The sequence below is a fragment of the Helicoverpa zea genome, chromosome 8 (assembly GCF_022581195.2).
Source record: "Helicoverpa zea isolate HzStark_Cry1AcR chromosome 8, ilHelZeax1.1, whole genome shotgun sequence".
Taxonomy (NCBI): domain Eukaryota; kingdom Metazoa; phylum Arthropoda; class Insecta; order Lepidoptera; family Noctuidae; genus Helicoverpa; species Helicoverpa zea.
The window spans coordinates 5,811,721-5,939,239 of NC_061459.1; the positions used below are offsets into that span (position 1 = coordinate 5,811,721).

The following is a 127,519-nucleotide window of genomic DNA, read 5'->3' on the forward strand; positions in this document are numbered from 1 at the left end:
AATTATTCAAATTCGTTCAGTAGATGTATGCAAAAAACAATAAAATCTTTGCTTTTTATATATGTATTAGTATTTATTTAATTATTTCTACTTATGCTATATCAATATACAAATAATGATCAGTTCATATATGCATGTAGCGGTCGTATGTAACCAGGGTCGCATAACTAGTTTGTATCTCGGGCATCGGCTAAGTGCGCTGTGCCTGTCCGAGTACTTAACCTAATATTCGGTAATTGCGTTAGGGGCCGCAACATAATTAACGGGCTCTCTCAGTTGGTCAGCTAAGACGGTCTATTGATACGTGCTTTGTGGTTGCAAGCAACGGCCTGCACTTCAACTATGTATATATGTAGGTACGTATACCTATTCAAAATTATTGCATAAATTAGTACTAAATTTTCATACAAAGTAAAAGAGAGCATATTTCTGAAATTGCATATACACTACACGACCAATTTCAGCAAGCATTTACATCGACATATTTTTTACACCACAGTACTTACCTACCTCAAACAACATTATCCTTCTGCACTTAGCCCAGTGTTATTTTTACTCCAAAGCGAGTTATATTTTGAAATTTCCTCAGATAACTGACGTGATATTAGTAATATCTAAGAATAGGTTCACCATACGAATGATGTCTGTTACATGGCAGACTAGACAAATTGTGTACGACCAACTCCAGTCAATTGAAAAACTGTAAAAAAAAAAATGTTATTTTTATTCACAGAGCTTAAATAATTATAATTAGCATTACATGATCCTATCCACAATTGATGGAAGAATGGGTGAACTCAGTGCGATCGATCGATCTTTAAATAAAAGCAGACTATTGTCCATTCGCGCGACAAAATCCTTTAGTCGTCTAAAGTCTATGACACCCACGTAGGAGTGGGCGATCATCCGACGGGACTACTTATTCACATTTTGCTTAGGAATTTTATGTAAGTAACGTATAAGTATGTAAGGAATTTTATGTAAGTAATGTAATGTATAAGTATGTAAGGAATTTTATGTAAGTCAGTGATGAGCTAAGGAGGAAAATAGAATCACAAACACAGACAATATTTTTATCTCATATGTTTTATAGCTGTAAACTTTCTGGTAAAATCACTTATTTAAAGTTATGTAATATGTATCTAACTAACTTACCATTAACGCTAGTTTATAATTCTTTTAAGAAATCTAGTTAAGTTAGTAAATAGCTATACATAATATAAAAAATAGTCTAGCTATAACTGAAATATAGTAAACTAATTCAGGTGTCCCGACATTACATTATCGAGGAACGCGAATATAAAAAAAGTATTTATAAATTCAGTCCAGCCGTTATTAATATACGTTATCAATTGTTTCACTTAATTATTATTTTACTAGCTAGCACTTATTGATGTTTCTTTATTATTTACAGTTCAAACACTAATGACTTATAACACTACTATAGCACATTTGTGTGATATTTATTCATTTCTGTATGATGAATACATCCAACGATGTATTATATTATTTTAAGTACCTACGCAACTATTGAATGAAAATTAAAATACATATAATCTTCTAAATTGAACTACATTAACATACTAATGTTCAGCACCAGGTTTGTATGCTGAATCCCAGATATCAGCGAAGCAAACACTGGAATGGAATCTGTAGAACATTATCAGGGGCAAACTGACGTGGCCCAGTATAGTCCAGATCACTTTTCCATAGAACTCATATCTCTCGTCGAGGCTGTCGGGGGATTTGTAGGAGAAAGTGTTGAAGATCCACATAGCCACGTTGGTGATTAAGAGGAACATTAAGATCTCACGGCCCGGCTTCTTCCTGCGAAGCTTCTTGGTGTTACTGCAGCGACGAAGGCCGTCCATGATTAATGGCGTTTGGATCAGCACTTGTATGACCTGTAAGAAAATGTTTGTCATAAAGTTATACATTGAAAATCAAATAATCATTTTCCAAGCTGCCTGCAAATTATAATCATACTCACCATAACTGCAAAATCGATACTCTTCACAACATTTGTGATGCTAATAGTTGCGACCAGCGAGAATATAGTCTCCATAAAGAAGGCTGGTAAACAAATGAAGAGCAACACATCATCCAGCAGTGAGATTGGGTGCTCATTGATGTCCAGTTGACGCATCTGGTTGAAGGCTATCACCACTCCGAATAGCAGGAGAACGTGAAGACCTAACTTCGTGCTGTTAGTAAGAAGGTAGCCTAGCTCCACGAAGTCACTGGAAAAGTAAATAATTCAAATTAAGATTACCATAGACAGGGATTAAAGATAGAATGGGTAATTTTATAGAAAACTAACTAGTGGCCAGATACGTGCTACTGTACGTTGAAGAACAGCTAAACACAAATGGCCTTACTACAAAAACTTAAACCCCTGTTTTATACTTGTCTAATAAAATTTTGGCTGCAAAATGAACCGTATGTCAACGTCATAATTTGACATTTTTTTAGACAAGGCATAAACTGACGTTTAAAAGTTTTTGTGGTAAGACGGTAAATAGTCCGAACAAAGCCTAAAGTTTTGAATTGGATAGGTAAGCCTGTTCTTGAATTATAAAATTAAAATGAAAGGAGACATTAATTATATAGTATTAGACATTAATTTATACAGTATAGACATGAATAGCTATAGATTCTGATAACTTACTCTCCAACACTGCTGAAGACGAAGCCTAAGATAAGCATGCCAGTTACGACTACCATGACTATGAGTCCTAAGAATAGTCCACGGTTGGAGGCGTGGCAGTCAGCATAGATCACGATGTTGCTAGTAAAGTCATTGTCTTCATTTGCCGTTGGGATCCTGGAACAGGCAAACATTTTAGATATCGGTTTAATGTAGGGTATTGGTTTAAGAATGAAGTTGATTTGCGACTTATATTCATGGTGATTTGTAATTCCATGCCACTCTGTATGCTTAGGGTCCGTTCAGATAGACCGGGTCGGAGAGCATCGGCGCGCATTTTTCTTTTCACACAGACCGGAGCCGATCGGCTGCGCGAACATTAAAGAGCATGCAAACGGAGCCAAACGTCAAGAAAAAATACACGATCGGAGCCGGTCGGCTCCTCTTATTATTTCACACCGAGCGCATTCGAGCATTCTCAATGACAAAAGCAGTGCGCATGCAAAAATAAACCTTACTTCAAATACTAAGTACTCAATTTTCAACGTGTTAAGAATTTCCTCTGCTCTCCGACCCGGTCTATCTGAAAGTACCCTTATGAGTATCATAATGCTTAACGTACTTGCAGAGGTGGTAGTTATCTTCACTGCTAGAGTTAATTTCAGAATTGTTGCTGTCTTCGTTGTCACAGTTACCGATGTTACTCCAGATGATGTAGTAAATGGCAACTGAAAAAGAATGCATATTTTAGAATAGGTGATCGGATTAAAAACAATGTTAAAGCCTGTAATTGTAAAATCCATCGGTTTTCTGTCCTGTCCCCATGCAATCTATGTCCTGTATCTTTCATTTCCAATTTGCCAATCAAAAGAAATTAGTGTAACGTACCAATAAGAATATTAAATTCCACGTTGAACGGATAGAGGTATGGCGAGAAATTCTCATATATCGAACTAATGGCTGCAGTACTGTTGCAGTTCGGGTTGTATAGGTTGCTAACGTCGATGAATCTCTGGTCTAGCGATTTATCTGGAAAATAAATATACATATTAGGAAATATTTATTACTAGATCTCAAGTGTTAAGCAAGACAATAAAACCACCAACGAAACTGCTCTAGTAAAAATATGTTTATCAAAATTAGAATAAAATGTCATACGAATGTAGGTACAACTTACCATGTTCAGGAATAGTGACATTAGCAGTTTCGCTCGCGTAGTCTGCGCTGCCATATCTAGAATTAGCATACAGCGTCAATCCCAACAAAGTCTCACGAACGATCGCAGATATCCAAAAGCACAGACTGCTGCCGATCAGATGCATGAACGCGAAGTGAGCCAAGCCCTGAAATTTCGTGTAATTCTTCATTATTTTTCTCTTTTCTTGTTAGATTTTTGTTCGTATTAAGTTTTGTATTTAACATTGATAGAATTTATTAAAACTAACAACACTAAAAAGCCAACAAAAAGTTAAAAGAAATAACGAAAAGAATATGAGAGAAGAGACATAAAACTCATCAAATTTTAAAAGGTAAATCGTTTGTGTTTATGTCTGAATTCAGTAAGTTTTGAATTCTCTAAGAATGTGTTACATATTTCGTTACTTCTTCTGCCAAATGAGAGTACTTTTTTGACTTTGGTTGTACATATTTTGTGATCCATTTATGCAGTTCTTTTGTAGATAAAAAAATATCTTTACCTGAGCTCGCAAGACGATAACGTTGGAGTATTTAAAGATGAAATACAGTTGGAGGAAGCAGTAAGCGGGCAGCATAACGTCGAGGACTACTTGCAGGATGTTCACACATTCATCATTGTCCAGGTTCTCGTCTACTAACTGGCCTATTTGAACGGCTAGTAGGAGGAGCGAGTGCACCAAGTGGCCTAGAGCGAAACCTGTAAGGAGTAATGTAAAATTGAATGCTGAGTTCAACCAGTTTTGATAATAATCGAGCTTGGACGGTGAAATTTTAAATTGAAGATCGCACATTAACATTTCTTATTGGAGGTCATATGAGCTCAGAAATCGATAATAATTATTATTCACTATTCAATTGTCTTACCGAGGTCTAAACCATTGCAGAATGGCCTAACTTGTGATATACCTACTTAAATTATATTTTTTTATACTTGTAATAATTGTGATGACTTTAGAAATAGGAAAATTTTAACTAACGTATCAACAAAGAAAACACCAACATTATTCATGTTTTATTGTGGCGCCTTGATTCGATGTATTGATTAGGTAAATCATTTTCGTTATCTCTTTTAAAACGTGGTGTAGTAAAAGATAATATAAAATGTCATATGAATTTTCTAGAGATTCTAACAAAAACATCAATATTTTGTTCTTGGTAGACAATCTGTTGATATAATTTCGCAATAATTAAACGAACAGCTTGTGAAAAATATACTTTACATGAATGGATATCGGAAAAATTATACAAAAAAATACGACACCTACTAAAAATAAATTTAATGATAATTGTTTACAGTCACACTCATTATTAAATTTCCATGATTTTATCATATTATCTGATTACTTTATAATCAGTCAATTATTTTACTAAAGAAAACGAAATTCTGCGGCAATATCACAATTTTGTGCAATAAAAAATTGTATCACGCCTGCAATAAATGGTTTGGAAATAAAACAAAAATCATTTGAATTTGGACTTTATAGCAACGTCTTAAGGGCTACATGTCACTGGACTGTTTATAAACGTCATTATCATTAGGTTTCATTGTTTTTGAATGCACCAATAGGTATAATAAAAAGCAAGTCAGCGAATATCGTTATGGGTGTGTCGCACTAATCGCCACATGACTTATTGGCTATTTTCCCGCGGTTTCATTTCACCTGCGTCTCGCGCGAACTACTTCTAATACCCAGACAAAATATACCCAGTGTTATTCTGGCACAGTCTAGCTTCCCAACAGCGACAGATTTTCAAATCAGTCTAGTAGTTTCGGAGCCTTTATGGAACAAACAAATAAATAAAAATTTTCTCTTTATTACACCAGTAGGTATAGAAGATCTTACCAGCGGCTCCCATCTTGAGGTAGAAGCTTCCAGAGTGCCGGCCCTGGCTGAAGCAGTATTCATGCTTGGTGGGGATGAGCACCGGGGGTGGCATCCCTGGTATCCTGTACGATGACTCAGGGGTGCGGTCTCCGGGGGTTATTGAACCCAATTGCTCCTGAAATTTTAGAAACCTCATATGTAGAAGATCAGGTTTATTTTTTATTTTTATTAAGAAAGTATCTTTCCATGGTCAGTATGCATGAAGTCTATGTAAACGGATGCGGACTCATTGAGGTATGCTTGTGGTAGGCGACAAACCTATGATTTGAAACAAACAACCAGAGGTTTGTTTTTAGATAACAGTTTTTTTCTGAACGAAGAATATCAAGTAACGAACTGAAGAGACAGAAACATCCTGGATAGTCAAGGCGCCAATCCAAGAATAGTTTGTGTCCACCAGAACCACGGGTGAGTGACCGGTGGTTCTGGTGGACACAAGTGTCCGTGACATAGGAACATACAAGATAATGTCGAAAAACAACCCTTCTTGACAGCAGGGTGAAAATATTATCCACAGAACTAACTCTATATCTACTATTAATAAATTGATAGGACATAAGATAGACAATTCCGACTAAAACTAATTTAATCATTTTCCTGAACAAGATAACATCTAAATGCCACTGCCAATGCTATGATAATAGACATTCGTCTTCATGACCGATAGATACTATTAATAAATAAATTATCTGGATTCCCTCACCTCTTGTTTTCTGAAGTAATCCATAACTTTTTCTTCATGCATGGCTTTAATTTTGTGATTTTTGACTGCTATCGACTTGTACCGCGTTATGTCGACAAGCAAGTATATGATATACACCATTCCGACGCTGCAGAGTATGATGGAGTAAATCTGGAAAAATAAAGGTTAGTTTTAAAGTAGAATGTAGATTTATCTATGAAAGAATGGATATCGGCCACAAGTTCCTAAGTTCAGTCTTCTTTTTATTTTATGTACTCGCATAAGTTCGAACAAGGAAGTAAAAAGCTGAGTGTAGAATAAAATTAAAATTAATTTAATGTGTTTCTGAATTTATGATAACTTGCGTTTGATTCGTAATATTAATTCGCACTTTTCTTTATTAGCCTAAAATCAAGGAATTTTGTAAGTATTTATTTTAATTTTGCACACGTAATATAAAATCTTATTGATAAATTTTTCTGTAGTCTGTAATATCCCTAAGACTTCCTTAGCTGCATCGGAACTAGGGCACAGCGGGGAATCAGGTAAGGATTGGCACTTAGAGATAAAGTAAATCTTACCTCGGAAATAGAATAGTCGATGAAGGAGTCGCTCAGGTAGATCACTAGGCCGAGAGTGACCAGCAGAACTGCATACATGCAGCTTATTATGAGTGTCAGGTACTTTCTAAAAGAGGAAAAACATATAAATTATTTCAAACGGAATTGTACTTCTAGACTTAAAGTAGTATTTATTTATTTTATTCTTTCTAGCGGTGGACGTTTAAAGGATCGTATGATGATGTTTGAGGATTGTGGATAGTGAAGCTAGCTTGTTTTCTGTACATATGGCGTAAGTATGTCTGTATCGGCTTGGCAGAATCGGATATAAAAAGGTGAAAGCCAAAACTTGTAGAGACGAAAAATTCTTTGTTCCAACTTAAAATACATCATCGCATATAGCATCATTTTAGTTTATCATGGCTTTAATAAACACAAAACCAACGAACGAATTAGTTTCAAAATATTTGTGATTGTGATAACAATTCAGTAGGTTAAAAGGTTACTCTGTGAATCGGACCGTTCGTAGTGATCAGTGAACTATGTCAGCGAGCCACGCCCGGAGTAAACACTATGTATGTAAATCAGCACCAAGTGTTCCAAAAACTAAATATTAACGGATGTGTTTGTTAAATTTACACACAGTAAACAAGAAAATAAACACAATACATATGTTATTTAATAAACAGGACTGCATTTCACGCAGTTCACAATAAACAAGCAGTCACACGGGACATCGATTATTTAAGCCGGACCGGATTTTTGCAGGATACGGTTTCGGTACCTATGTTCCGAAGAAACTAGTTTATAGTTATATAGTTTAGTCTAAGAAAAGCCTATCACCTATATCCGTAGCTACCACTGTGGGTTCAGCCGTTTTGCATGAAAATCTAATGGTAAGAGTTAACCAAAGTGAGGCACAGGTTTTTTCGACATTATAAAATCAGTAGAGTAGATGTGTAATAGTAGTAGAAAGAACTCTTTCGTTGTTCATTTGTACCTCAGTTATAAAACTTACGTGGTAAGCTTTTTATTATCCTCAGGACTGGTGGGCGGAGGCGCGTGTGTTTCTACTGAGCGTATAGACTGGGCGTCCATTGTGGCCACGGATCTCTTGCGAGGAGTCGCACTGCCTCGCATGTCGCTCTGTGGCATATACAAGCGGTAACTGTCTGTTGAAAAGTGTACAAATTAGTGTAAGTCTTGTGTATACATCCTGTGTAACATATGGTATGGTAATAAAAAATTTAGTATTAAGTACGATTTTCAGAATACGCGTCTTTGCTTTGACGGAATAAATAAATGGTGATCAATTTAGGTATAGGTATGCTATGCTCAAACAAAATGGCTTTGTAGAATTGTTCCAACTTTTTTTTATTTATGATAGGCACGTCCTTAATCATTTTCTCCACTGAAGATTAGCGATGATGTAGACGAGGGCTAGAAGTCAGTCTTCATTTCAAAAGTCCAGTTTATTAAACATTTATTTAAAAAGGTGTTCATTTAACCAGTGCTTAGTGTTTCCCAGCTAAAAATATACCTCCCCTATACACCCATCTGTATACACGGGTCTTGTAATGCACGCACTAGTAGCCCCTTTGCGAAACCCCTCTCAGCGTATGGGCAACATTATTAAACGATAAACAGCTTATTATTTACTAAACAATGCCTACGTAATGAGGAAATACCTAACTCTAAAATTACGATGGCTACAGATAACGAATCATACATGAATATTAATATTGATCAGTCAGGTACCAATGACTTTTTTTTAGGAATAAAGATTCTTTTAGGAATTTCTTATTTCTCATTAGCAGATTAACTTCAGATATTTGGTATTAGCTCACTATGTTTAAACTGTTGTAATTTTTACTCAATCAGTGCAATAACAAAAAATGGAATCACCATATTTCATTCCAAAATTGTGATTTCAAGAAATAATCCAAAGGAATAATAAAGGTATTAAAAATTAAGTCTGTATTTTTCCATCATGTAATATGCATTACGTTTTTAAAGAAAATAATACTAGGTGTTCGATTATCAAGGAAACAATCCGTCTTGAACTTAATCTTTGCTTTATCAGTTAATTCTTCAATCATGGACCAATAATCCAGCCTGGACAATTTGTTTTATTTATCAATTTGCGATTATGACGTATTAATCAATCAATTTAGGAGTTATCTGTGATAAAGTTTGTCTGTGATATGTGTTTTATGTAATACGTGGTCGGTCATAGATGTAAATGTTCGTGTTACTATAATGAGAACATACCCTTATGCAATAGTAGATTTCGTAAGATATCATTATAATGAATGACGATGAATGTTGTTAATAACTTTACAAGTACACTTTTCCTGCACTGTTGGTAAAATGGAAAGGTTTTTGTTTCTGCGTTGCGTTTGATTATTATTGAATCACAATAATTTATTTTAATAATCACTTTAAATATACAGGGAAGTACCTAATCGAAAACTCGTGTTAAAATTAATTACGGAAGTGGGTAGCATTGCAATGATACAAATTGATATTTGGACTGATAGTAGTATTATATAGTACGGAATTTAATTTTACACCATTATTGATTTTCATTAAAATCATTCGCATTTTATTAATCGTTTAAGCCTAACAATAAATATCTGCGTAAGTAGATAGATACTGGTTTAGCAAAAGATTAAATATTTTTAGGCTCGATAACCGTAAATCTACATACGTTGTGTTCAAAAAAATTACACTTACTCAATGATTTTGCGTCTCCATTTTTGAGGTTTCCATTATATGGTAACGGACTGCTGCGGTCACCTGGTAACATGCAATAATTGTATAAGTACCTATGCTTAAATCTACGAATCTCAAAAAGTGGCAGGTTTCTGTTAGTACCTACACGACCAAAACCATTTCGTAACCAAAAAAAAAAATATTGGCAGTAATTACGGCAAAAAACAAGTTTCAATGTCATACTCACCAATAGGTGTAGCAGATCCCGACTCATCTCCTCTACTAAGATTAAAAACCCTGGGCGATTGCCTCTCGTTTGCGGAATCCTGTAAACAACAGGAGGAATTTAGAAACGCAATAAAATCCGCGATTGCCTGCAAATACCCGCCTGCAAATTCATATCTGCATAGCTACGGTGCGGGCTAAAAAAGTGGCGAACATGGACATCGAAAGCCGTATAAAATCGGATTAATAACTTCATTAGCCGCTTGTTTCTCTCGATCGACACCACCCTGTATTTCACTATAATCCCATTTCGGTGTTTCAGTGTTCCTCTGCAACGAAATTCGGCCCGCGCTGTAAACGCGTCACAAAAAAAGCTCTGTTTCCGACGATACTTCCAATGAACTACATTGTACTGTTTAACACGAATCTTTTGGACTTTGCACTTCTTGGTAATGTTTAGCATTCCAAGTGCATAACTGGTAGGTGTACTAGTTTATATTATAGGTAATTAGTTTCAGTAAGGATATCAAAAAAATCTATTTAGTGTGTATTTAGTGTGTTGGGCAAGTATGTAGTTATTACTGTATTAAGTATGACAATTTCTGCAGTAATGCCCCTTGTAATGTAATAAATAGAACGTGTCGCCCTCAGCACTTGAGTGTTTCTTACTTTTTTTCATCCCCATCGAACTTACGAAGTGAAGGCAACAATCACGAGGCTTCAAGACAGTTTCAATGTTATTGAAAAAAGAAAATTAAAATGATTAAAGCTGATTAAATCTGTACCTTAATTTATCAGTGCATACTTTCCTGCTAGGAGTTCATTATCAGCACCTAGCCATACGTCAGCAAAGATAAAATAGTTAATAAATCAATGCTAGGTAAAAATTAATTACGAAAGCGATACACGACAATCAACTAATGCCATTTACGAATGAGCATGTTTTATAAACCTTAACAGTGGCTGTAAGGGAAATAAAAAGTAGAGATCGAATTTTCATTAGGCGAGGCGTTGGGGCGGCACGGTGTGTCCGCACTCGGTATTAACAGGCAGGTGGGGGCGGGCGGGGGCGCGGGTGGGGCGAGGGGGGCGAGGGAGGCTCGCGGCCGGCTGGACTCAAAAGGTTTACAGTTGGCTGCGCGAGAGTGACCCGCCTCACAAACACGGCCCGCGCTCGCCGCTCGATGCTATGGAACTGTACCGCCGCTTTACAAACCTTTTATAAATTTATTTTTGTTGCAGGAATGATCATTTTGATAGACAGCTTTCATTAATACGTTCAACTGAATACATTGTGGACCAATTTTAAAAGGGACATCTCAAATGCATTTTATTGCGAGTTCGAAATACTGGCGAACTGTTTTTATTTTTTTATTAGTGGAAATTGAATACGTCCAAGTTGTGTGCTGCAAACTTAAACTAATTTCTCACTCTACCTCTATGTCTTGTCGTACAATTCGCACGACAGCAATGGACGAAAGACAATCACTGAATCTTTGCAAACACCTAATTAATGTAGGTATAATAATAAAAAAGAACAAAAAATTCAGACACGTTATTGGCGCATTACGTAAAACATATACATAATTTTCTATATGTAGGTAATATCCGATGAAATTCGGCAATGTATTAAAAGCATTATCATTTCTTTTCTTTGTTATATTTCGATAATTGAGAAATAGTCTCATAAAGTCTCATAAAATACAACCCTTTAAAACAGTGTTAGAAAATAAAAGAAAATACCTAAACAAAAATTAGAATGAATATTCCCGATGGCATATCCATACATTGCTCTTGTAGAAATCATTACAACCCATTGGGTCCATATATATACGAATTCGTTGTTTAAACTACGAACGATGCTTAAAATAAATTTACTTTGAATATGCGCTAAAACAGCCTGTTGCAAATTACAAAATATGGAGTCAATAATAGTTTAGGCAAAGTAAGAAAAAAGTTATTACTGTAATTGTTTTTAACGTTTAATGTAATAACTTCTAAATGTATTTTTCTATCTTTAGTTAATTTTGAAAACTAAATGTTAACAACCTTTATACTTTTGTTTACGTAATACGTATCTATTTATATGAAAGTATATCATTTATAAAGAAAAAGGATTTACTAACACTAGATAAGAAGCAAGACTATCATAAAACTAAATAAGTTATTAAGGAAAATATACAGTTATTTATATATTTTTGTGATAGTTAAACTGTGTGAACTATGGACATTGTTCAGTTCATACCTACATCAAGTGCATTGACGTAATATTCGATTATTTTATATTTGTATCTACTTAGCTAAATATTATCTGCGTCCGTATAGGTACTATCTGTAATTAATCTGTAACTTATCTCATCTTAATATCTTTAATAGACAATTTTTTCAGGAGTTTCACAATATTTGTTCATCATTTTCAGTAATTTCTACATTGTTACGTTTTACATCATTGATTGAGCAAATTAAGCGATAGACGAATCAAAGAAAATTGAAACATTTAATTTTATCTAATGAACAAAAAAATATTTTTCATACCTACATGACAAATCGGATTTTGATAAGTAATCATAATTAATTACTGATGACGATGTTTTGATTATATCGTTTTGATTTTATTTGGAGTTTAACATTTGCACTTGTGATGCAAAATTAAATATTGATTGTCCAATATTAATAAACAGTCAAATGTGTATTACAGACAGGGGATCTATTATGTCTGCTTATGAGTTACGAAAATGTGTCCTCGGTTAATTTTATTACTACGATGCATCGGCCTTTACTGCGTTAATAAGCCACTGAAGAATTATCAAAAATATTAAATAGTAACCTTAAAATCGAAGACATTAAATGATAATGGTTATCAGTCAAATTCTTCCATGGCTTTTCAGTTTCATAGTGCGGAAAGTCTGCGTCAATATTCGGATATCTGCACAATAAACCGAGATAACCTTCAGGCCATTGAAGGTTCATAAAATGTTATTTTTAGCGATAGATATAGATACCTACCTGAAGGCCTATGAATAAATTCCTAACGTCGTCTATACTTCTATACTGACATGACTAAGAAAATAAAGAATATTTGTTTGTTAGTATTTGTTTGGCTCTGAATTTATTAAAAAATCTGTGCTATCTCCGATTGACACACATTATACACTATATTTTATCAAAGTACGGGAATAAGTTCCCCCGGGACAGGGATGAGACCGCGGGAAAACAGAAAGTTTACTAACGTAGGTACTCCCGGTATTGGTAAATAAGGTTTTAACAAAGAAGCTTCATTTTCTTATCGGTCTGAATAAAAGAATACTTAGTAGACGATTGTGAAGCATAGGTATTGTTATTGTTTGATACATAGTATAAACATTCCGATTTTGTAACAAGTACGATCTACTTTTAATGTATTTATAGAACAGGATTTAGAAATATTAAAATGCACACTAAACAGCATTACCTACAAATAGACAGGAATGTTTATATTGTTTTGTTACAAGTATTTGATTTTATCTATATTGTTTTACTGTTTTCACGGCATCGTATTAGTAAGAAAAATCATACGTTGTAATAAAGTTTATCGCTGTAGGAAAACCCTGAGTTCGATAAATCAAATTGTCCAAGAAAGTTTTATTCATCGTTTTGGGTTTTCCCATAACGTGCTTTTATTACTCACAGGTAAAGCGGACATAGATAAAACAACTGATAATTATAGTAAAAAAAATTATAAGTAAATTATACAAAATCACAAGCAAAACTACTGTACTGTAACAAAACCAATGTTTCAAAATAGTTCTTTATTTTTAATACGCTGGATTACCATGATTTTTTATACAAGATCCCTAAGTTTCCTAAACTTTGTAGTATTCTGGAAGCTTTAATCGAGTTCTTCAACATAATGTTTTATACTGAAGATGTATTGGAACACACCACTATCTATCGCTAATGTTAGCATTTAGCACTCTCAAGGTATTCGCTCAAATATCGACAGAAGCCGCTGTAAATTAACATTTATCAGTACAATTAAAAGATTTGATATGACACTGAGGGATAGCAGTCTATATTATAACCGGAATTTTTATCTCATCTTATCAAAGCGTTGAGAACACGCCGGATTACTAAGTACATTATCATTGATCGTTATTTACCCATAATTGAAAAAAAAGTAATTCTCTAAAAGTTTTATGTTGTTTCCGACAAAACAATTCATGTCATATCGTCAATACCCGGTATCAATTAACGCGCAAGTAATTTGTCAGACATTCAATACTTAAACCGATTTTTTGCTTTTATCTTTAGTTCAAGTGGATTGATTCAGACATATATAAACTGACTTATTTTTATTGACTTCCTTAATAAACTTAGTTTAACTGTCTCATATCCTATGATTCAGTATGGAAGTACCTCATGACTTGTTGAATCAGTTTTAATGGCAGATCAAAGATATTGATAGACTCTTACACGTGCCCGTGATTAATGAATTACATCAAATATCTGACTTATCGTTTGATAAATTATAGGTACAACAACGCTCTTGAATATTAATTGTAATTCAGCATTTTGTGTTCCTACATTTTTAGATCGTTAGTACTTCTTGAAAAATTCTTGCACTAAGTATAAAAACAGGTGCATGTGTAACCAATGTTAATCAATCTGGAATCAAAATAGGCCCAAATAATTGGTGGTACGCAAAAGTTTGAGGTTATAAACTGTTGGAATCTACATACAAATCGATGCTCGCCCTCCGATCCGGCGGTTGTTATAGTTAATCTAGTTTGGCTGTAAGTGAATTTATGACGTGTGATCCCTCCCAAGCAGCGGCAGACGTAGTAAATACTTGTTACCACTTGATTTAACGGAGTTGGATCGCGTGGTTTAATGCTAACCAACCTGAGTTCCACCGAGTTTTATTTACTGCGAATTATTTGTGGTTTGAGTTTGATATGTGTTGATTTTAATAGAAAAATATTCATAAAAGACAGCGTATAATTAGCCTCCAGATGTTGTTTAATAGTTATTTGTTATACAAGAGTGCAAAGTTGCTTTTTAACCGCGGGCTCAATTTTGATGACCGAGCAAGCGAAGGATTCTAAAATTGAAACACGAGCGTAGCGAGTGTTTCAATAATTAGAATCCTGAGCGATAGCGAGGGAATCAAAAGAGCACAAGGTGAAAAATCTTTGCACTCGAGTGCAACACGTAACTTTTCATCCCACCTCATCGAGGAAATTACTAAATGCAAAATAACAAAATGGCGCGCACACATGAGTATCAAATTAAAAAGAAGTACCTAGTAAAGTTCATTTATTTGAAAACTCAGTTTAAAAATGAAACAAGGTTAAAGATCTATGTAAAAACAACCACCCAAAACAAAAATGTGAAAGACTGCCAAGTTCGATAATATGGGAATGCTTCGCCTATAAAAGAAGTGAGATCTGAATAAGTACCAAGTTCCATACACATACCTCAGTTAAAAATAGTTACTTTTTAATGATGTTACTTGGAAAGTTTTCATACACCTTGTTATAAACCTACTAAACGCAATGAATCAAGTATTTAATTTTCTATTAAAACTTGCCAAGTAACATCATTAAAAAGTAACTATTTTTAACTGAGGTATGTGTATGGAACTTGGTACTTATTCAGATCTCACTTCTTTTATAGGCGAAGCATTCCCATATTACCGAACTTGGCAGTCTTTCACATTTTTGTTTTGGGTGGGATTTCATTTATTTTTGTAAGGTTGTTTATTTTATTTTTTTCTTATGATGAAGTTGGTTAAAGGAATGTCTCATTTATACTATCTTTTAGATTTTTTAATATGCACTATGTTTCTTACAAAGAAATGAACTAGATTAACTAAATGGACTAGATTTACCAACTGACTGACATGACATGTTATCATATATTATGTTCGTGGATCAAAGTTACACATTCGTTATTTTTGAAAGTGATTCACACTTGGCCGTTTTCAGATTTTTATTTTACTTCTAACTACACTATTTTACTTCTAACTAAACTAAATACAAACCATTCGAAGATATATTATATAAATATAGATAAATTTAGTTCGTTTTAGTTCCTTAGGGGTATAAATTTACACCGGGTATAAAACACCTTCATTATTTTGAAACCGACTCACACTTGGCCATTTTCAGATTTTTCCCTTTACCTTGACATAAAGACCTACCTCCATGCCAAATTTCAAGTCAATACGACCATTGGAAGTGGTCTAGGTTTTTGATGAGTGAGTCAGTGAATCAGTCAGTCAGTGAGTGTATAGTAAAAGTAGCGATTTTCCGACGTCAATATCTCAAGACCTACAATAGGTATATTAATGAAATTTTGTATTTTAGATAAGTGAGGGGGTCTCAATAGATACTAGAAATTTGATATGCGTAAATAAAATAGATTTTGAGTTACAGGGGGGTCGAATTTGGCCCGAAATGGTTCGTGTAATATAACCCACGGCCGGTGTGTCGCTTTTTTTGCTCGAACTTGGCGGACACACTGCCGTGTGTCTAGATCAAGATTGTCACAAATGGAGTATTGCACACGATGTTCTAAATTCAAATCACTTTGCCGCTCTAGAGCAGTGGTTCTTAACTGGTGGTCCGCGGACCACTGGTGGTCCCTGGAGGCATTCCAAGTGGTCCGCGAAGCTGAGCTTCGCGACGTTGCTATACGTTATCAAACTTATTTTTTATCGACTTATAATTGTGAGCGGGGGTTTTCGCATGGACGTATATCGGGTGTGTCGTACCTAGTCCCCCCCATTCATGAAAATGTATGTTTGGGCTACATTTTACGTAATTTTGGTTTTGAGTCTTAAAAAATAAATAAAATTTCGCGCTCGCTCCGCTCGCGTATTCAGAAACTGTATGCCCTTATTTTTGCATTTGTCAACAAACAAAAAGTTAAGTACGTTTGGGCTAAATTTTACGTAATATTTGGTTGAAGTCCGATAAAATTTTCGCGCTCGCTTCGCTCGCCTATTCAGAAACTGTATTATGCCCTTATTTTGGCATTTGTCAACAAACAAAAAGTTAAGTACGTTTGGGCTACATTTTACGTATTTTTTGGTTTAAGTCCGATAAAAACTTCGCGCTCGCTTCGCTCGCGTATTCAGAAACTATATGCCCTTATTTTTCAATTTGTCAACAAACAAAAAGTTAAGTACGTTTGGGCTACATTTTACGTAGTATTTGGTTTAAGTCCGATAAAAATTTCGCGCTCGCTTCGCTCGCGCATTTGGAAACTACATAGGCAAGTTTTTCTTTATTTGCATTTACTTACGTACACAACATGCGTTTAGCTTTGAGTAGAACTGACCCAAAAATTCAGTTTTTTTTTTTGGTAAATAATAAAGAAATGAGTACTAATTTAGGTAAACCGATGAGGTGGTCCCCGGCAAGACAACTTTGGTCAAAGTGGTCCCTCATGTCAAAAAGGTTAAGAACCACTGCTCTAGAGGATAAAAACGGTTTTTGCGATCAGATATCAAAGGGTAAAACTATTCTTTCCGAGATGGTGGGATGAAAAGTATTTTTTCTTTTAATTAATTGCATTGGATTAGGAAAGTAGGTACCTATGTGCAGTGCAAGAACACACAAAATTCTGGTAGAGCAATATTTAATGTGGATAGATTTTGTTAACAAAAAGAAAAACCTTCTACTAGTAGGCATACTAAGAAACCATATACTTCACCTACCCTTTTGGAGTAGATTCATTCGTATTTACAATTACGAACAAATTTGTAAAGAAATCACCTAGCACCATTATCACACAAAACAAAATATTCCAAATCCTTTTTATCAGCTGACCCGGCTACTTTCTGATTGGCTACTACCTACTATATTTATACCATTATAAAGACCACTAGCCATTTTTCCGTTGTTTCACCCGCGTCCCGTAGAAAGTACCTACTATCCATTCCGGAATAAATACAGCTTCTTTTAATCGGGAAGAGCGTAGCTATGCAACAGTGAAATAATTTTTCAAATCAGTTCAATAGTTTTGGAGCTTTCAGGGTACAAACAAACAGTAGGTAACTACAGATAAAGACAAAATGTTAGTATAGATAAACTTTATCAAAATGTACTTACACTTCGTGCAATATCAGGGTGGTACATGACACTTCTCTGTGGTCTCCGCCGCGCTGCCCTGGCAGCTGTGGCTGTCACCAGGTTCCCGGAGACCGGGCCTGGTTGTGACATGGTGCGTCTTCTGCCCTGCATGTCTTCGGAGCTGGAGCCATTACTGACAGATGTGTTTTGGACCTGAGGATAGAGGTTGTTGAATAAGGGTTTTGAAAGAAATTGGTCGATTTTATTTCGTTTTTGTTTTGGCGGCTGATAAACAAAAACACTCTTTGATTAAAAGATTTGATATAATGATTATTTTGTTTGTTGTTTTTATTGTGTAGGTAGAGTCTGTAGAGTAGTTAGTATTTCTTCATTAACGTTATTTTCGAAACAGTTAAATTACAGGAATGCTTTGCAGAATTTTGGGGTCAGGTATATGAAAAGTTATTAATACGATAATCGAAATAGTCGAATTATTTTTACGCTAATAAGCTATGAATAAAAACAACAGTAATTTTGACATTTAAATACTTTCTTGATAATATTAGAGAAAATAATTGATAAGTCATTTCAGTAATTCCTATTCCCACTATTGAGAAGAGAAGGAAATATTTCTTAATGTGATTACTGATTAGGAATTTCCTTTAAATGTAATTAAGTCTCAATCGGAAGGGTTCTTTGATGTGTGGCTAGCGGGAGATAAATCTTCTTTACAAATATAGATGTGATATTTTTCAAAGAGATGGAGGTTTTACTAATTAGTCTAGTGAATTAAAAAAATATATATATTAGCACTTTTTGAATAAATAACCTCATGTAGTGAATTCCAATGAATGTTATTGAAATAGGTATGTTGTATGTTATAAATATACCTATTATCTGGTTTAAGGACAACATTACTTCATGAGTAAATGGTTAATGAATATGGTCAAAGACCACCTATAAAGATACATCTAAGTAAGGGGTTTACTTGTATCAACAAACATAATGGGTAAGTAGTTATTTGAAATTACATTAAGGATTTAAATAGCATCCTGAAATAAGGAATCCATTAATAAATATGCCTATCAGTTGTTTTTCGTGATTTATACAATGACGCCGTGTTGTATGAATAAGTGGCGCCACCGTGTTGATAGCAAATTAATTAATCAATCAGTACTACTCACGTGACTCTCACCTTCACGGGATTTTAGGCAAGACAACATGACGCCGATTATTAACTATTGAACCTTTAATCGCCCGTAACGACTCACACCGAACTTCGAATATTAAACTAACATTTCACTGTTTCCATAAAACAATAGTCCAATAACAGAATTGGGGTTTATCTCATCTTAATTGGATGTTGGTCCAGTAGTGTGAACAATGGGCGTTCGGTGAGGCATTGTGTATTAATATGTAACGTCGTCCGGCGGGTATCACGGCCGTACATCTCAGCTTCAAGTAAGACGCTTACGAGCTCTCGTGATGGGCCACTGACAGACGGACAGACTGTCGTATTTTGGGATATAAATGCCGTCTCACTATTCCGACAATGTTATTTAGTGATGATTTGTACATTGTAATTGTAATGAGTGCTCTACTTGAGTTTGGTTTTTGAATGCTTTGTTCAACAATGGAGTTGACGGGTTGAAGTTGTAGTTCTGAACTCACAATTGAGAAGTGAGATCAATGCTTATTAAGTACGTGTGAGTATTGAAAAGACGAAATATTATACCTACATATTTATTTATGTACTTAATCGGTACAAGCTGTCTCTACTTATCGCTACTTCATATATATTATTAATTCATCTTAAAATAATTAAATAAATAATGATTAAAAAAGAGACACTCATCTTTTTTATCCCGACTATACTTATAAGGAATTTTACTACTGAAAAATAGTCTTGTTTTCCCCTTTAATTCAGTAAAAACTGAAAAGCATGAAACATAGTATACGTACTCCTGGATCGTCTCCGGCAGGTGTCTCCGGTGCATCCGCCGCTTCATCTTCACCAAATTGTTGCAGCGACGTCTCCGAGTGAAATTTCTTGTCTCCCAATTTCCCCCTATTTACTATTTCATCTAAAACTTCCTTCTTCGCCGCGTTAATGTCCGTCATTTTTATACTTTACAAGTTACACTTGGGAACAGAACCTATTTTACTACAATAACTTATCTAAATATATTTTTTACAAATCGATCTTTCTACAAGACATTTTTATTGACACTTAACGCATGCGATTTAGATTGCAAATGAATTAATAAAAACATGATCGGTGTCCTATCAGTTATCAAGTAAAGACGTATCTATAATAAAGGTATAATTATCGCGATTGCTCTACAATCATCGTACATCGCACACTTCCTCTTTGGGTTATTTTGGTTGACTAAACCACAGAAACATTGATAACCTCAATATTATTGTTTATGTCTCTTTACTGGGCTTTTCGAAACGGTTACCGCGGCCCTGGTTTACAAATAGCTTAAGAAGGAACATGGTGGATTTAAGACAGCAAGAGTCTGAAACTCCCTCACCCTGCATTCACAGCGGGTCATTTGATGATATCCCACAAAAAAAAGAAAAAAAAAGACCATTATAGTTAGTCTCCGTTTAAGATATGAATATGCTTGCTTCAATAATAACCAGGTAATTCAGGATTTCATTGTTCATAGTCATCATTACCGAAAAGCATAGATAGTACTAGCTCTCAACTATGTAGCAAACTTCGAACATGGTCGTGAGTTACACTGCAATATTGCCGTTAGCACCTTCTTCCTAAATCTGGACATTTCTCTCTCCAAGTAAGTTTATGTTACTGAAAACAGTTGAAGTTGTTATACTCAATTCCCCTGGGTGCATTTGCGCTGAATATAACTTCAGGTCACATAATTGAATTATCAATTATCAAAAAGCGCACTTAGTATGCCACACAACTTGTACCAATAGTGTCAAACTGTGTGTATTCATGATGATTACGCTCTTACTTTTCTAATTAGCTTTTAATCACTTTAACAAGACACACAGGACTTATATCAACAGATTGATTTTTGTTCGATAATTAAAGACCGATAAAGATATTTTCAAAAAAATTCGTCATGGGGCCATTGTTCGTAGTTACCGTTATAGTTAAATTAAATGGTGTAAGTTGGCGTAAGTGCGACGGGATTTTTTTTATCAATCTCATTGTTTTAAGCACCTTGAAGGTTTTGTTTTGATATTCTATGTACAATTTAACCTACATGAGTCATTTGAATTACCCATTTGGGTTAAATACCTATATAAGTGATATGAGATTAGATTGATAAAGGTCGTAGCACACATATTAAGTCAGAAACGGAGGCGCTCGTACAAACGTATTGATCTGACGCGAGGCGATTACGATACGATTCCGATTTATTTATTTATTTTTATTTTATTCAGAAAGGAACTCCAATAATGATGCATGTAATGTGTATCCTACACAGTACATGCATTATTCAAAAAGCTTACTTATGCCTGTAGCACACCTCCGCTGCGAAACCCAAAGGGCGAAACCGCCACAGTTTCGCTGTGAGTTGTGAGTTGTTGGGCGGCGAAACAATAGCGAAATTCCCTGCTCTAACGTACAAAACTGACTATGATGTTGTCTCTTTCTAACATGATTTCATCAGCTCATTTGCTTAGGCGCCGTCTACATCTCCGCCCGTTGTCCGCCATTTTGGAGCGGTTCCGCGTGTATCTCGGACGCGTGTGTAGCAATCTACAATTTTTATGAGCGAAATAGGAACAATGGATTTGGATTTTACTGAAAAACTTATACAAGCAGGGAGAAATAGACCTGTTTTGTACTTACTAAATCACCCTGACTACAAAAATTCTCAACTGTTCTAGTTTTAGGTTTCGCTCTGTTTCGCTATTATAGTTTCGCTTAAGTGAAGTACTGTTGCACAGCGAAACTCACGCAGCGGTTGCGCAGTTGTTGTTTCGCAGCGGAGGTGTGCTACAGGCATTAAAGATTCGTGCTCCTTCAGTTATAGGAGAACACATCATGCATACATAATCATCATTTTAAACATTGTTTAGAACTGTATTAGTTAAAGTAGTTAAACACAAAAAAAATATATCGAAGTAAAATTAAACAATATTAAATTAGAGCGGTGCAGTTGCTATTTTCATACGAATGATATTGAATGGCTCGAGTTGATACGATGTAGATTCCTTTTTGAATTGACACGTGTGCTACGACCTTTAAGGGGATTATATTTTCAAGCATGAAGTACTACCTAGTTTTGACCTCGATACATTTGGATATTTTATAATCAAATGATGTAAATAATAATTGATCCTGCCATGATGGTCTAGCAAAAAACATCAGGGTTACAATGACACACCATTGTCGATCTTCTTCTATGAGTATAACTGTGGTATAATTAATTATCCAATTTTCACACATGCCGCATTGTTTATATTTTTATTATTAGTTTGTATTGTGTATTAACTAAGACGTTTTAATCACCAGATTTGACCATTTGGCGTCAGAGCACTTGTAATAAATTATTGCATAGCAAATAATTGACATTATTACCAAAAGATTATTCAATTAAATTTGAATTCTTTATTTGAGAATAATTTGTACATATTTTGTTATATCTCACACGAGGAATTCAATGCAGTTGAGTGCAATCATAAAATTAATCCATTCATTTATTTATCATGAAGAATTGACAACTTTTGCAGATATTTAGGTACTTTAAACACGTGCAGATCAGAGCACGAGAAATGGAAGCACCATACTATTGTATTTAGTAAGAAGTTTTCACTTTCTTTCTCACTCACTTTTTGTCACTAAAGTGCAGGACCAGTGTACATTATGTTAAGGTGCAATCTTTGGATACTAATGATGTTTACATTTGCATGCGTAAACATGTTGTGATAAGAATCGATAATGACTCCCAGAAAAATACCATATTATACGAAGTATTGCACGATGTTTTTGTTTGTGTTAAACTTTTACGCATAATAACAAACAATAGCAGATATCTATAATATAAAAATGAATCGCAAAATGTGTTCAACAACGCCTGGACCAATTTGGCTAATTCTTTTTTTGTTGTGTTTGTTATTGTCTGGAGAAGGTTCTTATGAAAAAAAAAATAGGGTAAAGTAGAGAAGTCAGTTGACGGGAGCGAAGCCGCGGGCAAAAGCTAGTCTACAATAATTATGCAGGCAGAGAGGATTATATACTCTAAACTTATCCACATACAACAAAAAAAAACTCATAACACAGTAAGGCTATTTAATTCAGAATCAGTAAATAAATTAACAAATTACACAATTAGAAAATAATAAATCAGTTATAAGTGTTTCCAAACCTTCGTGCTCATTGGTTCATAAGTTTGCTGAGCACTTCTTTTAGCTCCAAGGAGAACTGTGAGACTGGAAGAGCGAGTTCCTGGGCTGATGGCGTTACACCCTTGTCTTTGAGCACATAGTCTGAGGGTACGATAAACGGTGTCTTCTTGTCTCCAGGAGCGTGGAGGTACTTCAAGAAAGGAGGCATTGGCAGGTTTGGGTGCTTCACTAACCATTGCTGGAAAGCCTTTGTCGACCTGATGATCAGAATCACGATTAGAATAAAGCAGTATGAAGTCTCGCATGAAAACAGAGTAGAAATTGTTTATTATGTAATAGAGTGAATATTGACTAAATAATTAGATTTTTGATTTACTCCCAATCTTAGAGTTGTAAAAGTTTTTCAACAGTAAAAAAAAATATGATATATCGATATATCGATCGATAGTGCACGATTTCGACTATACAAGTTAAAAATGAATGGCATATCTTTAAGGCACAATGTTGAAATATTGTCCTTCTAGAAGTAACACTAACGTGAGATGCTGTATATCCTCCCAGACGCACGCCATGCTGCGCAGATCCTCTGGGATTAAGACGCCGCGCCATTGCTTGCTAGTGTTGTTCTGAGGAGGAACATGCTTCAGTTTGTTCGGCAGACTCTTCCCGAAAGCCATCGTGTGCGCTGGGTTGGTCTCCGCTTCAATGTCGTACGCTATTTGTCGTCTTAACGCCCGGAGACATGACGCCTAAAAAAAAGATTATATTATAAATAAAAAAGCTTAAAAATAAATCAATTTAATCAGGATCTATTTCATAGGATAGCTACTCTTATTGAAAGTGAGACAAAATATAAGAGCAGATGCAGATTTTCAGTATTTTATAGTTCGGCCATTCAGAGAATGCGTTCCTGACACGTCGCGATTGAACTGACGACGTAACTTTGCAATGGCGTTGCAGTTACGATAAAAATATTTTTGCTGGTTGTTTACCGTTTTAACAATTGAGGAGCATTAAAACAACATTATTATATCAATAATCAATGAATGTTATTACGTCGTTCAATCGCGACGTGTCAGGAACGCATTCTCTGAATGGCCGAACTATAAATCAAATATACCTTTTGTACGCCGGTACTTGTAGCGATGCTTCTTAATACGCAAGGTATTATCTTCGGGTCCAGCACAATACCGCGGGAAGAATGCTCGTCGAACCACACCTGAAAGTTACGACGAGGAAATGGGGTTTCTTTCGATGAGCCAATAAGTTTTTATCATCACTAAGATAAACTTTTAGCTGACATACGTAAATTACATTGAAAGTTCTTAATAATACGACATAAAAATGAACTGTTTTAAAAACCTGGAAAAGAGCTTCGATATCCTCAGGTCGCTTGATTTCACTCTTGAATTCAACATTACCTAAGCCAACCCACCACTCATAGAAGTCATTGGATATCTGAAAATGATCAGAAATTCTTTATAATATTATACATATCTGGTGATACTATTATTCTCTCCGTGCTGTTTTGTGGACATAAAGAAATAATATACATAAGTAACGTATAGTTAAATTAATGTATATCAAAACTCAATGGCTATCCGCCACAAAATTCCGAGCACAATTACGCTCATAAATGATACCCCACGTTCTACTGTTTCTGCCGATACTTAAATTGTTGCGCGATGACGAAGTTTGGCGAGAACTATGTATGTATATCTATGCAGTAAATTATTTTCTTCTAAAAATCTAACCAATCAATCAACATAACTTACTTGTTTAGTCAAAATTTCTGCCCTCTTACTAAATTCATCGGAAGCAGACACTTCGAAAGTCTTTTGTTTGTATTTTGACTTCCATTTGATCATGTCTGTTTCAGATTCGTTGCAGTATAACATGTCAAAGAATGGATTTCCTCCTACTCGTGGTCGCCGATATCTGAAACGAAAAGTTGCCAGTGTACACAATAGAAATGTTGACCTTTTTTGAAACTATGTTCGTATTATGTATAGACACAATCAGTTTTTTGACAGTGCATCATTGTGGTAACTTAATAATATCTTCAAATTAAATCTATACTTTTATAACGCTTAAGATTTTTGGGCTATAGCGCTAATCGGATTCGAAAAACAAACTTTTTAACATGCTGGAAATCGAGGACGGCTAAGCAAATTTTTTTCATTGTACCTAATCTCCAAAGAACGCATACTAATATGGATGTTAAGAAAATTCACAATATTCCCGAAATCCCTGTTAGCAGCGTGCAGTATTTACTTACAAGAGGTCCATAGCGGTTCCAGGACGCACATTCATGTCATCACTGGTGTTGGCTAAAGAATCTGGGATCGTTATTGAAGATTTTTGAGCAGCCAATTTTTCCGGGGCAGATTTTGCTGACTGCATTATCTTTGATAAGAATCTCGAGAAAGATTTGGACAACATTTTGGATACTGATTTCGATACTGTTAGTGATCTGGTCGATGTAAGGGATTTCATTCTTTTTTCTTCACTGACGTGGCTGTGCTCTGTACTGACGGTCCACTCGGATTCCTCTTCAGGCTGTACTTCTTCCTCCATTGAAGGTTCTCCTTCGGAGCCCATAGCAGAAAATAAACCTTTTGATGCCTGAGAGCAAACCATGATATGATAAAAAAAATCTATGTTATCAATTATAAAAAGCGTGCAAGTATGAGCGCAGACTGGAAATGGAAGTTTAAGATATTCACGTTACTAACTTTTGAAACAAACAAGTCTTCGGACTTGACTTCCAGTGGAACATCTTCTGGTGGCACATACTCCTTCTCTTCCTGCGGCAGATCGAATATCTTGGCAATCCGCTGGAAGATCACGGGGCCCACCAAGTTGCGTACTGTGTCACAATTTGTGTCCCAGAACTGAAAATATTGTTACAAAATCGGAATTAAAGTTTTGTTTCTACGAAGCCAGCATACATTTTGTAAGTGTTCATACATACTAATATTTTGACTTTGACTTTGACCATAAATAGAAATAATAAGAAGAAAAATAAACATTTTGATTAACAAGTACCTAGTGTCTACTTAATATTTTTGAGCTGAAGAGTTTGTTTGTCTGCAATGACCCCCTAAGACGACTCACTGACTGCTGCATTTACAATATTTAACAAGTAGGTAGGTAAGTAATGATTGACAGAATTAACTAAAAGCTTCTGCAGTGATAGAGTGCTTATAACGCTTCTATATAATTATAATAAATGTTCTTAACATTTACCTGTTCATCTTTGTAGGACATTTCCAACTCCTTGATAACATTTTGCCAATGTACTTTAACGCAATCCAAAGTTTGTTCATATCGAGATGGTGTAATAACCCTTATGCGCCTAGGCTTGTCCCAGGTTTTGACAAGGGGTCGCTTCCCGCAGGGCATGGCGAATTATTACTTTAATATTTTTACGTTTTTATTATGTCCACTTGAGATGACAGGGTAAAAGAAATATGTTCTTTCAAAATCTTCTTTTATTTTAACTGTCAACTATTTCTAAAATATATGACGATGACAAATAGGAACTTTTTTTTGTATAATAATATTTCAACTTATTTACTAGTACATCATTTCATATCATTTTAACTTATGCTATGTTAATGTCCAAAGATTAATTTTACAACAAATTACTAAATAACGCCATCTATTAAGTTTTTCCAACACCACTCAAGCCCGTAGCAGCGTAGCAAGGTGTAATTTCTACTGAAAACTCCGTAGCGGCGACCACTCTACGCGAAGCGTAAACACTTCGAAATGAAATGTACAGAGGGCGCTGTTTCACAACTAGATGAGTATTATTAATATTACAAATTTTTAAACATAAAATGTAGATATTTGTGTGTATTGTTTTAGTTTTTACCAAGGCGTTCTGCATCTTCAATTGTGTCTGGCACCTTTTGGCCAAAAGTTTCAGGTTGAGTAAGGACTAAAATAGCTGATATTATCGCTGTACTTGCAAACATTATTGAAGGTATACCCGACCAGTAAATCATAAGAGCTGGGGTAAGTGGTGCCACAATAGATCCTATGCGCCCCAGCATTGAAGAAAAACCTAAAAATGAATGCCTGTACCGAGTAGGATACAGTTCAGCTGTATACAAGTACAAAGAAGTCATCACTAAACCTATACAGAATTTTCCTATCAAATACAGGATCAGAGATAAAGAGTACATACTTTTTGGAATAAAAGCAAAAGCTGCACAACAGATTGCACAGACCATGAACCCACAGAACAGGGTTATTCTCCTGCCCACCCTGTCCAACAACAAGACTGCTGTCCAGAAGCCGGGTATCTCGATAGCAGCAATTGCAATGTAATTCAAGTACATATTTCCTGATAAACTAACTGAATTGATTGATAAGCCGTAGTAAATGAACACAGTGGTCATCCACATTATTGGCGTGGAACAACATCTCCGCAACAACACGGGAGATTTAATTACTTTGAAGAAAAGACTCTCATCGTTAATCTGTTTATTTTCTTCCACCTGTTTGTGTATTGTTGTCAACAAGAAGTTCATGTTTTTCTCAGATATTTGCTTATTGTTCAATCGAGCAGCATATTCTAAGGTAGCTTTTCCTTCCTCTTGCTTATTTTCACTTAGTAACCAGCGGAAGCTTTCAGAGAGAATCCAGTAGTAAGAAACTAAAAGAAATACAGGTACATATAGCACAAGTGTGAGAGTTTTCCATGCAGGTATAGCATAGGCAAGTAGGCCAAGAACAACTTGTCCGAGCGCGAACATGCTGGATATGGTGGCGCTCGTTCTCACGCGGTACTGCGGCCCCACTATCTCTGCAGCCAATATGTAGGCAGCGCTAAATGCACCTCCGCCAATCGCAGTTTGCATAAATTGTAACGCTGTGTACATCGCAAAATTCACAGAAAATGCACGAATTACTCCTACTAAAGCAATGTTGAACGAAAAGAAAACTATGGACATTCGTCTGCCGAGACGATCAGAAATAAATCCTGCAAGTATAAGAGCTACCATTCCTCCTGCACTGTTCAGAGTACCAGGTAAAGTTCTCAACCATTCTTGGCATTCGATGTTGAAATCATACACGATAGTGTTAGTTCTCTCGTATACGTAACCGTCACATGGTACGATTATATCTCTGTCGAATAGGCTTGCAGAACAAAGTCCGTCGGGCGATATGACAGCGCTGCTGACGTTGGCGTATCGGTGACAGTTATCAAATCCGGATTCGGTGGTGGGAACTGCGTATGATAGCCAATCCGGTAAGTACTGCGGGGCTAGTCCGTCACACTCCGGCACCGCACACCGAGTGGGGAGGCTGCCTGCTGTAAATATGTAGTCTCCAGCCATGAACGCACATATCAGAGAAGGTATAGCCAGTAGACCGATGGTTAGTAACTGATATTTCCCAAACTGTCCCACTTCACGGTACAACACAAAATCGAAATCCTCTTGTTTGGGTTCACTTTCACCGTGTTCCTTCTCCATATTGACAGATTACTAATGCATATGCTAAAAGTATGTTAATAAGGTAATCTGAGACTTCTTACTGTTTTATATAGGCTATGATATGATCGTTATCAAGGAGGCAAATAAATGTTATCTGCTATCTAGTGTGACTTCACAGTTAGACGACAACTTATTACAATATTGCTATGAAAACTATGCATATATTTAATTTATCTGATACTTCATATAATGAAGTAGGATTAAAGGCTTAAAGAGACGTTTCAAGTTCCTTGTTATGCATATTTTAAATGTATTATGTAGGTAAATATTATGAATGTGGGCTTCTTTATATAACAGTCTTTTTACAATGAGCATTACACGGCTGACGGAAGTTAAGAATTAAATATTTATAATCGCACATACCAACCGCATTATTTTCTTAAACCCGTGTTGTTTATCAAAGTTTTATATCAGACATTCACTAGACATTTAAGTAACTAGGGCCTTTGAAGGGTAATACCTACGCATATTGCTGTATCTAATCTTCTAGTCATGAATCATTGTGTCGTTAGGTGAAAATAGCATAAAAATCTGCCTGCAGGGACATTTTATTTGTTGGTGTGTAAGACGTAACTATTATTAGGGATATGGAATATTTAAAGCAACAAAGACTGGAATAAGTCATTAATTTAATTACTTATTTGTTGATATCAGATTTAACACAGTCTTTTTTGAAGAACAAGGCACGGATGCAAAATCGTATTAGTAACCGCTTCGTTAATTTCTAGAATACAAGAAGATTATTTATTCTAATGTATCTATACGTATGAGGTATTTTATCAAAGGCTACATGTTTTATTGCTATGTTTTTTGTTGCTATATTTTCCAAAAGTTATACACCGATAGTTTTAGCTAGCTGAACTCAAGAGATTGGCAGCGATCAATAGATATAACATGTTGTACAACATTGTATGATTAGATTATAGATAATGTTGATTGTCATCTGTTTACGATAATTCTGCCAACTGCGATAATCGTTTACGAATATTCTCAATAGGCGCTTGAATGTCGTGTAGGGAGCCAGTAGGTGTAGTTGGCTGGTACTCTGCTTCGAAAGTAAGCCTTGCTTCCAAGACGGCGGGGTCGAAGAGGCCGAGGCTGCTCAAGTACGGAGGTCGTCGATGTTCGGGATGCTCGATCATCCACCGGCAGTATTCCTTCACACTCCTGAAAAAATAGTTTTTATCGATTTGGATTAGATTTTAGATAATCGTGATCTTGTCATGATATCGTATATTTATTTTATCTAAATCTGGTTAAATTAATGCCCATAATAAAGATTCGGACAAGATGTGACAAAGCAGGTGTGCTTTCGAACTATTGTGCAATCACCAGAATATCCACCTAATGCTCTAAAATCAAATTAAATAAAACAATAGGTGCTTAATTCAACCACTCAATATCATCACCTGAGGTTAGTAATTCCTTCCCAAACAGTTTTGAGAGTTACAAGTTCTTTAGGCACGTGTCTAGCAGTGCGCCATAGTTTCTTCGTATCATTCCGTGGTGCGTGATATTGGTCCTGCATGGGCAGACTCTGTCCAAACGCCATTACATTGAATGGTCGTCTCTCCGCTTGAATATCTTTAGAGATTTCGCGATCCAAAACTGCGTAGCGAGACAACTGTAAGAAATACGGCAATATTATTAACAGTGACAAGAGTAAGTAACATCTTTTCAATATGACACATAGATGGCGTTAATGACCACAAAATATAAGCATCCCTGTGAAATAAAATTGCATAAAAGTCGTTTTTGTATAAACTTCGATGTGAATTGTAATTTATTAATGAGTTAGAAAAACTTATGAAATACCTCGGGATTTCCAGTTGTGTTAGCTATTTTGTCTTCAATGCATGGTAGTTGTTTTGGAATAACTCTCAGACTTTGCGATACGTGAGTATCAAACTCGATCTGGAAAAAAGATGTTTGAGTTTTTTTTTTTATAGTAAAGAATATTAGAAAGAAATAATGCTTATACTGATACGCATTATTTATTTCTAATAGCTAATGCGAGCTTTCATAAGCTAATTATTTAATTGAAATATCGAGACTTGATTTAGTAATCATTGTGGTGAAAGAATCTTACTTGCGAGATGACGACCCCAAATAAAATTGGGATAAGGGTAGGAGAATTATGGTGGTTGGTGTTTAGACTTACTTGGAAGAGTTCCTTGATAGCTTTAGGAGTAAACAGTTTGGACTGCTGGTCGCCTCCCAGTTGTTTCATATATTCGCAGAACTCGTTTGCAATCTGTACAAGTTTTAATCTATTCATAACTTACTTCCTGATTGCATAATAATAACGGGGTATTTTAAGTTACAGTTCAACCTGCGCTTGTTAGAAAGTTTGCAATAATAACGCAAAATTTAATATTCTATACGGCTTTAAAATAAAAATATTTTCTTTTGTATACGTATTAATACAAATTAGTACATTGCTGACCTGATAATAAAGTAAGTTGTGTTCAAATTAATCAAGTTGAACTATTTTTATTTTACCTATATTTAGATTTATTTTTAATATATGACATTTGGTGCATAAATATGCATCTTAAACATTAAAAGTTACTTTTTGTTTATACTTACCCTATCGGTGAGATCATCAGCTTTCTTAACGAGACTCTTCTCGTCTTCCTTCTCAGGCTGCAGGTAGCGCGTGGCCCACGTGATCTGTTCCCGCACCGGCTTGCTCAACAACTCCAGGTGAATATTTGGCTTGTCTTCATCATCGCTAAAATACCATTTGTCAGAAACCCACAATACATAAATATTTAACTGAAACTTGTATACCTATAGTGCCCAATTTAAGGCCTTAACTAATATTGTAGCTAACATTTTTCAGTTAATAAGTAAACCGGTATTTATCATTTTCATTTTTAAGCTAGACGCATTCATAAAAGTTACAAAAAAGGGTTTGGAATACCCGACCTCTCGTACGACAAAACACTTTTATAAATAAAAACGTATTTTACCTACCTAATTTCATTTTAAAATAAGTACATATAAGGTATGTAGTTTTGTAAAAAATGTACCTGGGAGTATATTCTACGTCAGTGTCCGAGTCCAACTCTCTGTTTATGTACAAACATTTTCTGGAAGATATTTGCGGCTCTTTTATCAAACGTCTCGGTAGTTTTACTGAAACATAAAATATTTTGTACGATTTCGGAGAATATACTCGTATGTTTAGAATATTATTTAGCCTATCTCGTGAAGTAAGGGCTAAAAATTAATATAAGTAGGTACACATAAGTCAGTCACCTTTAATATTTTCAGTTTGTTGTTCATCAATTTCAATTTTTGGAATTTTCAATGTTTCACAAACTTTGTCGTACAAATCCTTCGGTAGCACATCTGCTAACGCCTTACTTTCGTCTTCCTAGAAAACAAATTTAAATTAAAACAATATTTTTACCACAAACTAGGGAGAAGCTAGACTCACCGGTGTCTTTTTGTAATTATCCATTTGATTAAAAACTTCTTTCCAGTATTTCCTATTACTTCGCATGTAATCAGACGTTGTTATTCCATCATTAACTTTAATAAGCTTCCGTGGTTTTCTTTTGCTTTCTGTTCGAGCGCTGTTCATATTTACTGTTATTTACGAAGTTCGTGTGTCAATGGAATCCGCATAGATTTAATAAAAAGCTGTCGCCGTGAGCGCGGCGGCCGCGTCAAGTGATTTCAGTGTTCGACGCTACCGGCGAACAAATGCAGACTATTTCTCCACAGATTATGTAATTGGCTAGAGATGGCAAGCAAATTTTATATTTGCTTTTTAATTTTTGCCTTAGGTATACATTGGCATTGGATATTATAAAATTTAATCATATCTTTGTAGGAATATAGAATTATGTTTCATTGCAATTTTAAACGCACACATTATTTTTATGTCCCTTCTTAAGATATGTCTAAGGGTTTTTATAAAACTGCAGTGCGGTAAAATGCCATATAGATAAATTTTAATCAAAGTTATAGGGATAATAATTATGAAAAAATGTGGTTAAACAAATAAATGTATTACACTTTTTAATACACTTACTCAAATATTTTAATATTTTTTTATTTGGCTATGGAAAGCCATTCGATATTATTGCATTTTGTTTATTATATGTTTGGACTGCTCTGTACTATTTGTATGTCTATGAATTGTTGACTCGTTTCCATGGGCAGGTGGCTATCATATAAGCAAGCGGAATTTGTTCATTCCAAAGTGATTCCAAACATACTTACTATCAGATAAATTACGAATTAATTGGCAGCTGTTTCAAAATCTGTACACTATACTTCAAATAATAATTCTTCAATACATTTTTTTATTATCAAATTACCAAACTTCTAATGAACTTTTTAAAGACCTTTCTTACCGTGTCACTGTAGGGATGCAAATTACAAAAGTTACATTGGCACTTGCCTGTTCTGGAATCGAACCCGCGCGCACTCGTACTTTTTAAGAAGCAATAGCTCTAACCACTGAGTCACCACGACATAAGTATTAACTAATAATTGGTAAACTTTTATTTATATTTTTACAAATAAGTTGAAGTTACTGTTTTGTAGGTACACTCAATTGAAACTAAATATATCTGTGTTCACGCGAATACTATGCATTTATACCCAACACGTGGACCGAGAACTTAAATATACGGTTGTTTTGAACAGAGAGAAAAATAAACAAACATATATAACGCATCTGGGTGTATATTTCAACGTGTAAGATTTAGTAGTGCAGTGTCGTGTAGTTTGATCAATAGTCGCTACTCGCTCGCCCCCAATCGCCCCTCGCAGCTACCGATGTTACACTGTATGGGTTTCCCTAAATGTGCTCTATGATCATAATTCAATATGCTTTTGCCCTTTTTTATGAAGACTATATTTTGTTTTTATTTGAGTTGCAAGTTTCCAGAGGTGAACGATTAACTTTAAAAATTATTATGTGGCTTTGTTGGCTGTTATTAATTTTGAAGTAACTTAGTACACTTTCGTATTAATCTGTGTTTTAAAATCATCTGAATGAATACATTCCAAGCATTTCAGAAAAGAAAAACGAATCCTCGAATAAACTTCATCTGAAGTGCACAATTAACCTCAAAGCGTTTTATCATTCGTTATCATAAACGTTGCTACATCGCGCAACCGACTAAAAGTAAATTAAGTTGAAAAGTAGTTTATATAAAATAGAAACAGAATCAAAAGATGAATGAACTCTTTACGTAGAAGTTAGCAAGTTTATTCAGACAGTGCAGTTGTGTCAGATTTCACGGGAACTGGCGCTTAACACAATATTATGGAATGGCAAAACGTCAACTTAGCATAACACTGTTTAACTTCGCCCGGCGATAGTAAAATTGGAATAAAAGTTACAGCCCGAGCAACGATGACTAAGACTTTACCACTTATTCTGTAACAAGCTATATTCATTTATCAACTATCCACATTGCGCAAATTATGTTAAAAATAAGAATAACAAAGCCTTTAATTAAAAAAACAATTAGGTATAAACCAGCAAAATGTTTCGTAGGACGCTTTAATAAATAATTTATCGTCTCCAAGTTCTTTAGAAACTGAATTGCTTTTCGCTTGTATCGATAAGTTTAAAGTGAGACGCTTCTGCTCCGTAATATTGAAAGAATGCATGTACTCGCTGTAGCTGTGTCGGCAGCTCAGAGGGGCTTGTTGACGCCGCGGCCGATCAACCATTGTCGAAGTGAAATCGAATAGCAATTGATACAGATACCAATTATCTATAATATAACGTAAATGCTTTATTTTTGTTCATTGATCTGCGGTTATATCTTGATTGGGAAGTTTAGGAAATTCTCTCCTGTCACTTTTGGTGCGTGGAGTCGCATTTCTGAAATACGATAAAACAACTCCAATTGATACACTGTGTTTACTACAAAGTAAACATAAAATACAAACGTAAAACCAAGTCAAATATTTAAATTGAATTTAATTACGAACCACTCTGTACAGCACATTTATTTTGCGCTTTCGTAATAAGGTTTTCATTTAATAATACAATAATGAAATGATATAGCGACACGAGTAATGTTATGCTAAATGCTCGCTACGTTAGGAATGCGACTCATCGCAGCGCCTCGCGTCGCGTCGTCACGCTGACGACTTAATAAGTTAACTTGTTACGGGACTTGTGTAAATTTACCTTTACACCCAATATACCCGTGCTCACCCGTCCCTACATTATTCTTAACTAACGATCTAATTTATATCATTGTAGAGTACATGTTTGTATAACGTTGCGTAATTATAATATATCCATGTATGTTTTTTATTGTGATGGGAAAAGTTTGAAGCTTTTCCTATGCTATACTTCAATTAAAATTTCACATAGATTGTATAGTTTTACCATGGCTTACCTAATGATTTATAATTTTATGGTACTTAGTAAGCAATACATCATTTTATGAAAAGCAGTTAAAACCTAATCGTAGAATTATTTTTACACGCTTTTTATTAGCTTCACCTGTATGTTTGTAACCGACTTCTTTGGGCGCGATTTTGACCCACTTTAAACGGCTAGATTTCGTTCAAACTTTGTCCGTCTTACCACAAAAACTTTTAAACGTCAGTTTATGCCTTGTCTAAAAAAATGTCAAATTATGACGTTGACATATGGTTCATTTTGCAGCCAAAATTTTATTAGACAAGTGTAAAACAGGGTTTAAAGTTTTTGTAGTAAGGCCCTGTAGATTTATTGAGGACCGATGACAATACTCTAATTTGATAAAATTATTCCATTTTTAACCGACTTCCCAAAAAGGAGGAGGTGTGTATGTACATCGATTACTCCGAGGTTTATAGACCGATTTACGTAATTCTTTTTTTGTTCGACGCGGAATTGCTGCCAGTTGGTCCCATAGTCATCAGGTCAGGATCTGATGATGGAAACCCTGAGAAATCGAGGGCAACCTTCGAAAGTTGTAGGCATACATAGAGTAAAAACTTGACACTCAGGTGTATGCCTAAAAACACTATTCAACAGTGAAGGTTTGGAGTTGACCTGATGCTGGAGACCAGAGACGGTCGAGGGAACTCGACAACAGAATGTGTAAAGTACCTCGTGTTTGGGCTCATATTATTTGTATTGACGAGACCTTTGCAACAGTGAAGGTTTGGATTTGACCTGATGATGGAGACCAGAGAGGGTCGAGGGAACTCGACAGCTGAATATGTGAAATACCTCGTATTTGGGCTTATATTCTTTGTATTGATGAGAACTTTCCACTAATATGGATAGTGACAACTATTCGTATCACTAAAAAGCTGTAAATAAATTTTCAATTTGCAAAATATGATTTTTGTTAATTTATATAATTTTCATCTATAGTCGATAAGGTAAGAAAATTAATTAAAATTTTCTAGAATTTTTCTCTACAGTCGATAAGGCAGGACTCGATGTTAATTTTGTAGGTGTCGTTTTTTATTAATTATAATTATATACTTACAAGGCTAAAATACTAAAAATAGTTGCCAAAATAAGGCGAAAAATTTTTTTCGGTCGTAAAGCACTCTCTGATGCTTCGCATCATGAGTCGTGCAATAGTTTAAGGTGATCTTCACACTGCCCCGCATCACGCTGCATCTTGCGTGTCGACGCACCTACGCGCGTTCCTGCGGGAGTGCAGATCTGCATCATCGTGCGGGTTTTTCACGCACTCACGCGCGTAGGTGCGTTTTGTAAATTCACGCACAGCGAGTTCCATTTTCAAATATACACGTCACGCCCATTCAAAATCACGCGCGGCATTGCGGGATTCAGTGTGCCATACCTTGCGTCTCGCCCCGCACCTACGCGCGGGGGTGCGTGTTTCTCCGCATGTATGTGCGTGATCCGCATGAACGCGCGTGGATGCATTTTCAGTGTGTTGGACTATGCGTGTTTTCCATACAACGGAAAAAAACGCATCCACGCACTACGCTGCATCATGCGGGGCAGTGTGATAATCGCCTAAAATTAAAAAGCTATTATAAATAATCCAAACTAAAAAGTAGAAAATAAATAATAGTTTAAAAAAACTAAAAAACACGCTTTTTATAGAAAACCGAACTAAAAAATATAAAATAAATTTTAATGAATTTAAATTAAGAAAATAGTGTTAAAAATTTCAATGAATATAAATTAATAATAGTGTGACTACAAAAAAATAATATTTTATTAAAAAAAAGCGTGGGGTGCTTTTTAAGATATCGAAATGAAAATCACTCATATCTGTCAATAAAATATTTATAACTATTGACACCATGCACCCCACGCTTTTATTTAATAAAATATGTTTTTTTTGTAGTCACACTATTATTAATTTATATTCATTGAAATTTTTAACACTATTTTCTTAATTTAAATTCATTAAAATTTATTTTATATTTTTTAGTTCGGTTTTCTATAAATAGCGTGTTTTTTAGTTTTTTTAAACTATTATTTATTATTGATTGAAATTGAATTTATTAATCGGGAAACTTTACGTATACTGAGTCCCAAACTTCATGAACAGATACGATATAGCAAACAAGAACAAATGAATAGAGTTTAGCGAGTTACCGCAAAGATACATCTAGTAATTTGTGATCTCCGTCAGCAATATAAACTCACACCCGGTTCAATTAGATCTACGTATTGTTTATATTGGCGCGGAGATATATGCTAAACCCTTATTGGACTCCGTACACTAAACTTAAGTCATTAGCAGAAACTTAATATGTAGTCATTTATTCGAAGTAAAATGGTTAACAATGGTTACAAGCTACATAAAATGACTATTTTATTGTATAAACAAAATCAAAATTTTCATCCGTGAACAATTTCAGTAAGTTAGGATGCTGATTTATTACTCTCCGGACCGAGTCTTGGCGCTTCATAATTATTTCTTTGATTTCCCTACTCTCAGAGGTCTTGGGTTCAGATTCAGTCGCCTTCGGATGTTCTGGCATTTCACCTAAACACGGGCATATGATGTCAGTAGTGAGATCCTCTTGGCTAGAATATTGTGTGCCCGTGTGATGGAAGCGCTCCTTGGTCGCAGCAAAAGGCAGTTCTTGAGTTGTCATGACTCGAGGATCAATAAGATCAGGCGGTGGATCTCTTTCTGGTAGCTTACCCAGTATGGTCTTTACCCTTTCATAATTCTCTTCAGTAAAATCCAAGTAATTAACCAACCATGGAAAACTGTATTTCTTAGCCCAATCTTTGCAACGTCTTACGGGACATTCTTGAAGTATCTCAATATTATCCATTAGTAAAGGCTCATAAACTTCTTCAGTTTCCACTTCTTTCTGTGGTTCTGTTGGTTCTGGCGGTATTATAACAGATTCACTCGATTTTGAAGAAGATTCAGGTTCAGTTTGTGAGTCTGCACATTTGCATTTTTGTGATTCAAGGAAGGCTCTAACTTCATCCATTTTCCCACATTTGGCATACACATATTTTCTGTCAAGTCTTATATATGGAAGATCGACATTAGAAGCTAAAGTCTCTCTACTTCCGTACTGAGGTGGAACAGCCTCTGTTGATCGCTGACCCTGGATCACAAATGGTTCTTTATCACATACAGACTCTTTTGATTCGGGTTCTTCAAATTTTAAAATATTATCATCATCTGTGTCAATTAAAATAGAAGCCTTCTGCATAGGAGATTTTTGCATTTCATTTAACTGCAATACCACCATTTTCTCTAAGTCAAGTAAGAACGTTGTCTGTTCAGGTAACAATTTTAGACTGAAGCTGACAAATTTCAAAAACAGTTGCAGTATTTTTTTTATTTTCTCTTCCCATTCCTTATTTATGTCTGATATATGTTTTTCCCTAGCTTTGAAGGCATCTATAATGTCTTGTCGTTCTTTGATTTTTTGAAGTTTTTCTGCGATTTCAGTACTTTGAATGTTCTCTAGAATGAATTTCCTAATTCTACATTTCTTCCTCTCTGTACACATAACGTACATGGTACTGGTAATATTTTGTGCTTCAATTTGTCTATAGAAAGCCTGCAACGCATCGTTTCTTTCATGAATAGCATGATTAATGAGTTTATTATTTCTGTAAATTTCATTGTCTAACAAAAGTTTATAATAGTGATTTATTTTCTTTATTTCACTGTCATATCTTTTCTGTAAAACATCTTCTAGAATAGCCTTTTCACGTTTTAAATTCTCTGTTATTTCGAAATTAAGATCGCTTATAATATTAGCGTGAGCAGTAACTAATACAGTTTGCACTTCGGATCGTAAATGGTCTTCTAATTCTTGCAGACTCTTTTCATAAAATATATTAATTTCTTTCATCAAAATCTTAGTTTTGTTTGTTAAGATATCATGGTAAATTGCCTTGACTTTTTTGGCGACTGCAGCTTTTTCATGTTCTAAGATGTAGTTCCAAGCAGCGTCGTTTTCATTTATTACATTTGTCATGTAGTTCAAAAACCTAGCGCGCTCTCTGTCCAGCACATCATCGCCTATATCAAGAATTCCTTGGTGAGTCTGACCTCTAGTTATTTTTGATGTGAATGGTGGTTTCAGATCTAAAATGCCTATTAACAAATCACTTGGTGATACCCACTCGTCTTCTTCCCAATCGGCTTTTTGAGGTTTATCATTTTGATGGTCGCTTTTCGTTTCAGTTACAGGTCTCTTGTAATCACAGTGGTCGTCATTGTTGTAGGTATCCGCATAAATACTAGATACACGCTGACCTTTCTTTGCTGTTCGAGCAATGTCGGTTTTCTTCATAATTATTTTAAAATACTTAAAAATTAAAAAAAGTCTATATTTTCAGTAGAAATGTCACATTTCATTTAAATTTAGTTTTTGACACATAGTCATAATACAAAATACTTCCAGCCTTATAATTATCAATGAAAAATCCATTATATAATGTTGTACAAAGAGGTTGTAGTAGGTTATCGAGTACCTACCTGTCATTATTTTTGTATTTTACTTTAGTAGGCAAAAACACACAAGAGCATTAACAAGGTACAGATACAGTATTCCAGCACTTCATTGTAAAACAAATAGATAATAAAAAATATTTAACAGAAGCCAACCTGATTCTGCTTTAGCTTAGAAGCAAAAAATACTTTAAAGAGAAACGAGTATTATTTTATAGCTTTAAAACATTTTAAACGGCTACAGGGAGCTTAACTAAGCAGGTGGTTAATGAGTTTTCTGGTACTTACAAAATAACGGTTTGGTATTCAAATAGGCGAACGTGTTGACGGCCTACCTGTGATTAGCGGTGGTGATGTAAAGCGGCCTGGAGCCCCGCCGCTAGATTTAATTAAATACTTCCTTGTACCACCCACCTACCTACTATTTCACTTTATCTACTGCTCGCTTTATTGCTCTCTGACGCTACATTGTAAACGTTTAGCGCTCGGCATGAATAAGAGGTTATTCCACCATCAATGCACGAACAATTTTATCGTAAATACCATTTATAGTAAAAACGGTCAATTTTACAGAGCGGATTGCACGTTCACGGAGCATGTGATAATAAATTACGGACATATCTCGACTTCATTCTCATTACGGATGCGGCAATGTCCGACGGAGTTTTGTCATAATTCAGTCTCGGTTGAAATTATTTCCGTTGGGTCTGATGAGAAAACTAGAGGTGGAGAGCTCGAAATGTAAGTATTCGCGCAACAAGCCGTGGAATAACGACGGGGCATATTTCATTCTTAACGAAGTTAAATTTCCGGGAAGGTCCTGTAAGAGCGTGCGTAACTCTGATAAAAGGCTACACCGCCACAATACCGATTCCGTGTTTGTGTGACATTTTAGAAATGATAAATACACAACCCTCTAATAGAATATTAGTGATTTACATTCACAACAGCATGCATATTTAAGGTCATTCAATACGAGAGCGAAGTTCTGGTACATGTATTCATTACGTATTTACGTTAGAAAAACCGTTAAGTAAGTTTAAGGTAGCTGTCCAAGTTTGTAAACGTTTGACGTGCTTACAATATAACAACGACCATAATTCAGAAAGTGGGAACAAGTTGGATTGTTTTCTACACATCATATCGGCAAATAAATCTTTGGGCCGCTTATCTGCCGTCAAACTTAATTCTCATGCATAATTCATCGCGTCGATTTCGTGTGAAGAGGGAAAGTTGCTCAACTTCGTGCAACAACCTGGTGGGCTGACAGCCGACTGATAGTCGCTTCTGGACTTTACCATTAAATGTTCACTATCTTTCTGCACATTGACTTGTTTATTTTACTGCAATTTGTCACTTGAACGAGTAAGCGAACGTTACTACATATTTATACGCATGTATATAAATGAAGATTGAATATGCCCAGTAGATAGATTGTATTAACACTGATATTTGAAAAAAAAAAAAACAGTTTATAGAATAACATTGTTGTGTATATCTTAGAATCTTCTACTATCTATTCTATATATTGTAAAGTATTTTTATAGATTTTTTCGAGGAACAATATCGTATATTTTTTGCCATATCGAACATTTAATTACCCAGCGACCAAACTTTTATATTTTTAAAACCATACTACATACTTCACAGTATAAAATAGAGGCTCCAGTACTAAATACAAACAGTAGCTGGTCGTCGGCCAGACACATCTCTGCGTCGGCCCGCAGACAACCAGCACAATAACTCATACTTACTGAAAACAAGTTAGTAGAATAGTTGTGAGAAAACACAGCGTGCCGCTAACAGATAAAGAAGCTCCACACGACATACACCTCGAGACGGACGCACTACTGTTTTGATTAAACTTTCCTACATATTTTTACTATCTGTATTCTATGCAAATTCAAAGGTAGATTGAAAAATAATATTTACTTAAGAAAACTAGTACACACTTCAGTAAATAAGTAGTATGTCCTTTATGAAGGTTTAGATTATCTACATACCGAATTTCATTTAAATCGATTCAGTAGTTTTGGCACACAAGCGTGACAGATAAACAGTCGAGATTTATACTGTTCTGTTCTTTATCTATACTGTTGGCGATGATTAAGCTATGTCACAGAATTATATAGATTTTTGCACATTTGTATCTACCATTTCACAAAAAAGTACAATAACAGTTGTCCCTACCACATATTTTCTGGTGAATCTGCAAGTTGAAAGAATAAAAAAGTGAAGGCTATGATGCGTCACTAATTGTGTTTCACTGAGGAACCGGATCGCTATGCATTGGAGTAGTTCCGACAAATTGGATATCGCGAATGAGTGATCAGGTGGAGAGCGCGCGAGGTGACGCGCGGGAATCAATTCCCCGTCACCATAAAACGCTGTGTCACACTAAAATTGTGCTAAAATTTCACCATGTGGAACTGCATTCTAGTAGTTTTACGTGTTAGGATTATTTGTGGGGTATTATCCTGAATGCATATAAATTATAATCAATATAAGCTCTTCGGAAAAACGGTTAGTCTATGTTAAATAAATTTGATCGATTCTAATACCTATGATGTATGTATGATGCCTAAATGTAGTCAATATGTAAGCCTTTTGTCAAATATTTTTACTAGAAAAGGATAAGCCCATTTAAATAAGGTATTGTGTCTGTCTGATTCGTCCCTACTATTTGAAAATCACACAGAAAGTAAAAATTAGACAGCTCGACTTCCTATTATTATTTGGTAACCGAAAAATATTAAAAGCGAATATTATCGAATAAATACATTTTGACGATATGCGAAAACGAAAATCCTATCATAAACATCGCTTTTCAGATAGCTTACAATAACATTTTAAAGTGTAGATTATCATAAGGTAGGTACACGAACCACGAGAACGGCGTCCCGGTAATGACTAGTTATGTGGTAACTGGCGGACACCACGCCACCATGCTTTTAATCCGAACCCGCCTGGAATTTTAACGTCGATTCTTTTACCTTACAATTGCAAAATGATCAACCCCGAAATGTGAATTGTGAATAATTTATTAAACTGTTGTTTAGGTCTGTAGCTTACTTTTAAAAAATGTATTGACGAACTAAGTAGCTGTTTTTCCGTGGTTTCACCCTCGTCCCATGTATGTATGTAGTGACATAGATTACAGATTTGGTGACAGATAAATAATTTTTAAAATCGGTTCTGCAGTTTTGGAGTCTTTATGATACAAAGAAACAAAAAATGTTTCCTCTTTATTATATTAGTAAATATAGCATTTTCTAACTTTCGAAATATGGATCGTTGACTTTGAATTTAAAAGCAAACATTGCAATTTTCAAGTCCCGGCGGTTTAGCTCAACACTGCAATACCAATAGATACATGTTTGAAAAAAACTTGCAAACAATGTCCAGTATCTAAATAGTGAGCCATGTACGTATTGATACGTGCGGCGTATTTGTTTGCTTACGTCATTTGAATTCAGTGCACCAACTCGCACGGAAGAGTTTTACTATTTGTCCGGTGCAGCCGAACTGACATACGGAATTGTAAATTTTATCGTCTGTTTCTTAACTTGGACTTTGCACTCCATTTTCTTTTGGTGAGTTGGTGATTTGCCTGTGAATATACATTCAGATAGACTGTTTTATATTTGCTTATGTTTTATTTTATACGAGAAAGACAGAAGTCGGTGAGTTTATACTTACTTGTATGACTTTGAAGAAACGCGACTGGACTTTGTAGTTCTATGTTATGGTTTTACTTTTACACATAGGTATACTTATAACTAAACTTTTATCCTCAGTGAGTAGGCACATTTGTGAAATAAATAATTTTCCGGACTGTTACAATTTTCGGAATAGAAAAACACCATAAATACATACTAACACTACTACTAACAGAAATTACAGCCGGGAAAGATTCGACCGGCATGCCTTAGTAGAGATTTCGCAGTGAAGTCGGGAGAAGAAAGACATTGTAGGAGCGTCAGCTTACTCCACAGACTTATAATAAGTCATCTTCACCATCCATAAACTGTTCTGAATTCATAATTAACACTGAATTTGTGTCTAGATCCGGTGATAAAATAACCTACACTGTATCACTTACTATCGCGCATACTCACCTATATTACATTGTTGGTGTTTTAGATACTAACCTAGCGGTTTCCGTATTTACAGTTATTTACCATGCCATGCAAACGGGCTGCGCTGGGTGCTAGCAGGCATTCGGCTACAACTCGTTACTACGTGTTTATGAATTGTTGCGGTTTCAGCTTAACATACGATTACATGACAAATGTACTCCTATTTAGCAAAAATATTCAGAAATTCATCCTTTAATAAACCATTTGATAACAAGGAAGTTAAATCTGAAGCGAAGTGATGATGACTAACAATAGACTTTGTAGATTTGTCCGAAAGTCAGAAGACAATGAGCTGTAAACAATTACGCTATGATATTTTGGTCACGACGTCCGTTCGGTGATTGGGTGCGCTGTGTTATTGCTTCTAGACACGACACAAGAAGGTGTTGCTTATAATTTTGCCGGTGTAAGATTGCGCAGTAATGTAGGGTAAGGGCTGCTTGAATTGCTGTATTTCCTTAATAGTCTGCATTTACCCTCGCCGACAATTTGTGACAAGAGCGTGAGCTAAATTGTCGCCCAGAGGAAATAAACTAATTTACTTATATACGACATTCATAAACCAGAGCGTTAGTTGAAATACAAAGTGAGCACTGAAAAGTGAATAATAGAATGAAACGGAACAATACACATAGAAGCTCTTGTTAATTTATTTTTAAGACTGTGCATGACAAGGGTAGAACTAGGGTGCCCATTAAACCTATTCGAAAAGTCTTCATAAACACGAAACAATTGCTAAGGTCGTATTTTTCTGTTAACGTAAAACCCCGCTGGTACATACATCCACAGCGTTCATAAGGAAAAAATATTTTTAATTTCATGGAACACGTACACCGTCTTAAATCTTAGCTCACATTAACTAAGACAGTTGTAGTCTCAGAGGTATTTTCATAATGAATTCTTCTAGCAGTCACGTAGTTAATACCGACGTTGCCATTTTAATGAAGGGCGTCATAAAACGTGTCATTGTTGGTGGGAAAGTGTAGGTGGTGCAGGCAGCGCGGCGCGGGCGCCTGAGTTTAATGCCTCGCATTAACACTATCGCTCGCGCGAGCCGGATTAGCGGTACACTTTATAAACTTGCATATGCATCGCATCGCCTCACCGACACCACACATATTAAAGATACATCCCTGATTCAGAACAAAGTGTCATAAGTGTTCACCACTGGGCGGAGCTTACCGTCTTTAAATGTCAGATTAATTTGGACGGTAACGGTAAATTAATCTGAATGGCAGTTCGGAATATTAATCAGACCTATAACGCACCTTGCTATCATGCTCAAAGTGGATCTGTTATGCTTGTAGAGGCATTTGGTCGTAGCTAGATGTGTATGTAGAGATGAAACGTCCGGGACCCAAATGCTTGCTCGGAATCCGATTCTATCCCAGTGCCCACTGTCCGCAGTTTGGTTGCATTACATTAGATTAGACACTGCTCGCATTCCTGTTGCTCTAAATTCATCTGATTGCTACAATGTGTCTTTGGATACGATCTGCTGATGCTACTGCTGACAATGTTTACCCTTACTGCTTACTGTCGGTAATCTTTTATTGCCATTCGCTAGGAAAATGCAAGGGTCTATAAGACATGTTTTTGCAATCTGATTACTTACCAAGACCATTGCCACGATAATGTACGATGGTCTACCAATCATGATACGCAAGAATTGAAGATAGAAAAAAGGCCCTAGTCCCAATATTGAAAACAGTTCTGCTATCCGTAAGTAATTTTACCAAAATCAGACTTTACTTTCAGTTTTCGTCATTTTACCACAAGATTTTAAACCCAAAATTGCGAAACACAAACTACATCAAACGTGGTTTTGGAAGTAAGCAGTTAAAGTCTAAACGTGTTAATTATATTGGTACGCGCTGACGTCTGGTGACGTGACGCAGGTCCGCTTGAAGACGGTCCGGTCACAGACAATTGAATCATAAAGGTGCACGTGACCCACAACAGTGGGACCACGCTTTATTCCGTGAGGAAGTCCCTTTTTGTTGTTCCACTTCCCGAAGACACAGACCTTTTTGATGCGTTTGTTCTAGGAAGAAGAGAAACATGGGTTCTTGTCAAGATAGTGTTACATTTACATGGTCAAATGTAGGTTGCTTTTTTGTTGATAGAACTAATTTAGTCACTTATGTTTTGGATAACAAAACAAACAAATTCAAAATTGTCTACATGTACTTAACTACATGGCTAAAGGTTCAAATTATATGTATAAGGTATTTCAGTTTGAGTAATAAACCTAGTCTGAATTTAATTTTCATCCCTTCCGCATATAATTTAATGGCAGAGATGCAATCAGCACACACGAAGTACATTCATCATAACATACGTGATATTCTAACTCGGCTTCCTGTAATAATCCCTACTAGCTTCCGAGTGTCGTAATCAAATCCTGTCGGGGCGAGAGTCCTAATCGAGGCAGACCACGCTCGACCTCCGTCAAATCGGGCTAAGGAACACGACCTGAGTGTCACAGCGACACAGATAACTGCAGCCGACTGTACCCGAATGTCCCCGACCTCGCCCGACCTATCGTCCCGCCAGGATTACTATAATCACGATACAACTTAAATAAAAAATATCGGTATCTTGTTGCAACTAGTCTAATTGGAGTTTTCATTAGCTCGTACATTGAAGCGCACTTAAATCAATTGATTGCGAATAAACCGCTACGACGCTTTGAGGTTGAAATACAGAAAATTACTTCCTTTAGCAACAGAATGTAACATATACGGTGCTTTAATAAGTTTCATCGAACAGATCAATTTGGAGCTCGTAAATAATAAAGCCACTTACGTTTGGGCATACGCTTCGTTTCTAAGCAATTGTCTTCTCGTTTTGCTACGAATTTATATTGTCAACGACAGGAGGTGTCGGGCCGCTTAGAGCGCTGGCCTCCCCGAAACATATTTCACTACATAAATCATAACTTTATTTCCTCTCGCTCAGATGCCGAGGAGCGAGGTGTCTTTGAAATGGCTTTAAGAGTTCCCGCACGGCTATACCGCAACAAAGGACTCCAAAATTCAATTAGGTGTAGATGGAACTGAGAAACTTTTATTAAATATTATTTCTAAATATTATATTCAAAGTGGAAAACTTAATCACTAGGTTTTAGTGCGGTGTTATGAGATTTCATGACTTAATTATCCGTCTTATCAAATTAATGGTAATAGAACTTTTGTAAAACGCGTAGACTATAATCAAATTTAATCTGGCCTAACTGTAACAAGGCTGAGACAAAAGGCAGTTTACACTAAACGAAGAAGATTTATGTGCCGCCTGTGTATGCTGGTAAACAACGAGCCACCTACTAATTTGCGATCATTTTAGCGGTGTTTCCTGCCAATTAGCCGCTTTAAAACATCGCGGCGCCAAACAAAGGGGGCTGGCTCATGAATTTATTGTTAGGTTACTGTCTTAAGTTATTTAAGTGTTCGTAGAACGTTATTCACGTGCGGCGCCGCGCAGAATGCAGCTTCCTGCGACAATTTATCATGAATCTTTAATTAAACTTTAGCCGCGACTGTTCACAGTCTCATTGAGCTTCACAATAAATCCGTCGTATCGATTGTACATTATTAATTATTTGTCTCAGCTCGTTATTTAGTAAGATGTGATGTTTAAATGTTTCTTGAGTACTTCACCAAACCTTCGATATTGAATATAAAGAAATAGGTTCTGTCTTTTGGATAAAACCGATTTAAACATAAGGGTGTGTAGTAAGCTTAACAATAATGTTTACTTCCAAATTCGCAAAAATAAACAAACCCCATTGTAGCAAAATCCATGGAAATAGTTTGATATCAATAGTGTTCGAATATGGCGAGTACACTGGCCCTACGTACGGGCAGATCCCCGGGGACTCACTAGTCAATAGACAATGTAAGCGCCACTGCAGCTGTTACAAAAGGACTATTATAAGAATATCTTGCTGAACTAAATACCACAAAGAGTGCAGCTGAATGGTAATTTCTTAGTACACAGTTACAAAGATAGTGCTATGCTATCTTAGCATAGCAATGTTTCGTGTATGTGTGATTATTACTTTTTTATAAGAGGTATTAATGATGAAAGAATTATGTATAATATAATTTAAATTTTATACCAAGTTATTCGAATAGTAATTATGTTTAAGTATTTAAATGTCAAGTCGGTAAATTATTATATTAATCAAGGAGGTAGGTAGTTTAGAAGGTAAACAGATGTTTTCTTACTAATATTATTGTAGCTTATTTTGGACACTAAAACATGAAAAGTCCTCTTAGAAACCTGGATATTTTCTGTTTACGATAGTGTAATCTGTCGAGCAATAAAAGTGCATAGAATCTCAGAAGCTCTGTTTGCGAAATCTGCCTTCAAAACCGAATTAAATGATGAAAGTTTCGCAGTTGTTCCAAGTTCGCTCTTTATTGTATAATGTATAATGTAATATAGTTCCTGTGTCAGTTTGCCGGTAGAATTCAATTAATAAGTTTTTGAATATTTCATACTTTTATGTAATAGAGATGTCTTTAATAGTAGTTAACGCCTTAGCTTTTGTAAGGCGGGTTTCTTTGAGTAACTTACAAAGGCAGGAATGGAAAGTACGTAATCAGACTTTCGTGGGTGTTTCCTTGTATCTTTTTTATATGCTCGAAACATTTGTTTTTATTATATTTTGTCTGTGTTTCTCCGATGTTGTTGATCACACACAAACTGAGTTTATAGGAACTTCTTCTTTGTGTATAACTGGCAAATGCGAGGATACTGCGAATTTCAATGGTTGCAGGTATGTGTCAAATTGCTCACAGGGGTCGTAGCGTACAAATGCAACAGATATTAATTTGTTTTCTATGAATTTGTATTGTGCTGTGCTAGTGCTGAGCCTATCAATTCAGATGCTACCTGTAATTTCTACGATTTGTTCGAAATTGAGTTTGTTGGTACGCAATAGATATTGTCAACAATTAAACCAGTCCATTCCGTATGTGTGTGATGGATTCAAAGGTCTCACTTATTGAAGTTAAACAAAAAATAAAGTCACATCGACATAATATGCATATTTACTTAAGTAATTACATATATTTACAACAATATCAACAAATGTTTACGTCTAATATACATTTTCCTATGCGTAACAGATTAGCTATACATCATATAAATCTCTACACGAAGTCTATACATAATTGATTACTACAAGTATTGCGTATAATTGTTTATAATAATGTTCCCTATGACACGTCGACCCGTCAACTTACCCTTTTAGCCGAAAAATAAGACTTTATTACAATTGTAAACATACATTTCATTCTCATGAAGAAGTTCCTGACTTTCTCTGAATATTGTATACATTTCTTTAGAAAAGAATAAAACCTTTTAGTGGTTTTACATCAAGGGAAGTTAACTATACGAATAGTGATAAATAAACGAGAACATTTTCACACGAAAATATAGTAATAGACTATTCAATAAAATATAGATAAGCGGAAAACGCTATACAAATAACCGATTGTTTCGTTAACAAACTTCTATAAACAAAATTAACATTAACATTTCAAATATTACATAAAACAAATTGATTTGTGAGTTCGCAAATACGTTCGGCAAACATCAGAAGTGGTAAACGTTAAAATCAGATGAAACTTGATTCAACACGCATAACAAAATATGAATTGAAGTTCGATCAGCCAATCGTTATTCTAAACGCGATCCAAAAGGCACTAGGTTTTATTATTATAATAGATTTGAATTGATACGTTTCCGAAAGTCGTTGTAGTTGTAGTTATAGTTCATGAGTTTAAAGTTAGAGTAATAAGCTGAAAACTAAATACACATTTATACATAAAAAGTGAAGGTTCCACGTTTATAAGCCTCGCTATTTGAACCAGGAACGTGATACACAAACTTCGAAGAAATATCTGTAGCGATTGGCTACACAAACACATAATTATTCTGGTGCACACAGTGGGTGAAGCACACCACCAATTTATGGCAATCTCTGTAAAGGGACTGCGTATACACCCACACATATAAATCAAGTATAACACACTAACATGGGGCTCAAACATTACACCTATTTATAATTCGTTCTACGTTACAGTTATTTGACATCGTTGTTACCTAATATTATATTAAAACTCTTTGAGGGTATTATGTCCATCAAACATGTAAGATTTACGTGTTTCGTTAGTAACAATAATATTATTTCGAAGCAATTAACACAAGTTGTCACAGTTTATAACGATAAGCACAACCGGCTGAGACTTTACAAACCCATCGAGCGCGTATTAAATGGACTTCAAATTGCAATCAGGTGACTTAAAAAATAACACCTTGTCTAGCAATTTATTTGACTTGAGATAACGTGTTATTGGTTTATTATTATCATAAGTTGTGTCATCATAACTATTTATCTAGCATTTCATTTTGATATCATATTTATCTAGCAATCGAAAACAAGCTATGTCATGATTACAATTCAAAGTCCTTCGGCTTGATTCCTACATCCGTATCTATAATCATGTAAATCCATTCATAGCTATAAAGTCTTGGAACACAACGTTGCCACATCAACTATAAACTAAGATCGTACAGACTTCTTAACATACATAGCGCATGTAAACCCGCGAAAGTAATACGTAACAAGCGTCAATGAACAACAATGTCACAGGATCACAATATAAATTCATCATCGGCATATAAGGCTCTCTTCCCGAGCTGCGCAGACGCCGTGCGGCGGCGCGAGGAACAGCTTGCCGTTCGCGCATGCGCACAGCTGGTAAATGTTCTGATGATGGGGGTCGTGCGTGTGCGCTGCTGACGGGGGCAGTGGCAACGCCGATTTTAACTTTGGCATAAATATACTGGGTGCGTCGAGACGAATCTGGAAAAAAGATTTATATGACAAGAGCCCTTAATATTGATGAGAGAAAAAACGATTATTAGGTCTAATAAGAAGGAGAGTGTATGTCCACGAAAAGGTAGGTCCTATCTATTTCCGTCAACCTTAGCTTAAAACGGCGCTTATTTCCAACACACGTATCTCGTTAACTGTGTTTCCTATTTAAACAAAAATAAAGGGTTGCTCACCGCGCCGGCGACCGATCTGATGCGGAAAGTGGTGAGGCAGCTGGCGCTGATGTCCCCGGCGCGCGACTCCAGCGCTATGTTCTGTGCCGCGTGCATCTCTAGCGAACGCGTCGGTGACTCTAGCCTGAGGACAATCAGTCTGTAGTCAAGTATTTGGTTGTTATGTATTAGAAAAAAAAACGCAATTTTTGGTGGCTTCTGAGGTGAGAAGCCAGAAAACTAGAGTCATTAATCTTGTCGATCTCATAGTTTTCATTATTACTCATACCTATTCAATTAAAGATCTCACATACGAAAATTAATTAAATATTCCTAAACAAGTTCTTCAATAAACGCCATGCTCCAATAAGTCTAGAGCATGTGGTAAAGGCATGCTTCTATCGGACAACAAACTTCAGTAGGTGCGTTTGACATAACTGTATGTTCAAACTAACGAGTTCAAACTTCGTCTGCGACGAGGACAAAGCTCGTAAATTTGGTAAAGTACAAACACACAAATATACATACACCAATGGTTTTGAAGGGGGGGCTTTGACTAGGGGTGTCTGCGCGGCGGCTTGTACGGTGACGCCGGCGGGGCTGACCACGGTCAGCGTGTCGGCGCCCACTGTCACCGAGTCCTGCCCGGCGCCCAGCAGCAGTGCCCCCCGAGCGTCGCGCACCTCTAGCCGGGCAACATTTAACTCCAAACGATCGTGACCTACAACATTTTGCAATATTAAAGCTGACAAACAAATGAAAACCATGTACTTAGATAGTTATTCCTTTGTAAAGTTTTCCAATGCAGCTAGCTTTGCCTGCAAAGAAGCAAAGGTAAAATTAGAACTCACCTAGATATAATCTACTCTGTAGCATTCCGTGCGAGTCTCTAGTAGAAACGGTAAAATTTCGAGAAGCTTCCATGTAAATTGGATATCCTCGACGTGACTTGATGGTGGATGCGAACAGAGAGTCCAACATTAGAGCTTGTCCCAATAGTTGTAAGCCTCCGGGTACGATGCGAAGTTGGCCCATTCCCTCCTAAAAATAACTTAATTGATTAGTCATTGAAGACTTTAATGAGGTGTCTGATAAATGGTATAGTAGAATATCTTCGTCATACTGTTTCACTAAAAGTACACTACATACAGCATCAAACTACATAAATATTGTTGTGTGATGTTAATTTGCATGGTTTCAGAAAGATATAAAAGGATTTAGATTTATCAAATGAATTCATTAATTGTACTTTTAGCAAATATTAAAAAATACGAAAATATTTTTCTGCAAAAAGTTAAATTTGTTATGAAGCGGCATTAAAAAACTTACCGAATTAAAATCCAGCACCTTAAGTACCCACAGCGTCAGCGCCAGATTGATGATCATCATGAGCATTAACGCAGTAACCAGAATGTAGAGGCATTTCTTCCTCCAGCCGTAGATGCCCACTTTGAACTGGCTGTTGTAGCTGTTCCTGATCGAGTCGGCTTTTGTGTCCCGACTCGTATTGTTGTGCAGGATCGGCTCGGGAGTGATTTTGTCAGCGTACGGTATTCTGCAAGAAAACTCCTTAGTTAAAACAATGCGCTATTGAAGGGAAAACGTAAATAACTGCCTGGAATTGATTGTCCGTTCTGCTGTCGATGTTGAAAAATTGTTTGAGGGTATTTACTGTCAACTATTTTTAAATTTATTTCCTTCCTGTGTCATATAAGAAACTGATATTTTGCGATGATACATTTTACCAGTAAAACGAAAATACATTTTCAACAACATCATGCGATTTACCGCGGAATAGTGCAGCACACGTATATATTGCACATATTATCATTATTAATTAATTCCTCCACACTATTAAATAAAAAACTAAAATTAATGTGCAACACAAACGTATAGCAAACAAAGGCATGATATAACGAACCTTTTTATGGTAAAACTCCGGCTTGTTTGTTTATTAAAGTAAACCTGTTACTTTGTTTAAAACGAACGCGGCAAATATTGCTCTAAATATTTGGACATGAAAGGTAGCTTCATTGGTTCAGTTTTACATTCTGAATATTTCTGAATCAGGGTTGGAAGTCGTGGGCAGTCGCAGAGGGAACAAATATGCCGACGGCATGCCTTCAGCGCGTATTGGCGCCATTAAAAACGTCTGTTTTACTTCGACAGCAAATAAAATGCAATTTTATTTTTGCATTCGCTTTATTGTTTTGTTTTAAAAACAAGGCTTTTATGGCCCGAAATAAACATTCCATATCGCATTCGTGTATGACATACTTAATCCGGGGATCGTAAATTCTTAATACCTACTATTTTACAATCGACGTTTGCCTAGTTGAAGGTGGTAATTATGTAAATATGATGTAGTATATTTCCTGACGTGTTTTTATTGTCAACATTTCAAACTAAAAATAGAGTCGTTTTAAGAAAACGCATTGTTTCAAATGGCGTGATAATCCACACTAGCTGTATGGATAGGTTATTCACACTCTTCTTTTCTTTTTTTATAAGGACGACCTACCGAGCGTTACCGCTGTACAATGTACATAAAAGAACCGCACATCAGATTTTTCGTTTTCTTCAACGAACTAATTGCCTAACATTTAAGAAAATAAAATATCCATGTGTTCCAAAAATAGATAAAAATACCATAATAGAATGTTAAAAAGCAAAGTGGCTGTTGTATCAGATGTCTCCTAATGGCTTGGCACTTTCTGTAACGCCGCACCGTCAGCGTAGATAATACATTTTCTTTCACAGCTTAAAGCGAAACACAAAAATGTATGCAGGTGTATATACATGAGTAACGTCTCCACAAGGTGTGATATTTAACCGACATTAGCAAACTAATTATAATGCAGTGTTAGCAGGTGCAAGAGATTTGGTGCACGGAGCAGTTACGCCATTAACAAAATAAACAGTTTAACCTCGCGCGAGTATATTGAACAGTATCATACCTCCTCACTCGCGGAGTTCGTCAACACCCGTTATGTAAACTAGATCGAGTGTGCACTTTTCAAACGCAATACCAATCAGATTTTTATACCAAAGCAAACTAGAATAATAACGAGAACAGCGTTCAACACAACAGTTAAATGAATTAATAGATATTGTTTGGCCAAAATATACTATTACAGCGAACCATATTTCTATGCGACGCATACAAAAGCACCCCATCCGATATTCGTGAACTGGCCACCGTCAGCGAGCGAGGGTCATAAATTTACAAGGATTCGAGCACGACAGGGCAATGCACACTGAAAAATTCTAGTAAGCTCCCTCGGAGGATGTAAGGGATATATTTACAAGTGCATCACGGGAAGGAACGGAGGGGATTACCCTCCTGTGTCTCGCGCGGCCGGCGACGATCACGACGGAGTACCTGTGTGATAGCTTCGTCTTCCGGACTCATCATACAGTCTACGTTAAAATACGAATAACATTGTTACCGTTGTAATGCGTTTATTTTTGATGACTATAATGGCCCAATTGTTAGTATATTATCAACTATAACTTATCGACTAAGGGTTAGTAATACCTAAAAGCTAAGTTTCTGCCTAACAAGCAACTCGATCCAATGCCTAAGCACCGGAGCAATGCCCGCATACCGCATGCGTAATAAAACTAAATAATTCCTTAAGTAAAAAAACAGGCTGAAAAGATCGCAATTAGCTAAAGAAAACTTAACATTGTTATCAAGCAGGTCAGCTACTTTAAGTGAAATCAAAATCTAGCAGTGTAATGTACACTGGCTGCTCACTGATATAAAGCGGATTCTGGCAGTCAGCCAAGAAAACTCTCAAAGAAGAAGACATTATAATATTACAATACAAAATAACAAACCTAAAATAACTGAGAGTTTTTAAAAAGTATATAATGCTTGGTTCATTCTATTAGGGTTTGTCTGTCGTTGCATTTTATAACAGTGTCTGAGAGACAATGTTATTTATAATGTGAAATGTACTTAACAGAAAATGCATTCTCACTGCAAACTTGAGTGAGTTGACACGCAGAGTGCTCTGACCACAGGGGATTCCGATCCGGGCGAGTTCCTTCTGTGTGTTTATATTTTGTTAATTCTGTTTGTTGTGTTACGAAATGTTATTATTGTTATTTTTTCTTTTGGTGCTCATAGTGGGAATGATCTTAAATATATGAAGAGGTTATTACAATCATGCCTTATTATTTGTGTTTAAAAATGTTATTATAAAAGTGTTATCATAAGTTTAACTTTGTGACGAAAGCAACGTTTAGAACCTTGGCTACCTTAAACAAAAAAAGTTAAAGTATTTTGATTCCAAGTTCCCTTGCGTAATAATGTAAGCATGAATAGATACGATAGCACCGTGTTACAAATAGGTATATTACGTAATTACTGGATCACTGAGCTTTTGGTTTTCTATGAATATTGCTAACTGAAAAACAATCTATGTGTGTTCTTTCTGTAAAGTGAAATGTTTCGTATTGTAACATATTATATTAATATCAAACGCTACGGTTAAGTTACATTAATGTTTCAACTATTTTAACCAGTTATAGCGTTTAACCCGTAACCACACTCGAACTCTCAACTGTTATATAAAAAGAAATCCCCCACCAGATTTCACGACAAAAAATAAAACAGAAACGATCATCACAAATTGATGCAATTTTTGTAAATCCGCACATTTTTTTGGTAAGACTCGGGAAAATAAAAAGGTGAAATCTGTGCGAGGAGGTTCGTGCACTTTATCTCCCGGTCCAGTCTCCCAACACGTTTGGAGGGTTTACGCGGCATTAGAAACCAATTACACGAATAATACCTACTGCCTGCCCCCACCGCCAGTACTTTTTACTTTAGATCAACGTTAAAACACCGCACGATCATATTATACAAGCCAGAATTATACCACCACTCTTACTTGTAATTTCTCACTTACTTCTTAGGTAGGCACTATAACAGGTAAATAATGCTAATACTGATTAATGCAGTGTTCCGCTTACGATTAGTTAACGTTACGATGTGTCGGGTATGTTATATTATTGCATTAAATACATAATAGAGATAAAAGGTAGAAATGGGGTGGAATCTAATAAATTCTCAGTGCGGAAGCGTAAACGATGTACGCAGAGACGGGCACGTAGCATCGCCTCGTAGCGGCGCTCCGTAGCCCGTAGCCTCGTAGCTCGTAGCCGTGCTCGTAGCCGGAGGGGTGGCCACCGCAAATGAGCCATATTAATCATCCCCCATCACGGCAGCTCGACTTTTGAGCTTCCTCTGTTGCCTGATTCTCCATAATAAGGCAAGTTTTCCTCCTCCCAACAATAAATGGAGATAATGAAATAGTACTTAAGGAAACTAAGGAATGTGATCATGTGCATTCTGAAATGCTTGGGTACATACTATCATAATGGCTAGAACAGGTCACGCCTGCCATTTGATTTCTATAATTGATGTAAATGTAAATACAGCCATTAAAATATTTTTGATCAAAATAGTTGTTAAATATAAAAATATTTTCGTTTTGAATGCAAAACTAAATATGCAAAAGGTTATAACAGTCGGTTATTTGAAAGCACCTATATCGTGCGATCTAGTTTTAGTTGAACATAGATGTCGAATATTTTATGGACTTGTTCGACTAAAATTAGTTTATATGACTGTAACATAAAATAGTTAAGCATGGTCTAGTCATAGAATTCAAATATATTAAGGTAATTTAAGCAAAGTAATAAGCATAGAAACTTTAATAAAATTGACAACGTCACGTACATCTTTTCCTCAGTAGGGTAATATTTTTTCTTCTGTCAGAGTTTTGAACATTTCGGTAACTCACAAAAGTTTTACACTCTTAGCATATAAGCGTATCAGTTTCACCTGTCATATAAATAGCAATATAGCCTTTTCCTTTTAATGACTCCAGGTTTAAACTTCATAAAACAAGCCGGCCGCAGGTTGCACAAAGGCATACTTCACATTGGCTTTTCACATTCGAATGCAGTAATAATGGCGAAAAGCCTCTCCTTATGAAACTGAGAATATATCCTATTATTTAAAGAGATTGACGCCAACAAATATATAAACAACATAAACGAGCCGTTTCTTTTCAAAATTTTGATGGACGAATGTCAAAAATGCACAAAATAGTACTATATGTTTAGCTATATTTGTACGAAATGATTTGTGAGATTCGAGGCCTGAACCTTTAAAGATAGGGGCGCGTTTAGACTTATATATTCTTGAGGCTAAAGAGGTTATTTTTTAAACGGCGCCCTTGAGCGGGTCAGACGAGGGTTTGAAGTTTCGCATGCGAGAGTCTACTGAACTTTACTACTGATACACATGTATTGTAACGAGGACTATGATTTGTTTAACAATAGCAGTAAACAGTTGTTTGCGCTTTGCGACAGATCCTGTGCATATGAAATGACTGGTATTTTATAGAAGCGCGAGGTGGGATAGTTTAGCGGCGTGTGCTAATTGAGCGTTTCAGCACGCGCCGCGCGCCGGTCCGCGGCCGCCGCACATTCGTTAGCAATATTCCGCTAACGAACCAAACTAATGGCTATTAAGTTGAATAACGTAGCACTTTGCGCCACGAATACCGTACACACTCACTGACAGATGTTTCGAGAATCATACACGCCCGGCCTTTTCACAAACTAAATTTTTCACAACCTTTTTGCATGTCATCCGTATTGGCAAAATATACCATTCAGTGAGGACGAATATTTCACTGCGTATACCTTTGTCATTTCAGGGGCAGCGGAGCAATGCGCCGGAATATGCAATTCATCTTGCAGTTCACACGAAGCTAAATTTACGGCAGCTCGCTACAGGAATGGTTTCAAACTGCTTCTGACTTCCACGAAAAATCAACGTAACACCCGCAATTGCACATTTACTATTCATTCACGGTTCTATTCATCGTTACAATTTGCTATTATAAAGATGAAATTGCCGTTATTGAATACATATCCGAAAACCCCCTTTACATTTTCTGTAAGGAAGTCAGGTTTAATTCATTGAAAGAAGTCAGTGAATGTTTTCCCTTAACATTGAAATGAGCGCGGTGGGTGTAGGCCGCGGCGGCTTGGAAATAAGAAAATCCGCAGCACTCAGGCTGTCACCCCACTGTAAGCTGTGTAAGCTCACACGATGGGAGAGCTATAAATTAACTTTTCAATTTGCCAATGACGCATCGCTAAGACTCGGAACCGAGCACCCTTTGATAATATAATTTGGAGATGGTCGCTTTTCTGCTACGCCAGATATTTTAACCGTATCGTGCAAAACGCTATTAAATATTTTAACTCCACTAAATACATCAATAATAACGCAAACTACTGGAACAATTTGCACAGAAATCAAACGCTAGTACATCAGCGCTATTACATATTTAAATGATCAAATTATGTTTAGTTGTGTACATTTCATAAATACAGAGGATGTTTAGCGTGGAGGGCCGACGCCGGCGGTTGGTTGCATGCAGCAAAATGCAGCGTAGCGCTCCATTATGTGGGTCATAAATCAAGTGCATTGAAATCTCCTTCCTCCTTCGTGTCGGTGAGCCATCGCCGAGCGACGGATATTTGAACCAATGCACCGCCGAACCGACAGCGCTACGCCGCTACACGCCGTAGCTGTTTGTAGCTACGTGGCTACGACGAAACTACGCGCCCTATCTACGCTGCATCTTAAACTTTGCGCGCCCAATATTGGCTGGACTGTAAAAGTTTCAAGTTCTGAAGTAGTGTTGATATCAAAATGTTTGTTTTTATTTATCTGTCTTTGTTTCTCACTTAAATGAAAACTTTAACATATGCTAATAATAAAAGGCCTAAATCAACTAAAAATTAACAACAAAGTTACTAAATACATACTAACCACACACATCACAAGCACTACTCTATAGTCGTCTTATATAAGTGCATATTGTTTTATTTAGACAAGAATGTCGGCAACTACAACAAAGTTATGTGACATTATACGGGGGCACAATGGGTCGGACGGCCGCCACCTCGCGTTCCGAGGACACCCATTCACTCACTGCTACTCAATGGCTTTTGCATGTTGCATTCTGTGGCGCATTCTCCCGAACTCGCGAACGCTCTCATATTTCTATCGGTGCCGCCAAATTGTGGCCTATTGACTGCGGGGGTCGGGTGTTAATCTGCATACATTATCGTGCATTACTTATATGTTTTACGATTGTCGCACGGCTTGGAATAGAAGTCTGTTCTAGAACAATGTTGTAGTTGTGTCTTCAGTTTTCGCTTTAATTAATACAAATGCTATATTTTCTCATTCACACTCGTAATTTCACAAAAACTCTCTGCTTTTCTTGACCTTAAGTTTGTAAGTCCAATAAACACATTTCACTATATTCCTTAAATTATTTTTACCACGACGACCAGTTTCCCTATTTCTTTCCTTCCAAATCCCATTGAACCGCGTAACCTTTTTGCAGCAACAAGCAACTGGCAGGCAGCATCGTTTCACAGCATCAGCACCGAGCACAACGCGATGGGTGCATCGAATAGGCACCGCGTGTCATGTATGGGGTAATACCTTCTCCGGGAGACATGTCGCCCGGCTCAGCGAAACGTCAAAGGGAAATTGAAAATTAATTTATGCCTTAAACCTCATAGCAGCTCGGAGATTGTAAATCAACGGCTTGCTACTCTTCGTGAAGTGTTTCGTGCTATATGCGTTAATGGGATATATGAAGTACCTACGTATTTCTAAAACATAACACTACATACACCTATAGTTCCAATAATGCACCACAATTATTTTCGTACATTCAACATCTGCCTAGCCTTTTCACAACTATGTCGGGGTCGGCTCAGTCTTCCCGCATACAGCTGAGTAGGTAACAGTGTTTTTTTTAATTATTTATTATAGAGTTATTAGTATTAAAAATACAATTTTGTTTGTTTTATTTTTGTATAAATTTAACAAGTGGTCACCTATAGGCCATATTTTTACCACTGCAAAAGTTTAAAATAAAATATCGCACGGCACATTGTAGCGATCATATATTTTAAGCAGCTGTGCATTTTACGTGAGAGCGCTTTGAAGCTCAATTTATTAAATATACTAGCCCACTACATAATACTTTACGTACACTGATACTTTACCTCGTAAAAGGAATATTTACTATCAAAAGTATGTTAATTCATTTAAATGATGCATGTAGATTTTGCAATAAATTCAAAAGATTTTGGTAAAATTCACTATTTTTTTACGTAGGTAGTCGACTAGAAAGTGTGAAAAAGAATCCCGTGTAATTTAGGACCTTAGGTCAGTTATTGCACTTACTCTACTCATTATATTGAAATTACGCACATAAAAGGCCAATCAACCATCAATTGAACGAGCACATCGGTATTATAGAACATTAAGCCCCCACTCCACTTACTACACGCCATTGAAACATTTGACGAACGCACAGCCTCGCTCCGTACTCACTCTCCGCTAACAGTCGTCTGCGTACATGTAATGCGAGCCGGAACGCACTCGTGGGACAACTCCAAAAAGAGTCGTAAATACTCCCGACGCCGCTCACTTATAAATTAGGATCATAAAGCAGTTGCCGAACTTTGTTGGCGGCACGACGATCATAAAACAACGCTTACTCGGCGGGATCGACGCTGCTCATGCATCGCTACTGATCTTTCAATTCTTTGGATTATAATACTGAGCAGACACATTAATTTTTAATGGTCCAGATTGAGTTAATCGTTAAATCACTGTGACAGAAAGGAAGAGAAGGTGCGATTTCAGTTAAAAGAGAACTATTTGAAAAATAGTGATCACCTTTTTAGGATGTTTTTTTAACTAGACATGGACAGTTACAAAAAGAAATTGATAAATTATTTTACTTTTCTTGTCAAACTCTAACCAATTTTCCTATGCAGTTACCGGATCGGCCGGAACACTTCAGTTATATGGAAGGTGCGACCCTTGCGTCAATGGGTTATTGTGGTATTAAGTAATTGAGCTCAAGGAATTTATGATTTTGTGGTGCCTATAAAAACGCCTTTCTGCCACTATTAATTCTTTAAAACCTTTATAATATAGGTGCAAACGTAAATCAGTTTATCTTTGATCAAATCTAGATAATGCAGCAAAAATACTCGTATATTATCATAAACGGAAGTTTTTCAAGAAAAGATTTAAGAACTGTAATTTACGAGAAACATTAATCAAAACAGCACCTCGAATATCCATAAAAGATCCTTGGTCTAAAGTGTGAAACCGAAACGTTGTATTAATTAACATAATTAGTAGATTCATTGTGAAATACTGCAGCGAGCCAATACGTAACATCATTACACACTGAATGAAATGAATCATTAAGTCTGTCAGCATTCCATCAATTAGCATTTCATGGATTGTAAAATTGAATTATATTCATATTAACAGGTGACCACAATTTTATAATTAGTTTACCCAAAACTTCGCTTTCAATGCGTTTTAGCTGGTAAATTGATAAATTGAGCACGCTAACATTGTGGAATATTCGAAACATTTTGTGGACACTATATTTAGTGATTACTTTGAAAAGCTTTGTATTGATTTATAAAACCAAATAGGCACACCATGTTACAAACAATGCCCACGAAAGTAGATTTTAAGGAATGATCCGTCCTTTTTTACTAAAACGGAGGAAGATAAGAAATTCCAGAAAATATATAACATTTGGAAAACAATCTTGAATATTAAGGATATCAAAGATGGTATAGAGGAAACCTGTAAATACGGTATGGCCTTTGATAAAAATACGACAAATTTTCGTACCTAGCAATTCCAACGTTTATAGAAAGCCTTCGATTTCTGTAAAAGTGTTTGTGGTCAATTTTGTGCTCGTACCAAAATATATTTTTTATTTTATCTAGTGCACCACGCACGTTTGCCAACAGGCGAACGAATTTGAGAACTCAGTTTTTTGGTTCATCACAAAGCAGAAGAATATTTCACATGCCGATGTTAGAGTACCTATGCTCTGTTATAGCTCTGGATAACTAACGGTTACATGGTCAGCGATGGTTTTTTTTTTTTTATATATAATTTAGAACAAGTAGTAGCTTGTTGTCCCAGTTCAGTTGGTGTTGCCCCAGGTCAGGCAAGTACCAATGCAACTTTTCTAAGTTTGTATGTACTTTCTAAGTATATCTTAGACACCAATGACTGTGTTTCGGATGGCACGTTAAACTGTAGGTCCCGGCTGTCATTGAACATCCTTGGCAGTCGTTACGGGTAGTCAGAAGCCAGTAAGTCTGACACCAGTCTAACCAAGGGGTATCGGGTTGCCTGGGTAACTGGGTTGAGGAGGTCAGATAGGCAGTCGCTTCTTGTAAAGCACTGGTACTCAGCTGAATCCGGTTAGACTGGAAGCCGACCCCAACACAGTTTGGGAAAAAGGCTCGGAGGATGGATGGAATTTAGAACAAGTAGTAGCCTAAAATAGAAGACCTTTAACTAAAAGTGCAAAAGAAGCTTTTCACACATTACAATATCCGAGAACCCAACATGCCGAGAAGAAGTCCCAATTCAACTATTGTAAATAAACTTATCAGTTTATTCAGCGGCGGCAGATGTGGAAGTTTAACTGATCATTTCGAGATCGCGAAATCGCTTGGAAGTAATTCGCGAAGGCGAGTTCCCCGCAGACGCTTTACTTACAAGCACTTGAAGTTAGTTGGGACCAAGTTGGCCGGCTTTCCACTCATACACTCCGTAACGACAACTTACTCACTTTTGCTCACTCGAGGCTCTAGTTCGCGGATATCAAGGGTTTTAAAATTTGTGTCTGCTTTACTTTGTCATTTTGTTAATTTACAATGAATGCAGCGATTGTTGTTAGGATTACCTGGTGGTTAGGTGGCTGGTTGGTCTTTGTGTTTTTCTTCTTTATAACACTGTACATTTTAAAAACTGTAGATGTACTTATATGGAAGGAACTTGTCTTATTTATACGATATTATAGCTCAACACCAATTTGGCAGAAAATTGTTGATAAGATAGTTATACTATCCTTAAAAGGATAAAGGATACTTTTATCCCCACCTGGGTAAGAAAAATAGTTTCTTCGGAACGCCGCCCAGCGAATCCGAGGTCTAGAGGTTTATAACAGGTTATCAATATGTCTTCTCCTTTTGGAATAGTTTAAAAATCTTTTTAATAATGAATTAAAATTTGTTCAAATTGGAACTAGTCTTCTCATTATCACTAATATAAAGAACCATGAAAATTATATTTCTATGCACGTATGCAGCTGTACCTTCACAACCCTCATTCCTCCAAGAGTAACGTGGGTGTAAATAATTCAGTCGATGCGAAGCCTGCTCTCCGGGGCTTTGCTCCGAATACCAACATCTGATCTGTGATTGCGCACGATAAATCTATTCCTCTCAGCACACCGATTGTTGTTTATCCCCCGTAAATATTCTATTGCAAATAAATATATTCACATCTCATTTAGAGAGCATAACATTTGTTTGGTTGGATGCAAAGTTTGGTTAAAATTTTCACGTATAAAAGTCAAAAGAGAATGGAAGGCGACAATAATGTCTAGGTATGGAATGTTCGGGCCGTGGCTGCGCGGGCAAACAAGCCAAAGCCGTGCGACTACGTGACACGCAATACAAATCGCAGCGACTGCGCTGCACGCTAAACTCGCGCTACGGTTCACACCTATTCAATTGTTATTTTGACAATTATACCATATGCGATTGGTATGTGACAAATATTTTATTAGCATTTGTAACTTACCAATAAGTGGCGTTTTATGCTGTCTAATTCCGAAAACAATGCCCGAATGATCATGATGTGGTGACATACCATTATCACACGGTTCACCATTTCAATAGGAATTTGTTTGGTGTCGATTAGCTATAACTTGGTGGTAATAACATATCTACATCATGTTTAAGTTATGTATTAAAACAATGTTAGTATAAAAACTTCGACGCCTGATCGATGTTCTTTTATATATGTTTTATGTTTATATATGTTTTGTATATAGTATTTCATTTTTAGTTTTGTATAAAGACTTATATTTAAATTTTTACAAACGAAAGTTACACAATTAAAGTCGTTCTAATACTTTTGTCAATCTCTTTGATGAAACTTAGTATTCTTACACTTTTTATGCTAAACGTACAATCATATACATAAGGCTTTATAAATATTTACAGTACATTAAACTAAGGAATATAATAATGCGTTGCAATTTGCAATCTTTTGTGGAGTTCGATTCGAGTAATCAAATAAACCGCTACTGAAATGATTTCGTGATTCCAAATATTTTAATTGACAAACAGAAATGCCGGGAAAATAGCGCTTAAATTGTGCTTGCATTTGCGGGATGTTAATTCAATGAATAAACATCACGTCAGAACAACATCAAAATCCACTTCCTACTAGCTATGGCGATGCCTCACTTGCCATGCAATTCAATTAAGCTCACTTTTTATGCAGACAGAATACACGTTGGCGCGTCAATCTGAAAGTCAATAACGCTATTATTGCCACCATAATCATTCCGTGGTATAATGTGACTATGTTACATCATTCCCATTACCACGTCTATTGTCCCACCAAGAAAATTCATTATGCCGGGATCCATAACATCTAAAGCACAGTTTGCGTGACTTTACATAATTATCGCGTTTACTTGGATACTATACAGTCAGATTTCATAAAACAAATTGTTGGTTTTACTAAAACTTTCCTTCAATAGTATATTAGTTGAAAATTGATCTGTAATGTAGTTCGAAATTTTTGATCGTTAACCTAATTTAGTCGATCGACCGCGGTATACACACGCATGAACAAGTACACGCTCGTAATTGACTCGGCGCTGTAAGAGGCTTCAGTGAGTCTGTACCTACAAGCGTTTGTTTCAACGGAACATAAAATTTACATGTACATAAGTTATTTGCGCCGGAGGTGCGTCGGCTCGTAAATCTCGCGACAAGGGGATTTCTGTTTGTGAAGTTTCTTTTTTATTTCCACTTTATCTGTGTAACGCAAAGGACTGTGAATACTCAGGCGCAACTCTAAACCCGCTCAACTTCAATAAATCAATTTGTGCACTTACCCGTACTTATAATGTTCTCAGAGAGTTCGGCACGTGTCGAGACCGACTCTGAATATGTTACACTTTCATCGCATAAAGATGTGTGCGTAATTCTATATTTTTATTTCACAGAGCACTTATGAAAGCTCTTGCTTTAAATACTTTTCTTTCTCGCGAATAGTTATTTTGAATGTGTGAAATCTCTGAAACATATTTCAACTCCAGTAAATTTTGTCATTTCAAAATAATTATCTATCCACTGAATTCGTGAAATGTTTAGCTGTCTTTGTCATTCCCCCATACCCAATTTAAGCCTTTTAAGAATCACTTAAATGCTGCGGAGCCTTTTCAACCAAAATAAAATAAGCAGTCGAAACGGTTTGTCCGGTTCGTCGTGTTCATTTTGCATCACAAAGTTAGATGTGTTTGTCGTTCTATTTTAAACGCGATAACGCCAACTTTCCAGTCCTCGAAATGTGAATACCTTGTTGCGAAAATGTGACTAACGGAAACTGTGTACAAGTAACTCGACTGTCCTTCGGTGGCTCACAGTGCTCACACCGCGCTCCCCTGTCCCCCGCCGCGCCAGCTCGCGCCACATACTAGCGCGCCGCCCGGCGCCGCCCGTGCACCGGCCACCGGCGGCACTCGGCACATTCAGATCTCTTTATTATTATAACAAACAACGTTATTCACTTCTTACTACACGTTTTTATGATACTTACACATTATACGCATTACACAAAGGAAAGTTGCCAACATACAAGTTAACGCCTGCGGTATTTGAATTTACATGCACAACAATAGCATAACGAATGCTTTCTGAGGTTGACAAGATTTATGGCGACCAAAATTATTTTCCGTGTGGGTGCATTTGTTAACTAAGAGTCTTGGCTTGTTTTTGCCATTGCACCTAAAACAATACATATTACAGTACAATTGTACATATTTACTTTAAATTGGATAACTGATTCAAAATACCTAATGGTTATTGCAATACTTGATCTAAAATTAACATTTCTTTTTGAGTTATTGATTTCTGACACTTATATTCTGAATATTAGACATTTCAATTTAGTTGTGTTGGTCATGTCATGACCTTAGTCTGCCAATAACTAATTGCCCCGGGATGCTGTAAAGAATCCGAAACGTCGAGATTAAATAATACTAGCTTCTGCCAGCGACTTCGTCCGCGTTTGATTCGGACTTTGTGCAAAGAGAGGAAGAAATAATAATCACCTGCCTATCCAATTATCCAAATCTATGCGTACCTAACCTATTACTACTTAGCTTCACACGCGACGGAAGCTTAAAAAATGGTGTAACTTCTCCCGTTTTTCCAACATTTCCCATCACTGCTCTGCTTCTATTGGTCGTAGCGTGATGAAATGTATCCTATAACCTGTCCAGGAGTATGAAGAATGTTTGTGCAAAGTTTCATTAAAATCCGTCGAGTAGTTTTTGTTTCCATAACGAACATACAGACAGACAAACAGACAGACTGAAAGACAGACAGACAGACAAAAATTTTACTGATTGCATTTTTGGCATCAGTATCGATCACTAAGCACCCCCTGATAGATATTTTGGAAATATATTTAATGTACAGAATTGAAATCTCTACAGCTTTATATAAGTATAGAAGATATATCTGAGGGCACGGCAGTGCCCCAGCCAAGACTCGAGCAAAGCGGGCACGGCCGTACCATCTTTTCTCGAAGCGTTTCGCGGCTATTTCAGCCCCCTGTATCTTCCATGTGAACAAAGCTAGGAGTTTAGGTTTTCGATAACCAAGAGTAAGTATTAGAACAAGCTCAGTCTCAAAATTACAAGACATTTGAATAAATAGTTTACGAGTTATGAGCGATCAAAGTTACACCATTTTGTCACTGACTCACTCACTGACCGATCATCAAAAGTCTAAGGTACTTCTAGCAAACTTAGAACCTTCAAATTTGGCACCAAGATAGGTTATTAGCTACATATAAAGGGAAAATTATAAAAACCTTAAAACTTAATAAAAAAATAGGAAACAAATTTATATTTGCGGTTTTTCAAGAACATTGTGTATGAATTTTGACTGCATTGATAACTTTGTTATTTATTTATGTACAAAATGTTACTATTTGTTTTATTGTTACGTAGTGGTATATTGTTATTATGTATTAAATATACAACATATGAATAAAAAATTAGGTTTAAATGAAATTAATAATGATAAAATCTTTCATATTAATGCAGTGCGATAAACACTGCATGCTCGCTCGATAGATGGCGTTGTCCTGGTCTAAATCGCGCTATGCTTTCGTTACATAGCTTACGCGGTGTCCTGCGTGAGCGACGAACGCGACGCGACGCGACGCTGCGAACGCGACGAACGCGATCAACTCAAAGGAATTCCCTACATGCGGCCTATGTGACAGTCTGCGGCGAGACGCGACGTAACGCGTACTTGTTTTGAGGGCGACCAGACGCGACACCGCGAACTATTCAGAAGCGTTGATTGTTGTGGGACAAAAAAAACATAAATATTAAAGAAATCGTTTATTAGTACAAACAAGTTGGAAGATTGTTGCTGTCTGTACTTTAAATATGAACTTTCAAGCAAAATTGTAACACAACTTCTCCATGATTTGAGAAGTAATGACCAAAATCACGTAGGACATCTGTCGCGTATAGCATCGCGTCGCATTACGTCGCGTCGTGTTGCGTCGCGTCGCGTCGCGTTCGTCGCTCACGCAGGACACCGCGTAAGTAGTACTTAAAAAAAAAATCAAATAATTTCATGAGATAGCGTCATCTACCTCTGAAATAAATCTCTTTTATTCTAAAAGATACTCGATAAAAGAATTTGACAATTTCGAAATTTTTTAGGTTAAAAAAAATATTGTTTACGTGCTACTTTAGGTGTACATATCTGGTTTGATATATATTAAGTTAGTTGCATGTAAGTTAATTTGATTTGTTATACCTATACTTAGAGAAGAAAGAGACCTACAAAAAATAAATTTGATCCCACCAAAAACATTAAATGTAAAAAAAAGCCAATCCTCTACGCAATTCCTCCACCGTAAAAAGTTTTGAGATCGCATAGAAGCCAAGTCCTGTTCTACTTTATTTGTAGTAATAAATCAATATTTTGTGACTATATCAATAGTTTTGTTCACATTACAATAATATTGTCTTGGCCATGAGCACAAGTTAAAAGTCGCTCCTTGTAATAATGTGTAAATACCATTGAATTGATAAATTCTATATGGACATGAGTTTACGATTGGACTGATTATGGACTGATTGGAATTTGAGATCACCATGGACTAAACATGCGCCATAGTACATGTGCAGTTCATTGATGTTGGATGATACTGACTGTCGGTCATTTAGTAACAATTGAATAAACTAAAAGTATTTAATTCTGTGATATTAAACTTCATGTTTGACTTTCACCTCTCCAAGATATGCTGTATTATATTTGTAGTTTATTGTGCTCATGGCCAAGTCAATATTATTGTAAAGTGAACGAAACTATTGATATAGTCACAAAATATTGATTTATTACTACAAATAAAGTAGAACAGGACTTGGCTTCTATGCGATCTCAAAACTTTTTACGGTGGAGGAATTGCGTAGAGGATTGGCTTTTTTTTACATTTAATGTTTTTGGTGGGATTAATATAACCGCGATAAAATCCGTAAAATTCTGTAAAATATTTAAAACTGCTAGGAAAGCCACATATCATATCTAGCCCAATTCTCTATAATATCACGGAAACAGACTACTAGTAGGTACCTATATTAAAGTCATGAATTGGGTTTCGATCTAGTTTTCCTAGAACATGGGAACATAACTCACTCCTGCATAATAGAATTAATATTCATCAAAATATGTTCTCATTGCTGAATTTCAGGATTAGGAATATAACTTATTTCCATTTAAAAACGGTATTTACGCCTTACTCCGAGTCAATTATTTCCTCAATTGATTCAGCTATTTTGGCGTAAATACTTGCGCATTTATGTTTTTATTATATTAAATACAAACATTTTGCACAAGAAATGAAATGGTAATAAATAATTTTCTTAAAACAGGCAGAATTGAAAACTGTGATGGATACCACACACATCCACTTGGAACACATACAGAATGTATTACGTATTACATAAAGATTTCAATGTAGTACTTTATTATCCGAATATTAATTTACGGTACACAGAAGTAAAATAAATCAAATTAACTTTTCGCTCCCGGAGGAACAGAACAAGGTGAAAGAAAAAATATTGCCCACGAGCTGCCCAGCGTCATGAGACCATTCGATGACGTCAAGTGGTTTATTTCACAAAAAACATAAGATGATAAGAAAATGCAAACCTATATATGTCTTTAAGAATGTGTTTTTGATTTTTCCCTCAATAATGTTTTTCAAAGATCATTGAAAACTAAGCACAGAAAAAGGCAACGGTGGGCATGACTATTGCATATCATAAAAGAGCTACATAAGTACTAGTGAATTTAAATATTTCTACAAAAGTTCAGTCGGTCCTATTTCCTTACCGACCGCGGCCACAATCTTTATACACTTAATTTATATGAAAATTTCTTTTGTTACGACTTTAACATATGATTCGTTAAAATGTAAAGGCGTGTAAGAACGAGGTATAAACCTTCTTTCAAAAGTTTATTAAAGTTCTATGATGTAACTTATCTGCTAATTCCGCCGCTTAAAGTGTAAACCTGACACTTTTAAGGAAAAAGACATTAAACATAATTTCGCATATTTTCCCAAAGTTATGCCTCCGTGAGCTGAATAAAAATTGTAAAACTGAACCATAAACATTACACAATATTATTTTGAAAGAGTCAAGCTAAATTAACAGGAACAAAAGTAGGAAGGGCGAAAGTTAACTTTCAGTTGAAATTAATGAAGATTACAAAATTCACGGCCATTGAGTTCCCCGCCTCGTCGAACCTTTGACTCTAAGTTGCTTGTTAGACTAAATTGAGAGAAATAATAGGTCTCATTTGTTTGGTTTAAAGGTTTCCAGTCGCACCCGGCGGGCGGCGGAAGTTATTATTTCACCGCAATCCCAACGGCCAATAAAATAATTGTCGTGTTATTAAATTGCGAATTAGTAAAACGTCAATATTTTTAAAAATATCAAATTATGATTCTGAAAACGATCTGATATAAGTTTCATATCAAAAATCATAAACTTTTACTGAGTTAATATTTAGGGGCCACTAGGCAATTATGTGAGGGTTGTGCTGTTTGTGAACATGAGATGAAGGCTGTATTGTGTACGAAACATGCATGTATTCAACACTTGGTTTAGGAGCAGAACTTAACGACTGGTATTACGTTTTGGCCTTTTTACGGACGTTGTTGAAAATAATACCGATATAACAATAGTTTTTGGCAAATATTGCCATCGGTATACATATGTAGGTACATACATAAGTAAATTAAAACTTTAGCTTAAAACTTTAGCAAAAATTATCAAAGCGTTGCTGGTTGAAAATCAGTGTAAAAAAATGCGATCAATTTTATCCAGAATATTGATTCCTAATTTTAAGTTAAAAAAATGCTAATATAGATTTTCAGCGAACACAGATTTGTATCAAAGTGATAACAAATTATGCTCGCTATTCCATGAAATAATAACGAAAAAAAAAAACATTTTTTACTAATAGTACAAACATAACATGAGTAGGTACATAGTTAAACAAAATTTAAAACTGCGATTCTTGGCTAAAGACTTTTTACTTACTCATATTCTCACAAATACCATTAACTAACTTTTCCATCCGATTCTATTAAAATATACCTTCACTCGAACAACCAAAATTAATGTAAGAAAGTTAATAGTCAGTTAAATTATGGAAAAATTACTTGTTCAACTACAGTTTGTACTGTAGAGTTGGGTTGGGAGCATTGGGTATATTTTTACCACTTTACGGATTATTATATTTTATATTTCTATATAAAAGAGTATTTTTTCATTAGTATTGTACAATAGCCAAAAAAAGATAACCATTCAGTTTTTAAATCCTTCTTTTTTAATTTTTACTTCATTACAGGACAGCCTTTAAGATTTCGACAAAACTCTAAGTACCTTGTAAAAAGCTCTGATTCATGTAGAAGAACCTTAAAGGATTTCACCCCAGTTTTAACAAGGTCGACAGAAAAAATCCAGTGCAAAGTGTGCAAAGGCTGAAGTTCAAAGCAGACACGTAAAAAGAGCATACTCACTTTCGTCCTTTATGGTCGGTGTAGACAATGTGGTTCCTCGCGGCGGGCGCCTGGCGAGCCCGGCCCAGCGACTGCGCCTCCATCATCCACGGGCCGGGCGGCGCGCGTCACCAGCACTGCGGGCTGCCATGCAGAAACAAATCTGTGCTCCCAGCCTTGCCACACACAGCCGCGAACGCCCCCAAACTGTCTGAGTGTTCAGTTAGAGACCGCTTCGGTGAATTACTCCCCGGCCACGTTTAACAAGTTCGGATGGCCGGCTTGTTAGAGCTCGCTGCTCTCCACCGACATTGTATACACAGTTTCGACTTCTTAGCTGTGAAACTTTCACCCGCTCTGTTGATTTTGTTTGTTAACATTGTCCTGTTCAAGAACTGTTCTAGATTTATCTCCTTTGTGTTTGCTCACTTTGTAAAATCAAGCGCAGCATGGACAGTTCGTTTTGTTTCGGTTTTCGTCTGTTATGTATTTACTGTCCAAACTTTGTTTTAAGTTTTATTACGTTAAATTGTTCATCTGTTACAAAAATCTAGTTAAGAAACTGGTCTTTCTTATTTTTTTGTATTTTTAACAATAAGTTATACTATGGCATATACTTCACTTGTCTTACAATTAACGGCAAAGGATAACTTCGACTTATAATCGACTTATACTGAAAAGTAATTTATACTTCAGAACGTATCTCAAAGGTACAATAGACTACATCTCAAGACAACAGTTGACAATCTTGTGGCAGATTATATAACCATTACCCAGATGTATATTGGAGGACAATGTACCCGTATACAAGGGAGTATATAAAACTGTTTACATAAGCACTTATTTATCTTCTACGGGTAGGCGGAGCTTGGGATCGAGGCGGGCTTATTTGGAATCGACAAGGAGGTGGAGTGGAGGCATCTACTTGTTTATCAATACCTTTTGCGCTTAGTTATATTGTGGGGAACAATAGCAAAAATTGCGAAAGAATTATTATGTATCAGGGGATCTAGAATATTAATTAAGTCATAAAAAAATACCTGTAAATTATTACGTAAATTAAGAACCTGCTCACTAATAGGAATAGATACTTTAAGATCCAAATATTTCCTAAAGGTTAAAGGTTTTCTCGTTTCATAAATTATATTTCGCAAGACAGTGTACAAATGGGCTTTAATTAACTGGGGAATGTCGGCGAAACAGCAAATATGCCAGGATCGGCCGGCCACCCCGCGCCCGCCGCCCGGCCACGCTAACTACGATTTACATTCCCTCTTATTTATTTACAAGATACAGCAACACAATTTAATTTAATTTACAGACTGGGGTTATTTTATTTCGTAACAGGAGGAATCGCAACATTAATCAATATGCAAATAGATACATGTCTATGGTTGGAGTTAGTGAGTTAAAGTTTTAAGGAAACGTAACTTAGATAAAACTATCGAATTTCGAAAGTTTTAGATAAGGTTTGAAGAACAAATTAAATTCTATATACTCACTACTATTAATCCCACCAATATTTAGATCAGACTTGGCCCTAGGTGGGAAATAGTAACAAAGTTCACTGTAATGCCATTTAATAAATGCATAACTTTCTATTGTATTGGTAAATATTTTAGGCAAAAATTTTAAAGCATGGTGGAATGCATTTACTAACCACAAGTTGTGAAATGAAAATAGAATTAAATCTACATTCTCCCGCGTTACGAACTAAGTTACGCTCGCGGCGCGGATCCGGGCAGAGTGCTCAGTGCACTCACCTTCAAGGCTCACAGCCGACTGAACGCTGTACTCTTTACTCTAAAACATTATCCTTCCAACTGAAGCGCAAACGACCAAATACTAACCATGCCACGCACAGAATAAAGTCCAGTTTCCCTTTCACCACATCCCTGAAGCCTTTCCCGACGATGGAGTGAGAATTCGGGAGAATACGTCACGAAAATCTAATTCTTCGTACGCGAACATAATGACGGCTTTAGAACTGAAGATGACGGGAGCCTCAAAATTTCGCGAGATGACGAGCGTGCGAAGTAGAAACCTTTATGTTTAAGATCTGAGGGTTCATATTGCAGGTAATGTGCCCGCCAGAGAGGCGGTCGTAAGGTTTCGAGGGGTGGCGCGTAAAACAGGCGCATGCGTAAATCTCTTGAATTATTTCTCAAACTCTGTACTAAGTTGGACTGATTAGTGTTTGAGTAGCAAGAAAAAATATTATCAACAGATTGAGCTGTTCAATTATGTATTACATTTTCGGTAAGGACCATTTATTGGATTGAAGATTAGTTTTAAAGTTTCAGATGAGTGGTGTCAATAATAAATGTACTATTTTTATGCGACTTTTTTTGGGCATCGAAAGATTTATATTTATAATTACCTGTGTTAAGACTCCCCATGGTTTAGATGCAAGAAATATATTATGAAGAGGTTTTTGTACCTCTTTTATTTGCTTGAAGACTCAAAAGACGAGAATGTCTTCAAATTTCGGACTGCACTAATATTATTAACCTAAATAGTTTGTTTGTTTGCTTGATCGCGCTAACCTCAGCAACTAAAAAACCGGTTTGGTAAATTCTTTCAATGTTGGTTAGCCCATTTATCAAGGAAAGCTATAGGCCTTTTTTATCCAGTTGCGCGATGAAGTTTAATCGGAAAAGCGGGTGAAAGTCGGAGTGTGTGAAAATCTATCAACTACTTATTCCTCTATAATTTTAAGATTTAAAATGAACACTAAGCAACCTAATAAAAAACGATAATATTTCGTGTAGGTACAATTTTGTTCCAACAGTACAAATTACCGTAATAAGTATTAATTAACTTCCCACGACATCGTAATCGTTTATTTTTGTATAAATATTAACTAACAGCTTACTTTCCTAATTTTAAGTAAACTAGGTAACAGCAAGTTAGTATGTGACATTATTAAATTACATGTTTGAAGAAGACTATTAAATTGATTTCTTAAAAAAATACAAATATTGTGAAACGATGGTAGTTTTTTTTTTATTTTGTTGAGTATCCTAAAAAAGGATTCCCTTAAAACAAACTTACATTAAAAGATGGGTTTAATTAATACTTGAATATAGATTTCTTAAAAAATAATTTATTCCTATTATATTAATCTTGTTTCAAAATTGGGTAGGTACAAGCTATCATTTGGACTTTGGACACATCCGGCAATCAGAACCCAAGAAGTCTGACAACTGGCCTTCCCAATAAGAATGTCGGATAGGCTGTCAGTCCATGCAAAACACTAGTACTTACATAAATATAATAATAAATTAAACACAACTGCAAAAAGACTGCAGATGATGGTGTTATTTTTATTATCAGTAATGTTGAAAATCATGGATTTTACTAAGCATTTCATACATTTCCGCTGACAAAATTACTGTGAAAACACGCGTAGTTTAACAAAGATCAATAATTATCGGGTAAGTTATTATAATTAACTTGATAGTTAGATACAAACTCTTCACAGAAGATTCCACCTTTAAAGAGTAACTACACAAATATCCGTCTAGTGGAAAAAAAACTTCTAAAGATTTATGGGTCAAAATTAAACGAAATGAGGTGTATAACTTACTAAACATACTTTGATTACAAAATAGTATTAAATATAATTCGATTTACTCTGAATCAGACAATGTCTACTTAGGCAGTGATTTCAATGTTAACTAGTAGAGAAACAAACTATTTGGAATAATGCAAATAAAAATCAACGAAGACAGTGTGAAAAAAAGTATCTTATTGTTCAGATCATTAAAAAAAGATAGTCTAAGAAAGATGTAATTGTAGATATATTTTTAGTAAAGTCAAATAAAACGTTTGATTATTAACGCTTTTTCGATTATTAAATATAACAATTATTCTAAAATAATAATTTTATCTTAAGAACAAGATTAGGTATATTTTATTTCATACTTTCTCTATAAAATTTCATTTCTTCTTTCTTTCTAGAAATAATTCCACTTATATGACTTCAAAAAACCTAAATCCACTAACATTATGTACCTATGTATTATTTATTGAAAAGGTAAAGAGTTGTTGGTTTGTAAGCTTAAACGCACAAATCTTAAAAAATATTTCATTATTAAATTGCCTATATGGGAGCGGTAAGTACTTCCCACGGACACGGCTGAAACTATTTCTACTACTAAAAGTTATTTAAAACTAAAAGGCACAACAGAAAACATGAAAGTAATTAATCATAAAAGATTAGAGAGCAGTCTTTCATTTCCGTCGTTACCCATAATAACGTGAAAAAGCTCACAAACAACTTCAATAATAATACAGTATCAATATTAATGAGAGATAATGAACAAGCACGACATCGACTGACTATTAATAAAATGTAAGAGGTAAAATATTAGTGGTGTGTCCGCGGGCGGAGCGGCGGACGCGCGCCGTGTAAGGCGATTATCACACTGCCCCGCATGATGCAGCGTAGTGCGTGGATGCGTTTTTTTCCGTTGTATGGAAATATCTCCGTTTGTATGGAAAACACGCATAGTCCAACACACTGAAAATGCATCCACGCGCGTTCATGCGGATCACGCACATACATGCGGAGAAACACGCACCCCCGCGCGTAGGTGCGGGGCGAGACGCAAGGTATGGCACACTGAATCCCGCAATGCCGCGCGTGATTTTGAATGGGCGTGACGTGTATATTTGAAAATGGAACTCGCTGTGCCTGAATTTACAAAACGCACCTACGCGCGTGAGTGCGTGAAAAACCCGCACGATGATGCAGATCTGCACTCCCGCAGGAACGCGCGTAGGTGCGTCGACACGCAAGATGCAGCGTGATGCGGGGCAGTGTGAAGATCACCTTACTCTCAATATGAGCTTTGTTACCGCTTTGTGCCGCCATTTCTTGTGTCACTGCATTGAATATATCGGGTGCTTTCCTTTGTGCACGGAATATTGCTCGTCTTTTGTCGAAATGAACGTTACCTTCCCAAGAGTTGTTTCAGCGAAGAATTTCGCGATTGCAAAGTAATATTTCCCCTTAAGAATTTCGATGTGTTTCTTTCATGTCGGAGATGACTTTACTTCAGATTATATTGTGTTGGGAAATGTTGTTTCAAGTTCGATTTTCAATATCAGCGGTTCTTTTACAAGTTGTTTGGGAATATACTTTGGAACTATCAATCATTTTTCTTTTCTTTGCGCATAGTTATTTCGTTGAACATTTTTTATCTGAAAATTTCGCGACCTTTGAAATTACTTTTAAATTAAGATAAGCGATGTCCTAGGCAGATAAATATAATTATTATTATAGAGTAAATCCTTTGTCCCAGTAATTGCATTGGCTTTGCCGTTTCAAGTCCAATAGCCATCTGACCACCAATTAGAGTGGGATTAGCGACGGTGGGAGATCGCCCGTGTAATATACTCTTGAGATTGCTTGTTAATTATTTCAAAGTTCTTGGCAACTTTTATTACTCTGTTTATTAAATTTTATTTAATTACATTCAAAATAAACTTCTAAGTAAATTATATGCCTTCATTATAATAAAAAACAGTATGTAATATTATGAGACGCCATGTTTTTCGTTTAAAACTACATAGTAAGTATCTACTGTTGATTAAATGAAATCTACTCGGAAAAAAATTTAACCCAATCCCATGGCAAGCAAAAGCTTCAACAGCAACACACAAACACGATATTTAAGTTAGTTAATATTAATACCCAAAAATTATACCAAAATGACCTAACAGCCAATTAGAAATTACACACTAAACAATAGTTGAACCCTATTAATATAATTTGTTCTTAAAGTAATTATGCGTTTTAGAAGCCGCGTATGGCGTGATAAAAGCCGTAGTGGGATCGTATGCCGTCCACGTTGGCCTTAACATTAGGCCGCACCACAGCGTACGCGCGCCAACCGACCTCGGCACAACACACGGACTACAAACTCGCACTGCAAATACTGTTTGTAACAGATAGCTGTTGTTTCGAGAATACTGGTTTAGTGAAATGTTTTAGTTAGCATTTTAACTTTTTCGTAGTAGATAACTGAAATTATGAAGACCTTTAAGGAAATAAAAATACCAGTTAAGAAAGGTATACCGAATAATAAAAGTCAGTTCGTTTAACTGACTATTTTAGCCATAAATATATTCCGCTAAATATTTTTGCCATTTGCTTATTGTGGAAATATGACCTCTATCTTTCTATTCCTAAAAAATAAATCATCTTGTTCAATAAAATTGTTCGTCAAAAATACGTGCTTACCGAAAACGAACTTCACAATATCGATAAACACGGACAGAAACTCGGTATGACAACAACGTGCCGACCGATCCCAGGTTAGCTGGGCCGAGTGTTTGCTCGTCCGTACGTCTATTCGCCACCGCGCTCAACCAACTGCTAATTAACCCTGGATTACCGGACCCGGCCACCGCTACTTACTGTTTACAACTAGATTTGAAGACAAAGGAAATAATGTGCCGAACAATACCTTTAATTAACAGTAAATAGTTTCCTTCCCGGTGCTAATGCACTGTGTTTTACGGTTACACTTAACGCTGTGTTAATATTTGAGTGAGTGGGAAAGTTTCGCTATGATAGTATTGTTCTGTTATTTATATAAGCTGTGAAACTTATAAGTATTTGTGTGATTATCTGCACATACTTATATTTAATCTCCTTCTTTATCAACCTTCCTGTTTTGTAAATTTCAAAGCAAATAAAAAGAACAGTTCAGTTTCCATCATTGTTTTTTTATAAACTAGGTACAAATCTGTCATCCTTATCTCACATTATACTTAGGTTATACTTATTCCCTGTAACGTTAAACATCTAACTTACACGTTTCTATAAGAATCTCTACATTACTTTACATTTTTATAACATAAAAGAACTTAACACAAACAGGAACCAGAGCGCATTAAATATTCATAAATTTAAAAAGTTCTTAAACTTACCAGAGCTTATTATACAAATGGAACATTAGACCTTTGAGCATTGGCACATAAATAAGAGTGGAACAAGGCGATAACATCAATATCGAACGTTAATACAGCACGCCACACTGAATGTAGTTGTTTATTCTCGCAACGTCTGCGGTACTACCCGCAAATAACAGAAAGAGCAAGTCCTCAGGGCATCGCTTTAGCTTTTCAATTTCCCTTTCGGAATTATTCGTGCTAATCGAATACGACCGCCGGGGTCTGGGGACGCGGTCGCAATGATTCATTCATGAGACTAATGTCGCAATCTCACTCAGATATCAGGTATTATTGTGGTCAATAGCACTTACGTCGCCGTCGTCGTCTGCCGCCGACGCTCTTACTACAACCATGTGCAAACATTCACTACGTACTTACTTGATTTTTTTAACAAACTTCTTGTCTATGTTTAGCTACGGCAATGACATTGAATGTGTAAAATATTTGGGTAATTCTATATTGTTTAGAGCTAAGTGATAAATTTTGATGAGGCAATAATATTATAACTCACATATCAAAATAACACAAAGGCTACTTTTGATCTGTGTTTGGGAGGTGGTTCTCTCGATATGCTAGCAAAACCGCGGACGAAAGCGAATATAATATAGGTTTTGTAGAAAGAAACAAAAGTGCTTTCATTATAAGAAAATTGATAATCTTTTGTCTACTCTACACATTATTCCAAATGTTAGCTTACACATTGCAAATACTGTATCAGTGTATGGTGCTTGCTGCTGTCATATATATTTTAGTTGACATAATTCCTATTAGAGTATCTACGATGCCATATTTCAATAAATGCCGTTACTAAAACTGTTTTTAATGTAACTTGACACACCACCCGCTCACATAAATCAAAATATAAGCATAACAACAGAAGTACCCGATACGTAAACAATGTCCATAGAAAGTTTGAACGCATTGTTCGATATGAGGGTATGAAGGCGTTGCATCGTCGCGCTGCAAATGATGAGGCGCGAGGTATTGTCGCAGCATTAATGAGCGCGGCCCCGGCCGGCCGGGACAGCCGCGCGGAAGAGGAAAATTAAACTCCTGGGCCCCCGGCTCGTGTTCATTACTCCACACCCGATTACTCCACCGCTGTTTGTGAATGCAGCTCTAAAGTACCACTGAAAGAGCTGTATGGCTACATTGGAATTAGAAACTGCGATAATTAGTGCTCAACTAGAATAATATACTTGCCACTTTTAATGCACGAGTGCAGCTATAACTTGTACATAAATATGTGCTGCAGTGTTTTGTTGTTTGTAATACGGCGACTGTTCAGAGAGGGTGGTAGCCTCTATTTGTTTTTCATTTTATTCTTCATTCAGAGCAGTGGTAGAAACATAAAGTCCGTGGGGTATTGCTTTAAGATTTCAATTTCCTTTCCGGAATTACTTGTACTCTAATCGAACACGCGTCAGGGGACACGGGGGGTGGCGGGCGCATCGCAACCGCAAATTACTCCAGCACTCTGCGTACGAATGTTTAAAATGTATTATTGAGATATTTACAATGTCGCTCTAGCTTGCACGAGGGGTTAATGTCTAATGGCCTTAAAATATTTATTCTTTTAGACAAAACGATTTTTGTACCAGGTTGTGTTTATGACGACCATAAAACTATAGTTAATCGTTATCTTAAGTACCTAAGGATCTACAATTTAATCAGATTAGATGCACAATCGTGTCCGCTTCGGGTCCGATTTAATTGAACTGAAATAATAGATTTAAAATAAGTAGTTATGCATGGTAACGTCAGTAAGTTATGTCGGGGCGGGCGGAGGCGCGCGACAGGCGGCTGCTGATTGTAAAGCGCTCACAGACGGAGCCTATTCGATTTCACGGCTCGCCGCGTTCGATATTTATTGTCATCGGTGCAGTTGTACGACACGGTGCCTACTGAACCGCGCTGAAAAATCTCCATTCCCCGAAATCGGACGAAAACATTCCGCTGATACCCGAACCATCAGCTTTGACTAAAAAAAGTTTCGGACCATGTAAAACGACAAAAACATGACGTCAACGCGGCCTTAACAATCGTTACTTGTATATGTTTGCAAGCAGCTACACGACACCTTGTCTCGTTAGTAAAAAGTGATGTTACGTACGATTTATCACCTGCACACGACACGGAAGGCCCCCGGAGCCGAGCTTCCTTTAAAACCTGTCAGCGCTGAGAACTGAAATGAAAACAAACGCATGGATTTACACACTTGAAATATTATAGTGGCGATGGCAAATGTACCGTCCGCGGCCGAGCGATCGTCGCCCGTTTAAATTTATTTTAATTAAAAGTTCATGAGTTATTTACCGTTCAATGAGGGCTATAGAACAGTTTGCGTCCTTTATCATCACTTTGCTTACATCACATTAATTATGCGTGGTCTATTTTTAAAATTCCGATTTCAAAATAAAACCTACTATACAACTCAACTTCTCAATAGACAAATAAGGCAAAAATCAAACACCAACCTGCAGCTATCTGTAAGACAATCTCGGAAAAGCCATCAAATCGCCCGCAGTTGGCGACTTATTATTCCGTCGATAGCCACCGCTCGCCAAAAGGGTTAACTACTGACCTCCGGTCATGTTTGGCGGGACAATTAAACTGGTCAGCGAGTACATTAAAAAGCTGCCAATGCCGGAACAAAACTGAATAGACTATAAAGTCATTTTCAGCTAAAAGCGTAAATTGTACGGTGGTAACTCAATAGCAGAGAGATAGTTAATTGGTACAATGCCAACTCGCTGGATATCTTTGTTTTAATTCAATTGTCTCGCAGCTAATGCACTCGGTAGAGCAATCTTAACCGTGTCCCGCCTGATTATGGTAACTTTTCAGGTTACATTACAACTGGTTATTCGGTTAAAAAACCTGTCAATTTTCTGTTTTCAGTTTGCAGTTATTTTGAGTAAGTGCGTTGTTATGTTCATGCTGTTTTCTTCTATTGGTTGGTTTGGGTACAGTTTCTCTTCGTTGCGAATGGGTTAAAATAAATTAACCCCTCTGCTCGACAAGATTTTGACATATGACTATACCGTTGATTCGGCGGGATATTTTGAATCGCGACATGGAAGTCAAAAATTTGTACTAACTTTCAACACATGAATTCTAAGTCCGTAATGCCTGATTAGAAGTATTTTACCTATAACTTTAGAGCTCACTTATTTGACAACAACGTGCAAAGGTCAAATGGGGTCAGTTAATTCAGAAAAATATAATAATTACGGCGTTTTTAAGTCTATCGAAAAGTTAGGCATTTCAAATTTGGTGAAAACTTACCATTAAATAATCGCATCACTTTCTCAAACACAACACAAACGTCATATTTATAACATTTTCAACCCATTGCAATACATTTGGTGCACTTATTTATGTTCAATAACTAAAAAATCAGCACATAAAATACACAATAAAAATGAACAATATTTACAAGATCAAAGTCACAGACAAGTAGAGTTTGGAATAGAGTTTTTTTTTTTTTTTCAATCATTGGTGTGCATTCGATACCTAAATCGGATATTTATTATAAATAATCGAATACCAATTTTATATATTCTTTTTAATAGCAACTTATTTCAATTTTATTTATTAATTTTAAATTATAGGTTCAATTTGTTTTTGTTGTTAAGAAAAAAGATATTTAAGTTTTATGAAAGTTTTTAGCATTAAATTTTTATATGTATTATTTATTTTGGTGTTGCGTCATTCGTAATAATTTTTAACTTTAATTGAATTCTTATTACCTATTACGGAATTTTAATTTATTCTTATATTATTTCTGAACAATTCTAAGATTTTTGTTTCGGCGGAGGGTAAGCCTGCTCATAGAGGTATTTAGCCTACTTCAATCGATCTCAGTGGCGTGCACTAAGTGCACTTGGAGAGGCCTATGTCCAGCAGTGGACTGCGATAGGCTGATGATGATGATGATGATGATGAGGGTAAGCCTGGTGTTCTGAAATATAATGCAATTTGTAACTACCAAAGTAATGTACTTATTTGATGATGAGAAACAATAATAATAATTGATTGATTTTAAAGTCACCAAATATTTTTAACCGAATCCCAAAAAGGAGGTGGTTCTCAATTTGGATGTTTGTTTTTGGTCGAAAGGGTATATTCCCCATATTTGTTATTAGGTCCAGGATCTGATGATGGAAACCTTGAGAAATCGAGGGCAACTCTCGAAAATTGTAAGCATAGATAAGGTTATAACTTGACACTCAGATGTATGTCTGGGCCCCGATTCTCCTAAGTTAATAATGTCAAAATCTAATAGAAATCGAATCGCAATATGATCGTTATAGCAGTTTTAACCATATCGGGCATTCTGCTACTAATAAAAGACCAATCGTATTCGATTGACATTTGATTGGTGTGCGATTGGTCTGCTATTTTGATGATTTTGGTCTATACGGTAGTTTGCTGTACAATCATTATGCAATCGTAAATCATTTGCAGACAAAATGATTCATTATTGAATGACAGAAAAGGATAAAAACGTTTATTTCAAAGAAAAAATAGCGGAATGCCACATACGCTTCAATCGTAATCGAGTCGGGATTGGATCTCAGTCGAAACGAGTCGAACGTCAATCGAAGGTCGCTTAAGTAAAATTAGGAGAATCGGGCCCCTGATAACACTATGAAACAGTAAAGGTTTGGAGCTGACCTGATGATGGAGACCAGAGAAGGTCGAGGGATCTCGACAACCGAACTTCTCTCGTCTCCATCTCCTTCACTGTTGCAGAGGCCTCGTAAATACGAATAATATAAGCACAAACACGAGAAAGTTTAAATATTCAGTTGTCGAGTTCCCTCGAACTTCACTGGTCTCCATCATCAGTTCAGCTCAAAACCTTCACTGTTGAATAGTGCTACCAGGCAAACACCTGAGTGATAAGATTTCAACCTATGTATTTCTGCAACTTTCGAAAGTCGCCTTCGATTTCTCAAGGTTCCATCATCAGATCCTGACCTGATGATAACGGGACCACCTCGGAAGTATACGCTATCAAACAAAAAAAGAATCATTAAAATCGATAAATAAATGGCTGAGTAATCGCGTAACAAACATACAAAAAAAAAACGGTCGAATTGAGAACCTCCCCTTTTTGGGAAGTCGGTTAAAAATAAGTCGGCGGCGGCCATCTTTCCATCTTGGACCAGCTTTCGATGAACAGCGAACTATTTGCCCTTTCAAACAATGAAATCGTCATAAAATTTTGCGATAACTACACCTAACTACGGCTCTCGTCAAATAGCTTTGCCGCTCAGTTAAAAAGTTGGAGTAACGAATCGCCATTAAGTTTGGCAGGTCTACAGGAATCCTGCACATAAAACACCCGAAGAAAAAAATAAGTCTTCATTTGCCGTCTTCAGAAACCCTAAAAACCGAAGATTTTTTTTATTCCGGCTACAACGTATTTTCTACCACTGATTTTCTAGCACTTTTTTCAAAATAAATTAAGTCATTTTACTTTTCCTTATTTATTTTCAGATTATGGTAAGTATACAATACCTATACAAAAGTGCAATTTAGTAATATTATAATATAAAATTATTAAATCGATTCTTTATTTTAACGAATCGGATCATTCGATGCAAAACTTCTATCACCGTCGCCATCTTGTCTATGCGTCTTCAAATTTAAAAAAACAACTAATGTAAACAAACATGGCGAGTTCGATCAGAATTCCCGGTAATTACGATTGGATTTTAAAAAGGTATATTTCTAACGGGATGCTAAATATGAAAGGTTTGAATACGTAAAAATAATTTAAATTTATTTAGTTATTTTATTTAGTACTCACAAATGTGGTTTGATTGGAAAGAAAATAAATATGAGCGTAAATAATTAGGAAAGTGTATGACTGATTCGCAGACCCCAATTGGGGTCTAAACCGAGCTTACGGTGACATTGATGTTCAGACCCCGATTGGGGTCCGCTACGGATTTGACGGTTAAGAGAGACAGTTCTGCTGCATTCCTTTTCGGAAAAAAGTATAAAAGAAATGGTTGCACGCTTTCTATTGTCATCATCAGCACGAATAGAGTTTGTTTTCGTTATCGTGCTTCATCAATGCCAATGCAGCGACTGTGGGAACACAAGATACGCAAGTTGCATACCAAGTCATGGTATGGCGGTGATTGGCGTATTTTTGCAACTTTAAAATTCACAACGTTGCAAATTCTGATAACAACCTCGCATGAGCACGAAGCCCGAACAGATTCAGAGTTCAGCCGGGGTGTATTGAGCAGACGGCGACAGCGCTGTGTGCTTAGCTAGTACAAATGTCGACAGTTGCGATGCGTGGCAGTGAATACGGTCCCCGCATCTCCGCGCTTATTGACACGCCGGGAGGAATATGTTTAGGCCCGTGATTACCGCCTGGCTTAGGTTAATCATTCCCTTTATAACTGCCGCTGTCAAATACTGCACCGAACTGATTTGTGTTACCTCATTGGACATTCATTGGTTATTGACTTGCACTCAATTATGCGCTCGCGGTTTGTAATTTCTTATTAATGGTGTTAGTTTTCGGAAAGGTGGATCTGTGGTATTCAACATGTTTACTGATGCTTTTTGTTGATGTGTTTTGAGAGGTGGTACAAACATGATAAGTGAATAATAAAATCTACGAATGCATTTTTTTTACATTCCTCCGAATGTAAATTAATACACATAATGTAAATTAATTTAGTAAAAATTACATACAATAGCAGTTTTCAGAAGATGTATGTGCCTACGTAATATTATTGGCTAACAATACGTGCTTGTAATTTCGACTACGGGAAAACGCATGCACATTGCACATATCTCAATTACGAAGGGAGAACACTCACAGGAACTGCCACAAATATTTGTATTCATGTTCTCCTCCTGAATAAGTTTTCAAAGGATCAAACAACACTCTGAATAAATTAAATTGGAATAATTTCATATTATTTATTTTATGTTCTCCAATTGCGATTAAAGTACCTAATACTAATTTCAATAAAATTTCAATCCACTTAAAGCTATGAAGCGTAATAAAATAGCACGTGCTATAAAATAAAGCTTCACGTTACATAATCCGGAAAATTTATGACTACCTTCGAGACAATAATAAGAGTCGTCGACTTACATCGTGATTAAATTATCATTGCAAAGTCAGACTGGCTACAGCTGAAGTTATATCAGCTCATCGCTTACACTGGATTACTTTAAACGTTTTATTATGGTATTATTTAAAATTATTTAAATGTACATATTATGTAATTAAAGTATAAACCTTAACTTAAACCTATGTGATGTAACTCACATAACACGACAAACCTGTCGTAATTATAGTCTAAAACTGATATAGTAACAACATAATGAAACGACACAGTAGCACTTGTTAGGGTTCAAACTTGATCCCCCTCGCTTTCGTAGTATGTAACTTTCTTATTTTTATAAATATACAAACATACCAAGTTGAAGTGTTAATTCGCTTAAAACTTGTAAATTACTTCAGTAATAAGACCGAAATGAAATATGATGTCATTTCAATTTGAAATGTAACGAAGCCTTACGTATCCTTAGTTGGTGCTCAAAATAAATTATTTTAATATTTTAGCTGCTGCAAAATAATGTTGTTAGCTGTTTTCCGGCGAGATTACGAACTAATAACATTACCAAACAAGCTCTTTGCGGGTAAATTATGCATGCACTCTCGGATCATTACCGAGGTTCTGTTGGCCTCCGTTCAAAATCTTACGATTGCTTCGTGAACCAAATACTTCACAGCATTTTAATATGTACTGCTATTAAAGCTACATTAATCCAGTACATAACTGTTTCTGACACACTGAAAATAATTAAGCTAAGGGAAATTAGGTAAAGAATATGCGCAGTTTTGAGATAACGATCGTTAACGAAATTATTGTTTTCATAAGTTATTTTTTTCCAAATATTCGATAAACAGTTATTCACATAGTTAATCACAAGTTAATAAAAAAATACCTGCAAAATTAAACATTTGACTGTTTAGTTCCGAAGAATGAACCATATGAGACCTGCACACCCTGATTTTTGGGTTTACCCCATATTACCCAATCAATGTGTGTCGCAACAACACGAAAAGTAACTGTAGGAGGGCAGAGAGCCGGGTAACATATCAGAAGAGGTGCCCCTCGGGGAGAGCGCGGATTAGCGCGATCTTTTCCGAATTGAGGGTAAACATCCGAGAGATGCGATCCCCAGAGCCCACGCTAAGGTGAGCGCCTGTTTGTTACTTGAAAATCGCATTACTTCTCACTCGCTAACTATCAGACAAGTATGGTTGCAGATTTTACTTCATTGTGTAGTGAGAGAAAGAGAAAAGTGTAACATCGCTTATTTTAGGTATTTCGTATCTTCTACTTTGTTAACAAAAGACTGCTAAGTAATTTAAAAAATGTTTTAATGCATTCCCAGTTTCCAAAGTACCTACTGTTCTAAGTTGATAGCAAATCACAAACAAATCTTATAAAGGACTGTTTGCTATGCATCTTTTTTAAGATAGCAAAACAAATCGATGCCAATTCGGCATACGTCGAAGTTTAAAACAAATAATTTGCATTGAGATCGCTTACCATTCTACTCAGAACTGCTAAGATAAAAGCCAGAGAAATCCTCGTGGGCGCTCAAATTCTTGGAGCGCAGTGGCGAACCGTCTTTGCCCGACGGGCGGTAATAAAAACGGCTTAAATAGGATTTTAACCGCGAGTTCCTCGCCTTAATTAAATTGGATTTGCGAGTGAAAGAAATATACGTGAAAAATTCGTGTCGATTATGTCAGGGGAACGAGTTTTGAAATCCCTTTTAGTAAGCGGATTATATTCCGTCTCCCAGAGATTATATTTGTATTACAGTTGTTTCAATGCGAGCACTGTTGATAAAGAATGTCTTTTCTCCAGTTTAAACGATCTGACGCCGAGAGCAGCTTTGTGCGCTGCTCGGAGGCGCGACGGAAGTAACAGCCGCGCGCCCATGCTCCGACGCGCGCCGAACCCGACATCCTTCTGCGCCTTGCTTTGAGCGCAGGTACTCGCGCGTCCGACACACAATGTCTTACTCTCGATACAATATATTACAAGAAAGTCATAAAATATCGTAATACGAGCGAATATTCTACATTATATGCACTTAATCGCTTTTTCATGGTATTGTACGTGGTTGTAGAAATATTAAAACTCTGAAATAACGCCAGTAACAGCTGCAGTAACGGGGTTTTAATTATCACTTACAACGCCTTTCAGCCGGGAAAATTACTGCCATAAACCATTTAGAACAGAGAATAGCTAAACGATTTAGGATGCCAGTTATTAGAATATAGCTGGCAGTTTTCTGTTTGACGCCTTGTGGCCGCCTTTACGATCGTTGTTAACAAAGTGGAAGATGTCTAAGTGGCCAATATTTATTGGCTTTTTCTTATCTTGTGCCTAATGAAATCAGTGGTGCTCCAGTATTGAATAACATTATCCCTCAATTAACATTCGAGAGTCGATTTTTAAAGCGGCTACAAAGGCGGACCGGTGTAGGCAATAAAACGGCTCGTCCCTTATCCGTCATTCAGCCCTTGGAGATTTCTTCTGGGGGAATAATTTACGTTGATCGCACGGAAAGGGAGCGTAACTGCCTCACTGAAACTTTAAGCTTTCACTCAGAATGGTTGCGATTTGCAGTGTCTCAACTTTAACTAATAAATTGGTTTCGATAGAATAATTAACGATCTAAAATCGATCTTCAATTAGTTCTTTAATTTATAATGCGTGACATGTAGTTTGGACTGAATAACGAGTTCAACCGATTTGTTCTAACTTCACAGTCTATAAAATAATTGAAGAAAATATTAAACGTGCGTAATTGCTATAAAGCTGTGTATTATGTGCACGTAGTATTTACCTAGTGTTAAAAAGTTCTTTAAATATTTTCAACAGCATGTGTTCAGAGCTTTTTTAAATTGTGTGCAAAGGGCGATGATGACGTCACGTGCCGATGAGTGTGAATAAAGCCTTTGACGCCTTTCGCCGCATGCATTTGAAGCCAGCCGCTTCAATTCCAGTTTACACGCAACCCTTGCCAAGAATCACTTTGCAATAAAAATGCAAAGTCTTTTGAACTAATAAATTACAAAGGGGTATTTTTTTCATAAAACGTACGAAACGAATAATTTACCATTTCAAGCTGTTGCATAATAGGTGATTATTTTAAAAGCTATATACGAATGCGCGAGTAAAAAAATCTGAATAGTATTTAACAGGAGACAAGTCAAATCAATGTCATTACGCTACTCGTTTTTTTTTTTGTTTACATTATCAACTCCTTGTTTGTTTACATCTCGGTTATTATTTCCACCGTGGGCAAAGAAGTGAAAGTGCCCTAAAGTTACTAACGAGGGAGGGCATTTAACATTCCGTGAGGCTCGTGAGGCCCGGAGGGACGTCTTGTTAAGAGAAGCTGCCCTCTGCGACACATCACTCGTAAAACATGGCCTGCGTGGACCTTCTGGCTGGCACGTGATATATACGATAACAATGTTGAGGTGAACCACATCTATGATTTTTATAATTACTAGTCTAATTATTGAGCTGCTTTATCAAAAACTGTTAACTGCTTTTAGTATATTCCTATTTAAAGAAAGTTTGTTTCTAGTTTCTGGAGTGTAAAATATACACAAAGTTAAACGCTATATGTATATTTTGCATAGACTAATAAGACACTAATTTGAAAAACGAACATTGTTTAAAAGAAAAATGACACTATTGGAAGTACTTCTCTTCTACTCAGTCCACTCAGCATTCCAATAAATCCTGAAATATACCTACTGTTTCACCGCCTGGTACAAAAGAGTGCAGCCGTTATCAAACCATGGGTAGGCACTGAGAATGGTGTTATCGTTCGCCATAAAAGGGTGTGCGGTGAACACAGAGCTACACTAATTCCTCTTTACGAGCGTCGATGGGTCGATTCGATATAGATACTCGCGCGATATAATAAATATTTTTTTCTCAGTGTAGTGGACAAAAAGGATCGTGCAATTCGGCCAGCAATTTTTAAGCCATAACAGAGTTTTGCTGTCTGTTTTATGCTGTTTTTAATTGCACAGATACTATAAATAGCTACTGAAAAAGTCAATAGCATAGTCTATTGATGAACTCACAAAAACCTGAACTCTTCATATTGTTTCCAGTGTGTACCTGCGACTAAAAAAATATTAGTGTAAACAATATTAGTAAGGTAACAGTGTTATGTTACCCTCATGCATATAACAAAAACTCTCTAGAGATATACTTCATTTAAATATTTCACATTGTGATGATGTGAACGCGGCAGTTACAGACATTTTACTGTCAATCAAAATGGACAAAGTACAAGATTTTATTGTAAAACTATACATACTTCCCAGTATTATAACGTACGTTTGCTCTCAAAACGGAGAGCTTTTATCATGTCACCATAAAGGAGAGTGCAGTGGTGGATGCAGGTTTGGCGTTAATTCTTGTTTACGGCGAATCGCTTTTAGTGGCCCTGTTCAAAGCGCGCCGACCGAAGCTCCGTGGCGCGTGAGCCTCGATAGATTGAATTCACGCTTCTGCTTGGCTGGACCGACAACACGACAAGATCGCCCACCAAAAACAATAATTGATGACATGTGATCTTTGTATCACATATGCGCTTGCACGTACTGTATCTGGTTGATACTGCATTTACTGAGTTGTTTTCAGTGTTGGACTTACGCTAAAATTAAATATGACGTGTAGTTTAAGTTTGTACCATTTGGAAATGGTTTCGTATATTTACATATTATTAAGTTATTAAGTTTCGTATATTTACGTATTTTTAAGTACCAAAAGTTTTTCTTTTTATCTAAGAATATTAACAAAATCATTCCAGTTTCATTTGGGTCATGATATTTTAAAAGGTTGCTAGATAGAAAAACAACAGCTGAAAATATTTTCGCTCCTAATCCGTAATTTAATATTAATTTATAGTCGAAAATCACCGTCTCGTCGCCATCGAGTCGGAAAATAACGGAAGTCTTTAAAAGAATAAGGCGGTGTTTTGAAGAGGTCGGAGAAACAATTAATCATTCCACTCTTTTATGGAGCTAAAGGTTGGAGGACACGATTGTTTGGTAATACTAGGGCTGTTCTTTTGTTGCCATAAAAGCGAATATATCACAATCAAACACTCGCAGTCAGAATAATAGTTTAGTAAAGACCACTTGGCAACCCTCGGCGCGCCGATGCCTATTATTAAATGCTGAAAATGAAAGTGACGGAATATACCGTCCGTGTTTAGATAATACCTCCAAATAATGGACGCCGCGATGCGCATTAATATTGAGGTAAATCTTATTAGGACCGCCTAAACGCCGCGATAATATCATATTGTTTTGGAACTCACCATCCGCGATTCCTCTCTTATGCTTGGAAGGGTTCCATCCTCAGGGACGACCGAAGGCTCTGAATATTCATAGTATTATCACAAACCGACTTACAGAACTGAGCAGCGTCGTAAATACATAATACCTCTCATTCCGAGATAAGAATCATTTACGTAGCTTTTGCGTTTCTAGTGCGGGTGTCGATTTGTGTGGAACAAAGCAATATTTCATGTGAGTGTAATAGGAGCACGTCGTTCGGTTTTTAAAGGTTTGGCGGGTGTTATTGGAAGTAGGTCTGCGCTGTAATTGTTGTGCTGATTTCCCCCGGGACCGGCGGCTCTCCGACGTAGATGCTACCTGTAGTGCCCACTAGCGTCCTCTGTAAACAATTACCGACCAAATCATTATTGTTACAATTACATCTCCACTTTATTACACGTAAACAATACCTGAGTAGCTCGCAGTTATAATTTCTAAAATGAAAAAAAATATATGATTTGCTGTTTGCCTGAGTTTGTTAGAAAAACTTTTTAAGTCATTAAAAATTGTCACGTAAATGTGTAACGTATCCGTTATCAAATACTTTTTTATTCGTAAAACATTAGTCCGCGTCAAAGTATCACAAACTGTTGTTAATTCCGCCTAATATCGTCGGCAACCTCTACGCGGCTGTCACACCGGGGTCCGATATAAACATGATGGATATCCCCATATAAAATGAATAAGCTTTATGTGCGAAGGCCATGTAAGTGCGCCCTTGTTTACATTGTACAGCACACCGCTTATAACGGATGATTCCAATATTTCATTCATAAATACGCTACTAAATACCTACTGACATTTTACCTGCATGCTTTTTTGGGAACACCATTTGTGTGCCGCCATATTTAAATGAATAATTATTTTTCAGTCCAAATGCTTTCATTGTTTTGCTGTAATTTTATCTGGCCTTTATAAGATAACATGCTTTTAGGTCGACTCAAATTATACCTTGAGAATCAATCAATAAACTGCAGCAAATGATTCAGTGTTTCATCGTTCTGAAATAACTAGCCGTGTTCGGTAGTGCAATATCCAAATTATTAGTGTTCGCGGGTTCTAAAACAGCCAACATTTTGCGTTGATGTCACTTGGCGGCCTGCCAGCCCTGTAACGCGAACAAAATATCAAAGTGATAATAAACAATATGTTAGCGCCTGACTATACAAAAGGCAATCATTCTTTAACAAAAGATCCATGTAAACTGCAGAAAAGATTAAAAAGGAAACTTTGTCGGCTCGCTATCAACACTATCAATCATGCGTATAATAGCCCACGTCCCCTAACACACGTTCTTAAATAATTTGTCAAAACTCGCTCCCTGCCCATACTGTGCCGCCGTTTTCCACTACCTACTTATTCCCGTTTTTCTTGACACTTGTATGGGCAATTTTTCACTTAAATGACACAAACAAAATCAGAAAATGTTACTGGTGATGTACGATTCTGCCATAAATATGAATCGAATGTTTCCCTATTCTATGACACAATTATGTATATAAAACCATTTCATTCTTAGTAATACATGCGAGTAATAGACGCTTTGGCTAAGCAACAAACAATCAACGCTTGACGCGGACAGACCATAGATGGGTGTAGTTGCGGATCTCTTCTGTAGCATCTACCTAGTCAGTCAAATAAATGTTGGTAAAAAATGTGATTCAATTTAGCTATATTGCAGTATACTTACTAATAAAATTGTTAATTCTGGATAAAATCAACCATTAACTTTTGGTGCAATAGCTACACGACATTGATCGATGAAAATACCCTAGCGTATCTATCAACACCTAGTAAATTGAGAAAGGAGTAAAAACGTTAAGTGGATCTTGTTAAATTAATTACTTGAGAGTGTAGAATGTTTCGCGCCGTTTTGTTAGCCAATACAAGGAATACTATATTGCACTCAAACAAACACGAACGAACGTTGAATTCAATAAAACGGGTCGTGTGTGTCCTGAATAGGCAGGTGGTATAATATTTTTTCCAATTTAGAATCGGTCTGGATTCTAACTCATAGATCAAGCGCGCGCTAGCACGAAACCATTACACTTTGTTGACATCAACGAATGCCCTTTTACATATTCACCCCGAGCACACAAAGATTGAGCCGTGAAATTGAAAATGGTTTCTAGGAACAAAAATTTATTCCACGCATGTCCTCGACATATCGTCACAACACGACTGCAGCTTGTTATATCTCTGCCAGTGTTATGTCATTATTGATAGCCTTTATGCTGATCGATCCATATCCAATTACATTTTAGCCTAATTACTAGTTAATGCATTTTCATAGAACTACCTTCAACATAGTACGTGCTAAGAGCAATTGCTCACAGAATAAATTGCCTTGACGTACATTGAAAAGAGTAAAAAATCTTTAACTCACTTTGAAAGCGTTGCTCGCGCCTTATCTTGAAATCGGGAACTTTTTGAAACGTTAACCGTACAGCTTACACTATACCAAAGCAGTGCTGTATTTTTATTAAACTAAACTTTGTTGATAATTTCGTAATCTACTAAAATATATGTAACAAACAAAGAATAGGATATTAAAAATATAAACAAAGTATGTTCATAATTCACTGGAAGAGGTAGTCTCTAAAATTATTTCACACTGTCACAATTCCACGCTTAGCCATAAATATTTTGCATACAATTGAAATCCTTGTAGGTGTGTAAGTCACAAAAAGTTGGGAATTTATTATTAAAAAACTAATTTCTCTCTCTCGGCCCGCTATGAATGAGCCATCGTATAATCTAGTCGACAGACGCTGCAAAGCCTGCATTCGGCAAAATTTTATAAGCATTTCCACTTCATAATAATGAAGTGCCCACTATATTTAAAGTTCTAGTTAGTTTGCGTATTTAACACCTTTGATGGAACTTTTGCGTGGAATTGGCAGCGTTTCATTTACACTGCAGTCATAGCGCATTATTTTTCAAAAAAGAACATTGCTTTTAACATGCTTATGCAGTAGAATCAAAGGAGGTTTTTTTTTTGTTTTCAATTCATAATCTTTATTACAAGGACAAACTTTCTTAGTTCCAAAAAAAATCCGCTCCTCCCGCTTGTTATCTTTGCCGGTAGTTATGTGGGGCAGCGCGGCGCGGGCGGCGGCGCTGAACTGTTTACCCTGTAAGTATTGCGAAAAGATCGAACTTAATCCCAGCGGGCCCGCGCCATCCAGCGCTGGATGTGATAGATACTGAAAATTGCATAAAATCCATCAACACTACTACTTTGTGCCGAAGCTTAGCTTTTCGACGGTTACAAAACGAACACGAGGGAAATAGATTTACTAGTTAATAAAATTTTGTTTCTTCAAAGTGTTGGAAGACTTCGTTTTCTGTTTCAGTATCAAGTTTAGCATTCGATGATTTATTTATTAACATAAATGAATATTGCTTCGCTTATTAATCAGTTTTAAATAAGTTTACAAACTTTCCACTTTACAAACTTCACTGAAAAAAAAGATGTTCGTATATTAATATTGGTTTCACTTTGTACTGAAGTAAAGAAATAAAGAAAAATAATAAGTTTTGCCTTAAGTAAGATATTTGTTACAAGAGGCGGATCAATAACATCATATTTCAGGAGTCACACTCCGAGCATAACATATTTTTCTAACCGCTTGAGCAGCAAAATAGAATCAGTATGTCAGCATTTTGCCCGAGGTCGAGGACTGGCGGCCATATGTGACCGTGTTGTGGCTTCCCTGGCCTATCTATGACTATACACATGTATGTGTATATCACTAGTATAGCTATCTCGCATCGTACTTACATTTACTACGAAGAAGACGGAAAATTATCTGTGCTCTTTTGTTGAATTATGGAAAATCGTGAAGCATTTTTTTATTAATCATATTTTCCCCCCTACGCTAACTTTAATTCGTACATATTACAATATTACAAAATTTCCAAAATAAATCAACTATAGAAACTGTTTCGATTAAACCGGTCACAATCAAAATGAGATTCCTCTCAACCTAATTTCCTAAACAAACAAACGAAGAAGTACAGGCAACAGTATAATTCCAACATAAACGTACTTCCAGACCATGAATCTGAACTGCAAATACAAGGCTAGAATTCAGTTAATAAAAGATGATATATTCACATAATACATCACGAATGCAAGTTGCATTAGCAATAATTCCCTGGCCACCAGAGTGAGCCATTATAACTAAAACAACAGCAAAAGCAAAGTTAGAGAGAATACATTCAGGATTAAGCTCCACTTCGAAATTTGGATTTCACTTACTTATATCCAAACGCGCAGGTGAGGTTTGTGTCTCATCGTTATAACACTTTTATTCAAGTCTCCAAATGTCTCTCTCTCTTCTGAATGGGTAAATCGATCGCGATTTTATAATTCTACAGAAACTATACTGAAAGTAAAAGTTTAGAGTTTTATATCAATGGAAGAAGTTTTCATGCATGCTAATCACACACAAACATTAAAGCATCAGAAATGTTATTGTATTGCTTACAAAAAGTTAATTAGAACGTTCTTTCTTCTTCTCCTTGGGATTACTACAAATAAGTTCAGCAAAGTAGAGAACAATAAATGTGTTTTTCGTATTTAAATAAACGTGATTCGCAAAAATAATTTTAATTTTTTTTGCCAATTGAGTACCTAATGCATTAGGTACTCAATTGGCCCTCTGTTCTCATGTACGTTTATAGTTTTCTTTTTTTCAAATTGCTTTCCAAAACTGAACCTAAGACATATTTTTTTTTATTCTCATTAAAAACTTACCCTTGTGAAAACCAAGTTTAATACATACGACGTGTTTGATACATACCAGTATAAAAAGTCGACGTATAAAATGTTTAGGTATAACACACCAAGATGTTCAACTGTTTTCTTAATATCACCTAACTTATATCTTTATTGGTAGCAATGCATCTTAAAGAACTACAAACACACACAAAAGTTTGGAACTTAATTAAAGTGGAACAAGTTTGACTAAACTCTAGCACGTGTTCTATCCGCATCTACAAGAGAAAACTACGTACAAACCAGTACAATTAAGTTAGGATGATTGATACCCTAACTTCACTCTGCTGATACACATTATTGACACTGGGCGTGATGGATAGCGAACAGAAACTGCCTTTTAAACTTCATAAATAATATCCTTTCGGGTCACCGCTAATAAATGACCGATATTAACGACGCACCATATACAAAAGCTGTAAATAACATGTGTTTTCTGTCAAAGTATCCTCGATAAAAAGTTCAAATATCGGGAAATACGAATACTGTTTAAGCATAAAACAAGTGACCAAAAGTTGTTTAAATGCTACATAAAAAGTTATATTTTGCATTTAAAGTACTTTATTAACTACTGAAAAATATTTTCGACGCTGCTCATACATAAATCCGTAACTGAACAGCGTGAAGCATATTTAGTTATAGACCGTAGGAATCAATTATTTGCGCGTCTATAAATATACGTAATAAATACAAAGCGAAATGTGTGTAACAGCGGCAGCCGCGTGACAGCGCGCGACAATTCATTCCCACAATCCCTTACATCTGAATTCTTAATGAAACAAAAATTGCAAATGTCATACCATATCTCCACCAGAGCCATGAATACTAAAGACGCTATTGTGGATCGTTCACGTGCGCGAAATTGAGTCTGTTACATAAATGACACTGATATGTCATAGGACTTCTCGAAAAAATCATTACATGACTTGGGGCGTACCTATACCGTGTACGATACGACAATAAATCATGAAATCTGATTTAAAAGAATGATACACGTCGTCAGAAAACAATTGGAAAAACGTGACCGGAGCGTCGATCCCGCGACGGGGGCGATCGCAACACGTCGCGCCGCCCAATGCATACTAAGTAATGACGCCAGTTTCAATTTTACCTCCCCTTCTCTTCATAACATATTTTAAAGAAAAAATACTCGACTTATTGTGAAGGACTAAGAATTTTACTTATTTTCCAAAACTGAGACCATAACATCTCGGCGTAGGAAAGAGACCCTGTGTGAAGAAGCACGTAGAACACGGGACGCGAGCCGTCGTGGAAGAGACTTGATATAAATAACTTATTACCGCCGCCAGATATCAGGCTGACTGTTGGTTAACCCGTGTCTTGGTTCCGCTGCCAACTCAACACGATTTCACCGTCCTCTTACTTTACGTGATGTGTCACGGCTCAAAACTTACATATGTTTACTACATCACACGCCCGTGAATAACAGTAGTATCATAATATCTACGTGCAACTTAGCACTGATAACTGGGATCGCTAATAACCTCCAATTTAACAATAAAACACAAAGTAGAACTAATAAGCATAAATCGAACTATTCAATTAAAGTAGCTTCAAACCATGACGTTGGCGGTACTTAGTATTCAAACGTATGCAAATTACAGACGTGCTATGCAATAAATGCCGACACACGGATCACAATTCGACAATTGGCATTTATGTCGCAATCGCATTGTATACGTATTTGGTGGTTACGGGGAACGCCCCTAATTACAAAATTACTTCTGTATGAACTATTTATTAGCATGTACTTACCGCCGGCCAGGGACAAATTGGCATTTTCATTACGAATTACGTCAGTTGCTACTGTTATTATATTGCTAATTTGAATTAAATACTTGATTTTCGGTTGTAAATCTAAATTCTTCAAATGTTTCCAGTCAAGTTTGTTTCAGATAGGAATTTAATAATACCTTTAGTCATATCAATCACTTAGATCCCGATTTAATAATTTAATGGAGGATAAGACGTGGTTTAACGTAGCGGAGGGTTTATTTAAAAGTAAATTATCGTACAGTCGGTTCAGATTTCAACTTTCTCTTACATTTATGTTAATAAACATCTATCCAAGTTACACGTATTTTCTCTTACTAGAAGTAATATTTAGCCAAAACAGAGTATTACAGTATTTGAGAAGGGATTTCTACTTTCATTTTTATTCAAATTGTGCGACGCGAAAAAAACACATAAACAACCACGAAGCTGTATCGAAGTTTCATCACATGTGTCAAAAGCAATAATACTGTCAACGTCGTGTTGTAAATTGGCGTTTTTTTCAGCAGTTTGACAGAGTACGAATTTTTATTTACCCTAAGTTTTTCATCTTCATTAGGTCTTTATTTACTTAAAAAACCTCAAATATGGAAAAGCTAAAATTTTGCTGCTTATTACTAGAGGTATTCATAACCGTGATTCGTTTATGGTCAAACCTAATTTTATTGTGGAAAAGTGTCCTAGATATTTTATTGGGCTACTTTATAAGGTGTCTAACACAAGCACACAGTGGGAGTGAAGTAGTGGAAATAGTTCGGGCGTGTTCGCCAGTGATAGAGCGGATCTTGCAAATCTCGCTGGTTTCGTAGGCCGGCCGCACACTCGGCCTGTCTTATAGGGTGCTACGCAACCAGCGGGTATTAATACCATACAACATACCATACAAGCGGGTGGATAATGTAGAAAAAATGTGCCAGGATGATGCTTCTGTGATATAAAATATCTAACTATGCGTTAAGGTATATCGATATGTGACCAACATTCTAGAAAAATCGAAAATAATAGAAAACACATGAAAACACATTAGGTGTTTAAACTTACAACGCAACCTTTTCCATAAACAAATGCGTCATTGAGAGTAAAATTGTTTTTATTTTTAAGAGTACTTTAGGAAACTTTTCAAAACTTTCCAATCTCTCTAAACTACCTACTTCGTAAACTATAGCAGTATACATAGTGTAAGACCCCGAGGCGTTTATCCAGAACGATACTCGCGACCGAGACGTTAAATATAAATACGGCTTTAAGCCGCCTAGTGAGTATTCGGTCGCTGCGGGCCGGCTACGGCGTAGCACTACGACGTAGCACTACGGCTACAAGTGCTACGACACATGACCATTTGGATGCTACACATGAATGCAATCATGTTACATTTGTCCACATTAGACCGCTCACTTTAATCTTCTGTCTAGGTACTTTACAAGACTTGTAACTTAGTGATTTCTTTATTGATATAATCGTATCAAATGCTGAGGTTTACAGTTAATAGTGCTTCCATTTAATTAAAATGAGTTTGAAAAATCTGTCAATAAAACACGCAGTGAAATCATAACACCACTTACCTCTTGTTCAGAACGGTTCCATCCGCGTACTGAGGGAACTGCTTCCCGCATCCGGATAAAAATGAACCTTCCTCAATTTCAAGACGTTCTATATTTCCGTGAAAGCGTGAAACTTATGAAATTAGTTAGAATTATCATTTCGTAATCAAAACTCTTCAGAAATGTTAGTGACATGAACATTATCAATATTCAAGTTTACTTAGACTAACAACGTTTTATTACGTTTCATATTCCACAAAATCCTCAGAGCATGAGTGTCTCTAGGATTTTATTTCCCCACTATGTGGAATATCTTATTCTGTGACATAAATGGGACACTGACCCTATCCTTACTTTGGGTGTCCGAATAACAAGTTGCACTTACATGTAACATTACTTTGTTTGCAAATAACTACAGAACTGTAACTTTTAACTGAGTTTTAATAAAGTGAAACAGTGAAATTTTAAGTCAAGTTATATGTACTCTTTATTTATACCTGGGTTAACTTGCTACCTAATCGCTTTGACTCGACATAAGATATTTAACATACATATACTTATTTACCGCATACAAACTGTATGTCAACTGTAATATGTCAACAGCAAAAAAAGACATTTACATACAAGTATGCAACGACCTACCTGCGCGCCCCGACCAATACAACTACATTACAAAATGACATCCATTGATCGAAATATAATTCACCAATAACACAATTACTTAGAAAGCATCAAATTACAAAGAGAATGGAGACCATCAAAAAGACAACTTTAGAAACAAGTGCATAATCAGCTTTAGCTCGATTAATACCGCGATGCCCGCCGGCGCACCAGTCTGTCTGCTTGCTCGATATTGCCAAGACAAAGAACTAAATTATTTCCTCCATTTCTTTAAGATCTCTTTGTTTTAGATACAACACGGTTTCTTCGGGCATCCCATTTTAAATAATACGATGGACGATGAAGCTAAGTAGACTTGCTTTTAATAGTTATATAATTATTGTTTACTGTTTATCTTTCTGGTTTAGATTTCTGAATGCACGGTTGAGTTGAGCAGTTATAATTTGTCGGCGTGAATAAATTCTAGAGATGTTACTTTTAATTTGTTGAACCTTTGTCTGTCAGACGTTTATACTATGTGCCTTTCAATGCTACCTAGTTGCTTTGAGATTAAACTTTCTTAGTCTAGAAACAGTCGTGTTCATTGTAAGCTATTTTTAATTATTTCAAATTTACACACAACATTGTCTTTTAAGCAGCAAATTACAATGTCTGAACAATGAACTATGTAAACGTTCACTTTGATCTCAAATTTAAAACACAAAAGAGAATCGTCGCCGCGTTCGCGTTCACTCGCAACAACTTTTACTTTGTGTATCTTACAGTTCATCGTAAAATAGGTATCGATTTGCCAGTCGGTAAAGAGTGCCATAAACTCAAATTTAACATACAATAACAGTTGAAAATAGTCGTGTTCAACGAGTGGTAGTAGCTTGGTTCCGTGCCAAACTATGCATGCAAGGGTAATGTAATTGTTTGCGCGACGTCTAATGCACTGGTAACGACGGAGGTATCGCGTCTACGTTCCGTTCGGGCCGAAGGAAATATTCGCATAAATATTGTCGCCAAATAACACCAGCCATTTGTAACCAACTGCCGAACTAACCTACTGATTTGTTCCAAATGGTTTATTTTTCAAAAGTGAATGAATACTGATATTATTAGGTATACGACTACTGGTTGCTGTGGTAGGTGCTCTTAGACTGATTGGGGGAAACCGTATAACATTGTCTCATACAAGAAATTCTTACACTTTTACCATGCAACTTTAACTTCTGTTGCTTCATTCCATATTTACAACGAAATGCAAAATACTCGTATACAACAAAATACAAAAACATATGTTTGCCGGCCTTGCCTAAAATCAGGAAGTATTGAATAAGAAATCTCATTTTAATTTCTACAACATCAGCATATTTTTTAATTAAAGAAGTTATTTTTAGTTACAGGAACAATATTATTTCAATGGTAAACAATTAGAGGGGAAGCACAAACACGGACCCACCTAATCCATAACTCATAAAAATGTACGAGCAAATCAAACATTGACCTCTCGTACAAACATACACAATTGCACCAGTTTACCTGCCCCAACCATAGTCACGGTACCAAGTTACCTACATTGATTAAAGTTCACTTTGTTACACAAGGTTCAAAGTCATCTTTAATAACAGCCATCTATCTTTTGTGTTATAAAGTAAAATAGCTTTCTTAATGAAATAGCTAATGTTTGTTGAAGGTTTAAGGAAATACCTAATAAAGACTGCATAAAACCAAGGCATCGCTTCCGAGTATAATTTATTTAATTTAGATAGGTATAGCTAGGTATGAGCACAAACGCGACTGACAGCGCGGCATTTTCATTAGGTTCGTTGCAGTAAGTAAAAACTTAATAAAGTTTTACTAAAGAATTTCTAATTAGAAATTTTAGCTCTTCACGATATAGCAATATTTCAGGCCCGTGAAGGTATTTCCAATAAAGGACTTTGCCAAGTCATAATTCTTCAAAGTTACGTGTAATGAGATGTGGATATTACGGCATTCTTATGAGATTTAGATGGTCCCGCACAAAGAGACGCGCGGCTTGGAACTTCTACAGACTTGCAATAAAACATACTGCATTAAGTCACCCACATATACAAAAATGTGTTAAATATAGTCAAAGTTATACCTAGTTCGAGTGAAAGAGGCATGGCGCGGCAAATGGCGCATAAATTTTGCTTCGAGAATAAGCGGAGGGCATTAAGAAAGTGTAGATTACATGTACAAACCGTAAAAATGGCTTTGCATTGGTTAACTTAGCATTAAATTTATGACTGTACACAAGTAGAAATCAATTTCAATTGCTAATAGCCCCGTGCAGTAAGAAACTGTACATACCTAAGTAGTAGAGATTAGAAATAGATTAGAAATATCAAATTCTATTATTTCCAATAGGTCTTACATAAAATACATAAGACAAAGAATACAAAAGCATTCCTGTGGTCTGTCGGACAAAACGTTTCGATAGCGGTACCATCAAGGTAAGAGGATCACAGTCGCAGTAATACCCACTGCGTTCACTGTAGGACCCTTGAATTTCTTATACACTTCTAGACAATAAGTATTATCACGAAACAGTCCAAATAACCGATGCAGATGTATCAATTTATAAATGGACCATCCAAGTCTGATCCGTGGGGGCTGAAGATACGATACTTGGAATTCAATTTCAGAAGTGTACGTTTAGAGGCTAAACGTCAATAGGTAGGTAATGTAGCTCTATTGCTGGCTTTGCTAAATTTACATAATATTGTGGCGGATAGTGAGCTATCAAAGCTGCAGGAGCGACGCGGACGGCGTCCAAGTATGCAATCGCGTCACGAAAGTCGACATTTGGAAAGTGGTCACGTAAAATTTTACGTTTGAGCTCGGCATCAGCGTGCGACGCCGCTTCGAACCTAATCCAATCAAAGCCAATGGCGCTGGACACGGGTGTCAATTTCGCACATCGCGCCGCCAACACCACTTCTCCTGTCATCGCCGTCCTAATGTACGTGCATCTGTATTCATATGCATTTCAGTGCGGTAAAAACTTCGTAATTACGTAGGCTGCTAAATAAGAATAAATCGGTAGTATCTTGGTGTATTTATGTGTAGTTGGTGAATTTTTGCAAATAAAACAGGTGAGGGTTTAACAGTGTGTATTATTTACGGGCCCTAATAACAGGCGGCGGCTGAGAAGCCAGCAGGAACTACGTCCAGTACAGCGCCTGCTTGGTACCCGTCTGGAATATTTAACGGTTATTTACTGACAACTTTACATAAATTAGTCTACAAGTAGGGTGGTCTACGAAAAACTTTCTTCATGAACTTGTTTCCAGAGAACTTCCTATGTTAGACAGCAAGGTATTGGTTTAACGTATCTTGCCTACTTACATTTTAAGCTCTTTTTGATATGTCTGTTATTTCCGAAAATGGGACTTCATGTTAACTAAAGAACTATCGTAAACTTAAACAAAACAAAATAATACTCGCCATAACCACCAGAAAATTATCTTTATCAAAAATCCTGTAAAATGAGCAACGAAGCGGAAGCAAGTGGCAGTTAAACGATTTGTCGGCGTATTAATAAAACGATTAAAGGAAGCTCTCGGTGGTAATCTGAGAGCGACGCGGCGCGCGGCAGATGGCCACAATTCCCAAACTTTGATGACGACGCCCGGCATCCGCAGACAGAACCAACGATTTGTAGACTTTTGTTGGCGACTACTTGGGTACATTTAAAAGGAACAAGTTGCGAGGACGCCTTTTAATTTTCGTTAATCAAACTTAAGCCGCCTGTCGCCCACTAAGTGCACACTTGCTATAATAAAGCTGCCGTTTCTAATTTGTCTCCAGGCAGCAGCTAATGATAGGCTGATGTTCGTCGACGTCAATCGGTGTCCGTCGTTTGATGACTCGTCAAAATTGCTTCCTGCGTTGTTAAGTGCAGGAAATTGTGACTCCTCCATCGGCACACCTACCAAACGCTAACTGCTTTCACTCTTCCCTACACAGTCATATAATCAACTCTGCAAATGTATGGGTACATCCTATTGAGGGGAACGATCGTACACGATACAAATGTAACCTTTCATATGGTCTTTAATTAATATTTATTTCTTCAGGCACCTTTAAAGTTAACATAATCCCTTAACGTTACAGCTTTATTTTTCTCTTAACATGTAAAAGTGTCCCTTCAGTATGTAGAAGGATAAATCCACGCCAAAACGTTAAATGGTGCTTCAAGCAATATCTCGGCAACAGCAGCTGTGAAGTAATGGCGCCGACACTTTACGCGATGCGATTACGACCACCTAAACATTCATTACAAGTAATGTCCGTCATTTATCTGTCCTAATCACTGTGTGAGCGCTCGCCCCGTGCCTGTGCCCATGCGATTATTTTAAAAATAGCTAACATAAACAAACTAGCTAAATGCCAACTCACCCCTGTTTTATACTAAGCAAGGATAATAATGAACGCGAATAAAAACTAATACATTTACAAAGGCCGGTGTGTTGTACCGCGCGGAGGGCTCGGGCAAGCCTAGCAGGCGAACCCCGCTAAATGTTTCACGGTTTAATCAAGCCCCTGCTATCAGGCAAGACAAATAGTTAGCTCATCTGCATCTATACGAGTCGGAGCCGCCGCAACCAACAAAGCATCGATATTTTACTTTAACTTCCTTACCGGGATAACAAATGTGTCGACTCGTACCATTCGCGTCATCGGTTACAAATTAAATGAACAGAAATCATAAGTATTGAAGTGGGCTTAAGCAAAGCAGAGGTCGGTCGGCGAGTGCTCAATCGCGCTAATGGCAAGAACCGCAAGCGCAGTCCCCGGGGACATACTAACTAAATATGTAATGGTTATTCGAAGCGGTCTTCCTACACTTAGGCCCCGCTTGAAATTGACCAGACAAAGTTACGTGCATGCTTCAAATATAATTCAGATGATACCTAAGTCGCTGTTCATTTATTATTAACTCTACCTAGCCAAATGAGTACGGGTACATAAAAACTCCGTTGTCGTTTGTGTGTCTCATCAATACAGCTACACAGAGCGTAACTAATCTGCACGCGCCCCGCCCACAAGTTCAAAAGAATTTCGAGAAAGTGCGAGTGCAGTAAAACAACTTTTGAGCCTTATTTTCTCGTTCCGAAATTGCAGTGGGTTTAAGCGAGATTTCATTTGTATGGAAGCCGGTATAATCTGGAATAATACCGCAGTAGCGGCGCGGGCCTTCAAAGACGCCACTCGTCCGCGCGCCGGTTGCCGCCTGTAATGAGTTTTTTTAAATGCGCAACACATTCATGCACCATGTCGAGTTCCACTGGATTTAATGTAGTGCAAGTGCAGTTTACACAGCCGTATGATTTTAGAATAAAGTCCCTTAATAAACGGATAACTGCCTGACGGCATTTACTTAAGTTTTATAAAATGAGTCTTATTTAATTTATAACGTTTATCTTTCAGAAATGAACCATAACAGTCGTCCGCTCATCTGATGTGCAGAATGAAATCCAGCTGAAGCCGTCTTGATTACTGCGACCCGGGCGCCGCTCGACGGTTCAGAATTGGACGGATTATGAGGAATTTAAAGGGCGATGACAATTTGAATATGAACAAGAAAAGTATCCTCTAAAATTAGATTAATTTTTCCCTTTTTGTGACACAAAAGGTCTTTCATTTTCCACTAAAAGGACACTTTAAAGCGTCTACTATATTTTATTAACAGAAAGCAGACTGATTAGAATTTCTTTGTATGCTGACGAATGACAGTAAAATAAATTACTTTCATGCAGACCCTCATAATGTTCCCATTTCATTATAAAACATGTTATGCATTGGTAAAAACGAACAAAGGGCTTTCCATATTGTTATCTTAAAGGTGAGGTGAGTTCTTACACAGAATAATGAAAAGCCGCCAGCATTGATGGATAAAAAGCTCATGTGTTTGGCAAATTCGAAGGGTTAGGACGATAATTGAGGTAAAAAGTGACGTAAGGGGTCCGAGGTCGGCGGCGGCGCGCGGCGACAGACTGAGGGAGCGGAAGGAAAGCCGTGCTAATTACTTGCGTCGCCCGGAGCTAAGCCAGAGCTCGCATCCTCTAGCGAGCAGACTCGCTGAAAGCAGAGGAAGTCTACGTACTGCAACTTAGTCATAACGCACTGCTTATCAATTGTGTTCTTCATAAAAACCGCACAACTGTATCTCTACATGGTACTTACACGCACATTTACTTACAACTCAATGCAAATTCAGTACCTACAGCGTCACTCAATCCCAGTCCCGCGGTACATCGTAGAAAGACGTACGTGATGCCAGCTATCCTAAATTGATGTTAAATCGCTTTTTGTTTGCGCATTCAATCCCAGAGCAATTTCTCAGTTAGGGAAACAATCTAATACAGTCGCTCTCTTTTATGTTCCAAGGGAAATAATTTAAAAATGAGTTGAGTTTTGTATAGATTTGTAAAAAGTTTCAAAGTTCCATAATCTTTGTGAGTTTTCTCAAGTATTAGTTCAAATTATTGGTTCTGTTTCGCGGGCAATAATTTTGCTACCCAATTTACTGGACGTTGTTGCTGGATATATTAGTAGTTATATGTTTTAACGATTGTCTTATTTCGTAATGGCTATTAAAGACTTCCTCGACTTCGACTAGGGGCTTCGTAGATTCCTAAATAGCAGTCTCTGATAGGGCCCGCGAAGACAGAGCAAGCGAGACGCGTGCGCGAGGCGCGAGGGAAGCCATTCATAATATTGTAATAACGGCTTCCAGCAGCAGTTATTCCGTGCTTAAACGTTTTACTGCGGTCATTATCTACCCGCTGAAAGGATATGCAAGCGATAAATTGTACACTGTTACCTACACGCGTATCTCCGCTTACTTAGTATCTACAATCTTATCGCATCGATAAAGAAATAATGAGAAAGTAATAAAAGAAGGAATTCCTATCATATCAATATAAAGACAGTTCTTTCGGTGCCGTCTGGAAAACCAATGCCAATTTATTAAGAGCGATAAACTAACCACATCACAGATACCATTCCAATTGCTAACGTACTTTTAAATCGTATCATATTTCCCGTATCTTTGTACTAAAATAGATATCTCAACGGCACATAAAGGGAACGCGCCTTTCCTTTAGCAATAAAGAGACCATTTAATCGAAGCTTATCTGGCCGGAAGCATTCATTAGATGATTGCACCATTACTAGTGGACTCTTTTCCGAACGACTCCGCCTTGTTAGGACATTTATTTATTGTGGCCATATGAATATTACTACATTAGAAATATTTGGATATTATTTATTTTTATTTTCTGTGCTGAATCTCCTACCTACTAATCTAATGTTCCAGATGTCTGCAAACACATTGGTTCATTCAAAGTATCTCATATACTTAGTAATAGTTATACCCAATATAGGTTCTACATGTATAAAAAATGTGATACAGGTTAACCAAAGAAAGACTGCTGTGTTAAAACGGTACAACAATCGGAAAGCGCAGAGCGGATTATTAAAGTATCCCAAAGCAACAAAATGTTTCAACACTTCTATCTATCAAGTTATCAAATTACAGTATCGAGTTAATGAAGCGATATTAACTAAAGAGGTTTTCTGACTCCCCATCACGGTATCAGACCTAAACCAACACGGAGCACCGGTGTAGATATTCTTGTAAATAGATCGCGAACAAATACAAGAGTTTGTGAAGTGGACTCGGCGGGGTCCGGGTCCGGGACCCCATTGTGCCAGGACTCGTATAATATTGTTAAACATCCCGTCGATATATTGACGTCTATGATGTTTTTATTGATAGTAATAAACGTTGATCTTGAATGAATGAATGAATTTATTTATTTTTTTGAGATTAGATACTCAGTTGTTCTAAAGTCGTGTAACTATATTGTTTCTTTTTATAAAGTTCAGTTTGTCCACAGCCTCCGAAACTACTGAACAGATTTGAAATGTTTACAATATATACAGGGTGTCCAGTAAATAGCACGACATACTGCAGGGGGTGATAGCTTGGGTCACTACCTATCAATACAACACAATATATGTTCAGCAAAATCTTACGGATTTACAGTTTCACAAAATTTTTCGAAATACCGAAAAATCTCTACCAGAAAGAGATTTTTAATCATCTCGTAATGAAAAAATCCTTTTCTAGTACTTTTTTTTACATCAAATTATTCGTGAATGGTTACTTTACTCATGAATAAGTCTTTTTTTCTATCAAAAACAAGAATGTATTCAAGAAATACAATTTTTTGTTTAAATTTGCACAGCACTAATTTCTTGTCACTTAAGTTTAACCTACTGTGGTGAAAAAAAAATGCATGGGGCAGTTTTGTACAACAAACTTAAAAAAATGCATGTTTAATGGTGATTTTGGAAAGATACAATACTAGTATATTACATTTGAAAAAAATGCGAAAAATGAGGTATTTTAGTTAATAAGAGCATTCTATTTACAATGCAAGTAATGTGACTTTGAATTCTAATCGTTGTAAGGTCGTACTACGGTTCGAATTACATAATAATTAATCTACAGCCGACGGGTTGGCCGGTCTGAAAATGACATCTTGAAGGAAAAGGTAATAGTAAAAAAAAAACAGAGGAGTTAACTTTAATAAAAATTTATTTAAATAAATTACAATAAATGCTCAAATTGTTTTCCTTGTGCCCTAATACACGCTCGGCATCTTCTTAAAAATGAGCTTTTGAGTCTCCTCAAGCTTGTTTCCGATATTTTTCTTGCTGCAATGTTAACCCTTGGTCTCAATTCATTGTCATTTTGGATCGGTTTTTCATAGACTTTGTCCTTCATGGCACCCCAATAAAAAAAATCCAGGGGGTCCGGAGACCTAGGTGGCCATAATATCGGTCCCAGTCGCCCAATCCACCTGCCTGGATAAGCTTCATCTAAGTAGGCTCTTACTTCCCGGCCATAATGAGCAGGGCACCCATCATTTTGAAGCCACATCATCTCTCTTAGCTCACTCGGAACATTTTCAAGGAGCGTGGGTAGGGTTTCTTGTAAAAACTCCAAGTAATTATTGGCATTTAATGTAGGTGGAAGCTCGACGGGACCCACAATCTGTGTAACGCTTGCATGTCGCATTTTACGTGTCACAACTAGTTTTATAATAATTCGCATAAATGAGCAGCTATTACTTATTCTCATAGTGGTTTTTGTCAAAATTACGTTAGTTACATTTTCAACAAAATCAGCTTCTCTGGATCTAAATTTGCATTTTTTTGTATTTTTTTAACGAAAATGTACTAGTATTGTATCTTTCCAAAATCACAATTAAACAAGCATTTTTTTAAGTTTGTTCTACAAAACTGCCCCATGCATTTTTTTTTCACCACAGTAGGTTAAACTTAAGTGACAAGAAATTAGTTCTGTGCAAATTTAAACAAAAAATTGTATTCCTTGAATACATTCTTGTTTTTGATAGAAAAAAGACTTATTCATGAGTAAAGTAACCATTCACGAATAATTTGATGTAAAAAAAAGTACTAGAAAAGGATTTTTTCATTACGAGATGATTAAAAATCTCTTTCAAGGTAGAGATTTTTCGGTATTTCGAAAAATTTTGTAAAACTGTAAATCCGTAAGATGTTGCTGAACATATATTGTGTTGTATTGATAGGTAGTGACCCAAGCTATCACCCCCTACAGTATGTCGTGCTATTTACTGGACACCCTGTATACAATAAAACAACTTAAATAACACTTATATTAAAATATCACACTTATAACTGTGCAAGCCATATTTATTACCAAATTTTATCAAAATCCGTTCGCCCGTTTGCGCTGGAAGAAATAACAACCATAGGCACAATATAATTGTAATAGTGTGATGGTACGGAACCCGTCGTGTACGAGTCCGACTCAAACTTAGCCGGTTTATTTACATAATTTACCTGTGGAAATCGGAATTAATAGAATTTAAAGTATAATTTCTCATTCTAGGCCAAATCAACTATAATTATGGTCCTAAAAACCAATAGCTCGACAAAAATAGTATCAACGTAAAATCGCAGCAATATGAGGTAAGCAGTTCAAAAGTGGTGCATAGCAGAGCGAGCGGAGCGAAGCGGCCACCGCGCGCCGGCAGGTGGCTTAAATTACCGCATTTGTTACACGTTTACACGAAACTGTATCAATATTTCATGCGGATTTACACGAGCTATCGCGATGCTTTGCATTTTGCTATCCTTAAAATATCTACGCAGCTTTTGATTGCAAAGTGAGCAATAAACACCCTCCGCTTTAATTTATCGCAGCCAGAGCTTCACGATTTGCCAACTAGAAGTTATACGCTCGTACACTCAACTATTATTTCAATAAGACAGCGCGCTGAATCCCTACAATGACAACTCACTCAAATGTAAACGCGAACTATTTCCATAAGAAAGGCATTGCGAAAGTTTTTCAATTTTCAAGTGACGCAGGTATGATGGAGAACTTTGGCTTCGGACGCAACGCCGCCGCACCGCAACCGCACCGCTCCCTCCGAATTGAAAGGTGATATTGTTTTATATGAATCACACTCAACTTGTATGATCTTCTCAATGGTGTGAGATCAGTATCTCTACTTTTGTATATGTATATAAATTGGTCGAATGTGAAGTGATCACAGTGAAATTAAAATATTGTTACAATTAAGATATAAATAAATATAGGAACAAACTATTTTATGGTCATAATTTTTACTCTGGAGACAATTATAGACTATTTACCAAATATTGAGACGCTGGTAAAAGCGCGAAAAACAGTTAATGTCAACGTCATTCTAGGAAAAGACATTCTACCGACGAACATGGAAGTACTGATCTTCTTCGACCTATAAAAAATAGTTAGAGAATCTAAAAATTTATCCAAACAGATATTCATTCATTCGTTATTTGCTTCCAAATAATCTGAAAAACAAAACAGTAAAAATATGATTTTATTCCTGAAATGGGGTAGAATTGCACAACGACGCTTCTTCTTTTAAATATTTTTTCTTCGTTCTAACAATGTCGTGGAGCGCACTTTTATTTAGATTGATAATAGCTTGTAGGTCCGGGGTCCGGGGAGCGCCGACATTATGCAGCATCACGCGGGGATCACGAGGATTGTTTCCTAAAACAGGATCGAGTGGGAGCGGGCCCTGAATTAAACGGGACTGAAACAAATCGCACTTGCTTCTTTCCCCCTTTTAGAAAAATCTCACATACAAATATTGAAAAAATAAACATTCATTTTTTTCTAAAACCCACTTGTGTATTTAATTCTGACAGATGATAACACAATCAACGCAACAGTAACTGCCTACCTATTTGGTAATTTTGTGATAAGAAAAAAAAACAATCTGAAGGCTTTGGTAACATTGCCTTTTTCTCTGAAAATGTCCTCGCAGTTGTCCCCCGGGGTTGACATTTATCAGCTCAATAAAACTTCCATGAAAACATTCAGTGACATCCAATATGATTTCATTGCTGTTTCCAAAAATCCCCGAAAAAGGACATGAAATATTCCGGATTATTATTCGCTCGCTACTTTGTTATGGACACGTAAACTTTTATGTTGAACCTAAGCAGTATTTGAATTCTCTTTTATATTGGAAGGCAAACTGTGGTGTGTGACGGTCGTGATCGTAAAAAATATAAACATACATAAAATTTTGACTATCAAAATGTGTTTACGAATTCTTTATTCCAAGTGTTTGCTTTGACCAGTCGTAGACAAAAGGAAAATTCTAAAATATTATTCAACAATACTATACTGTATATTTTGAAGACATTTAATATTCATTGATAGACACTATACAAGCACAAACTGATGAATCCCGCCGTATTCCGAAATTCACTAGTTATATCTCAAGAACGTAAGACCGGTGCGGTGCGGTACGAGGAAGGCATCACAGAGGTAATTACTGTTGTCAGGGTCGTGTCCGCTTTAATTATTTACAAGTTATATGAACGTGTCAGTTAATGACACGTTAACGTTAACTAGACTTGGTAATAGAGAGGAGCCCAGCTGTATCCAGAGCGTTGTCGAGTTATGTCCCGCGCGAGACAGGCGCCCGATTAAAAATGCAACACTTCAAAACGAGCTGGATTCGGCAGCACCGTCGCTCGCGCAGCCAGTGTTGTTATGACGCTGGAGCAGACAGCTCGCTCTCACACCGCCATACGTATAGTGCGCCTGATGCAGTTGTTGTGTCGCGTGACAGCTCTAATGTGGCGCTTATCATTATAACGTCCGAAGTAAGTTACTATTTGAAAAGTGCATTAAAATACGGTGTTGATATGTGCAGTAGCAGAAACTTTTTGCCCAAATTGTGACACGCAGGCCAATTTGCTTAGTTTACAAATTCAAGCGTTGACGTGGGATCAAGCGCAACATTTATTTTTAAACCATCAGATCGATCGCCACGCTGGTACCTACTGACATTCATAAAACAGAAACGCGGCTAGCGAGAGACAGGAACGCTGCAAACGTCGGTATTTTATTTACGTGGAGAGCACAGCGATACCCGTTCCGCTTCTATTTTCGCACTATATCGTTTATTATGAGGGCCGACGGCGACGGCGGCATGGGCGCACTGAGGGCGGGCGCGCGGGCTCGAGCGCAGGCCACTCCACTGCCTGATATTATATTCTGGAGCACGCCGCCTCACCTCGCTTCGCGCCAGATATTTCGAGTGTTGCTTCCACCACCTATGAATTTACCTAGTCTCAGTCACAGCACACGCCCGGTGCAGCCGGCCGCATCGCTCAATTAATATTAACGATACTGTTTGCTTGGAGATATCCGGAAATATTACGGTTTACCATCAAAAGTTATATTTGGCAAGGTTATGGTTTTAATGGCCCTACACCAAATGCAATAGTGGAAAGTTCACGTTTAAATAAAGTTCATTAGCTGTGTGCTTTATGATTGTGTTTAATTAAGTGCGTAAAACACAGCTATCATACAATTTGCATACTCGATGCCAGGCGTTAACCACAGCGGTCGACGAGACACCGGTATGTCTGACTGCGCGGGACGCGCTCATGTTTTATTTTACACAGCATTATGTTTATGAAAGTACCTATGTCATTTAATTTCTGTGTGTTTGTTATTGTATTGTGTCTAGACTTACATGTAAGTAAGAGTTTTTAAGTAAATTAATCGTACCTATTTCAAATACTTTTACTGACCTACACAGGTATCGATACTACATTTATAATTTGAATTACATCATATATTCATCTTTGTTAGGTTCGTATTGTTTGCAAGCTATTTAGCCGCTCACTCTCACAGCAGTTGTGTTTAGTTAGGTAGCCACTGTAGATTAAGTAGAACAACGTCAAAATCAACGTCGGACGTCGTAGGTAGATACTAGATATTAATGTGGGGAAAAACTTAAATATAAAGGAATGTTCATTCTCGGCTAGAGTGGGCTATTGTACTGTGAACAGGTTCGTCCACAAAGCCTGCTACCCGGCGCTGACACAGGAGCAATGACATACTACACTACACTAACGACAGAACATGGGACATTCTTACTAAAGTATAATGTACTAGTTTGTTTAGGGCAGTCTTAAGTTATTAAGTAATTATGCCATACTTAATTATTTCTGTAATTTGATAATTAGCATTGAAACAATTAATTTAAAGTCACAGTATCTTCATAACTTGGATATGTTTACACATTCTTAATATAATTTTCTGATTGCACCGCAGTGCAAACAAAATAAAGATATTATCAAAACAAAATGAATGTGCACTTTCATAATGTCTAAACTACCAGATTCATTACCTGGATATGCAATAAAAATAAATTGAAATAACATTGAACGCTTGTACTTAATTAAATTAATATCTGTAAAAGGCATTCCTCATAAAGTTTCGAAGAAACTGGGAAATAGCCTTCATGAATATAATGGAAGTAATAAGCTCTGCAGTTTAATTTTAGACTTGCGGAACAATAAAAATGTTAAATGCAATTTTAATGTTTGGACTACCAAAATGTAGGCGTGAAACAAAAGTGCCTTTCTTAGTTTGAAGTCAGTCATAATTATAAGCCGAACGCATTTGTTAGTTCATTTTAAACTAAAAACGAAAATGGGTCAGACGGGCCGAGCCTGAGCACATAATCTATTCATCTCCCTATATCTAGTGCTAGAATTTATTAATTTATTGTTTCTATGTTTAGAACAGATCCATAATAGTATCTAATAATACACTATTAGTGTATATTAAATATAGTAGATACTACATTATGTGTATGGTATATCGGGTGTGTCGTTCATAATCACATTAAATGAAATGCGTTAATATACTGGTTAATATATGTCGATTAACAGAAATAAAAAATAAATATAAGTAAAAAAAAATTCAAACAAAGTAAACAGAATAAATATGTGCGAAAATTAGAACACCATATAAAAATCAGTCATTACAAACAACTGAAATTCTCCCTTGAAAACTGACAGCTGTCAACTGAGCAAACATTCGATACTCCTAACTTTATCTCTGCTTTACACATCATGTTGTAAATTATAAAAACGAAAAATGACTCCTGTGGTTAAACCACTGAATGGATTAGGTTATTTTTTTTACAATTCGCCATAGAATATCATAAAGTATATGTGATAGGATTTAATGTGATTATGAACGACACACTCTGTATGTAATGACAATAGAATCTAGGTACCGAATGAATTTCATATTAACACAACAGCAACAACAACGATCTCGGACTAAACTTAGATTGTCCCATGTTTGCTGCTCCAAATATTGAAAGTATCTTTCAGTAATGATCTAATAACGAATAAAATAGTTATCTACATAAAAACGAAGAAAAGGGTTCTCCAATGCATCTAACATTCGCAACTCAAATCTGCATTTAAGACCGTAATTGGCATTGAACTGCATTCGTATTTATCGACTGTATAGCCAGACGGTGACCTCGAGCAATTCAGGCTTAGCTTATAAATATTATATTGCGGTCCAGACACTATTAGATGCCAGTGGAACGGAACCGTTCTTTAAGAACACTTCTAATATTTTTCACTAGATTCAAAAACTAAACCGTATTATTTTATAACAATGACTATCTTTTGTGTCATACATATAAAACTTTGGTTTTGACATGAAAAATGTAAGGTTTGTTCTAGTAAAATAATTTCATGAATTACCTTTGGTAGATTCAGCTCTAGGTACATCAATATTTCGGTTAATCATTATGAATGTATTCCACACATCTGCATGACGTTTAGGATGTCTTTATGAGTGATTGCCCTTGATCTGACCTAAGAATAGAACTTCCATCGTCGATTTCTCTATTGAATCATGGTTGTTTCAGCGGTGAGTTAAAAATTCAAGAAGTTCATCTTGACTGTCGGGTTATTATTGATTTGTGAAGATTTTATCAAGAAACAAATTTTATTGCTGTAAAACTAATGAATGAAATTCTTGAAACAAATATCCTAAACAAATTCTAATCAACGCGGTAACTTGAATCGATATTTTTCAAAATCCATTATTGTTAAGAAAACTTCAAATACGATTAATTCGCTTAAACTTACATTCACGGTTTGCTAAATATAACATTCCTTTCCTAAAATAGTTTCTGCAAGTTGTTAGGTAATGTATTACATTTAAGTACCTACTTTGTATAACAATGTGTGAAACGACTTTAATATAGCCAGAGAGCATTGGCATGGAACTCGACAAAAATAAGCAGTGTTCACCCGTCTGCAAGTTTAATTGACTTGATACTTTTGCACTCTGTTTTATACTCGAATATTTGAATACTTCGAGGCATTCTGCTACTCACCGTATTGATCCAAGTCAAATAATTGTCATGTGTATGTAATGCATATTTTTACTATGGTAAACATTCAAAACAAATCTGTCTAAAGGCTACACTAAAATATTACTTTAACTGACACCACCTCAGATTTAACTGTATAGTTCCCAAAAACTGTAATTTATTTATCACATCAACCGTTTTAGACATGTTCAATGAAGTCAGGCGCATCTTAAATAATGCATTACAGGCCAGTAAAATAAATTAGCAGAGAAGATTTCTGAGAACAGTTAATAACAACATTCGGCCTACTTAATGGATGTTTTTCGAAAAGCTCCAGTGTTATATTCATTAGTGGGTGCTCGCTGTGCGCCGTTCATTAGTACTGTGCGCTTTATCTGCAAGTTTTGTCTCGCTCTACCTTGTTTTTCATTCAATTACAAGCCAACTAATTGAAAAATCACGCTGAAGAGTAGGTAGATATTTGTACAGCTGGCTTCAGTGGGTCGAGACGTGTTCTCGATATTATATCGCGGTGTATGAAAGTATAATAGTTACGTAACTCCAGATTCCCCAGATTTTCTCTTAGTAATCTGAACTAATTTGAGAGTTAGCCAAACACTATATCAGTAATGTACATAGGTAAACTGTGAGCAATTTTGTTAATTGGTCGACCTTAGATCTATTTAGCGGCAATGATAATTATATATCTTACTTGATTAACAGTTAGCGAAGCAATTACTGCAACGTTTACAAATAACCCCAGTCCGTGGTATAGCTGTGCACTGTAAACGTATATTTCAGACTTATAAAAGTTTGATTTATTTGAGAATCAATGTGCAATTTCTGCATTCATGTAGAACAAAGCCGGGGTGCAGGTGGCTATGGCGGGCCCCTGGGCACAACAGTTGCATAAGTCCTACCTGACTTATCGATCTTACATCTCTTGAGGTGTTGTTTCACTAAGGGGCCAAACAATATATTTAAAATTCTAAAATGTAGAAGTTTTTGTTATTTTAAATGTATCTTTAGCCTTTACTAAGAAGTCTGAATGTTCTATTTTACACCAAAAAGTATTTAATTTATTATTTTAAAAATAAACTTATCAATACATTAATTAACTAATGTCATAGATGTTATAATATGTATTAATAAGAACATTAAATATAGTAAAGTATATAAATAGTTAATAAGATGTGTTAGCATCCATAACTCAAGCTAATAAATAGCTTACCGATATTTATTTATTGTTTCAGTTATATTCACACGATTTCAATACCATCAATCTAAGAAAACATGAGCGTCGAGGGTACGAGCACAAACGTCATCCGCGGATGGGGCTGCACGCCTACTGGTGAGCCGCCACCAGCAGCCGTGGCCACTGAGAACACCTCCAGTAAAGGCTGCCTTGCCACGGTATTCACCAAAGGCTGGAGAAGAACCACTCTATACGCCATACTGGTGTTCTTAATGATCCTCGTGTTTCTGAACATTGCGCTCACCTTGTGGATAGTCGGCGCTTTGAAGCTCACTATGGTAAGATTTTATGTTTGATATATATCGTTATTTTTATTTACATAGATATTAACATTCCAGCCGTTTTCCCGCGGTTTCACCCGCGTCCGTGGGAGCTACTGCCCGCACCGGGATATAATATAGCCTATGTTACTCGCAGATAATATAGCTTTCTAATGGTGAAAGAATATTTAAAATCGGTCCAGTAGTATCCATTACAAGCAAACAAACAAAGTTTTCCTCTTTATAATATTAGTATAGATTAACAAACAAACTTGCAGCAATGCTTAACATCTTAACCCTATAGTAAGCGCGTTTTTTTTATATTACTTATGAACATTTTGCCGCTCATGTTTATAATAACTAATAAAGAAAACTAGGAAAGAATGTCACAAATTGCATTAATTGTTAAAATGAATAAATGTCCTTTATGCTATAAAATGAATAAATATCCTATATGTATAATTTTAATTAAAAAAAACTGCACAAAACTACCTGAGACATTTCTGTCTTCAGAACGGAGTGGGACCAATAAGAATAGTGAAAGGTGGCATCCACGTGGACGGTCAGGCGTGGGTGGTGGACAACCTGGTGGCGTCCACCATCACGTCGCAGGTTGCGCAACCCATCACTATCCACTCACACCGCAACTTCAGCGTTCAGGTCGTTGAACCTGAAAGCTCGGAACACTCGAAGCTCTTTATAAGTGAGTACTTCTACTTAAATTCATCACGGTTGTCTTCAAAATTCACTGCAAAGATTTATTTACGTGTAGATACTGGTATAAATCATCTATGATTGAAAACGTATGTATTTTCTCGTATGAACCAAACGAGTTTTAACACTAAATAAATACCAAATGACTTAGTTACAAATTTTATCGATGCTTAAAACTTGCTCAATAAGACAGTATAAATAAGTTTTACAAAAAGTAGTTACTGGTTTTATAGATTTTTACACTGCTTGTAAATACTACCTCTACGATTCGTAGCAGCTACGATTGCTACGAAAAAGCCAGTCTCGTAGCGATCGTAGTCAAGAGGTCATATTTGTAACCAAAACTAAAAACAATTTGTTGCTTCGGAGATTTAAAGTTTTGGTTCGAAATACCAACCGACTATTCAATGATAGCTGACAAATAATTATGTTACCTACTTTAATTAAAACTTAGGCGGTTAAAGCTTTTATCCTTTTTAATTTTAATAACGATAGTTTCTAAAAAAGGTTTATTTTATTTAAGTATTCGTGGCAACCATTTCAGAGCGCGATCACCTTGAATTCAGCGGTCGCGCGCTACACGTGCGCGACTCGCGTGGCGGGCCGGTGTTCTCGGCGGCGCGGGACGAGGTGCGAGTCTTCTCCGACTCGCTGGCGGTCGACGGGCCCGGCGGCATCAACGTGCGCAGTGCCGTGCAAGTGCCTGTCGTGAGAGCGCCTCCCGCTTTTGATCTGCAGTACGTAGCCCTTATATGTATTCCACAAATACCTTTGGCCAGCATTCTATGTATTACCATCAACTATGTATGCAAAGCTATATGCAAAAAAAAAACTAGCCACATCGAATGCAAGACTGGGCCGGGTAAAATGCTGGCAATAAGGCCAGTTTATCTATAAGAGTAAACATACAATATTGCATATTTTGTAACAAAGAATTTAATAGCAAATTTCCGATCCAGGTTGGAATCTCTAACAAGGCGGTTAGACTTGAGAGCGCCAGAGAACATATTCCTCGAGAGCAGAGCAGGCAAAATTGACATTACATCGCACGGCAATATCAAACTAGACTCAGTCGTTGGTGCTGTAAGTACTATATTTTCTACTTCATTGCAAAATATCAAATTCTAATTTATCAATGTCAATTCAATGTCATATTTTAATTTCAGATCAAACTCAACGCTCAAAATATAGTGATCAATAATTTAAAAGAAGCTGTAAGAACTGAGACGCCTAATAAAAACGTGAGAAGTACTAAAGTGTACCAGCTGTGTGCGTGTGCGACGGGGAAACTATTCCTGGCCGCGCCGGAGTCGCCGTGCGTAGCGCACGACGACGACACCGAACTGTGTCGATGATGACCGAACACGATTATGATGCACCTAGTCATAGCCAACACTGACCATAGTGCCAAATAGATAGTGAAATATCTTAGATAAGCTGAAAATATTCCAAATAAGAAACAAAAATATTGTTAGTTGAAAATACGTATTAGATATAAAAATTACTGTTTATAAATAGATTTAAACAGATTTTTACATTTTGCACATCGGAATTTTATAAAACTAAAAATACTTAAAGCATTTACATATTGTACTTAAATATAGACTGTATTTTAACAAAATAGAGTTTAGTTGCACTTTTAGTCAATTATATACTTGAATGTATGCCTTTTACGAGCTCTTATGATTAGTCGCCTTATGCAAACAGATATTCTGTAGCAAATAATGAATCATTCTCATAGAATTAAGAACGTTATTGTCATGTAGTACATATCTATAACAACTAGTCATTTTAGTGAGTCATAATAGAAATAAGTAAGATTTGTTACATTTTGTTATGTTTCAGCGTCTGTGAATAATTAAATCAACCTGAAAACTAAAGACTACCGCAATTAAATGTTGAGGTTAATTTTATAAATTCAAAAGCGTATGTCAAAGGTTTACTTTTCTACCATTAAGATAAAATCTAATGCGATGCGAGCGTGCATTTGTATTATACTAGACGTGATCCCGCGGCAGGACGCGAGTGTTACGGAATAGCGATTGGAACGCACAATGTAAATGGCCTGAAGAGAAATTGCTCGGGCCATTCAAGAAAATAGCCAATTTGTAGATCATGTTGCATGTTGGTTAGTACCTACGCATTTTAAATTGTTAATAAATATGTATAATAGAAACGGTTTGTTTTATTTTCAAAATAATGAGATAACTTTAGATCTAAGACTAGGTCATAACTAATACATCTGAAATACAGAAATTTCCCAAATACAAACTCGTGTATTTGGATAAAATGTTAATTAACGAATGATGCAGTTCAATGCATAAGTACTGAGCAGTTTACCTACACTACTGAGCAGAATTCGAAATATCATAAACGAGCTAATTCCTAAATATCCACACGGGTTAAAATCCCAAGCGAGTGATTAGTGTGGGGAGCATCGCAGCCGCGGCTCGCGACCGGACCGCGCCGCACCGCACCGCGTCCTCGGTAATTAGAGCTAGCCGCCGACCACCCTAATTGAAACCGCAACGACAACGTTCTGTTTCTGTCGCTTTTTTCCCGCGCTGCCGCTGTTAACGAGGGGCAACATTAGGATTGCATCTTTAGAATTTTGCTTACTTCGTACACGTCCTCGATTCAATACGGTGCGGTTTCAGTTGTTTGAGTAATTAGCTAATTCCGTAACCGTTGGCTTTGCGCTTTTACAATTGCTTGGAATTGAATACACAAATAAATGTACAAAGACAAAAAGTAGAATTATTTTGTGTATTTATATCAACGTCATTAAAAGATTATAAACACAGTAAATTAAATCGAGTAAATCTATCGTAACTAATAAACAAAATCATTCATTCGAACATAAGTGTAATGGTATGATAACCTATCCGTTCACCCCAAATTACAACAACACCAATCAAGACCGCAGCTTCCCATAATCCTATAAGTGCGTAGATCCAGATACCTATATTAGATAATTGCAGCCACTCAGCGGGAATGTGTCTATGCGTGCTATCTATATGTAAATCGTATTCCGTGCAAATAATAACGCAACGACTATACTCAAAGGGAAGACGAGCCGAAGGAACACACTCGTTGAGACTGAATTTTATTTGTTTACTTTATCCTCCGTGACATAAAGGAGCTGTGAACTGTTACATTTATTTCACGACACTTTTTTTTAGTTACGACTCAATAAACAAAGACAATCGAGTGCAAATATTGGTACACATTTTGATTTTTGTTTGTTTATCCAATCTTTTGAGCAATAAAATGTTACAGAACAATCGCGGAGCGTCAAAGAAAGTGCCGGCAGATTTTCCATAAGACAACTTTAAAGAAATTGAATTGTGTTTCGGTCATGTAAGATGTTAGCATATCCCCAACGACACTGCTTACGTTTGTTGTGGAATGTTACAAGTTTCCGTTTTCCCCGTTGTTTCATTTGTCGCTAAGGGCACAAGTTTCTTTACGACTCTCCGGATACCTTTTAAATGCGCTCCCTATAGCATTACGGCCTGCCGTTTTATCAGATCACCTCCCATTACACACGACATGCTCATATGTTTCGTTTTTTGTTTTCTGTTCCGTCTTATTAGGATTATAAATTAGAATTTCAAAATTTAAAAAAGTTGCTATTTTTATTACTGTTATAGTTTTGCCGAGTCTGTAAAGTTTTTTTTTTTTATATGTTAATTATTTAGATAATCTTAATCTTCCTAACGAAAATACCCTTCAGATCATAAATTTTCTAGCAGAAAATAACTAAGATAAAAAAATCTAGGCTTGGTCTTTTAAATTGTAATTATTCACTTATGATCGTTGGCTGCATTTTAGCAACTTACGAAAATCCACCTGCAAAGTCTGAAGACGCGAAACACGAACAGCAAACACAAGAATATATTATTCTACATTAATGTCACCATTACTACTAATAAATGTTGTCTGCGAATCTGATTCTGTCGGCTTCGCAGAACAAACGAAACGGGATTTTCCATCAGGTGCATTCTTTCACAGGTCCATCCTCCGAGCCTTTTTCCCAACCATATTGGGGTCGGCTTCCAGTCTAACCGGATTCAGTTGAGTACCAGTGCTTATAAGAAGCGACTGCCTATCTGACCTCCTCAACCCAGTTAACCGGGCAACCCAATACCCCCTAGACTAGGTTAGACTAGTGTCAGACTTACTGGCTTCTGACTACCCGTAACGACTGCCAAGGATGTTCAATGACAGCCGGGACCTACAGTTTAACGTGCCATCCGAAACACAGTCATTGGTGTCTAAGATATACTTAGAAAGTACATACAAACTTAGAAAAGTTGCATTGGTACTTGCCTGACCTGGAATCGAACCCGCGCCCTCATACTTGAGAGGTTGGTTCTTTGCCCACTAGGTTACCACGATTTTTTTTCACATTCTTTCACAGGTGTCTACAATAATTGAAAACGTGTTTAAATGATGTATTTTTGGTAGCCACGAAGGAAATTGTTTAGAAATAAGACTGTGGTCGGCCGGCAAGTTGCGGACTGAAGCAGAAAGTGTCCAGCTCGGAGTTCATCGACTTGTCCACATTATGTAGATGAGGCCGCAGGTGCTCGTTATGTGGCCAGGCGTACACAGTATAAAAACTTCGCCGAACAAAACGACCCTTACACTCACTATTTGTGGATGGCGCCCTCTGCCGTCGCCTTGCGGGAAACTATACATAATGTTTGTGATGCCACTTCAAATATATTTGTGTGATTTTATTTCAGTTTTGTCTGTACTTTCATATTTTGAAAAATTTTAACTTTGCAAAAAGCAGAGTTAAAGTTTTAGTCTAAATAGGTTATTGAAATTAAATATTTGTGACAGAAAAAAAAATACAAAATAACTAATGAACTAATTGAACCATGTCATTTAATAAAATATGTAGTTTAGAAGCTCAAATATTTAATTAAAACCGTAAGTTACCCAGCCATTTAAACATGGCTCCTACAAACTGAATCACATAGTATTTACAATACAAGAAACAGTAGATAAATATCAAATTTGTGATAAATAGGAACATTTGGGAGTTGGTGCGCGGATGACAAATACGGCTGTTAAAGCCACCTGGCCACGATACCTGTCTGCAACCAGTATTTACGTAACGCTATGCTAACTGTACTTGTACTATGTAAAACAGGAAAAAACATATCTGTTCATATTCAGCAGTTATTCTCCTCTTTACCAAAAACAGGTGTTAAATGAAGTTAGTAAAATAATATTTATGGGCTACGTACATTAAACAGATATATACCTATGTATAACAGTACAAATATAATGCTAACACATTTTCCTGAAGGTATAAAAGTGTAATGAGGACGCACAAAATGTAATTTTAATTTTATTCTTGGCACTTTTTCCACGGCTGGTGGTACGCTTAATCATAATCACGGCGCGCGTGATAATCTCACGGCTCGCGCCAGGAGTGAAGAGGAAACGACATACGGCTTATTTTTTTTCTCGTTATCTCCATGTTAGCTCCTTTCTGAATCGTTTACATATTGAGCTATTTATATCAAAAGCAATTTTTTGTGTCTTTAATTAAATTAGGTAGTCTTGTTCCTCATATGTATGGAGAACAAAATACTATAACCAACTCTGAACTTCTGAATTCGAAACTGTATTTAGCCTTAAATTTTAAGAGATTTTAAATTAATTATTTACATTCTCAATAAATGTAGGATGCGTATAAAAAAAAACTAAATTAAAATAAAAAAGCTTCATAACATCCAAAAATATAAATGTGTATGCAAAGCTTCTGGGAAAACTCTAATGAACGTTATATTTAAATACATCAATTACAAACCATCATTAATAAAATGTCAATCACAGCATTTTCCTGCCTGAGACCCTCACAAATGTCTATCAGTCTTACTTACCAAGGTAACTTAGTTAATTTTGTTTTCGAAAAAATTACAGGTCCGCTCAGGTGATTACGGTGAACATAAACTTTGATTGATACACATTGAAATTTAATTATCTTAAAATGAAATATTGAAGTGGCAGACACTTTAATATTGTGATCGTTTCTTTTTTTATTAAAGTATGATGGCGGTGGTACCGATTTACGATTTAGCATGTTTCGCTTATGCAAATGTATTGTGAAGACAAGGCGGCGCGCGCGGGGCTTCCTCTCCGGGACTCCGGCATTATATGGCAATCCCACTTTGTCAAGGCACCGACTTGCCTGTTATTGCGGAATGTTTCACCTGCAACACACTAACGGAACGTACTGTAATAACATTTACACAGGGGAAATTCAAACGTCGAACTATTTGCGCATTTGCCCCAAAATGGAATTTCTTTGTTACAGTAGGTAACTATAAATATTATATGAACGATGTGACAAAGAAGTGAAAAGGCAACGTTTGAGCTGCCATCAAATATTGAACAGTTATTATTCCTGAAAAATAAAAAGACGTATGTATTTGTAGACGGTGAAACAAATGGTAGCTTCAATGAAACTAAAGAGCAGCCGCTAAGAGTAAGAGGGTACTGGTAAATGTTTTAAATTAATCAAGGCAAGACTACAATCGGCTGATTTGCATTTATACGAGCTACTCGCGCTCGCGCTCGGTCAAACCGCATCGATATCTAAACGGTTTGTCTTCAAACACTGGCAAAATTCATACGTTTCTTTTGTCTTCCGATAGTTTTATTCGAGTAACGAGTGCGAGTAACATACCTATGCATAACTGAAAATAACATTTTTTTCTCACATTTTTAAAAGTTTTCAAACTATTTCAATAATGAGCCCTGCGTCGTGAACGTCTGTTTTCTTGCATTTCACAGCAACATTTTTATTCAGACGCACATGTTTGTTTGTAATTAGCTGCAGTGAAGAGACATTTCTCTTAATTACTAATTAGGTATGACACAATGGCGTGGCAAGTAACATGGGCATAACTAAGTACAATAGCTAGTGGTTCGTGTAGCGATTAGATAATCTCTTAATAGCCTGCGAGCTGACATGTTTTGATTACTGGCATGTAGTCACTCGCATGATATACGCGAACTTAATTAACCGCATTGATTAACTTATGAGCCTCGTGTATTCGCAGCATATGACTTTTATGAGAAAAGCGTACTAAAAATGTTCGTGTCGTTAGTTAAATGTTAGATTCAAACGAAGCCATGAAGTTTTATGCGTCGTTGGTAATATCGTTACGCTCGTGTTACGTCGAACACTTATTGAAACTGTTCTTAAGTGTTGTCCTTTTATGTAGCTACTCCATAAATGTTTGATAGGGCCATCTCGGGAAATCTCTGTCCCCATTCGCAGAGGGTCTGCAGTCAAATAAAACTGGAATCCCAAATATTATTCGGCGACATTTTCCCGTTCCTTCGATGTGAACTTTTATTTTTATGCTCTTACGTATTCTTATCAGAGAAGAGACACACTCCGGGAGAGCTTCTGACATACTGACTTAAATCCTTTTCCCAAGAATGTAAGTTTGTCTTGGATTACAGTTTCTTCGTCTTTCTTTAATATTATTGTGGCAATTTTAGGGTTTAACGTAAAAAGGGACGATGATACGATTACTTATTGGAATTTATGGAACATATCTGAGTGAACGAAAGATTTTTGTTTTTAGTCCGTAGTGTTGGGTGTGAAATGGTTTCAAGTTTTGTTGCAATGCAAGTTTTCCGTTATTAGTTTTAATTTATTCAAACTAGACTATTTATGGCTTTGCTAGCCTATACCCAAAAGGAGGAATAAGCAGCTGTGTTTTCAGCTTCAGCCATTATAATAATTAATGACGTAAGTAAATTAGCTCGGGTTTACCTTAACGAGACATTTGCTCCGAACGTCTTATGCTTACAGTAAGCTGCAATACTGGCAACTGTTCGTACTTCTACAATACTGGCAATGCCCTTATGTGGCCATGTAGCGGGACAGATGTAAAGTAAACAATACTCGTTAGCATCTAAATTCGTGTAATTACTTTTATTTTAAATACAAAAGCTAATCAATTATGTTTTTTCACGCACTTTGTACTCACAAAAAATAAACATATACAATATACACTAGATTCATTTCGATGTAGCATCACACACTGCACTGGGTGTCTACAAAGCAAGTGAAGTGTGCGAGTGACCTGTGACTTCAGACTCCACTAGATCATGAGCGCGACAGGCGGCACAAATTTAATTTAGTTCTTGCCCGCTGCCGGATAAGCTGGCTACTCTCAGCGTTACATGCAGGACAAAAACATCAAGCTTAAGAAAGCTAATACAACTGTTAACACTGGTGCGTGAAGTAAAGTCCAGAGTTTGGTTAAGTATCAGTTCCTTTTTAGGGTTCCGTAGGGTAAAACGGGACCCTATTGTTTTCGCTCCTCTGTCCGTCCGTCCGTCCGCCCGTCTGTCCGTCTGTCACCAGGGATGTATCTCGTGAACTACGACAGTTAGAGAGTTGAAATTTTCACAAATGATGTATTTCTGTTGCCGCTATAACAACAAATACTGAAAACTAGAATAAAATAAATATTTTGAAGGGCTCCCGTACAACAAACGTGATTTTAAATAATGGTACGGATCCCTTCGTGCGCGAGTCCGACTCGCGTTGGCCGGTTTTAAGTTTAAATTAATTTGTGTTATCTTTCACGTCTATACTTATATGTAGCTTACGAGTACTAGTAAGTTTACAAAAGTTAGTTTTACTGTAGCCCGCGTTCTGAGAGTCAACAAGACTGCGGTTTGGTGGCTTGCCGGTAAAGCTCGCTCGCGGAACCGCGGATTCGAGAAGTGGAGAGGTGCACTCTGGTCTGTTTAGTGTTGTTAAACACCTGACGGAACTCTTACCGCCTTACCACAAAAACTTTTAAACGTCAGTTTATGCCTTGTCTAAAAAAATGTCAAATTATGACGTTGACATATGGTTCATTTTGCAGCCAAAATTTTATTAGACAAGTGTAAAACAGGGTTTAAAGTTTTTGTAGTAAGGCCATTACTGTCTATATATCATATTAATTTTCATTATCATTTCAATTTAGATTATTTTAATTTTCACAGGCTGTTTAAATAAATGAGTAAATATAAATAGAAAATTCTTATTGAAAGATTTTGTGCAAGTGACATACCCAATTCCTATGAGGCACATAGAGGCGTCAATTTGCACGGTATTCTTCAGCCGGTACGTTTATTACGTGTGGAGTATGAAATGAGAGGTGGCCTGTGGTTTCAACTCGTCACATATTTCAGCGGCGTCACCTACGCCGTATTAGTATGCCACGCCACAATAACCGAAGTCGAATCACAAAAGATTTCCGGTGCGCGACTTGCACAAGGGATGAAAGCCAACATTGTGTAATCAGAAGGGTCGCAATCTCACCTCACCCCCTGCTCCGTGTCGAACACAGCTTCATCAACAAGGGCTCTTTCTACTCATTGTGACATTTCGGTTCTCAATAGCAACGACTGCTGCGGCCGTTCCGCAAACACAAACATGTGGATTAAATTGTTTTTCCAAAGACATGAAGTGTAATCACTTCATCTTTGGCGTCATTCGATGCGAAAATTATTTTACTCCGCAATTGTTATGCCAAACATCACAGCTTTCAAAACATGTTGTATGTACCTTCTCACCTATCAAAAATAACGAGCAACATTGCATGTAACAGAAGTCACGATAAGACTGACACATGTTGCGACGACTCATGTAAATCGCGATATTTTTATCGCTTTCGACAAGTTGGCGTTCTATCAAAGCCATACGTTTTACGAAATCAATTTCTAGATGGTAACTGTTATGTTTTGGAGTGAATGTTTGTGCAAATGGCTGGGTGGTGTGCGGTGTGTCGACTGTACATCGCACAATATCGCGGCGACGTTTATGCCACGGCGCGCACCCTCGAACGCGCCTCGCAATAGTTTCACGTTTGAATTTCTTGAACAAACGTTATTACTGCTCCAATAGCGGAATGTTCCGCTGAAACAATTCACAATAGCGGGAACTTCAATGTCAAAGGAGATTGGCTGGCGAATTTGAATGCAAGAATTTAAAAGAATATACGTAGACAGTTCAAATCCTCAATGTTGTGAGTGCGAATGCATTTAAATAAAGTAAAACAGTGCTTCAAATTGAACTTATGATAACATCTAACTTTATGTTTTAAATAAT

General features: G+C 36.5%; 7 protein-coding genes across 9 annotated transcripts; 1 reads left to right on the forward strand and 6 right to left on the reverse strand.

Annotated features, from left to right (window-relative positions):
• Nucleotides 1-706: 706 nt before the first annotated feature.
• Nucleotides 707-20,236, reverse strand: LOC124632682 (proton channel OtopLc-like). Its single transcript, XM_047167621.1, has 15 exons — nucleotides 19,932-20,236; nucleotides 18,009-18,182; nucleotides 9,935-10,013; nucleotides 9,709-9,771; nucleotides 7,991-8,144; nucleotides 6,994-7,099; nucleotides 6,434-6,583; nucleotides 5,689-5,845; nucleotides 4,345-4,541; nucleotides 3,825-3,990; nucleotides 3,536-3,676; nucleotides 3,270-3,375; nucleotides 2,669-2,824; nucleotides 1,991-2,240; nucleotides 707-1,904 (listed from the first exon to the last, which is right to left on the reverse strand). The coding sequence occupies exons 1-15, from the start codon at nucleotides 20,088-20,090 to the stop codon at nucleotides 1,584-1,586; spliced, it is 2,379 nt and encodes a 792-aa protein (XP_047023577.1). The 5' UTR covers nucleotides 20,091-20,236; the 3' UTR covers nucleotides 707-1,583.
• Nucleotides 20,237-23,230: 2,994 nt separating this feature from the next.
• On the reverse strand, nucleotides 23,231-26,708 carry LOC124632570. The gene is made up of 8 exons (XM_047167443.1): nucleotides 26,553-26,708; nucleotides 26,039-26,197; nucleotides 25,582-25,928; nucleotides 25,079-25,241; nucleotides 24,666-24,761; nucleotides 24,424-24,522; nucleotides 23,841-24,052; nucleotides 23,231-23,560 (listed from the first exon to the last, which is right to left on the reverse strand). The coding sequence occupies exons 1-8, from the start codon at nucleotides 26,706-26,708 to the stop codon at nucleotides 23,332-23,334; spliced, it is 1,461 nt and encodes a 486-aa protein (XP_047023399.1). The 3' UTR covers nucleotides 23,231-23,331.
• Nucleotides 26,709-26,782: 74 nt separating this feature from the next.
• LOC124632568 (organic cation transporter protein-like) lies at nucleotides 26,783-28,831 on the reverse strand. The gene has a single exon (XM_047167442.1). It carries the CDS (start codon nucleotides 28,790-28,792, stop codon nucleotides 27,173-27,175), a length of 1,620 nt encoding a protein of 539 aa, XP_047023398.1. The 5' UTR covers nucleotides 28,793-28,831; the 3' UTR covers nucleotides 26,783-27,172.
• A 591-nt stretch (nucleotides 28,832-29,422) lies between these two features.
• On the reverse strand, nucleotides 29,423-32,499 carry LOC124632779. Its single transcript, XM_047167739.1, has 8 exons — nucleotides 32,259-32,499; nucleotides 32,078-32,195; nucleotides 31,849-31,954; nucleotides 31,403-31,547; nucleotides 30,975-31,067; nucleotides 30,629-30,727; nucleotides 30,223-30,437; nucleotides 29,423-29,980 (listed from the first exon to the last, which is right to left on the reverse strand). Exons 1-8 carry the CDS (start codon nucleotides 32,403-32,405, stop codon nucleotides 29,761-29,763), a joined length of 1,143 nt encoding a protein of 380 aa, XP_047023695.1. The 5' UTR covers nucleotides 32,406-32,499; the 3' UTR covers nucleotides 29,423-29,760.
• A 5,095-nt stretch (nucleotides 32,500-37,594) lies between these two features.
• Nucleotides 37,595-39,559, reverse strand: LOC124632777. Its single transcript, XM_047167738.1, has one exon. The coding sequence runs from the start codon at nucleotides 39,557-39,559 to the stop codon at nucleotides 37,595-37,597; it is 1,965 nt and encodes a 654-aa protein (XP_047023694.1).
• A 9,326-nt stretch (nucleotides 39,560-48,885) lies between these two features.
• On the reverse strand, nucleotides 48,886-71,789 carry LOC124632780 (delta-sarcoglycan-like). Its single transcript, XM_047167740.1, has 6 exons — nucleotides 71,236-71,789; nucleotides 52,248-52,473; nucleotides 51,770-51,959; nucleotides 51,447-51,639; nucleotides 50,940-51,063; nucleotides 48,886-50,733 (listed from the first exon to the last, which is right to left on the reverse strand). The coding sequence occupies exons 1-6, from the start codon at nucleotides 71,319-71,321 to the stop codon at nucleotides 50,539-50,541; spliced, it is 1,014 nt and encodes a 337-aa protein (XP_047023696.1). The 5' UTR covers nucleotides 71,322-71,789; the 3' UTR covers nucleotides 48,886-50,538.
• Nucleotides 71,790-111,088: 39,299 nt separating this feature from the next.
• LOC124632770 (delta-sarcoglycan-like) lies at nucleotides 111,089-119,548 on the forward strand. Of its 3 annotated transcripts, none has more exons than XM_047167730.1 (6): nucleotides 111,089-111,266; nucleotides 116,397-116,676; nucleotides 117,172-117,361; nucleotides 117,917-118,109; nucleotides 118,332-118,455; nucleotides 118,539-119,548. In XM_047167730.1, exons 2-6 carry the CDS (start codon nucleotides 116,437-116,439, stop codon nucleotides 118,725-118,727), a joined length of 936 nt encoding a protein of 311 aa, XP_047023686.1. In that variant the 5' UTR covers nucleotides 111,089-111,266; nucleotides 116,397-116,436; the 3' UTR covers nucleotides 118,728-119,548. The 3 variants fall into 3 exon arrangements, with proteins under 3 accessions (XP_047023686.1, XP_047023685.1, XP_047023684.1); XM_047167729.1 differs by lacking the exon at nucleotides 111,089-111,266 and adding an exon at nucleotides 111,479-111,607; XM_047167728.1 differs by lacking the exon at nucleotides 111,089-111,266 and adding an exon at nucleotides 111,965-112,369.
• The last annotated feature ends 7,971 nt before the right edge of the window (nucleotides 119,549-127,519 follow it).

Bases quoted from the DNA above. Each gene is read 5' to 3' on its own strand.
- LOC124632780 (XM_047167740.1), bottom strand. From the start codon at position 71,321: ATGATGGAGGCGCAGTCGCTGGGCCGGGCTCGCCAGGCGCCCGCCGCG. The intron at 51,640-51,769 runs GTGAGTTCTAAT...AAAATGTTGTAG, and splicing joins ACAGAGTAGATTATATCTAG to GTCACGATCGTTTGGAGTTA. The intron at 50,734-50,939 runs GTGAGCAACCCT...TCTTTTTTCCAG, and splicing joins TCAGATCGGTCGCCGGCGCG to ATTCGTCTCGACGCACCCAG.
- LOC124632682 (XM_047167621.1), bottom strand. From the start codon at position 20,090: ATGACGGACATTAACGCGGCGAAGAAGGAAGTTTTAGATGAAATAGTA. The intron at 3,376-3,535 runs GTACGTTACACT...ATTCTTTTTCAG, and splicing joins GGAATTTAATATTCTTATTG to TTGCCATTTACTACATCATC. The intron at 2,241-2,668 runs GTAAGTTATCAG...TTACTTTTCCAG, and splicing joins GTCTTCAGCAGTGTTGGAGA to TGACTTCGTGGAGCTAGGCT.
- LOC124632779 (XM_047167739.1), bottom strand. From the start codon at position 32,405: ATGAACAGCGCTCGAACAGAAAGCAAAAGAAAACCACGGAAGCTTATT. The intron at 32,196-32,258 runs GTGAGTCTAGCT...TTTGTTTTCTAG, and splicing joins ATAATTACAAAAAGACACCG to GAAGACGAAAGTAAGGCGTT. The intron at 29,981-30,222 runs GTGATGATATTG...CTATTTTTTCAG, and splicing joins GAAGGAATTACTAACCTCAG to GAGTGTGAAGGAATACTGCC.
- LOC124632568 (XM_047167442.1), bottom strand. From the start codon at position 28,792: ATGGAGAAGGAACACGGTGAAAGTGAACCCAAACAAGAGGATTTCGAT.
- LOC124632777 (XM_047167738.1), bottom strand. From the start codon at position 39,559: ATGAAGAAAACCGACATTGCTCGAACAGCAAAGAAAGGTCAGCGTGTA.
- LOC124632570 (XM_047167443.1), bottom strand. From the start codon at position 26,708: ATGCCCTGCGGGAAGCGACCCCTTGTCAAAACCTGGGACAAGCCTAGG. The intron at 25,929-26,038 runs GTTAGTAACGTG...GTTTGCTCTCAG, and splicing joins AAGACTTGTTTGTTTCAAAA to GCATCAAAAGGTTTATTTTC. The intron at 25,242-25,581 runs GTAAGTAAATAC...TTTTCGTTTCAG, and splicing joins GGAACCGCTATGGACCTCTT to ATATCGGCGACCACGAGTAG.
- LOC124632770 (XM_047167730.1), top strand. From the start codon at position 116,437: ATGAGCGTCGAGGGTACGAGCACAAACGTCATCCGCGGATGGGGCTGC. The intron at 116,677-117,171 runs GTAAGATTTTAT...TTCTGTCTTCAG, and splicing joins GCGCTTTGAAGCTCACTATG to AACGGAGTGGGACCAATAAG. The intron at 118,110-118,331 runs GTACGTAGCCCT...TTTCCGATCCAG, and splicing joins CCTCCCGCTTTTGATCTGCA to GTTGGAATCTCTAACAAGGC.